Source organism: Vitis vinifera, chromosome 7, assembly GCF_030704535.1.
Source record: "Vitis vinifera cultivar Pinot Noir 40024 chromosome 7, ASM3070453v1".
NCBI lineage: Eukaryota > Viridiplantae > Streptophyta > Magnoliopsida > Vitales > Vitaceae > Vitis > Vitis vinifera.
The window spans coordinates 22157739-22268840 of NC_081811.1; the positions used below are offsets into that span (position 1 = coordinate 22157739).

The 111102-nt window shown below is 36.3% G+C and overlaps 11 protein-coding genes across 24 annotated transcripts; 5 read left to right on the forward strand and 6 right to left on the reverse strand.

Moving 5' to 3' along the window:
• Positions 1 to 754: 754 nt before the first annotated feature.
• Positions 755 to 5146, reverse strand: LOC100853036 (uncharacterized). Of its 2 annotated transcripts, XR_785080.3 has the most exons (3): positions 4605 to 5131; positions 1402 to 1820; positions 755 to 1125 (listed from the first exon to the last, which is right to left on the reverse strand). XR_785080.3 is itself a non-coding variant. In XM_003635036.4 (2 exons), exons 1-2 carry the CDS (start codon positions 5051 to 5053, stop codon positions 1556 to 1558), a joined length of 714 nt encoding a protein of 237 aa, XP_003635084.1. In that variant the 5' UTR covers positions 5054 to 5146; the 3' UTR covers positions 755 to 1555. The 2 variants fall into 2 exon arrangements, 1 of the variants encoding a protein (XP_003635084.1); XM_003635036.4 differs by having other exon boundaries at positions 755 to 1820; positions 4605 to 5146.
• Positions 5147 to 6465: 1319 nt separating this feature from the next.
• On the forward strand, positions 6466 to 15778 carry LOC100248028 (phosphoglycolate phosphatase 1A, chloroplastic). Its single transcript, XM_059738404.1, has 11 exons — positions 6466 to 6787; positions 8217 to 8284; positions 8512 to 8604; positions 8686 to 8757; positions 9514 to 9585; positions 10735 to 10794; positions 10985 to 11037; positions 12073 to 12170; positions 14238 to 14337; positions 15264 to 15367; positions 15457 to 15778. The coding sequence occupies exons 1-11, from the start codon at positions 6526 to 6528 to the stop codon at positions 15561 to 15563; spliced, it is 1089 nt and encodes a 362-aa protein (XP_059594387.1). The 5' UTR covers positions 6466 to 6525; the 3' UTR covers positions 15564 to 15778.
• Positions 15779 to 17672: 1894 nt separating this feature from the next.
• On the forward strand, positions 17673 to 49074 carry LOC100265191 (CMP-sialic acid transporter 2). Of its 2 annotated transcripts, none has more exons than XM_059738403.1 (16): positions 17673 to 17942; positions 18054 to 18236; positions 19291 to 19407; positions 21088 to 21144; positions 21848 to 21925; positions 22167 to 22211; positions 30322 to 30381; positions 30545 to 30667; positions 33818 to 33895; positions 34442 to 34511; positions 42010 to 42117; positions 43116 to 43249; positions 43431 to 43510; positions 45999 to 46047; positions 46138 to 46196; positions 48714 to 49074. In XM_059738403.1, the coding sequence occupies exons 2-15, from the start codon at positions 18075 to 18077 to the stop codon at positions 46186 to 46188; spliced, it is 1212 nt and encodes a 403-aa protein (XP_059594386.1). In that variant the 5' UTR covers positions 17673 to 17942; positions 18054 to 18074; the 3' UTR covers positions 46189 to 46196; positions 48714 to 49074. The 2 variants fall into 2 exon arrangements, with proteins under 2 accessions (XP_059594386.1, XP_059594385.1); XM_059738402.1 differs by lacking the exon at positions 48714 to 49074 and adding an exon at positions 46925 to 47148 and having other exon boundaries at positions 17674 to 17942.
• Positions 49075 to 52258: 3184 nt separating this feature from the next.
• On the forward strand, positions 52259 to 69907 carry LOC100257000 (probable E3 ubiquitin-protein ligase ARI8). Of its 4 annotated transcripts, none has more exons than XM_002268032.5 (15): positions 52259 to 52710; positions 54368 to 54492; positions 54779 to 54884; positions 55042 to 55132; positions 55510 to 55682; positions 62136 to 62240; positions 62347 to 62435; positions 63056 to 63163; positions 63414 to 63504; positions 65033 to 65122; positions 65607 to 65654; positions 66333 to 66404; positions 66478 to 66577; positions 66662 to 66788; positions 69188 to 69907. In XM_002268032.5, exons 1-15 carry the CDS (start codon positions 52351 to 52353, stop codon positions 69459 to 69461), a joined length of 1959 nt encoding a protein of 652 aa, XP_002268068.2. In that variant the 5' UTR covers positions 52259 to 52350; the 3' UTR covers positions 69462 to 69907. The 4 variants fall into 4 exon arrangements, with proteins under 4 accessions (XP_002268068.2, XP_059594388.1, XP_010646380.1 ...); XM_010648078.3 differs by having other exon boundaries at positions 52270 to 52710; positions 62347 to 62453; XM_059738405.1 differs by lacking the exon at positions 65033 to 65122 and having other exon boundaries at positions 52260 to 52710.
• A 252-nt stretch (positions 69908 to 70159) lies between these two features.
• Positions 70160 to 75590, reverse strand: LOC100262107 (putative metallophosphoesterase At3g03305). Its single transcript, XM_002266850.5, has 4 exons — positions 75120 to 75590; positions 73823 to 74064; positions 71253 to 72797; positions 70160 to 70839 (listed from the first exon to the last, which is right to left on the reverse strand). The coding sequence occupies exons 1-4, from the start codon at positions 75397 to 75399 to the stop codon at positions 70720 to 70722; spliced, it is 2187 nt and encodes a 728-aa protein (XP_002266886.3). The 5' UTR covers positions 75400 to 75590; the 3' UTR covers positions 70160 to 70719.
• A 627-nt stretch (positions 75591 to 76217) lies between these two features.
• Positions 76218 to 79712, forward strand: LOC100255264 (ycf20-like protein). 4 transcript variants are annotated; one of them, XM_002267810.5, is made up of 4 exons: positions 76218 to 76446; positions 76789 to 76811; positions 77871 to 78058; positions 79040 to 79712. In XM_002267810.5, exons 3-4 carry the CDS (start codon positions 77874 to 77876, stop codon positions 79482 to 79484), a joined length of 630 nt encoding a protein of 209 aa, XP_002267846.3. In that variant the 5' UTR covers positions 76218 to 76446; positions 76789 to 76811; positions 77871 to 77873; the 3' UTR covers positions 79485 to 79712. The 4 variants fall into 4 exon arrangements, with proteins under 4 accessions (XP_002267846.3, XP_019073671.1, XP_019073670.2 ...); XM_019218127.2 differs by lacking the exon at positions 76218 to 76446 and having other exon boundaries at positions 76453 to 76811; positions 79040 to 79235; positions 79324 to 79437; XM_019218126.2 differs by lacking the exon at positions 76789 to 76811 and having other exon boundaries at positions 76221 to 76446.
• A 6594-nt stretch (positions 79713 to 86306) lies between these two features.
• On the forward strand, positions 86307 to 93160 carry LOC100262235 (uncharacterized). 5 transcript variants are annotated; one of them, XM_059738406.1, is made up of 12 exons: positions 86311 to 86619; positions 87304 to 87389; positions 88027 to 88099; positions 88396 to 88479; positions 88620 to 88736; positions 89057 to 89482; positions 89799 to 90202; positions 90336 to 90435; positions 90539 to 90598; positions 90679 to 90765; positions 91162 to 91290; positions 92650 to 93160. In XM_059738406.1, the coding sequence occupies exons 1-12, from the start codon at positions 86581 to 86583 to the stop codon at positions 92950 to 92952; spliced, it is 1908 nt and encodes a 635-aa protein (XP_059594389.1). In that variant the 5' UTR covers positions 86311 to 86580; the 3' UTR covers positions 92953 to 93160. The 5 variants fall into 5 exon arrangements, with proteins under 5 accessions (XP_059594393.1, XP_059594389.1, XP_059594390.1 ...); XM_059738407.1 differs by lacking the exon at positions 86311 to 86619 and adding an exon at positions 86626 to 86926; XM_059738408.1 differs by lacking the exon at positions 86311 to 86619 and adding an exon at positions 86626 to 86893.
• Positions 92258 to 94161, reverse strand: LOC109122040 (protein MIZU-KUSSEI 1). 2 transcript variants are annotated; one of them, XM_059738411.1, is made up of 2 exons: positions 93174 to 94161; positions 92258 to 92483 (listed from the first exon to the last, which is right to left on the reverse strand). In XM_059738411.1, the coding sequence occupies exon 1, from the start codon at positions 93881 to 93883 to the stop codon at positions 93260 to 93262; it is 624 nt and encodes a 207-aa protein (XP_059594394.1). In that variant the 5' UTR covers positions 93884 to 94161; the 3' UTR covers positions 92258 to 92483; positions 93174 to 93259. The 2 variants fall into 2 exon arrangements, with proteins under 2 accessions (XP_059594394.1, XP_019073673.2); XM_019218128.2 differs by having other exon boundaries at positions 92258 to 92925.
• An 846-nt stretch (positions 94162 to 95007) lies between these two features.
• On the reverse strand, positions 95008 to 95882 carry LOC100245092 (STS14 protein). Its single transcript, XM_002262708.5, has one exon. The coding sequence runs from the start codon at positions 95618 to 95620 to the stop codon at positions 95066 to 95068; it is 555 nt and encodes a 184-aa protein (XP_002262744.1). The 5' UTR covers positions 95621 to 95882; the 3' UTR covers positions 95008 to 95065.
• A 6916-nt stretch (positions 95883 to 102798) lies between these two features.
• LOC100853447 (STS14 protein-like) lies at positions 102799 to 103932 on the reverse strand. The gene has a single exon (XM_010648083.3). It carries the CDS (start codon positions 103666 to 103668, stop codon positions 103159 to 103161), a length of 510 nt encoding a protein of 169 aa, XP_010646385.1. The 5' UTR covers positions 103669 to 103932; the 3' UTR covers positions 102799 to 103158.
• Positions 103933 to 105894: 1962 nt separating this feature from the next.
• On the reverse strand, positions 105895 to 106272 carry LOC104878190 (uncharacterized). The gene has a single exon (XM_010648089.1). It carries the CDS (start codon positions 106270 to 106272, stop codon positions 105895 to 105897), a length of 378 nt encoding a protein of 125 aa, XP_010646391.1.
• Between the last annotated feature and the right edge of the window lie 4830 nt (positions 106273 to 111102).

Consider the following 111102-nt stretch of genomic DNA (forward strand, 5'->3'; position numbering starts at 1 on the left):
GCGGGTCCACACAAGGATGAACACACTCCTGAGTTTGAAACAGTGCAGATGCTGTATTCTATAAACAATGGCTTAAAACTAAGCAACTTATAAAGAGCAAGGATGAACACACTCTTGAGTTCGAAGCAGTGCAGATGTTGTATTCTATAAACAATGGCTAGGAGCTTATATCTCTTGCTCTCCTGGCCAAATGGAGCCATCACCCATATTTATTGGAACTCTTTCAAATAATCTCTTGTGAAAAATATCCAGTAAAGCTTTCAAGAGTAAATACTCCATAGTCTAGACAAATCCAGAGTAACTTATCTTTGGAGAACTCCACACTAACCTGGATGCTTCTAGAATGTACTACAACAGTCACAAAGAAGCCCCTCTTGGGGTTAGTTGCAGTTTGTCCATACTTTGCCATTTTATGACCATCTCTAGAATCTTCCACACTAGTACAAATCTAGCAGTGAATCCTCTAGATGAAATGCCAATGTAAACCCACCTTCCTGTATAGATTAATCTCAACAGAGCAATAAACAAAGGTTCAAGGTTCCAACAAAGGTAAAAACCTACAGTGGGGAAAGGATGAATTTCATACATACATATGCATGTGCGTATTTGAACAATGAATAAAATTTGGATATTGAAATTAATATCAGTGGAAATATTGATGTCAATCTTACATTAAAAAATATCAACACGTTTTAAATATTTTATAGCTACTGGATGCCATATCAATGTCAAACTGTTCAAAAATAATTTGATGGAGATGTCTTTTTTTCATTATTTGTATAGGCAAGGAAAATGATTATAGAGTGCCAAGCAAAAGGTGGCACAACCCATGTACATAGGAAGATAATTTGATAGAGATGTCAGTGTATCAACAAATATGTAATTGCATGGTTCCAAGTACCCAAACAAGTTTTAAAGTTAAATTGGGTTTCTTAGTAAAAACTCATGCTAAATCATCATGTTCAGAATTCCAATATGGATGCTTAAAAATAACAAATATTTCAACCTCCCACAGGAGGGTGCATGAACCACTTTGTTCATGCACACCATTCCATTATGATTCATCCCAATATGTTGTATAAGCCCACAAGCTGAGTCCATGCATCTTGTCCCAGTTTCCACCGCCTGAAAAATGATTTGGGAGACAGAATATAAGAGTACAACTGCTATATCAAGATGAAATGGAAAGCATTGTTTTGTGGGATATCATGTACATAGAGCCACCTTAAGAAATACTTCAAGATAGCGAACGTAGGAGTAAGAAAGATTATGAACAGGGATAAGTGTGTGCACATGAGCTCACAAAGGTTATAATTTCGAAGCAATGAGGAAAAGCAAATAGCATTATATATCAAGACAAGAGTGACATATAAGCGAAAAACACATGAAGGAATTAGGCACCTTCAGTAAGCACAGAGCTGATGCTCGAACCACAAGTCTCATGACCCATCCAAATCTTCATCTTGCACCATCCAATCAGAGACCTCATAGCTCAAGATCATGGCATCTGCCTGCTTCACCAATGGTTAACATTCTTTACACAGAAAATCTTTACTCAACATCCTGTCTCCTCTTTAATCTCAACCTTATTTACAGATGCTCTTTGTGCAGCTCTTCTTTTGGTTTGGATTTGATGGACATATTCTGCAACTATGACATGGAACTTGGGAGCAAGCTTACTTGATGAAGCAGCATTAAGACCTGCCTTTTTCAGGGCATTGTTGACCTGTCTTTCAGCCTTTTGAAAATGAATAGGGCAGAGAGAAGGAACAGTGGATCTTAGTATTGGCTTCCCACAAAGAACAGGTCCTGCCTGAACACTGAATAGGAGCAATCACAGAATTAGGAGGAAATTTATAATACACAGAAGATACCTACCACAGCAAATATTGAACAAAATGCTTTCTAAAACTGAACAAAAAATATATATTGGATATATAAAAGGAACACCAATCCCCAAGACAACAACAGCAGAAACAAGAGAAAAGACACAAAACTACAAAAAAGCTCATGGCTCCCCAACTTTATTTATTTATTTATTTCCTTTTTCTTCTGTCCGCATTGGGACTTGAATTTGGAACCTCCCATAAACCCACCCCAAGCAATAACATCTAGAAAAGAAAGCCTCTCATGCTCATAGTGGCCTTCCACTAAAATAAAGATTTGAGTAAAATATTTTCAGCTTCAGATCCCCCTGCTCCATCCTTTCAAATCCTCCACTTAAGCTTCCTCCATAAACACCAGACCAAAAGATAATTAATAGGATTAGGACCTTCCTCCACACTACATGATTTCTTTTAGCAACAAAACTACCATGCCAGCTCAACAGCACTTCATTCACTAAAAGAGGCAAGAACCTATGAAACACCATAAAAAAATAATAATAAAAATAAAAAATAAAAAAAATAAAAGTAAGGCCCACAAACTATTAGCAATCCAACAATCATGTCTATGTAACTCACGATTCTTCAAACCTTTTGGGGATCAGAAAGCACCTAGCACTGTTTTTAGATTTTTAGAAACTTCATACTTTATTCAACTATTTCGAGATCCTTCTCCAAAGATAAGTTACAAAATATACAAGCCTTTCTCCTTCACCCCTCTTCCTATGACTTAAATAAGCCTAGTTTCAGAGTTCTCAACAGTGGAAACACCATGTATGCAACAGGTATAATTTTCAGAGATTATAGAGGACCCTCATGTTGCTCAAATGGCTTTCACCTGGATGATATCTCAGTGCCTGTGTGGAAGGATTTGCAACGAGAAAAGGCTTATAATTAAAGGAGTATCAACTCAGAAAGACAAAAATAAAGGCTATGCCAGTGCTTAATGGTTTGGAAGGTGAACAGAAGGTTCCTAGGACAGAGGTAGGGGAAAAAACACTTGGATTGACATACACACTGGGAAGATAACTCAAACTGATCACTCAGCATATTAGGGTGATGGAATCAAGAGACTATTTATTATAGCTCAACGGTGGATGGCAGAACTGTGATAAGATTTTGGCCTAATGCACCCCCATGATAGAAACAATCTATGCACATATAGGCATGGAGTTTGGTCCAATAAAAGTACAAGACATCCAATATAGAGACCTCAAACAAACAAATCAACTCCAACACAGGTTGCCCAGAACATCCTCTAATGAGCATACATGCTACTGAATCTAACAAAAATGGCAGTGCTGTAAAAGCAGTGTCCTTGCCACAAAGAATAAGAGTATCCATCAGAATAAAATGCTCAACTCTGGTAATAATTAGGATGAAAGACAATCATCAACCACTGGCATGTTGAGAGCAATTAATCATGTGGTTGATCTTAATTTTCCAAATTCATAGTCAACAAGTTGGTTGGATTTACCAAGAGGGACTGGATGGCATAATCTATTTAATCTTTGACTCTTCAGTTGCATGGTATGCAAGTTGGGTTGGTCTCTGTTACTGCTATTTTTTTATTTTTTCCTGATAGGTGGTCTCTGGTAATGCTATATGTAATAAGATACAGGAGTACATCAGAAGTAGAATAGCAAAAACTCTACTGTGAGCTTTTTAATTTTCCAGGTGAATCTAAAATTCCAATCAAAGTGAAAAGACAAAGGACCCTAAACTTAGAGCTGGGTGTATAACAGAATTCAGCATGGATGTGCTGTTTGCAAACTGTTTTTTTCCTGATAGGAGCTAGTTCCACTATAACTATTGATGAGGCTTAAAACTATAAAACTCACAGGTTGGAACATCTTTAAAATTACGTCTTGTGTGCATCTTCTGGTGGAAATTTAAGGTTCAAAAACAACAAAACATATCCATCTCAATTAAACCCTCAAATCCCTCAAAGAACTAACACATATTTGGTAAGGATTTTGTGTTGCAAATGGTAATTACCAATTTTAGCGTCAAGGGTGCAGACGCTAGTCTTTATGTTATCTTGGGTATTTTTATGGACTAGAAACAGAGGATATGCCAATCCTTACCCTAGTTTGAAGTTTGAACCCACACGAAATCATTAATTAAGGTTTTCACAACCATTAAAGAACTTCTGAGATTAAAGGCTGAGAAAAAGGTTTGTCTGTTTCTTCCTATAGCAATGACAGTCCATTCCAAATTCCGTTCCGAACATACAAATTACAGAGAAAAAGGCTAAAGAACCCAAAACCATCTTCATGACAATCAGACAACAGTGTTCTTTTCCATCATTCCTCTAAGCAAACAAGCAAGCAAATCTTTGAGCTACTTAAGCCAAGTTTTTCATTCTTGTAGAAAATAATTAAAAGCCAAAAATGCCCCAATTTCCTCGGTGACTAAACATCTTGAGAAAAAGTTCAAATAAGCAAAACCTCTTAATTACCGATATTCACGTTAGTTCCGGTGAGTGTTTCATTGTTTTAGACCAAAAAAACACAAAACACACACAGGTTCAGTGTTCCTTCCCTCTATTTTCTCGTCAACCAAACAAATAATGAAAAAAACCAAAACAAAAACAAAAACAAGCAATTTCGTTTTAAAAAAGACAAAAAAGCCCAAGATTTTTCTTCTCCTGTATTTTCCTTTCCATGACTTCCCCCAAATTTCTAACCTACCAAACAAAAAAAATGAAATAATCCAAACCTCTTGATCACAAAGGAACAGCCCTTGTACAGCTTCTGCTTCGAATCAGACAATATGTGAGGGTGACAGAACCTCGTCAACGCCATGGCCTTCGATTTACACCCCGAAACCGCACATCGCTTCACATCAAACCCATTCTCCCCAATCCCTAACCCTAACCCTAGCTTCCCATGACCGTTGAGATTCTCCCCAGTCCCCTCAACACCCTCACCCTCCCGCTTCTCGTCCTCCTGGAACGCGCTCCTACCGTACTTCCAGTAGTACTCTCTGTATCTGATTTTCAGCTCCTGCATCAGAGACCAGTAGTGAGCTCTGTAGCACTTCGCAAGCTGCTTCACTCTGCGAGAACGACGTCGTATCACCTCCTGCCGTGTGAGGTACCTGGAGCTCGAGAGGACCGCGTCGGAGACGTCCGCCGCCGCGGACGGAGTTGCGTTGGACTCGGGCATGGTTGACTCAGTGAGTCGACGGTGGTGGTTGTGGCCTGTGCGCAGTCGTGATCCTCTGTGTCGCGAGTGCACTTTATAGAAAGAAAGTTACCAAAGATGGGCGGTGTCAATATTTCGAATTTTTTATTTTTTATTTAATTTTAATTTTTTTAAATATTTAATTTAAATTTCCCACCAATTATAATTATTATCATACAAAAAATATAGGTTTTTTTTAATGATTAAAGTGATAATGAGCCAGAATTATTCTCTCTATTAATTTAAAATATTAATATTATTTATAATTTTTATAAAGTATTTAATTATTTAATTCTTTATTATTGCTATAGAAGTGCGGTTTATTAGTGATTAATAATAAATACCATTTTTTCGAATGATAAATACTAATAGAAGATTATAACAAAAAAAAAATTATATAAAAGTCCGAAAAAATGGCTTTCAATTAAGCATGATAGACTTATTAGCTCAATAATACAATTCCTATAAAAAGAAAAGTACTAAAAACAACTAGGAAAAGTTTGGTACTTTTGAAAAGATTACAAGTACAAAAACATTAACAAAAATGAATGATGAGACCCAAATTGGCAAACAAGTAGCCCGTGAGGCACAAATTGATCAATGGTTAATTAAAGTTAAATAAAAAAAATTTAAAATAAATATAATTACGGTATAATTAAAGGTCAATTTGGGATCAATCATTCAAAATAAATTATGTTTTTATATGCATATTTGTCAAATATTATGAGAAGATAAAATATTGCTTTTGTAGACAAAATGAATTTTCATGAAAATTGTTTTTACGAACTATTTTCAATTTTATAAGAATTATTTTTAAAAATAAAAATTTTAAAATATTATCAAACAAATCCTAATTCTAATAAATGTTCTTTAAAATTTTTTTATTTTTAAGAATATAAACAATTTTTTAATTTAGAAAATAAGTTATATAAACTCATGACATAAAATAGATTTTTTAACATGTTTTCAAAAACAAATTTGAAGTGCTTTTAATTTTTTTTATTTTTTATAATATCATAAATAATAATGGTAAGAATAAACAATATTTTAAATTTTTTTATCATATATATATATATATATATATATATATATATATATAATATCTTCATAAAAAGTAGAAAAAACTATTTTCCATATTTAAATAAAATTTTATTTTTTTGAATTTCAAAATTTATTTTAAAAAACTGTTTTCAAAGATGTTCCCAAACATGCCCTTACATTTTCCTTCATAATGTTTATTATTTTAATTATGAAAGATTCAAAAGTAAAATCAATTCCCAAAAAAGACATGTTGGTAAAAAGGAAAAGGAATAATTTTGAAGAAAAAAATTTAAAAAGAAAAAAAAAAGGATTGGATAAAGAAACAGTGTCCACTGAAATTGCCACGTCAGCACAAACCCAACTCATGAAAACCCCAACTGCAAATTAACAGAAAGACCAACCACCTGAAAACCATGCTCAGCTGCAGCAGCCACAGCAGCAGAGCGACACTCTCTGCTTTTTCCCACTTTCTCCCCACAACTTCCCCTTATTTCAATTTCTCATCCCTCTCCCCCAAAACCTTTTCACCCACGCCCCTGAATTTCGGATGGCGCGCCGCCACCGCTCCTAAGCCCAGAATGGCCTCCACTTTCCCCGCCAGAGCCTCCGCCCAGCCCCTCCAGAACGCCGATGAGCTCATCGACTCCGTCGAGACCTTTATCTTCGACTGTGACGGTGAGAGTTCAGCGTGTTTGTGTTGGTTTTTGCCTTTTTGGTGGATGTGTTGTTTTTTTGCTTTGTTGGGTTGATTGATTTGTGTTGTACTTTCTTTTGGGTTTCTTCGATTTTTATTTTTTGAATGTTTTGTTGTTTTCTTGAATGATTTCTCCTGGGGTTTTTTGGGGTCTTGGTAAACACCTCAGAAATGAGCTTTAAACACTGATTTATGGGAACGATGTTCCTACTGATATTGGCATTTGGTTTGTCTTCTTTGTCGATTAAGTAGTATCTTTCTTTATTGGATTTTTTTTTTTCGTGGGTGGGGGGTGGTTGATTTTGTGTGTATTTTGTTGTTTTTATTGAATGCTTTCATAAGGGAATTTCCAGGATTTTTTATTTTATTTTATTAAGTTGGACTTCAAACTACTAACACATTTACCTAAACAAGTGTTGGGAGGATTGGATAGGCAAAAAAAGGCTTCTCATAGTGAATGGACTTCACAAATAGCTTTGGTAGACTCAATGATGTGGGTTGCATTTCATTTGTAAAATCAAGGGCCCCTGTGCTATGCATCGGTTACATAAGGTATTGGTGGCAGATAAGATCACTTTGTGGTATATAAATTAGAGTGCCTTTGTGAGTGATTCTAGAGAGTGTTTCTAACATTTCTAACACTTGAATGATAAAAATTTTCAAGTATTAAAAATATTAAAAGCGCTCCCTAGAATCACTACCAAAGGGGTTCTTAATCTTGCTTGGTGATTAGTGTTGGAGAGGCAAACCCCAAGAGTTTCTCAGGCGAACAAATCATTTTCCATTATTTTCTTATGATGGGGAAAAATTATAGTTTTAGACTAATTCGCCCTGTGAACAACCATGGCTAATATCACAAGCATGCAGCATAATTTTTGGGTGTAGACGGAATAGGGTGTATTGGAGGTAGCTATGTCTGTTCTCAAAGTCTCCTCTGACATTCCTTGATTGTGGTCCAAACCAGGCTGTAATGGCATTTGTTCCCAGACAATAAAGTACATAAATGAATGAAGATTGCCAATTTAATGAGTGCATGCTCTAATTGGAACATGAAGGGAACTATTGAATTTAAGAGTAAATATTTTGACACCTCAATGCAGCCCATTTGGTTGTTTCCACATACTTCTCTACAATGCTATTGTTGCTTTCTGAACCGTGTCATCAGTGCCAAGGTTTTCGATAAAAGGCAATTCTTAGAATGCTGCAAAATGAAGCTTGGATAGTTTACCATTTTCTTTTACTGGGAATCAGATTTTAATACATTGATGTCCTGAAAGTTTGAGTTCAGGTTATCAAATGTAAGTTTGCATTTCTCTCTTGTATTAAGGGGGTGGGCGTGGAAGGGAGGGTTCATGTTTATAAAAATGATCTAATAAAAGATTTTTATGATTATTAAATAATATTTTGCAGGAGTCATATGGAAAGGGGATAGTCTGATAGATGGAGTCCCAGAAACTCTTGATATGCTTCGGTCAAGGGTATGTGACTGTAGACCCATATGCATTTGGATATGCATATAATCTAATTATGTATTTTTTTTTTTTAATTTATGCATGTGTATTTTTGTGTGTGATTGTGTGCATGTGTATTTGTTTCGGCTTAACTTTGAAATGACTATGGTCTTGTAGCAATCCTTTTGTCTTTGACAATAGGAATCACCTCAAAATAGGGACACAATTGCATTGTTTTGTTGCCATGATTTCAGGGAAAGAGGTTAGTTTTTGTTACGAACAACTCAACAAAGTCCAGGAAACAGTATGGGAAAAAATTTGAGACACTTGGTCTTAGTGTCAGTGAGGTTAGTTCATTAATTTTTTTCCTTTCTATATTCACTAAACTTTGTGAACCAGTACTTCAAGCTACTAATGAATTGTTACAGGAGGAAATTTTCGCATCATCTTTTGCTGCTGCTGCTTATCTGAAATCAATTAATTTCCCAAAAGATAAAAAGGTAATTATGGTGAACTTGTTCCCCTGATGAATAGTAAAAATTGAACCAGCAATGTTGGATCCAATTCACTATGCCTGATAAGTTTTTGGAATTCATGCTTTTCATTATAAGCCATCTATTGCCTTAGCTTGTGCTTCAAATTTATCCTAAAACTTCAGTCTTAGCAGTATTATTTTATTATCAATGTGCTCAAGTTCATTTTACCTGCCAAATAAATTGGATATATAATAATATTGGGTTGTTTTTGGTGAATATACTAGTTTTTTTTTTGTGTAAATCCTGGGACTTAATTTGCTTGTGTAGAACATTGACAAAAAGTAAGAATAATCATATTAAGAAACATAAGAATTTAGATCTTCTAGTAGTCTGCAAAAAAATGAGAATTCACTTTCTGAGAATTAAGCTTTACATAAAGGTAATACTAACCGTTTGTATAGTTTCATGTAATGACTAAATATTCCTCTCACATAGTGTTTCTTTTTGTGTTCTCCTGTTTATCTTTTCTTCCTACACAAACTTAAGTACCCTGAATTAGCTTCTTAGAGTTTCAACTACTTTTTAAGTTTTGTGGCTATATTATTTTTTTTATGTATGATATCATATAACAATATCATCATCATCTTCTTCTTCCTCTTCTTCCTCTTCTTCTTCTGCTTTTTAAATTGCTCTGATGTTCTACTCCCTTCTATATCTCTGCAGATGTGATCATGGAATGTAGATGAAAAAGGACTAAACTTTTAGCTGGGCATTTTGTAGGTTTATGTGATCGGTGAGGATGGCATTCTGAAGGAGCTTGAGCTTGCTGGATTTGAGTACCTTGGAGGACCGGTATGCATAGTTCCTGCCACTTTTGCATAATGGCGTGAAGTGTCCTTTTTTATTCAGCATAACTTACAAACACATTGCTATTAGTAGGCGTAATTTCTCTCCCAGCAGTTTTTGTTTATATTACTAGGATCAAGCTCTGTACTGGTTTTCCTGAGTCTGGAATATGGTCGTTTGGGTGAAGCTCTTCACATAATCTTCACAGGACAAATTTATATGATACATAATGGACTGACTCCAAAGTCCAAAGAAGTGGTTTTCTGAAGAAGATTCTCTCCAAGTTCTTTTTTTTTTTTTACTAAAAGTTTTAGAATATTCTTTGCTTATTTCCATGGAAGAATTCTTGCAAAGCTACGTCCACATATGTTCATGCTAGAGAAATATGCTAGTTCATTGTGACAAACACATAAAATGTGGTAGGACTCATGTCCAGTTGTGAAATGGCTGTTGGCTATCTCCATCTTATAATGGACAGAACTGAAGTTGTGTGTCTAAACTAGAGACATCCTTTTGGAGTGCTATGTACCCAGAGAATACTGATCAACTTGAAAAGAATAAACAATGATGGGAAAAAATCTTTGTGGAGTTAAAAAATGTCTGCTGAGTGAGCCAATCGACAAGGGGAAATGAATGAATGACAAGAGAACTAGAAAGCAAAGCAATGATTGTCATGGTGAATGATGTAAAAGAAAAAGTTCATTATTTATTATATTATTGAGGTTCAATTTCATAAAACTCCCTTGTTTTTTGTTGTAACATCAGTAACCTACTTTCTGGTTTCAAGATATCAATGATCTCCCTTGTGGTGAGATCAGTCTCACTAACCCCCCATGTGTGATGTGTGTGGACAAGCTCTGGTGGTCATTGACATATAATGAGGCTGACAATGCAGTCAACTCCTCACTATATGTGTGTAAAACAGTCTTTCTCTATCTTCCACCACCACTACCAAATCTCTTTTGCTGTATGCATTATGTGTGTGCCTGAAAAATCAAACGCACAAACAATTTCCTGGCTAGTAATGATGTTCCATATTCATTTAGTTAGAAATTAGACTGGTAAAAATATCTTGCTTGATATTGGCTAGCCTACTACGACCTTTTTTGAAGACAGGAGTACTTTTATTATGTGTAATGTTTTTGTTTTCTACAGGAAGATGGTGGAAAAAAGATAGAGCTAAAGCCTGGGTTTCTGATGGAGCATGATGAGAATGTATACTTCTAGTCTTTCTTGCTTCTAATAGTTTGAATTCAGGTTTTTGGGGACTTTAAAAAAACACTAAAAACTCTGTTAATTATTTATCATTTGTGTATTCTCTTCCGGAACTTTAAATTGACTATATACAAGTTCTGATGGTTTCATATCTTAATTATACTCAAGAAGTTAGTTCTTTTTCATTTAGGTTGGTGCTGTTGTGGTCGGGTTTGATCGTTATTTCAACTACTATAAAATTCAGTAAGTTCTGTGGTTTTCAGTTCATGTTTTTTTGTTTCATTTTCTGGGCAACCTTTTATATATATATATATATATATATATATATATATATATATCAGAAACAAAATATATATTGATAGTTGTAAAGTTGAAGAGAAGGATGAGAGGTCATTCCCATAAAGTACAAAATCTTATCAAAGTAAGACTATACTCCTCCACTGTACAAAAAGTACTGATAAAAGTATGTACAAAATATCTCAAAAACCAAAATCAAACTCTCTTTAAATATCTCTAACCCTCTCAAACCTTTTTGTAATCCTAGTTTGCCTTTTCCAAGTAAATGTTCTTCCATGAAAAGGATTCATTTTGAACCTTGAAAAAAACATCAAAAGCCCTAAAACTGATGGTAACCGTCAAATCAAAGGCATGCAACTCTTTAAGATTGTAATAGACCACCATGTTTCCCTTGCCAACAGCCTCAGTAGCTCTCACTCTAGGTGGCCCCAGCCCAGGTAGCCTTGTCTGTAGCGGCTCTCATGGTAGGTAGCCCATTTCTCTACTTTTTGCAATCACCATCAATCTTGATCCTAGTAATTCTTTCCATGACTTCAAGTTGGGATGTGAAACCTTATCTACTACCACATGTTTGGCTAATATCTTAACTTAAGACTAATGGAACAAGTCAAATCAAAAGCATATAACCTTTTAATATCACAGCATGATAACAGTATTCAATAATTGAAAAGACATGCCTTTTAAACTTTGTTTTGGAAGGGGCTTAGATTACATGCCAATTTTCCCAATTATTGTCAAAGAACCAGTGCCAATTTCACAGGGACCATCTGGAAATGTTGAAAATCAGGCCATTTTGTCATTCTATGTCTTATCTTCCTGACTTGTTCTTAAAGAATCACTGCTACAGTAAATGATAAAAAAACTTTTTTTTTTCCTCTAAAGCTATAATCTTATCCTAGACACAACTGGTGCCCAGATTCTTTTGGTCTTGCTTAATGTCAATGATCACATTTTTTTCTTCTTATTTTTCTCTTAATGAAGGTATGGAACACTCTGCATACGTGAAAACCCTGGGTGTCTTTTCATTGCTACAAATCGTGATGCTGTCACTCATCTTACAGATGCTCAAGAATGGGCAGGTTTACTTCTCTCCTCCCTTTACTTTTTTTGTATTTGATAAAATCATTTGCCACTTCTATGAAGATAATTGGATTTGTTTCATAACATAAGGAGAAAAAGCTGCTGTTGCAATGGTGAATTTATAGTGCTTGCTATATAATAACCTAGATTTCAAATACAGTCTAGCTCACTGGCTTTTGACCACATAATGTTGGTAAAACTACATTCCAAATGTTATAGAAGCCTTAATAATTACATAGATGATATCAGAGGAATTATTAAAATATAATTTTCTAACGCTTAAGCATGTTGCCTACTGCCTGACAAAGCCAACAGTGAATTAGATGATTCATACTGTATTAACTAAATAAAATGTTGCCTTTCACTTTCTCGGACTATCAAGTGAAATATTACCTGGTTGCTTGTTATCTTTCTCAGCATTGAATTACATGACATGTACTGCCTTTTAATTGCCTGACTGTGAAATTTAATTTGGTTTCTATTTGAGATTCAGTCATGTGTAGACGGGTTGAAGATGTCTAGGCAGGAATTTGAGTTTCTGGGCAAAAGTGCCATGCTAGGTGAGTCTTAATGCACTGATAGAGCAACCAAACTTCCAATGGTTTTCAGATTGAACATAATTTCACTTCATGACATCTTGATGTAGCAAAGTCAAAAGTCAATGTGGCAAAGTAGGAATTTCAGGTTGCTGCCTCAAAAACTATGAAGAGTTGTCTACTATTTATAAAGCAAAATTGTGTAAGGTCTTTAAGTCGCTTACCATTTCTCTGATGCTTGACAAACTTCTAAGATGCATGGTATCTTGAATTAGTCTTCCAAATGAAAGGGCATTGATTGAGTTGGGCATGTCATTACATGGAATTCAATAAGAATTAGTGACAGAATTACTAATATATTTTGGATTCAAAATCCTAACTGGGTCAAGCAACCAACTTAGTTAAAGAAATAGAGGTGGAAATAGATAGAAATGAAACCCTCCAAGAACCAAGCTTTTGGATCAAACAACCAACACTGACAAACAAATGAGGAAACAAAGTTCTTTAGAAGGTTGAACCTTCAGAAATTGAAACTTTCATACCATGTTAAACTACCACTTCCTCTCTGAATCTTCTATAGAACTAAGACTTTGATGCCATGTGAAGTACTAGTTTCCGCAGAAGCTTTTGAGTAAGTGGTAATTTAATGTGAACTTTCTTATGGAACCAATTAACTTAAGCATCACTTGGATATACTTCTTGTTTTCTATTTTTAAAAACAGAAAATGATAGTAACCTTTATGTAAAATTCAAAAACTCTTTGAATTTTACTTTAAAAAGATAATAACTTTTAAAAACTATTTTTAAAAAAAAAATTGAGATATTAAAAAACTTTCGCTACCTCAAATTTAAAAAATTTTAAATTCATTTTTAAAGCCATAAGGCAAGTTCACGCTCTATAAGAGTTACTATTTTTATATAGAAGTTATAACTATTTTTATTTGTAAAAACATAAACAGGAACTGTATCTAAATGAGCACTTGGTTATTGGAGTGGCTCACTGTTTGCTTTTCTGTTTTTCTCGAGTTCTGGTTTGCTCTACTTGATACTCAATATATCTGGTCTGTCGGGTATACCATTATTCATTGTTCTATGTTTCTTGTGTTTTGGTAGTTTGGTCTGGATTTTATTTCCTTATCTTGTGCTATACTTAGAACTAGTGCCCATTTATTTTGCATCAGGGGAATGAATAGCTAAGGTAACGTGTCAATGATGCTTTATGGATCTAAAATATTGTTTCATTACACACCTTCAAAACCATTTACTGCAAAGACATTACTGAAATTATGCTTTGGTGTCGCAATTCTTGGAACTAGGCTTAGAGTTTATTGTCAAGATTGTTAGAATGCATTACTGAGTTTTCTTTACCAAGATTATGCCAAAATTCTGATTTATGAAATAGGGTATTTGCTGCAAACAAAAGAGAATTCATTTTCAGAGAAAACTCACCTTGACATGATTTATTGACATTCTATTATATTTTCATTCCATTCTTTACCAAAAAGCACTATAATGTCTAGCTGATTTCAGGTGGTGGTTCTATGGTTGGTGCCCTTGCTGGATCTACTCAACGTGAGCCCCTGGTTGTGGGAAAGCCCTCAACTTTTATGATGGACTACCTAGCAAATAAGTAAGTCTCTGAAATTCTGTACTTCTTCTCTGTTCTTCAGATGCTCATTATCTGGGCCAGATCATGCATCCACTTTGATCTCTGCACTCATTATGGCTGCTAATTAATCATGCATTTTCTCCAGTAATTTGTTGTGCCTTGTGCATGATTAAAAATAAGGGAAACATTATAGTAAGAGAGAGGATTTTGATGGTAAGCATCTAACCAACACATACAAATAAAGAAAAGGTAAAAAAAGAAAAGTACTAATGTCAAATCATGAATAGGTTAAGGTGTTTCGATATTTAGATAATATATTAGCAAAGTTGGTCAGATCAAACAAAGTAATTTAGATTTCTACCTGCAACTTTGATGACCCCATTAATGTTTGCATACATATTCCAATAAACATACATGCAATTATAACAAAAGAAAACAGATAGTATCCTCATTAAGGCTTCAGTTGGACCAGTGTCCTAACCATGTGTCATAGGGCTTCAGTAGGACCAGTACCCTAACCCTGTGTTGTAGGGCTTCAAAGGCACTGTTCTGAAGAAGTTTCTGAAGGCATTCACTTCCATATGGTGTACCTAGCTTCCTCAGATAATCCATATTAGTAAAATGCATGTGGGAGGACTTGAACCTGAGACCTACCATAAAAAATGGTTAACAGGATCATTCTCTCAACTTTGTACTTGTTGCCTAGATGCCTACCTAACAGAAAGTGTTGTACTTAGACACCTACCATCAAAACCCACTCTCTTAGCATAAATAAGTAGATAGTGGAGAACTTGAACACAAGACCTATAGTTAACTCGGTTATGGTATCCTGTTAAGCTATTAATTTTCCTAAAAGCTTAAGCTGTTATATCATGCTCCAACATAAACAAATCAGATTCTATGGATTTTCTCTTTGATACTAGTCTTATCGGTTTAACCAACACCAGGTTTGGCATTCTCAAGTCACAAATTTGCATGGTTGGGGATAGATTGGACACTGATATTTTGTTTGGACAAAATGGGGGTTGCAAAACACTACTCGTTCTCTCAGGTAACTAGTTACTTAACATGTCTGTCCCCTTTCTGACTTCACTTTGCTTCATGTATCATCTACTACAGGTCTTCCTTTTCTCTTTGTAGGTGTTACCTCATTGTCAATGCTTCAAAGCCCCAACAACTCCATACAACCAGATTTTTACACCAGCAAGATCTCAGATTTTCTCTCCCTCAAAGCTGCAACTGTATAAACAGTCGACCATGTCAACATTTTTATAATATCGTCCCTAGGGACCGTCTATAATTTGTATCTCATCCAATATAACTGCATACGTATAAAACCCCATTCAAATGTCCATGTATTTTTTTATTGACAATGTCATAAGAAGAACATGAAAAAAATGGCAGGCAGATGTATGCATTAGCTTCTGAAACTCAAGAAGAAATATATGATATATCCCACACACATTCATCCTTGTTTGGAAGGTGGGAAAAAAGGGAGAAGAGAATGTGGAATCTTGAAATGGTTAAAATGGTTATAAGATTCCTGCACTCTCCATGTCCCCTGGCATCTTTCTAGTAACCCCATGAAGCATGATCCCAGGCAGCCTAAAAAATTACACACACATCTGCCTACACCTCTTTGTCTTCTTTTTAAGTTTCTTTACACATATATATAATATATGATGAGTTGTCCTTTATAATTATATTAAATAACTAGCAATAATGTTAAAAGCATCTAAGGTGGGGAATGGATATTATACTGAGCTCAAAATCTAGGTCTGTAAATCATATGATCAAATCTAGATCATTGAATGAAAAACAAAGAAACAAGTGAGATGATACCAAAGTAGAAAATAATGAAATCATTTTCAAAATATTTTATTGGCCACACAAATTGAAAACGTTCATTATAATTTTTCAAATTAATTTCTTAAAAAAAAATAATTTATATTGTATTCATTACAATTAAAGAGATCTCAATATTTAATCCGTTTACTTATTAAATAAAAATATTTGATTAATTTATTGGATGATACTTGATATCACAATTAAGTTGATATTTCTTTTGTCAGTGGGGAAATTAAGGGTTTGTTTTTCAATATTTTTTAAAATAATTATTATTTAAAAAAAAATATATCTTTGAAAAATAGTTTTTAATTGTTTCCAAGACTAAAGTTTTGTCTCATAATTCAAGCATGAAAAACGGTTTTACAAATTTATTCTCTGTGAAAGTATGGTTATGTAGAATGCAAAAGTTCTTGAAGCATATTCTTTATATTCTCAATGGTTAGGCCCTTTTAATATCTAGAGCCTAGACCAAAAAGGGTATGATCAGTGGGTCCTATGTTTAGTAAGAGGCAAGCCAAAACCTATTGCTAAATTGGAGTTATGGAAGTTAAAGCAAGACGTTTGATGTGACGACATCCATCCCTATGAACGTATCATATATCCTACTCCATAAATCATGGTAATATGAGTAGGGTGTTACTTCAGTAGGGGGAACACCGGTTGACTTTTGCCAATAAACGTGCCTATTGTCATAAGAAGACATTGGTCGGCAACACTAAGTGAAAAAAACTTAAATTTATTCTAAAAGTGAACCTATTTTGATAATAACTTTTTTTTTTAAGTTTATTAAATATGTTTTTTAATTATATTTTAAAAAACTAGTGGTGTCTTTCAATAATTATTATCAAGCATCTCCTAACTTTTTATGACACTTGACATTATATCTATTGTGATGCTTACTATCGTAGATCAATGAGATACTCATTTTGATGCTTTCAACTTCGAATTTTATGAATCATCATTTTTTTTAAATGCAATATAATTTTAATAAGTAAATAAATAAACCATATTAATAAAATCAAACAAAAATGTCCCAAAGAATATAGAAAATACAAGTAATAAAAACCGAGAATCTTAACTAATTTATAAAATCTTTTACGGCTAGAGATCGACAAAAGGTTATAGGAAAAAGTTGATCAAACATTTTTTTTTTTATAATAGAGATTTTTGGTTTTCTTCTTTCATAATACCCAAAATGCAAGTAAGGGGTAACTCTACAAACCTTATTAGAGGAAAATTTCAAACTTTTTCATATTAAAATCATTTAGATTTCTTAAAATGATATGATTTGAGTGTTGTGAATCGACCGTTGATCCCAAACCTCCCCACACCCAGGGTTCAAAAGCGGCATTATTGCATATCTTAGGCTAAGAATTTATTTAATCATGCCATCTAATATGCCCTTTTTTTTTTCTTTTTCATTTTTTCCAAATATAATTTTATTAAATATTGGTGAAAAAAAACGAAAAAGAAAATAGTAAATAGCATATTTCAAACAGTTTCAAGTAAAGAAGAATAAATACTTGTCCAGAACCGAATCAGTCGGGGAAGAGTTGACAATAAATCGACTGATCAACTGTGATTTTGCTGAGAAATTTGAATTCAAAAGCACTGAAACTCAACTCAGCCCCAATCTATGTGGACTGCGCCAGATCCCTAATTCCTCCAATTCCATTCAGATCCAACTCCTCCGTTTTCTCTAAACCCTCTCTAAAACCCACCCCTTTCTTTTTTTCATTTCCTTCAGTTTCCCACTTGGGTTTCTGTATCCATTACTGGTACGTGAAATTTTATTGGTTTCTGCATCTGGGTGCCCTGAATTCAGGCTTTTTGCTGCAAAAAGTCCAAGTTATTGTTGTGGGTTTTGTATGTTTCTTTTGGGGTTACAGGAGTGACAGGTGGTGGTGAAGATGGCAATGACGGAATGCAGCGTCTGCCATTCAAGATTCACAGCCACTGCTTCCAAGACCGTGTCAAAGGCATATGACAGGCATAGGAGCGACATCTCCTCCAAATCACGTGCCCTGAACATCCTTCTGGTTGTGGGCGATTGCATCTTGGTTGGTCTACAGGTGATCATTCTCCTTCTCGGTCCTTATCATATATCAAAATTTCGTTGATGTTGTGAGAACTCTGAATGTGATTATGTGGTTATATTTATCATATCTTTTCTCAAAATTTTCTTGTCCAACACCAGCAATGTCATTCTCATATGTTTCCTTTTTCTGCTTAATTTTGAGTCTAGTGAACCTAATAATCATTGTTGGCTCATTTCCCATCCCGGGATTATTGATAATTTAACATTGTATTAGAGAATTGGTTGCTCAAGGTCACTTGCGGGCTTGCAGCATGTTCAGGTCCTCACTAGCTTTAATTAAGATTTTCACAGCTAAAATGACAACTAAGTGTTGGGAGAAAATCCAAGGGGCAATAACACACAAGAAGAGCACTCGCCAAGGTAGCCCATTTGCTTAGGGCAAACACTGGGAAGTATGGTCCTAGTAAGTGGCACATGGTCATAGGTTCGAATCCTACTACTGATGATACCCTGAATTTACCTGGTGCTGGTTATTGCTGGGCGGTCAGCACCACGAGATTTGGGTCTTCATGAAGAGTCTTAAGAGCTTGACCATGAAAGGTTCCTTGGTTATCAAAAAAAAAAAAAAAAAACGCACACACACACACAAGAAGAGCATACACAAGATTTAGAGTGGTTCACTCTCAATGTGAGAGCTACATCTACTTTGTTGTTGTAGATTTTCCACTACGATGAAAGAGAAAAGTACAAGGTATCTGATTCACACACCCTCTCTCTAAAAGATGGTTACCCTAATAATCCTTTATATAATACAAAATTTAGAACAGATTATTGCATTGTAGAATGCCTAAAATACCGCTTAAAAAATTAGGCTCAACACTAAGGCATACTACCTCGCTACACCTCGGCTGCTTGATAATGTGATGATGTCATGTGCTGACACAAGATGAAATCATGCTTCACAGGATAGTAGAAGGAAGTTAGTTAAAAGTGGCACAACTGCCATTTTTCTTTTCTATTAAGATATTTTTTATGCAATTACGCTTTAATATTCATTATTCCTTTTTCCCTTTCATGGTCTTTGGCAGCCTATATTGGTATACATGTCTAAGGTGGATGGAAGCTTTAAGTTTAGTCCTATAAGTGTTAACTTTTTGACAGAGGCAACAAAAGTGCTGTTTGCAATTATGATGCTCTTGTTCCAGGTACTCTTTTAGTTCTTTAGCAAATTTTATTCAGTTTTCCTCTTCTTTTTGGGTGTCAATTACTTGTATTCCATGTACATTCACAGTTTGGAATAGAGAAAGTCTTGGGACTTAAAAACTAGCGGCTCATTAATAGTTTTAAAAAATTTCACTATCCATTGCAAACTATACTATTAAGTAGGTCATTGTGATTCTATAATAAGTTAGTGGTTCTTTGAGTAACATGGTATAAGTACTCCAACTTGCTTTGACTAATTTAAAAGAAATTAAAATGACATAGAAAACTCCTTGTAGCAACAATAGGAAGAAAGAAAAATAGAAAGGGAACAAAGAAATGGTGAATGTGGAAATAAGTACTAGTCATGGGATAGAAATATTGTCTTGGAGGCATGGCCTAGATCATAAGATAAGGGGGAACATGTGTTGTAGATGGTACACTCATGGTCAACAAAAATTGCCTTTGAGTTACTAACTTTGAGTTCAAGAAAAATAGCAATTATGTAGAGAAATTCATGAATCTCCATAGAATCCTGTTGTATCATTTGGTTGATAAGCACTGCAAACTTACTATCTTCATGAGGTTTACAAGAGCTTCTCTCTTTAGCTTCTTCAATAGCCTTCAGGACCTGGAGTGGCTATACTCTTTACTCTTTTCTAGTAAGTAGGGAATTTTCATAAAGAGATTCCATGGGGATGTACATGTAATATACAATAATCACCCAAAAAAAAAAAAAAACCATAACAAAAGAAGCAATAATGAACCCCTTGCTTCATGTACTGTTGATAATGGCAATACAATTCATAGAAGATCTAGTTACTTATCAAAAAAAAAATTCATAGAAGATCTAGTACCCTCGCTCATGGCTTCTACCTTGCATAGGTATAATGATCCCAAAACTTTCAGCTTCCATCCTGTTATCTCTACCCCCCATATGTTATCATATTCCGCTCCCTCCAAATACACCATGATATGACAAAGTGACCTGTCCTTTAAACTTTCTTTCTAAGCTTCTTGATAAGCTTTTTGTGCTGACAAGCTACAACTTCTGGTGCTTTCCCCAGGAGGACCTTGTCTACTTAAAATCTTTAAAAGATTATGGACCAAATATCCTGAACCAATGGACAATGCCAGAGCAGGCGATTAGCCGTCTCTTCATCCATTTTGCATATACAGCTTCAATATGGGAAAGTCATTCCTTTCCTTGAAGTTAATCAATAGTCAGGACATGGACTGCCGCCAAATGAAATATGCAACTTAAGAGTAGTCATGCTGGGGTACACAGGACTATCAGAATCTCTTCAAGTTCATAATCCGAGTCCCCCCCCCCCCCCCCCTGCAATCTAATTATAAGAAGTGCTAATCAGAAATGTTCAATGATCATTAACCTTAACATTATTTGAGGATCTTGGGGGATTGAGTTCCTGGCTTTTAGGCCAGGCTCTATGTTGAACGGCCTTTATATCCAGGCCTGGAACTTGTGATATATGCAAGATTGCTAATTTTTTTTTGGTTTGGTGGGTTCCTTGGCCCATGGCCATTCCCAGAGCTGGGGGAAATGCACTTTTGGACTTCTCTAGATGTTTTTTTTTTAACATTTTAATGGATTCAAGTTTAGAGAACAATCTTTTTGTTTTGTTATTGACAACACTGACTCTCTCTATCTCTTTCAATTCCTGCAGGCTCGGCATCAGAAAGTTGGAGAGAAATCCCTTCTCTCTATTTCTACATTTGTGGAGGTAAGAGAGTTCTGCCACTGCATTTATGGTTTTTTGTATGTAAGATGAAGTTAAGAGACTATTCTTTTATCATTGAAGTGACTTGAAATCTTATGAACTTTCCGTGGCTTTGGGCTGTTTGGGAATTTTTTTGAAAACAATTCTCTGATGTTTTCTAAAATAAAAGTCTGTTTGGGAACTTGGATTGTTCTCAACCTATTTTTTGTGTTTCCAAATATTTCTTAAAATTAGCTTTTATATATAGTGCTTTATTTTCCATCATTCTCCATATTTATACAATTATTTTTTGAAGTAGCCCCTAGGAAATAAGTGATAATAATTGAAAACAATTAAAATATGTTATCGGAAAACAATCAAAAGAATTGCTTTCTATTAAAAAATTACGAAATTTGTTTTAAGAATCGAAGGCTATTTTTAAAAATAGTTCCCAAAGGGGCTCTTTGTTTCCATTTTAGTTTTTAACTCTACCTTTCTGTTTTGTTGCTCTTTTAAACTTGAGTTCCTCATGTGCTAAGTGCTAGAATAACTCTCAAAGTTTTTAATTCTTTATAATCTCAATGATGTCCTTTTCTTTCTTGTTTCCTGATCTCAATGTGGTCATTTCATACAAAGTTGCCAAAGACTAGGACCGTAACTCAACCCTCCCTGACCTCTGCTTTGGCAAAAACCTGCAGTGCATAATAGCCCTTTTTCCCTCTTGCAGGCAGCTCGAAATAATGCGCTTCTTGCTGTTCCCGCTCTCCTTTATGCTATTAATAACTATCTAAAGTTCATCATGCAGGTGTAGTCATATTATATACTTTTACAATTTTCTTTTACTATTCCTGCACCTATTGCATGTTGTACATCTTTCAGTATTTCATTTCTCTTAACTCAGCAAGAAAGATAATTCATAAGATGTGGGTTTTTCCTTCATTGACTTTGTTAAATTTTTATTTATTACTGGAAACCTTTTGAATAGTTGAGTTCTGATGTTTAATCTCAGTTGATGCTCCATAACAGTAGTTGTACTTCCTGTGCAGCTTTATTTTAATCCTGCAACTGTGAAGATGCTGAGCAATCTGAAGGTATCTTATTGCATGTTATAACTAGCAGTTAATAACTCTTTATGACATACTTTATAGTCAATGGTTTCAATTTTCAAAATTCTAGTTTGTCACATGGGCGGTGCTTGTCACTAGATGCCCTTACCATTGGTTAAATGTGTTGAGACTGTCAAGAATATTTATTTAGCCAACAATGCTTACTGGCACAAATTTGGTAGTACAGTGATATATTTTTTTTGAGACTTGGTAGTTTCCTCAAAATTATGAATGCATGTTTCTGGTATGTGTGTAATTCATGACGGCATTACAGAGAGAAATTTATTTCAACCAAGGACTGTTCTTTTCATTATTCTTTAAAGAATAATACCTTAATCTTTTTTTTTTAATAAATAATTTGTACTACTTATTTTGTTATGTTTTAGATGGCATGATGATCCAATTTATAGTTTCCCAAGTTTTTTTGCTTATCATTCCTTTTGTGCTATGTTTCATCGTGGGGCAGCAAACAATTTGTGTTCAATCTTAAGTAGATTCATCTTCCTATATTGTTAAATCAAGCACACACTTACCATGTATATACAATACAAATAGTATTCCTTGATATTTTCTCAATTTATTCTCTACGAAGATATTGTCCACCTATGTATAATGCCAAAGTTCTCAAAGTATTCTCCATATGTTTAATTGTTTCTAGAATTAGAAGAGATCTATTACGAGAAGGATTTATCCACGAGAAAATCTTAGCAGTTACATCCAATCACAAACTACATGAAAGTTGCCCTTTTTCATGATGATTTATGTGGCTTATGTTTCATGAAGATGTGGTCCTTCGAAAGACACTTTTAAGCCCATTTTGTGGAGGGTGGGAGGGCGACAATAAAATAGCACCTTTTGGAAAAATTGGGGAATTCCCATTTTTTATGGAAAATAAAAGTAAATAAAAAATGGCGAAGTTTTTTGAAGTGGAGAAAAAGGCTTTCCAGGTAAAGTTTGAAGGTTCCAATGGAGGAACTTGGATCTCAATAACATAGAGGAGTCGAGGGTTTGTTGTCTCAATAGGTTTTGGAAAGGAGGAGTTGGAATGGTTGTCGGAGCATTTGAAGAAAGCGGTGGAGTTGGAGGCTTCCAGGGGTTTTATTCGAAAGATTAGGGGCAAGACTAAGACTCATTTGATGGAGATTTGTTTCAATAGTAGAGGGAGATCCATGAAAATTACAAAATTTGTTACAAAGAGGAAACCCTTAATTCTAGTTGTTCTTGAGGGTGTTAAAGGCAATGGGTGGGAAGCCCTTAGGAAGGCGATTTCTTCAGTGCAAGATTTTTCTGATCAGCTGTAAGAGCCTTGAAGGAGACGATTGAAGATTCTCAGGCGAGTAAGGGCATTTACAGAGGATGTTGGTCCTATGCAGATGTGGTTGCAGAGGAAGGACCTAGGAACGGAGCTCTGTTGCCAGTTGGAAAATGGGCCAGAGCTGTAATTTGTGAAAGTAAAGGAAAAGTTCAAGATTATGTTTATGCAGGAAAAACTATTGCGAGGATGATGGGTACGAAAGGAATGGTGTCTGTAATCCCTATTTCCGCTTACAAGGGGTGTTTCTTTGTGGATTCTGCAAGGAGAGTTGATTGGTTCCAAGATCAGGGGAGTTTAACAGTGAGAGGAGGGTCTATTTTTCTGAGGAGATGGTCGCCAAGAGAAAATATGGTTGTATTTGGAAAATTCAGAAGGGGTTGATTAGAACTAAGAGGTCTTCCTTTTCATTTGTGGGACGATGATCAGTTGAGATACATTTTGAAGAAGTGGGAGAAGGTAACAAAGGTGGCACGAGACTCTTTGAAGCTTGTAGACTTGTTGAAGGTAAAGTTGTGGGTGGAGATGCTTCCAAATGTCGTGCTACCTGCGTTGCTAGAGGTGGAAGATGGGGCTTGGTCATTCACGGTTGCAGTTTCAGTCATTGGAGAAGATGAAGAAGACAACCTTTTCAGGTCTGAGTCAACCCGTAGCAAGGATGAGTTGATGTCAGCGGGAGGTTGTGTCTCTCAGAGGCCAAAGAATGCTGTTGGGCTACGTGGTATCACTAGGGATAATGAGTGCTACAACTTGAGGCCTCTTCCTCGATCCCGTTCTTGTTTTTCAAGTTCAAATTTGGCTTCCAAAAGGGAGAAAGGCTGGGGAGGGAGTCTCTTGGGCCTAGTGGTGGGAAGCAATATCGGGCCCATTAAGCCAGATGCCTTGTTAAAAGCCCGGTCTGTTAGGGCCTAGTTTGGGGCGAAAAGTTTTGGGCCTCCTGCTGGTCCAATCTTTAATCAAGCCCACGAGACAAAAGCAAGGTCTTCTAAGGGCGGCCCTGAAGCGCTTTCGTCCTCAAAGCTCCAGTGCTCAGAATCTTTTGCAAAGGAGGTCCTGTTGATTGTACACTCTCAAGAGTCGTCAAAGATAAAAGACCCCTCAATCGTCGCAAGGCGCAAAGCAAGAAGCTGGCCTCTATGCCTTAAGGTGTCGCCTTTTGCACCAAAATGTAAACTAGATGGGGGTGCTTCAGTGAAAGCAAATCTAGCCATTTTTTGGGGCAGTTTAGTCTTCAATCAGGGCATTATTTCTCCCGTTCCAAAAATTTCCCAAGATTTCACCATGGAGACAGAGGGAGACGAAGGGCTTTTGCGTTGCAGTTTGGCAAACAAAGTGTGTCTTCCTTTCTCAGCTTTCTTTGAGAAGGGCCATCCTTTGGCTGGGGCTTTTGTTCCAAAATCTCTTCCCGTCTACTCTGTTTCTGTTTTTCACTCTTTTCGGTGCCAACCCATTTCTTTGATTCCATTGGAGTCAAACTTTGTTTCTCAGGTTGTTCCCTTTTCGAATTTTCCTGGTGATGAGTTTAGCCGTCTTGTTAGCGTGCCCATTTCGGAAGGTGTGGCGTCCCCCTTAGAAACCTCTAACCAAAATCTTAAAGATTGTTCTTTCCTTAGGGAACCACTTAGTAGCCCAGAGGAGCTTTGCGTCTCAGGTAGGGTTTCGTCCCCAGAGCCAAAACCTCCCAACCTCCTGTTGGAAGGTTTTCAGATTGAGGGCCTCATGCCTAGGAAGATGGTCAAGGTTCAATCGGTTTTGAAGAGTTTGAGGATTGGAATTGTCAAAGATAATGGAAAAGGTGCGGCAGTAGAGAGTAGGAGTACTCTTTTAGCGGACAAAGTCTATTTTAGAAGGAAGAGAAAGACTGTTTGTGGAATCCAGGGAGAGGCTTAGGTCTGGTTGCAGTTTGTGCTGGGTTTTTTTGTTTACATGAAGATCTTAAATTGGAATACAAGAGGGTTAGGTTCCAAAAAGAAAAAGGGGATTGTCAGAAGTTTTTTAAGTACTCAAAATCCAGTTGTTGTGATACTTCAGGAAACAAAGAGAGAAATTTGGGATGGAAGGTTTGTGAGTAGTGTTTGGAAGGGAATAAGCGTAGAGTGGGTTGCTCTTCCTGCTTGTGGGGCTTCAGGGGGGATTGTGATTATGTGAGATTCAAATAATTTAAAGTGTACAGAGAAGGTGTTAGGGTCTTTCTCTGTAACTGTGAAGCTAAATTCTGGTGAGGAAGGGTTTTTTTGGTTAACTTCAATGTATGGCCCGAATAAGCCTTTGTGGAGGAGGGATTTTTGGTTGGAGCTTCAAGACCTGTATGGTCTGACTTTCCCAATGTGGTGTGTAGGAAGGGACTTTAATGTAATTAGGAGGATCTTTGAGAAACTGGGTGATTCTAGGTTAACATTCAACATGAGGTGTTTTGACGAGTTTATAAGGGAGAGCGGTTTGTTGGATCCCCCTCTAAGAAATGCGGCTTTTACTTGGTCAAACATGCAAGTTGCTCCTATTTGCAAGAGATTGGATAGGTTTTTTTTTCTTCTGAGTGAGATTCTTTTTTCTCTCAAAGTCTTTAAGAGGCACTTCCTAGATGGACCTCAGATCATAGCCCAATTTGTTTAGAAACTAATCCTTTAAAATGGGGTCCGACTCCTTTCAAGTTTGAGAATATGTGGTTGTTCCATCTTGAGTTTAAGGAGAATTTTAGTGATTGGTGGCAAGAGTGTACGGTTGAAGGTTGGGAAGGTCACAAGTTCATGAGGAAATTAAAGTTTGTTAAATCAAAGTTGAACAACTGGAATAAAGTGGCCTTTGGAGATTTAAGAGAGAGGAAAAATTTCATTCTTTTGGACTTAGGTAGAATTGATCTAATTGAATAAGAAGGGAACTTGAATCTTGATTTGTTATCAGAAAGGACCTTAAGAAGAAGGGAGTTAGAGGATTTGTTATTAAATGAAGAGGTTCATTGGAGACAAAAATCTAGGGTCAAGTGGATAAAAGAAAGGGATTGCAATTCTAAGTTCTTTCATAGAATGACCAATGGAAGGCGAAGTAGGAAGTTCATTAAGTCTTTGATCTCTGAGAGGGGGTGACTTTAAGCAACATTGAGATTATCTTAGAGGAGATTGTAAATTTCTTTGGGAAACTCTACTCCAAACCCGAAGGTGCTTCTTGGAGGGTTGAAGGGTTAAATTGGGTCCCTATTTCTGGAGAAAGTGCGGTTTGATTGGATAAGTCTTTTTCTGAAGAGGAGGTACGATTGGCAGTTTTCCAATTGAATAAGGAAAAGGCCCCTGGTCTTGATGGTTTTACTATTACAGTATATCAAGAGTGTTGGGATGTGATCAAAGAGGACCTCATGAGGGTGTTTCTAGAGTTCCACACCAATGGGATAATAAATCAAAGTACAAATGCGACCTTCATTGCTTTGGTGCCTATGAAAAGCCAAAATTTTAAAATTTCAGATTTTAGACCTATTAGCTTGGTTACAAGTTTATATAAGATAATTGCTAAGGTCTTATCAGGGCGTTTACGCAAAGTCCTTCATGAAACAATCTTTGGGTCTCAAGGAGCCTTTGTTGAGGGGAGACACATTTTGGATGTTGTGCTGATAGCCAATGAAGTGGTGGATGAGAAAAGAAGGTCAGGGGAGGAAAGGGTGGTCTTCAAAATCGATTTTGAGAAGGCCTATGATCATGTGGATTGGGGCTTTTTAGATCATGTGCTAGAAAGGAAAGGGTTCAGCCCAAAATGGAGATCTTGGATGAGGGGTTGTTTGTCTTCATCAAGTTTTGCAATCCTAGTTAATGGGAATGCAAAGGGTTGGGTTAAGGCCTCTGAAGGTTTGAGACAAGGAGACCCCCTTTCTCCTTTCTTTTTTACTTTAGTAGCAGATGTTCTAAGTAGGTTGATGATCAGAGCAGAGGAAACTGGGCTAACTGAGGGCTTCTTTGTGGGAAGGGACAGGACTAGAGTGTCTTTGTTACAATTTTCAGATGACACCATCTTTTTCTCTAAAGCCTCTTTGGAACATCTTCAAAACCTCAAGATTATCCTTTTGGTTTTTGGGCAAGTATCAGGATTAAAAATTAACTTAGAAAAAACACCATTTCAGGTATTAATACAAGGCAGGAGTTGTTGTCTATTTTGGCCTCGGTTTTTGATTGCAGAGTGTCAGAGTGACCTTTGTCGTATTTAGGTCTTCCATTGGGAGGGAACCCAAAGACAATAGGCTTTTGGGATTCGGTGGTTGAGAGAATATCGAGGAGGTTGGATGGCTGGAAAATGACCTTTTTGTCTCTAGGCGGGAGGATTACTTTAATTCAGTCAAGTCTGTCTCACATCCCTAGCTATTTCCTCTCCCTCTTCAAAATCCCAGTATCAATAGCCTTAAAGATTGAGAAGCTGCAAAGGGATTTTCTTTGGTCTGGGGTGGGGAAAGGGAAGAAAGATCATCGTATTAGATGGGATGTTGTTTGTAAGCTAAAGGAGTTGGGAGGTTTGGGTTTCGGGAAGACTTCTTTGAGAAATATTGCTCTCTTAGGGAAATGGCTTTGGAGGTTTCTTAGAGAAAGGAATGGTCTTTGGCATAAGGTTATTGCGAGTGTTTATGGGACATATCCTAATGGATGGGACGCCAACATGGTGGTTAGATGGTCACACAAATGTCCTTGGAAGGCTATTGCTCAAGTTTTCTAGGATTTCTCCTCTTTTGTCCGCCTAGTGGTGGGGAATGGGGAGAGAATCCGCTTTTGGGAAGATCTTTGGTGGGGTAACCAAACTTTGTGCTCTTAATTTGCTAGTTTTTATAGAGTTATTTTTATGAAAAACCTCACCGTCTCAAATGTCCTTGGCAATTCCTTTCCACTATCTTGAATTTTAATTTTCGTCGTAATCTTATTGATATAGAAATTGATCTCCTTCAGAGAATCATGTCCTCCCTTAGTTCAGTGTTTTTCTCTCATTCTTTGGCAGATTTAAGAGCTTGGTCTTTGTCATCATCAGACTTGTTTTCAGTGAAATTTTTTTCTTGGCCTTGTCAAAAGTCTCAAATCCTATCTTGTCCCTTTCGGCCAAGTTTTTGTGGAGTTCAAAAGCCCCCTCAAAGGTTAAGGCCCTCACTTGGTTAGTAGTACATGGAAGGTAAACACCAATGACAAGTTGCAATTGAGAAGACCCTACAAGTCCCTCTATCCTCAATGATGCATTCTTTGCAAAGGAGATGGAGAATCGATCGACCATCTTTTTCTTCATTGTCCTGTTACCATTGGACTTTGGCCCAAGCTGTTCAATCTAGTAGGGTTGGCTTGGGTCCCTCCAAGGAGTATTGTGGGCATGATGGTTATTGCTTTTAAAGGTTTGGGGAATTCATTAAAAGGCAAGACACTTTGGCAAATCGCTTGTCTCACTTTGTTATGGATGGTGTGGTAAGAGAGAAACGATAGGATTTTTGAGGATAAGGGGAGAACGGAAGAGATGTTATGGGACTTGCTTCTTTTCTATTCCTCTCTTTGGGCCTCTTGTACTACAGCTTTTAGCGGAGTTCCTCTTAGTGTTTTACAACTCAACTGGACTGCGGTTTGTGTTTCAAAAGTTTGAGAGTGTTGGAGTTTTTCTTTGTATTTAGTTTTCTAAAGTTGGATGTTTTCTCTTTTGTTTCAGTTTTTGTTTATGTGGGAAGGACCTTTGATCCTTCTCTTGTTTCTTCTCTTTCTCTTGTATCTCTTCCTTCTCTTGTATCTTTTCTTCTTTTAATATATTTTTCTTCGTTTCTGATAAAAAAAAAAAGTAAATAAAAAAAATAAATTCAAAGTGTCTTTCCTGTTTCTCTACAAAAAACACTAGAAATCACCTCAAATTTATTCTTAAAAAAACCGGTTTTCAGAACAAATTTTCAAAAAAATTGTTTCCAGTTAAAAGTTTATCAAACAGGATTTTTAAGTTAGAAAATCATTTTATATTCTTAAAAATAGAATTGTTTTCAAAAACAATTTCCAAACAGGCTAATAGAAACTTGACAAAAAGTATAATGCTACTTAAAAAGAAACTTTACAACAGATGAAACTTAATATAAATTAATTATCATAAGTCCCAAGACAAACTTGAATCATTATTGGTGTCCCAAATTAAGGCTTGAGAATAGGAACCATCCTTCCCTTTTTTTTCCTTGTAAGTTTTCAAGGGATATTTCTCATGTTGTTCCCCATCAACCCTGTGGTTGGCTTAGTAAGTGCCAAGGTAGTCTAATTCTTCTGTGCCACTGTTAGGAAACTCAAACTTTTCCATGGTTTCCATTTTATTCTTGGTCATGGACAATGCGAAAAAAAGGAGAGAACCATACAAGAGTTTGATAATCTCTCTCTCTCCCTCTCTCTCTCTTCATTCCATTACCCCCTTATCTAGGATGTTTCTCTGACAGCATCAGCAAGCTGCTCTTTTGCCTTAATCCAGCAGTTGAATGTGAACAACCCAATCTGAGCATACCTTTGTACCTTGTGGGCTCTTATACATTGTTAAGACAGGAAATTGTTACAGGTTAGGTACTGGAAGTAGCATCAGTTGAGCCTTCAAAATTGGGGTTTATGCTGCTTCATTAATTTAATTTATTTAAATTTGGAACTATAATACCTGATTTATGAGATTTTTTTGAAATTCAAACATGTAACACAAAGCTAACATTATTGAAAGACCCACCTTTTCTTTCAGGAACTTTATGTTTCTACAGAATTTCCTGATAACTTTCTATGTTTTCTATGATTTTTTTAATCTTATGCTGTGAAGAAACATCTGCAGGTTCTGGTCATTGCTGTTTTGTTAAAGATAATCATGAGACGACACTTTTCCATAATTCAGGTTAGTTTGAGCATTAAATATCTTTCCTTTGATCAAAATTGGATTGTACCTTTTGTGAAGGAGAATAGTTATTGTGAGCATTTGAGATTGCTTGTTTATAAATATCTTTCTGAAACATGTTAGTTCTGGCTTATACATTTGACTGGTTCATGTTCTCTGACAGTGGGAAGCTCTTGCCTTGTTGCTCATCGGAATAAGCGTGAATCAGTTGCGGTCTCTACCTGAGGGTACCGCTGCTTTGGGTCTTCCTGTTGCAACAGGCGCATACTTATACACGCTTATCTTTGTGAGTATCTAGTGAATTTATGCTATTGTTGACATTTTTGGTATAGTTAGTTTGTGTGATGATCCATTATTCTAGGGGCACTTAGTGAATAACCTTAATTGATCAAATCTCTCTAAACTGGTGGAATATTAAAATGTTTTTTATGTCCACATGTGTTAATGTACAATATTGTCTCTAAACAATTTTCATATTTGAATGCAAATTTTTTTATGTTTTCCTCCCTAGGATATTCTGATTGGGATTTCAATGTGTAAGCAAAAATTAGTTGCAGCACTGGGGGAAAGCTTTTATGTAGGCAGTATTTGACTTTGTTTCAAATTTTATATTCTTGGTACTGGATGGGGTATAACATTAAGGAACAGCTACAATACTGAAGCTGATCAATAATACGTGCAAGTATGGGGTGATAATAGGTAAGGACATCTAATAGCTCTCTGAAACTCTCAGAAAAGTAGTAAGGACAGGAAAAACATAGAACACTAAATCTAAAGTACAAATAGAAATGACATTGATAAGTTTTTTTTCATGATGAGATGTTTTCTTGCTCACTCATTCCTTCTATACTTAGTGCAAATGTATGCTAAAATAGTGGCGCAAGTTGCATAGTATGTAAGAATTGTGATTTGAGTGCATAAGGATGGATATTAGGTCTAAAGTGTTTTGTAATTCATTAACCATATGAATAGCAACTTTAAAGGGAAAAAATGTAGATCATACCACTCACATACAATATTGGATAGAGGAAGCTCGTAACTGGGGCAAAACAAATTACGAAATACTGGTGTGCACTCTATGGAGCTGATATGCCAGAAATCTTCCCTTGTTCATTGCTAATATCAGAAGATCCAGGTTATGATTGCCATTCAAATTAGAGTTAGGATTTCTTAAACCGTTCAACATTTAAATCATATAGGCAATTTCTCTAAATAATTTACCCATAGCATTAATAAGATCAATATATATGTAGTAATACGTTTATATTGCACAAAGTATAAATTAAATGATAGTATACTTATGCAATAGATTGGGATTGCATTGGACTGGGTTGCAATGCCACAATCCACAATCATGTGCAAGCTAAGCTTAGGGTGGGCTGGAATTCTCAACCCGAGCTTGCCCTTTTGTCAGGTTGGATTAACTTCAACTTGTCTAACTTGCTGCCCTAGTTTCATATGAGGACAAGCAATACTGATGAAGATTGAACAACAGTGAAAAATTTTGGCTGGTATTTTTTTCTCTACTAAGAAACTGCAGTCATGAAGACAACATACTAAAAACATTCAGCTCTTACAGCCAAGATTCTTCTTGAGGCAAAAATCATTATTTGTTTCTTTTCTTGCCACCTGACTTATTTTGTTTTGTGAAATGACATATTTGTCTACCTTTATGAACATAGATATTCTTATACTACATGGATTTTGCTCATGTCCTATTTTGTAAAATCAATGTGGACCAATCATAGCATGCCACGTGTCTAATAAATGTCATGTGAGCTTCGTCATGATACGACTGATCACAGAATGCCTATTGTCTTAGTACGTAGTAGTGCATGTTCAACACCACTCTCCACTAACATGACATGTGGCGCATCTCACCCTTGGTCTCCAACTCATGGACAGATGGGTGTCCTCCCTACATAGCTCTTATGCTGTAGTGTTGCATCATTTGAACTTGGAAGCCTATCTCCAAACATATTCCCTGGTCATCTGAATGCCTATGGAATATGGATGCCCATCTATGGAGGGTGTCAAGAGGATCACTCCTACTATACCTCTTGGTGAAGGTGACACTATGTACACCTGAGAGGGTTAATTGTTTCACAGGTTCGCCAAGGTGGGATTCACATGCATCAAACTCATCTTAGCTAAAATGAGAGGGCATGTGTCATCTCCAAGAGCTTCATTATTGATTCATTAATGTGGGAGTTTTTATTTTGAAGCACTCTAAAAAGGCACCATTTCCTGCCAAATGGGGAAGGAGTTTTCTCACTCTCCTTGGTGCTTCCCTTGATTCCACTACCATCCTCTTGAACCCGCTCTTGCCTCTTATTCTGCTCCACCCATGTGGCTGATCTCCTAAAAATAAGAATCTACACAAACAAATTTCATTCTACTTCATGTTCCTTTTATACTCAATTGCTGCTAACTTTAGGACATTGATTTTTTTTTTATTGGCTTTTTTTATTTTATTTATTTAATGCTCATTTAGATGCATTTCCAGTGTTCTTTTTTCAATTAGTAGTAACTTTTGTATAAAGTATAGTAACTCTTAAAATATACTTTTAAAATTTGAGGTAATAAAATTTTTTTAACACCTCAATTTTTTAAGTAGTTTTGAAAGTCATATCTTTTTAAGGTAAGTCTCAAAGAGTTCTTGCATTTTATACCTAATAAATTTGGAGGCTTGTGGAGGGTCGGAGGGGGATGAGCTTAGCTCTGCAATTATGCCTAATAAGTTTGCCAAATTCAGTAGTTTTTTGGGGTTGCCAGTGGTGGGGTTTGAAAAGGAGATCATTGCTCTTTTGAGGAAAATGGAATCAAGGAAAGGAAATGGGATTAAAGTCTCAAGGGGAAGTAGGAAATCTTCGTCTTCTCGTCTGGAGAGGGAAATCCAAAAGCTTGAATGTCCGGTGAATTACAATTGCTCTCTTCTCTCAGTCAGGGAGAAAGGGGAGAGCAATGGGGGTTTCTCTCACTTTGAGGTCACGGGCTTCTTCCTCAATTTGGATGGTGGTTTACGCTAGAAGGGCTTTGGGTAGTTTCTTATACTTCTTAGGGTTTAACCAGTTTTCTAGCAGGTTGGGTTGGGTTGTTGTATGGGTGGTTTATATCAGCTTTGCCCTTTCTTCTCTTGCTAGCCTTTAGGCCGTTTTTTTTATACTCTGTGTGTACTTGGCTGTGCCTTTTGCTAGCGTTATTTTAATATATTTTCCTATTTACCTATCAAAAAAAAAAAGAAAAAAAAAAGAGTTCTTGCATTTTATACGGAACTTGCTATCATTTTCTGTTTTTAAAAATATAAAATAAGAAGTGGATCCAAGCGACACCTTATTTATTTGTTTATTTTGGTTTTATTTCGGTTTATATGTATATTATTTGTATATTTTTTCTTAATCTCTCATCATTTTCTAACTTGAAGACATTAATTCAGGTCACTGTTCCATCACTAGCTTCAGTCTTTAACGAGTATGCACTGAAGAGCCAATTTGAAACGAGCATTTACCTTCAGGTAAGGTCTTACCAGTATCTATCACTTATTGTACACTTGCTGTAGTCTGGAAGGCAGGTTTTGATAGTAAGACAAGGAGAGTCATGGCTGATTAATCTTATCTCATTTCTGCATTACCTTATGGTTGCCTCCCTGGTTGGGCTTATCCAAACCTACATGGGATCATAACTCAATGTGACGAGTTCATTATTATTCTTATGATCTGTTTAACATAGCTATAACTTTTAATGAAGTGTTTTTACAAGAAGATTTGTAAAGGAAAAAAAAAATTCCAAAACCTCTTTCCAGTTACTTTTCTACTTGAAGCATCTAACCCCCAATTTTCTGAAAAGAATTCTGAACCCTAAGTTTCTTCAACTTTAAAAGTTCTTTAGTATGAAACTAAAATTCACAGTAAAACACCTTCATAGTTAGAAAAAGCTTTTAGGCAGTCCAGAAGCTCTGCCATAGGAGGTTCTTTCTTTTTAAAAGCATTAAATGCCCACGTTTAAATTCATTGGCTTTATATACCTGCTTGCTTAAGAGAGTTAACTGTATCTTTCGCAGAACTTGTTTTTGTATGGATATGGTGCTATATTCAACTTTCTAGGCATTATTGGAACTGCCATTTTGAAAGGTATGCATCAAATTCTCATTCAGAAGCAGTCCAATTTAAGAACATTGATTGAACCAGAAGTGTTCTCATGCATGAGGTTTATGATAGGACAAAACGTTGTAAGGAGAACATAATATCAATTTTTTTCTTGTTAAGAACATGGTATCAATTATCCATATCTATGTTTACATCAAGGGAAGATTTATTTGTGTTTATTTGCCCTTGATTTGATTACCTCAGACTTGTCATCACACACATCATATTTATTATCTTAATCGATGTGTTGGAAGTAGTTATCTTTCTGGCATAGCCCATTGGTTGGTTGGGTCAAGTGATTCAAGAAATTGCAAATGGGCACTTGTTTGCATATAGTAATTGTCTGATAAGCTCAATGCATGGAGCTCATTTTCCCTTGGATAGTGAGTGGTAACATGTGGCCTCCAGCTCAAAGCCTGGCCAAAAAGAGTATGGGAAACATGACACTCTGAAACCAAGAATTATGATTCCATTTTGCTTGGGGTTTGGTTTTTCTCTTCAACCAAACCGGCACATTTCAATGTTTCATTTTGGGTACTATTGCACAATTATAGGTTCTTGCCAGATATATACACATACAAACACATAAATAATACAAATTCTATAAGCAAAAAAGTATTTTTCTGCAAAGTTCTTGTACATTTCTAGAGTTTCCTAGTTTCAAACATATAAACAAGTATTGTTAAATTGCACTTGAAATTACAGGAAATAGCAGTCATGCATGATTGAGTAACCATGTAATTGGGACATTTTCTTCCCACAATATCAGTATTTTTTTTAATCTCTAAATAATCTATTAAATTGGTAATGCAAAAACAGAAATAGACAGCCAAACCACCAAGTATAAGAATTAAAAATTATGAAAATCATGAAATGTATGTTACTACACTTGGCTTAAACAAGTAATAATCCTTAAGTGCCACATTTATGTATTTGATGTAGTTATGTAAGTGGAAGCTTTGATACCATCATACCATTTATTATCCAAAAACTGGATCCCTACTGTAAATAATATTCTGAAGTTCTTCCAGAAAGGAATTCTCTGCTACATCTCAGCAAAATACATCTCAGGGCTGTGGGAGATAAAAATGAGCGAGAGAGAGAGATCGAGAGAGTCTGCGAGTGAGGGAGTGAGAGAGATCGACAGCGATGGAAAGATGCATCGCGCGGAGAACAGGCGGAAACGGAAAACAAACAGCTTCGGAGTGGAATCTAAGGCATTTGAGCTGGAAATGGTGGAAAAGGGAGGGACAACCCTAACCATAATGGAGAGCAAGAAAGGAGTATCGTCCTGGGTGCGTATGGGTTTGAACAGTGTAGGGCTACTCATGGAAGGTCTCCAACAGTGCATCAAGGATAGGAGGGATGGAAACTGGGAGAAGAGATGGAAGGAGAAGGGTCGAAGCTTCTCCATGGTGCGCGTATATAACAGGGCTGGATGTTTCCTGCGGGTAGGGGTAGTTGATGAGGTATCAAAGAGATACAACATTTGTATCCCAAAGGGCAAAGGGAGTAAAGGGGGCTGGACGGCGATGGTGGAAGCATTGTGCCAGTTGGGTATCATCGCTGATAGAAAGGTACAGCAGGAAGGAACGAGGATTTCGGGAAGGCGGAGCCCGGAAAAGGTGAAAGGAAGGTCGTTCGTGGACATGGTGAAAGCTTGGGGGGATAAGGAACCCAGCCCCATTCGAGTGGAGGTGGGACGGGAGGAGATTAGCAGTAACATTAGCAGGTTGGAGCACTGCTTGATTGGAAATTGGAACCCTAACAACGAAATAGGGGAAGATTTGGAAAATCTGGGCTGGAAAATGGCAAAGGCTTGGGGATTGAAAGGTAAAATGGGGATTGCGAGCATGGGTAAAGGGCGAGCTCTTCTGGAATTTGAGCTCGCGGAAGAAGCAAGAAAGGTTCATCTGTCTGGTAACAAGGTGGTGGGAGGTGTTCGACTGGGATTAGAGAGGTGGAATCCAAGATCGGGGTGTATGGAAGAGGGAGAGATAAGTAAGGAAGTGTGGGTGAGGATTTTGGGACTGCCAGTCTCGCTCTGGGTTCCTTCGGTGTTGAGAAGGGTGGGAGACGCCTGTGGTGGATTCTTAGATGTGGATCCAAAGACGGAGAGGATGGAGGAGCTAGAATGGGCAAGGATCCTAATTAAATCGGACGGCGCGAACACCCCGGGATCGCTGGTGATAGGGATTGAAGAGATCTCTTACTCCCTATCACTATGGTGGGAGTCGGTGCCGGTGCTAAGGCAGGAAGAGGGGAGGAAATGCTGCCTGAGCGATCGGCTACGAGGGGAGGTTAGTGGAGATGTAACTCCACGCGTGGGGTCGAGAGTGAAGGAGAAGGTGGGTGTGGGGATCGAGGTGCAGCGTCAGATGGGAGATGGGACGTGCCGTCTGTTGCAGAGAGAGGGTACAACAGAACGGGTCTTTTCGCATGTGGGCCAGCTGTGGGGGCCCGACTCGTGGGTTGGGTCCGCGGGTCCTAGCAGATTGAAGAACCAGGCTGTTGGGCCATCTCTAAACCCAATGGGGGACCAGCTTGGGCTGCGGCAAGTTTCAAATTTTGGACGGGCTACAGTTGATGGACTGGGCCATCTTCAGAAAGGAAAGTCCAGTCTCAATCAGGCCCACGTAGTGGACAATGGGCCTCTTTTAAAGATCTTCTCCCCTGGCCTCACCGATAAGAATAGAAATGTCTTCATGGAGCATGAGTTCATCAATTACAGAGTAGAAGAGATAGGGAGAAGGCAGCAGTCGGTCCCACCATCCCAGGATACAGATAGGATGCTGGAGGAAGAAGTTGCAAGGTACGGTCTTGATGTAAATTTGGGGGGTCTCAGGGTACAAGGGGCTTCTTCCTCTAATTCTTTTTGTTTTGGTCGGTCTCCGGAAAAGGAGGGTTATGACCATTCTGGGATGCAAAGGGAGGGGGCTGTGATTGGAAGCGGGTCCCGAAATCCAAATGTAGAGGACCGTATAGAGAAAAGGAATGGTTGTTGGGATCTGGTTGAAATAAATAGTGTTGAGCCTTTGGGAAGAAAATTGGGATGGATGGCAGACCAGACGGAGCCACAAGAGGGTAGTAAGGAGGACCAACTGAACTGGGAGGAGAGTAGTCTGGTTAGATTCAGCCAATTCCTAGGTTTCTCTACGGAAGGATTGGAGGTGGAAATCCTGAACTTCTTGGACAAAATCAGAAAAAGAAAGGAGAAGATCATAGGTAAAGGTTTTTTGGAGGCCTCAAGATTTGAGAGGGAGCTCAAGAGATTGGAATGTTCTGTTAACTATGAAAGGGAAGCTAAGAAGAAAGGCCCTATGAAGGGTAGAGGGAACCAGAAAGTAGGTGTCCAATGAACTTAAGAATTTTGAGCTGGAATGTGAGGGGCGTGAATGATAGGCTCAAGAGGAAAATTATTAAGTCAGTGATTAGGAGTCAGAAGGTGGATTTATTCTGTCTCCAAGAGACGAAGGTGCAAGTGATGTCTGATGAGATGGTGAGGAGTCTAGGGCCGGGGAGATTCCTTGATTGGAAGTTGTTGAATGCTAAGGGGACAGCAGGAGGTGTCATAATTTGTTGGGATAAAAGATCTCTGGAGATTCTGGGGGTGGAAGAGGGCCAGTTTTCCATTTCCTGTAGATTCAGGAATGAGGGTGATGGTGCAATCTGGGTTTTCACGGGGGTTTATGGACCTTTTTCTAGAGAAGATAGGGAGGGTTTATGGGAGGAACTTGGGGCAATCAGAGGATTGTGGGAGGAGCCGTGGTGCTTGGGAGGAGACTTCAACATAACTCTGTACCTAGATGATAGAAATAGAACTGGGAGAATTACTTCAGCTATGAGGAGGTTTGCCCAGATCATTGACGAGCTAGGACTCGTTGATATTCCTTTGCAAGGGGGTTCCTTCACTTGGAGTGGGGGGCTCAACAATCAAACGCGGGCTAGACTGGACAGATTCCTAGCAACCCCTTGTTGGTTAGATCAATTTAGTAGGGTTCTTAACAGAAGGCTGCCTCGTCCAACATCAGATCATTACCCGATTCTGTTAGAGTGGGGAGGGGTAAGGAGAGGTCCGTCTCCTTTCAAGTTTGAAAATATGTGGCTCAAAGCTGAAGGGTTCCAAGAGCTGATAAAGGGGTGGTGGCAAGGGATAGAGGTTAGTGGGAGACCAAGTTACAGATTGGCGACAAAGCTGAAGGGGCTGAAACAAAACCTAAAAACATGGAATAAGGAGGTTTTTGGAAGATTGGAGAAAAACAAAGCCGATGCCCTTCAGCAAGTGGAGTCCTGGGATTCTGTGGAAGAAGTGAGGAGTTTAACAGAGGTGGAGCTAAATCAAAAGAAGGAAGCTAAGGAGAGTTATGAAAAGTGGGTGTCAATGGAAGAAGTGCACTGGAGGCAACTGTCTAGGGAATTATGGCTAAGGGAAGGGGATAGGAACACGGGGTTCTTCCATCGCATGGCCAATGCCCATAGGAGAATCAATGCCATGTCCAAAATTATGATAAATGGGGTGAGATTCACAGAGGATCAAGATATGAGGGAAGGAATAGCAAATGCGTATCAGCAGCTCCTTTCGGAAAATCCGGGCTGGAAGGCGGATATAGGGGGCCTTCTTATGAACCAGATCAGTTCCTCAGAAGCGGATGGTATTGAGGTTCCGTTCTCTGAGACTGAAATCTTCACAGCCTTGAAGGGGATGAATGGGGACAAAGCCCCGGGCCCGGACGGATTCACATTAGCCTTTTGGCAAAATAGCTGGGAGACTGTCAAGGAGGATTTGCTGGGGTTATTCAAGGAGTTCCATGATCAGAACTCTTTCATTAAGAGTCTGAATCACACATTTTTGGTGCTGATCCCAAAGAAAGGGGGTGTGGAGGATTTAGGCGACTACAGGCCAATCAGCTTGCTTGGGGGCCTTTATAAACTATTGGCCAAGGTGCTGGCCAATAGGATCAAAAAAGTTATTGGCAAGGTTATATCTCCTGATCAGAATGCGTTCATCAAAGGGAGACAGATTCTTGATGGTTCCCTAATCGCAAATGAGGTGATAGATTCGTGGCAAAAGAGGGGAGAGAAAGGTATAGTTTGTAAATTGGATATTGAGAAGGCGTATGATAGCATCAATTGACAATTCTTGCTAAAGGTCATGCAAAAGATGGGCTTTGGATCAAAATGGATAGGATGGATGTGGTACTGTATCTCCACTGTCAAATACTCAGTGCTGGTGAACGGGGTCCCAGCTGGTTTTTTCTCAAGCACGAAAGGTTTAAGGCAAGGGGACCCCCTTTCCCCCTACTTATTTATCATGGGAATGGAAGTACTAAGTGTGCTTATCACTAGGGCTGCTGAAGGGGGATTTATCAAGGGCTGCAGAATTTGGAGAGATAGAGAGCAGGCTGTTAAAGTTACTCACCTTCTTTTCGCGGACGACACAATTATTTTTTGTGAAGCCAAGAAAGAGGCTCTCTTGCATTTGGGCTGGGTCCTTTTTTGGTTTGAAGCTGCCTCTGGACTGAAGATTAACTTGGACAAAAGCATGGTTATTCCGGTAGGGGAGGTGGATGGGGTGTTGGATATGGCGGCTGAAATTGGGTGTAGGGTGGGGCAACTCCCTACTGTTTATTTGGGTTTGCCTCTCGGGGCTCCAAATAGGGATGTTTCCGCTTGGGATGGGGTGGAGGAGAGAACGCGGAGAAGGCTATCCCTTTGGAAACGTCAATATCTATCCAAAGGTGGTAGACTCACTCTTATAAAGAGTACGATGTCCAGCTTCCCCTTGTATCAAATGTCGGTTTTCCATATGCCTAAATCAGTGGCAAGAAGGATTGAAAAACTTCAAAGAGATTTTTTGTGGGGCGGAGCTAACGGGGGGACTAAGAGTCATCTGGTTAAATGGGAGGCGGTGTGTGTGGAAAAAGAGAAGGGAGGATTGGGGCTAAGGAAAATTACTATCTTGAACAAAGCTCTCCTAGGCAAATGGATTTGGAGATTCGCGTGTGCTAAGGAGGAGCTTTGGAAAAAAGTGCTTGAGGCCAAGTATGGGAAAGAGGAGTTTGGGTGGAGGACAAGGAAGGCAAACGGGGCGTTTGGTGTTGGAGTTTGGAAGGAGATCTTGAAGGAATCCACTTGGTGCTGGGAAAATATGGGGTTTAAGGTGGGAAAAGGTAGTAGAATAAGGTTTTGGACTGATCTTTGGTGCGGTAACAGTGTGCTGTCCCAAGACTTCCCGAACCTTTTTTCCATGGCTGCCCATAGGAATGTCACAGTGGAGGAATGCTGGGATCAGAATACGGGTCAAGGAGGGTGGATCTTAGGGCTATTAAGGGACTTGAATGATTGGGAGGTGGGCTTGGTGGGCAATATTCTAGCCGTGTTGAGGGATTATAGTGTTACTATGGAAGACGATGCGGTTTGTTGGAAGAAGGGTGAAGACGGGCTGTTTAAAATCAAGTATGCGTATAATGTGTTGGCAAACTCTCATGGGCTGGATTTCCCTCATAGCAATGTTTGGGTGGGCAAAGTCCCAACCAAAATTGCCTTTTTTGCTTGGGAAGCTACTTGGGGGAAAGTCCTCACGTTGGATAGGCTGCAAAGAAGAGGGTGGCATTTACCTAATCGATGTTTTTTGTGCGGGTGTGAAGAGGAAACGATCAACCATATATTAATTCATTGTACAGTGGCAAAAGGGTTATGGAATATCATTCTTGCGTTGTGTGGTGTGCAGTGGGTCTTTCCAAATTCTGTAAAGGAGGTCCTTAGTAGTTGGAAAGGCTCCTTTGTGGGGAGGAAAAGAAAAGAAGTGTGGAAGGCCATCCCGTTATTCATTTTTTGGAATATATGGAAGGAGAGGAATAGGCTAGCTTTTAAAGGGGGGGTGTTGGATTGTCAGAAATTAAAAACGTCTCTTGTATACATTATTTGGGGTTGGGCTAAAGTGTACATTAACATGGAGTCGAAATCCCTAATAGGTTTCTTGGAGTGGTTAGCCTCCAAGTAGGGTTTGATTCGTTTTGTTGTTTTTTGAGGGTTGGTAGCTTTGTATACTTCCTGTATGCCTTGAGGCTATTGGCCGTTTTATATATATCATTTGCTTATCAAAAAAAATTTATTATCCAAAAACAGTAAAGATAGGGCTATCACAAACAAAATGACCAACACAATAATCAGAAGGAAGGATTAAAGGCCTTCCACCAAATAAATATCAAAAAGAAGGGAAAGGGAAAAGATGGGAAAGAGGAACAAAAAAAAAACCACCCAAAACCACCATGTAGAACCAAGCCTAGAAGTATCAGGGGGGCATTAGCCAATCCATCAGTTTCTTGGTTTGCCACTTTAGACTTCCATGAGAAGACAAATGGTTATAATTCAAGCAAAGAAAAAGGATTAAATAGGAAAGTTATTTAAAAGCCTTTGGGCCTCTTGGTTGTGCATACATCTGAGTTTAATTATGTCTCTAATCTCAGTTTAAATATTTTAGGCCCTAGTAGCTTTAATATCCTGCAAGGACATTCCAGGGCTACCATGCTTCTAATTTTCAACAATGCAGCACAAGGGATCCTGTCTTCATTTTTCTTCAAATATGCAGGTGAGCACTTTTTTCTGGACCATTCTTATTTTCTAGTACGTGCCAAATATGTAGGTGGATGTGTAGTTCTATTATGTGCACTGTTTGTTTTTTACTTAAGAATTTGTTTGTGTGAAGATGATATTATGGAGCTACTCTTGGAATCTACTTTCATATCTGATGAAGATTCTTCTATCTATGTTTTAGTTCCATATTTTAGCATAAATTTCTGAATTACTTATGGCCTTTGAAGAGCTTAGCTTCCCTTGTCTAAGCTATGGCTTGAGAGTGATTATGATAGTTATATGGTTGCTTCTACGGTCTTAATCTTGTTTTGTTGTTTTAATTTTCTTAACACATATTTTTTATATAGGAAGTTTATCTTTTCCCCATTGAAAAACTTGAAAGTTTTGGCAACTATAAATTGGTGCTTGCTGCCAAATTATGTTTTAACAATAATAAAAGCCAAATGTAGTCTGCTTCTCCCTTCTTCTTCCTCTCAGATTTGGGCACACCCTCTCTCTCTCTCTCTCTCTTTTTCTGCGTGTGTGTGTTTTTTCTTTTTCAAATAAATAATTTCTTATGGAAAAGAGGATGAACTATGGAACTTCAGGAATTGGTTTGTTTCAGAACTTTCCATGAATCAAGGGCAAAACAGAGTAAGCTGCCCTCTTGTAGCCTATTTAATTAACTCCCTGCTTTGAGTATACGAGGCTTTAGGAAGAAAGATAACTGTCTCATACATTATTGTCAGAAATGACATGCCATTGTTTAAAAAGAGGTCATAAGAGATCACTGCAGGTGCCTCAGGTATTTAAAATAACAATTAACAGCCAACAACTTGGCTATCAAAATGAAAGGTTTCTAAATTAGTTCTACATTTTTTTTACCTTTTTTTAGTCTTTTCTTTTTAGAAACAAATATCAAATATGATCCAGTAATGTTTTATCAAAAAAGTACTGTTCCAAAATGCCTCTCCTGTACACTTCTTGATAAGAAGCTTCTTTGATACATAACAGATACAATTTTGAAGAAGTATTCGTCAACTGTTGCCACAATTTTCACGGGCATAGCATCTGCTGCGTTGTTTGGCCATACCCTGACTATAAACTTTATCTTGGGAATTTCTATTGTATTTATCTCTATGCACCAGGTAACTGACACTGTAATTTTCCTTTTTGTTTTGGAGTCTTGGTTATAATTATTTTGCCTGTTTGAGTTACTTTTACCGCTGCTTTCAAAAGGCAGAAGACAAATGAGAGAATGGATGAGAGAGTCGATTGACCTTTCAAAGGCTTGGCTTATGTTTGTTTGTTTGTTTGTTTTCTGTTCAGTTCTTTTCACCCCTTTCAAAGGTTAAGGATGAACCAAAAAATGGCTCTTTGGAAATGATAGATAGTCAGAATAACCAAAGGTATGCGTCTGTCTTCTTTCTCTTATTTATGTACTACATGTTAAGTTTGCATGATTTTGAGGGGCAGTTCATTAGTGGAATCCCAGCATGTGTTGGACGTTGTGCATTGTGGAGCCATCCTCCTTAGCAAAGCATCTTTGCTCTCTAGGTTACTAAACCAAGATATGGATAAACTTGAAGAATCATCCTTGCCTATTCTTTACAATAATGACACCAAGTTTAAGCCTTTAGGCCTGCCTCAAAGTGAGCTTTGAGGAAAGGGCCTTGGGGGATCTCCAAGAAGTTGAATTCAACGGAATCTTATGCCTCAAGATTTGAGGCTTTCGGGCTGGGCCAGCTTGACACCTTTAAGCTCATCTTATGTCTGAAATATGCACATTATACACTAACCAAATATGTGGGATCTATAAAAAAAATTGGTTCTTAATACATTTTATTCTTTTAGCTTTCTAGTTTGTTTCTTCAGAATTCTAGATCTCTGTTACACATGAGTCACAACACACCTATACCCTCCCTTGAGGTTTCCTTGTAATCCTTACTGATTTTTCTTCTGAACAACATCATTATTTGTGCTTGACTTACTTTGTCTTTTAATATACTAATCAAATATAAAAGGATTCCTAATTGATGGGCTCTGTATTCATCTTGGCCATTAAAATCATTGTTTTAAAAACTGGAACGAACTGAATGGTTCGACTGTCGGCCGGTGACCTTTCCGGTTCGGTCCACCCTTTTGGGCCGGTGAGCTATTAAACCAACCTCAAACCATTGGAACCGACGGTCGGATCGACAAATCAAGTGAACTGGCTGATTTGTAATGAACCGAACGGTTCACTGCATGTCATTTTTTTTCCATGAGAGAGAGATAGAGAGATGGTGGGAATGGGAAGATTGCTGGCCGGCGATCAGCAGTCACGCTCGAGCTGCTGGTGGCGGTGAGGTGGCTGCTGCTCAGGGTAGGTGGCGCGGGTATGGTGAGAGAGGGAAAGAAAGAAAAGAAAAGGGTGAAGAGGAGGAGAAGAAGAAAAGAAAGGGGGTGTGTGGCTAGGGATTGGTGAGAGAAGAGGAAAGAAAGAAAAGAAAAGGGAGAAGAGAAGAAGAAGAAAATAAAAGAAAAGGGGAAAAAGGGCCCCAGTGGGGGGGGGATTAAGTATGAAAATGGAGGGTCCAGATGGGTCCTCTAAAAAATGATTGAATTATCTAAAATAGGTATAAATAAGTTTTAAAATTGGATTTTTTCAAAATACATTTATATTTATTTTTATCATTTAATTTGATATATAAAAATAAAATATTATTAAAAAATTTAACTATCTCTCTCTCTCTCTCTCTCTCTATATATATATATATATATATATATAATTTCTTATAAATATTTTTAATTTTAACAATATATAAATTATATATTTATGATGTCGCTGATTCAACCGCCGTTCAACCATCAATCCAACCAGTGAACCGATAATTTTTTCGATTTAGTGACCAGTTTGGTTCCGAAAACATTGATTAAAATATGCCTGAACATGCTTAGGATGGACCAAATTCTGAAGTTCATGGGGATTGGTGGTCCAAAATATTTTGTTCTTTACTTCAAAATATCATAAGAATATGTATAATGCCAAAGGTTTTTAATTGTATGAATAGATATTAAATTTGCATTTCTCCCCTTTGCCATTCATATAATATATCCTCAATCAGTTAATGTGTCTATACTCTTGCATAGGCTCACCATTTGCCTCAAGTGGTGAAGGCCCATCAGAAACTTTTGGGCTTCACCTGCCCATATATTTCTCCTTATTTTAATACTTACAGCTTACAAGTTATATAATGGAATGCCAGATGTGGAAAGTTACTCCTTGGTTACCTGCAGCAAGTTCTTGCAATACAAATTTCAACGAACTGAAGATGAAATTCAGATCTGTTATGGCTTATAGCCTTGAAAGTTTCTAGATATTTTCATTTTAATTTTTTTTATTGGTCACAATTGGATCAAAGAAACTATTGTTTGAACCTATAAAAGTTTTAACTATATATGTATAATTTATATTATTTCTACTCTCTTCCTTTTTCTAATTTAGATATGAAAATATGTTCAAAAAATCATTAATCTGATCATAATCACCAATGACTGTTCAATTTACATTTTGGGTTGCTTGATTAAACTGTTTGAGGGAGTTGATGGAGATAACAAAAACAGGATTGTAGTTTCAATGGTTATGATCACTTGTTCATGCTAGTTTTTCAGGAATCTCCTCAGTGGTTGGCATCAATTAGCATTATAATACAGCTAACACACTGACATGCTGATTAACTTATTTTAATTCTTTTTCTACTCCGGGCAAGTAGCCAAGTTCCCAAATTCCATTACCAGAAAGTCCTCTTCCTCACATCAAACTTGATTTCATTTTCAAATGGAAAAGAAGCATCAAAGATTCAAAATTCATTTACATACCTAAAAGGTGATAAACTCATACTACTGTTTTTCCAGGTCTAAGGATGCGTCCTTTATAAATATGGCAGCTGGGGCGAACGAAGATGTAAGAGCCTTCAGCTACAGTTTCTTTTAAATTCTATTAAAAGATTTGTGTGTTAATTTTTTTTTTTTTTTTTCCTTTTCCATTTTCCAGGCGAGTCATCGTGTTGAACCTGATGAGAAAGCACCACTTCTTCCCATATAAAATTCCAGGTAAGCATCTGTGTTTTGTTTTCCCAATTCATAAAACATTATTGTTGCATTTGTTTGACCGCCATACCTTCACCTAGTTCCGGCTTCTCTATAGTAGTTACCTGCACTTAAATCAACTAGTTGGAAATCATCATTTATGGAATAATTTGTTGAGAGCAATCAACAACCTTTAACCCTTAGGCTTAATCAGTATTTGAAAGAGCTAATGCTCCTAAGTCAAACCACTGTTAAGATAGCAGAGTAAATGGATGGCTCCACATACCAAATACCTAGGCTATAACCCTTGTCGGTATTGCTACTTTGATCATATATTTACTAGGATCTGTGTAGCTCCTTTAGGAACATGGCTGGTCAATGCTGTCCAATCATCTTTTTGCTTTCAATACAAGGTAGTCCAGTAGAAAATAGCAAGTAGGGAATCATTTAGTGTTAAAAGAGTGTTTCCATCACTTTCAATCATGCTGGATTTCAGGGAAAGTATATGTATTTCTGTTATTTAGCAACCCCATCAGGTTTTATTTGGTCTTGACTGCCATGCTTTGGGAAATTACTTTATAATTAGTATCTATCATACCCGGATCCTTCATCTTAACTCAATGTAACCGTGTCAAGACAACACGGCATAGGTGAGGGTATGGGATCCTTATCAAATACTCCTACTTTTCTCTGAATTTGACTATTTGATATTTGATTGATTGATTTTTTTTTTTTTTCAATTTTCTTAGCAGATAATTACATCGAAAAAACCAGTGGTCTGAAAGTGGACCGTCATAAAAATATGTGAGGATAAAAAAAGAAAAATAGAAAAGGAGTTCTTATCAAAGATATCTTTGTTTTGTTATTGATATTTAATTAGTTTTTTTTTCCTTTATCCTTGTCACTACGTCGTATTCAAATGTCTGTACTTCTTGTCGAAACCTTTTTAAGCTGAATCCCATATCCTAAACTTGTAGATATAAAGGATCAAATATCTAGACCCATATCCATACCTGACACTCACACCCTGAACCCATGCAACATAGATTTGTATAGGCGATAACTCTCATTAGACTTTTGACTGCATGTCTCAGAACTCAACAATTATGAAACTAGTCCTAATCAACAAAACAACCAGAATACCCATAAGCATGAATGAGAAAAACTGATGAGGTAGAAGTTGTATTGCTAGGTGTGCAATGGGATACATTTCTTATTTTCTGTTTTTAAAAACAAAAATTAGTAGTAAATTTTATATAAAATGCAGAAACTCTTAGAGATATACATTAAAAATGTAATAGTTTTTAACAATGGTTTAAAAATATTAAGGTATTAAAAATATTTTACTAACTCAAATTTTAAACTTTTTGAAAGCAATTTTTAAGGATGGTGGGTAAGTATACTTTTTGTTTAAGAGTTTGTGCTTTTTATGTAACTATTTTTGAAAATAAAAAACAGGAAGTGTATTCAAACGGCCACCAGAATTCTTACTTCTGCTGAGAAATTGATCTTACTTTGTTTGACAATAACTTTTGAGAGATTGATATATGATATAATATGGAAAAGAAGAACCAATCTGGGTTTAAATGCGGTAATTCAAACAAAGCTGTAGTCTGGCCAACAGAAAATAAATAGAACACCTAATATAATAACTAGCTCCCTCACATATAGATATTACTCGCTTTGGGCCAAGGCTTGTATGGTTTTAAAGCGTGTTTACATATTTATGAGAAACTTACTACATATATAATGTCGGGAACTTCTTTTTCTAGCTCTTATAGGAGATCTTGTACCTAGATACTATGTAAAATGTCTTTGCACTAATTTTGCAAGAAAATAAAACTATGATATGCTAACAGTTACGAACAAAATCTTAAGCGCTGGATCCCCTTGGAGTAGGCTAAAATGAGGTTAGGATGGGTGCATGATAAGGCATCAAAGGCTTTGCATTCATTGACTGGTGCCTTTATGAGTTGTAGAAGCAAGGGGGAAAAAATGTTCCTAAGCTTCAATATGACAAAAGAGCTCCAACAAGAAGGCGGTAGACCATATTTAACATGTAACAAAAATCATATACAAAAAAACACGAAAATGTCATTTCATGAAATGTTATTCCACATGAACATTTCACTGGTTTGTCCAACATATCAGTGCATCTAACTTGGCAAAAACTTGCCAAAGTAGGAATTCTTTTACTGTTGCATGAATGAGGACATTTTTCAGATACATGCACTCAACCCTGTGTTTTATTTTTCAAAAGAACATTGATTCTTTTCTCAAGAAATTGTGAATGATGAATGATCCCAAATAACCAAGAAGCAGTACATGAGGGGGCTTATGAAAAAGCCGAAACAATAACAATGATGCAGGTTTAGAAACGACAGAATCTGGCAGATATATCAACTTATCCTTCCATCAACTTCATTTGACCATAATTTGCTTTCCCACCCTCCTTTTCTGTTGCTCTCAATCTTTTCGGTTGATTAAGATTGTCATACTAAGCATAACTCCTGGCATAATCTCTATGAATTCCCTTTTCAGGAATGCTGTTTGACAGATGACATTCTTTTAGCTGGACTCATCAGGAAGTTAAGCAGATGAAAGCCAATTTCAGTAAACCCGAGAAATTCTCTCTTTCCTTCAGGGATCTCTTCATATCCATGGTAGTCCACCACCATCCTCAGTGTTTAGCCCTCAGTAACCAGTACATACAGTTGATCAACTACGCGCTTTCTGCTATACAAAAGGTTTTCTATACTGAGTCATAGCTTTGTATCCAACCTTAGATAAGGCATATAAAGTAATTATTCCGTATTTTAGCCCTACTCTTGTTAATTTTCTCAACAAATACTATATCACTAGCAAACATCAATATGATAATTGAAAATTCATTTTTCTTCAACGTTGTTGCAGTACTGATGGGTTGGGTTGTCTTCATGAGTTGAATCCTGAAATGGTTTGTTGTAATTTAGAATGTCTCCTTTGTTCTAGTATGGTAGTTCTAAAGTGCTTTCCCCCTCCATTCATTGGCTTTTAGGATCTTGTTAAACAAATTGGTCCATTCTTAGCCGTCATCATGTCGGCATCTGATATATACAAGCTTGTTAAATTACCAACTTTCTTAAAAGCTCATGCTTTTCACATATATTAAAAAGCTTGTTGAGTCATCAACTTTCTTAAAAGCATAAGCTTTTCATTTAGGCCCAAAATGACTATGTTGGAATATTCTTACTCGCATGCAACTCCATAATTGGCACTTGGAGAGATGAACAAATAAAAAAGTTTGTGTTCACAAATAAATAAACGGGAGAGATTCAAACTCAAAACCTCTTATAAGCTAGAGCTCAAATATCTAATCGGGTTATTGACTTTGTTAAGGTCGTATTTGGTTGGTTCTGATATAATATGAGATGAGATAAAAGAATGAATATTATATTCAATCATATATTTGATAGGAAAACACACTTGCCAAGAATTTTGATAACTCATGTTATAATGATTTGTAGACAGATTTTTAAAATCACGAGAATTGACAAATCTAACACATATAATATCGATCATGATAAATGATATTAAAGTCGATCCTTCATGACTTATGAAATTTCATACATATAAATGGGTAAATGTGATATTTCATATATGGAAGAGAAGAAGTTCACAATTTTTTTAAGGAATAGAGACTTTTAATCTATTCCTAATATTAAATACTTAAATTCATAAATAAACAAAAGGAATATCCTAACTACGGAATATAAAAAGATTAATTTAAACAAGTTGAAAGATGATAAAATTAAATAAAAAATAAAAAATACATGGAAACAATTTTTTTCTAAAACATACTTATTATAATGAGAAAAAAGGAAAAGTATTTAAAAATAAAATTAAGTTTTAAATTTAAAAAAAATTATTAAAAAAAACAATACCTTTCAAGAAATATGAATTAAATGGGGCTTCAAAAAACCAAGAAATAAAAATAACTAAAAAAACACACAAAATAAAATATAAAACTACAAAACCTAGATTATTAATACAAAGAAGAAAAAAAAATCCATAAAGAAAAATATTTTATTTTTGTTTTTTCAAATTGAAAAAATTATGTCTTTTGATCTTAACAACTAAATGAAAAATAGATTAAAAGAAAAAAATAAATTAAAAAAATGTATAAATGAACATTGATACATGTATATGATTTTTTCACATATCTAATGATAACTACATTAATTATTTTTTAAAATTTATAAAAAGTGTTAAAATAAAGTTGTTTTAGTAATTATTTTAAAATAGTACAATTAATATCATTCATCTCTCAGACCCTTTAACTAAATACAATTACCTTCTATTGATTAGGAATTTCATTAAATTCTTCTTTATCATTTTCATTTGTTATTTTTACTCATATCTAATCAAAACCTGAGGAAAATTGATGAAATTTATTAGATTATGAGTTCAATTATTAATTAAAATTAATGGAAGCAAAAGTTAGAGTTCAAAACCCTAAGACTGTGTTTTTGTTTTTGAAAAATACTAATGAAAGAAAAATAATGTTAAATAAAATGGTTTTCTCATATTTGGTTTTAACATGAAAAATACAAAAGAAAGTCACATATAATTAAAATTAATTGAAAATTTATACATTTTAAAATATTTCAGTATTTTATATAGGAAAGGAAAAATAAGTGAAATGAACTTGAAGTAGTAAATAAAAATAATTTATTAATTTTACATCTATTTTTTATTTTTCTTCAATTTTTATGTTTTAAAAGATTAGTTATAGTATTATAAGTACCACTATAATGAGGGCATGGCATTTGTAGTATTAAGTCATAGTCCGAATAGGAATTTGGTAAATGAAAATTTTCAATTATAAGTTTAGGTTTGAGGTATGAAATGACCATCACACCCTTAGAATGCGATGAATTAGTTTTCGAGTTAGAATTCTTGAGTTTGAGTTTAAACTAAGTTTGAATTTGTCTACTACTTAATCTATTAAAAATTATACCTAAAATCATTAATTATATTTGTAAAGCAATTAAATGGTCCCCTTGAAGTTATAATACGTGTCGTTTAGTACTCCCTTCTCCATGCCAAAAGACAAATATGAAGATGTCTTGACCCTCTTTTTTAACTTTGGTAATTGCTTTACGCTATGATACACACATTCAAAACAACTGCAAAGCTTTATTTTTATAAATTATATAATAATTACAAAAAAAAAATGAGGGGATAAATTATGGATTTATTTGGCAATGGTTTTTAAAATAATTCTTAAATATTTTTTTTAAGAATAGTTTTCAAGAATAAAATTTTATTTGGAAATTCAAATATGAAAAACAATTTTATGACTTAATATTATATATAATATAAAAGTTTTTAAAGCATTTCTATATTTTCAATTGTTTTGAACGACATTTAATAAAAAAATTTAAAATTACTTTAAATTTGTCTTAAAAAATAACTTGTTTTCTAAATAAATTCAAAAAAAAAAAAATTCAATCAAAATTTTAGGAAAACATGCTAAAAGTTTTATTAATAACTAATTATTTGAATTAAATGATTTTTTAGAGAAACATTTAGAGTATATTTGACAACTGTTTTCGAGATTTTTTTTTTAGAAAAAAAATCATGAAAACATGTTTAACAATGGAAAAACTGTTTTTCTATTTTTAAAAGTAAAAAATAATATGTTTTTAGAAAATATATTTTAATTATTTTCTAATGATCGTTTTAAAAAATAATTATATAACATATAAAATGATTTAAAATAAAACAATAGATACAGAAATTATTCTTAAAATATATTTAAAAATATTAAAAACATATTAAAAACGTTTTAGGTTTTCAAACAAACTTTTGTTTTATAAAATATAAGAGAATAGTTTTTAAAAACTATTGTTTACAACAATTTTAAAAAATAATTATTAAACATGTCCTTACTATTGTCTAAATGACTAATTTTTGAAAAAAAAGTTTCAAAATTTTTTTCAAGTGCTATTATTTTTAAAAATTTGTAATTAAGTTTTTGTTTTTATTTATGAAAAATTTATTTGAAAATATATAAAAATTACAAATAATCGAAAAACTGAAAAGAAGAAGAAGAAGAAGAAGAAAAAACCCCTTTCCCATCCCATTTCCATTCATTTTATCAATTATTTTTTAATAACAAAATAATTTAGAAATAATGAATTCAAATGTATTTATATGTTCTCAACTTCTTATTCATTTCTTAATCTTTATTTTTTTTAGGCAAATTTCTCCTGAATGTGCTGAAGAATTATGGCCCCTCCACTTGGCGATTAATTACCGCTTTGCCATCGGCTCCTCCATTTTCTTTCTCCTTCCTCTTCTGCGCCCTAATTTTTTGCAGAAGAAGAAGATGGAGTCGGAGGACGATATGCACGACGCCAACGATGCCGAGTCCCTCGACGACTTCTACAGCGGCGAGACTGCCGCCGACAGCGACGACCTCGACGCTGCCGACTACGAGTTCATCGACAACGACTCCGATGACTCCGATGACCTCACCTCCCACCGCTACCAGGTTTTTTTCTTTTCATTTTTTATTCATTTATCTTAATTCCATCCATTGCATTCCTTTTCCATTGATTGGGATTTTTGGATGGTTTTGGGGTTAAAATTTGGGATTTTGTTGATTTGTATTGGCTATTTCTCACAATGTTCGATCTCCTTTTTTATAAAATTCGTTCCCTGATTATTTGTGTTTTAATTTGATGATTTTTGTTCCATTTCTGTTGATTTGATTATTTTTATTTATTTATTTATTTATTGTGAATTTTGGATTATCCAGGGGTGGGTTTGTTGTATTAATTTGATTGGTTTTGGGAACTTGTTTTTTTTTTTTTTGTTTCTGATGGGCTTGACTTTGTTTTGGCGATTTGCACAATGTTCATTCTTTTGCTTTTACCATTTTTTTCTAGTATTCTGTGTTTAATTTGATGTATTTCGCTCCGTTTCATCTGATTTGGTTTTTGCTTTAAGGGGTTTTGGATTATTTTGGGGTCGGTTGATGTTAATTTGATTGATTTTGGGTTTTGTTTTCCTATTTTCTATCTTATGAGATTGACTTTTTGATGATTTTGCAAAAACATTCGCTCCTTTTCTATTATATATTTCATTTTATAATCACCTGCGTTTAATTTTCTGAATTTTGTTCAATTTTTGTTTGGTCTTTCTTGGGTGATTTTGAATGATTCTGAGGTTTTGTGTTGGATTGGTGTTAATTTGATTGGTTGTCCAATCATATGTGCGAATTTCATTCCATTTCTGTTGATCCACTTCATTGTTACTTTGGAAGTGTTTTTTAAGGTGGTTATTGCAGGAATATTGGATGATTTTGGGGTTTTTGGTGGCTGTTTAATGTTAATCTGATTCATTTTGAATTCTTTTTCAAAATGTATTCAAAACTAGTTAGTATTTAATTATGATCTCGTCTTGATTTGGGAAGTATCTTTTTAGAGGGTTATTTTTTCCAATTTTGCATGGTTTTTGGCTTCCTTTTTGTGGTGGGTTGATGGTAATTTGGCTGATTTTGAGATTTTGTATTTTGGTTTTCTTATGAGGGTGACTTGATTGTGATAATTTTGCACAATGTCATTCTGTTTTAGTTAATTTGTTTGATTTTGAGCTTGGGCAGATTGTGTTGGGGCTAGTTTATTTTAATCTGTATAGGAATTGAACTTAGTTGATTTATTGAAGCTGTGCCTGTGCTTCGGGTTGATATAGCCACATAGGAAAATGTTCGTTGGTTTAGTAAGACATGGTGATTGGTAATTGGTTTTTTGCTTTGTCCATCACAGAAAAAAAGACACTGAAAAGGGTTTTCTGATAACTTATTAAGGTCAAGGTTGGGACCCTGCAGGGTTTTGCATGTCTTTAGTGTATTCATTGCATTTTATTTTCTGAAGCTGGGTTTCTAAGACCAGCTCGAGTAGAATGGGGAAGAAAATTTTGCAATTGAATTTTGCTTCACTTTCAAACATTGAATGAGCAATAGGTTTGAAGTTGTTACAATTGGTTGGTGAAATAATTTTTGGTTTAAATTCCTCTAGCTTCCTCAAAACATTTTGCTAGTCCTGTTTACCACATCGTTTTCCACATGAGTAATGAACAACCTAGTTCCCATTCTATTGTTGTTGATTTTACATCTAAATTCTTACTGTTGTGGTTTCTTGTCTCAGCAAAACTATACCATTTTGACTGAAGCAGATATTCGTCAACGTCAAGAGGATGATATTACAAGGATATCCACTGTCCTCTCTATACCAAGGGTTTCAGCTAGCATCCTTCTCCGCCACTATTATTGGTAAAATTCTGTGAACTATGTGGCATCTCTTCACATTATCCATATGTTTCAGTCTATTGTTTCAATGGCTATATGTTCATTATGGTTGATACCAAGTGTTCTTGGTGCTGGATACTGATGTGCATGATATTTGCATTCAGGTGAAGTAACATTAGTTTGTTTATCGGGTTTCTGTCCTATTATACTGTACTCTTCATTGATCATGTTCTTTTCCAGCAGGCTTTAAGTTATGATGTATTATGGTGTCTTGATGTTCTAAATAAATTATGTTTTTTTGAATGCACAGGAGTGTCAGTAAAGTGCATGATGAATGGTTTGCAGATGAAGAGAAGGTCCGAAAGGCTGTTGGCTTGTTAGAGAAACCAGTCGTTCAATTCCCTAATGCTAGAGAGGTGAGGAGACACATTTTTAAAGGCGACTTAATTAATTAATTTGACTTTTGTGTTTTTGCCTGAAAGTTAGGAATGTGATCAACATTTTTAAGTGAGCAAATCTCTGTGCCATCTTCTTTCTGTGAAGTTCGTCTAATATATGTTTATGTTTTGACAGCTGACTTGTGGGATATGTTTTGAAAACTATCCTCGTGATAGGATAAGTTCTGCTGCTTGTGGTCACCCTTTCTGTGGTACATGCTGGGCAGGTTTGTGTTAGTGTACTGTGACATATATCCTATTATCTCAAGAATATTAAGTTTAATCCTATAGGAGAACAAAATAAAATAAAATTCATGCATCCATTATTGATGGTGTTGTTTCCTATCTGTTTGGTGATTTGTTTTGAGGTTACCTTTTCCTCTTCTTCTTTCATTAAAATGGTCAGTTATAGAAAAATGTCTAAATTTTGTCATTGGAAATGTCTGTAATTGATGTAATTTTCCTTTGAATTTCCTAATACTCATCTACTAATCCTTATGAATATCAGAAAGTTATCTTTCCTGAACTTGTTATAGTCTTATTTGAATTGAAATTTTGTTCAAAATTTAAGTGTTGTTTTTGTATTATTTTATTTTCCATGCAGGTTATACTAGTACAGCAATTACTGATGGTCCTGGATGTTTGATGTTGCGCTGTCCTGATCCAACCTGTGGTGCTGCTGTTGGTCAGGACATGATAAATTTATTGGCTTCTGATGAAGACAAAGAGAAGTATTCTCGTTACTTTCTTAGATCTTATATTGAAGACAATAGGAAGGTAATTCTGTGTTTAAAGCCTTCCAATCAATTACTTTCCTGTCTCACCAAAGTAAACATGTCTAGTGCAGGTTATTTTATTTTTATTTGTCAAAATTAAAATATTGTTTTGCAAGCAAGAGTGTGAAATTTTGCTTGCAATATCTTGTAGTGGGATATTTTTTTAACATGACGTATAACTTTGTCTGGTGCAAATACATTTTTAGTGGGATTGTGGATGAGTTTTCAGTATATTTTTTGATAGGCAAATGAGTAAATATATTAAAAGCGATAGCATCATATTAGTTTCTGTGATCCCAAGAATCCTTTTGTTTCATTTAGGCATCCTAACTTGGTTCCACTGAGAAGTTCTTTATAATCACTTGGGGTGTCAGGTAGATCATGAGTTTTTTGTCCTTTCTGTTATCTTTCCTTATCCTTTTATGGGTGATCATGTTACAGTTGTTTAGCATAAAGAAAAAAAATGGAAAAAGAGAAAAATGTAAGAAAAGAACGGAGGAGAATTTCTGGACTATCTCTGCATCCAGCAACTTTATTGTTTACCAGGAAAATCAGAAAAGACAGATATTTTTTTTTTTTTGATAAGTGAATCAAGATGTATTAATGAAGAGACGGAAAGTTACAAAGTTACAAAAGACAGATATACCCTTTCACTTGTTAACTACTTAAACTCTCAATAGTTATACCATGGTTTGCTGTTTTGCAATTATCTTTTATCTTTTTCCTATAAAAATGGAAAACGGAAAAGAGAAGAAAACTTAATTATCTATTAAATTGTGAACATTTGGATAAGGGGGGCCTTAACTTTTATCCTAGAAAAAGGTTAGGTTGGGTTTGAACATGGTACTGTCTTCTCTCCTAGCACAAAAAGCCTTTAGTGATAAGTTATCGCAACATGATTCAGGACCTAATCTAGGGGCATGAACCCCATTTCATAAATTGAGCTCTAGGCCCAACATGAAAATGACCAAAGATGCATGAGCTTTAAACCAATTATTGGGGACAAATGTCAACTTACATAAATAGAGAAAATTAACAAAATAATATCCAGCTTGTAATTGATAGTCTCCAAAATGTCTCATAATAAGACTCATTTAGCTTAAAAGTAGAGGTAATCATGTTTTTTAAAAGGGCAATCTTAGTACTATGGAAAATTCTTTAAACTCGAAATGACTTCCTGCATAAGCCAAAAAAAGTACTCTGCAAGAAGCAATCATTCGTGCTTCCTTTTTAAACTCTTTATAAGTAGAAAACTATTTTAATTAAATTACCCAGAACATATAAGACATCTTAGTTAGCTTAAATAAGAACTTTTGGCTTCCAAAAAGCTAAGCCAAACAAGGCCTACATATTCCAAGATTCACAAAGTATCCAAGTCAACAGAAACAAATATAGTTTATTGTCCCTAACTAAGTCAAACAACCAGAGTAAACTTCGAATATGGCTTCCAAAGCCCATCCCATCATGTCATACGTGGTAAGCATTCGCACTACTTGAAAGTGGTGAAAAACAAAAAACTGAGATCAAGAGCTCATGATTTTTTTATTTTTTATTTTGATAAGTAAATAAGATTTCATATATAAAAGAGACGCTAAAAAAGCGACTCAATGTATACAATACCTATACACCCGCCTTCAACAAGGCCAAAAAACAAAGATAGCCCAACACCACAATCCTACTTAGAGCCCAACTAATTAATAAAATTAGCTATAGTTAGAGGGCAATCATCTATGAACAACTTAGTCTCGGACCAAAAAGAAAGGATAAAAGAGTGTTTCAGTCTTTGAATTGACAACATATCATCCTTGAAAGCCAATTTATTCCTCGTCTTCCAAACCGTCCACAAAATGTGAAGAGGAACGGCTCAAGAGCTCATGATGATGGTGTGGGAGCAAATATTATGAATAGAATACGACTATGGGAATGAATTTTAATATCAAATCATTGAAACAAAGCTTTTTGAAGCATGCATCTTTTGCCCTGTATCGAAATTTGTGGTTCAAATCAAAGTCATATCAAGACATACAAGTCAAGGAATTTTCAATGAAGAAGGATAGTCGGATCAAAGGTGGAAGAAAAACTTCATTAAATCCCTATTGGAGTGGTCCCACATTTCACTAGGGATGGAGAATTACACAATGTTGGATTTCTTAGATAGCCTTAATTGTGGTTAGACATATCTTTATGAAGATTGTCTTGTGTAACTACTTTTTAGTGTGCTCTTTTTGAATCTTTTTGTATGCCGCCTATGTACATAGGGTGCATACTCTCTATTTGGTTATTTTTAATATTTTCTTTATTTGTCTATAAAAAATATATCATGGGTAATGAGTTGGTTTCAGTATAGACACTACCTTCAATGGTTTGATTAAGTTAAACTTTGATGGATAGCTTTAGGTAATTCATATTATTTGGGAATTGAAGGATCACTAAGTTACAATGTTGAGTGTCTTTTGTAATCCAGTAGGAGAGATATTGGTCATTGAGGTAGGGATGTTAGCTTTTTTGGAGGGCTTATTGCAAGCTAGGATTTTGGAGCTTTCCAATTTATTGGCAGAAGGGGGGAATTCTCCTGTAGTGATCTCATGGGCGTTTCAGTTGGAGTGAGGTCCTTGAGAATACAAAATGTTGCTTTGTCAAATTCTTTGAATTGGTAGGAGAGTGATTAGCCATTGAGGCAAAGACCTTATGTCTTTTGAAAGTCTTATTGTAGGCCAAAATTTTGCTTTCTAATTTATTGGTGAAAGGTTTGTTGTAGACTATAGTGATCTCATAAGTGTCTAAATTGGAGAGAGTTCCTTAGAAATATGACATGCGACCTATAACTGGAATTTGGGTTCTTTGTTTTCTTGCTCTGTGAGTTAGCTAATAATGTTGCAAATCAATTAGCAAAACTTTAGTCAAGGAGATGGTTTCTTTTGTAGAAGATTTTTTTTACCTTTTTGAGTTGTACATTGTTTCTATATTTTGAACATGTTTTGTTCTTCCATGATTTGTATTGTTGGTCTTGTTAGGTAGCCCCCTCCTGTATCATCATTTGTATTTTTGGAAGCTTCTGTCATTCTTCGCTTGTACTTAGAAATTCAGAACAATATTTGTTTGTTTCTAATTAAAAAATAAGTAAATAAATCCAATTAGGCTTCAACCTCAAAAGAAATTTCTAAAAATAGGACCTTGAAGATTAGTAAATTAAAATTTATTATATTTTAAGATTTTTTTTTGGAGAGGGGACTCTTTCTGATGGTTACTTCTTAGGCTATAAAAAGGAGAAAGGGTTTGTGTATGCATAACCGCATGGCGAGAGAGATTTTGGAGCTACCTGTTTTGCTTGGAGTTGATTATGATTGGAGTCTTCAATCTGTCAACCAAGATTTAGAAATCCTCTACCATCTTGTTTTGTATATCTTGAAGTTTAGTTGAGTTAATGACTTGATGCTTTGGTTTTCTTTGTTGTGGTTTATGTTAGTTTTCTTGAGTAATTGTCTGCTTGTCATTATTGCTTGTTCAATTTATTAGAAGTTAATTTAATTGAGGGCGAGATTGTTCTGGTAAGGGATGTGATAATGCCTATTATTCAGTGTCTTCATTAGGATGTGTGGTAGATTGTTTTCCATCTTTCTATTTGGGTTTACATTGGGGGCTTCATTTATGTCTATTGCGGTTTGGGACCTATGGGTGGAATGCATTGAGAGGTGTCTTGCTTCTTGGAAGAGGTGATATCTATTGAAAGGAGGTAAACTCACCCTTGTTGAAAACAGTCTCTCAAGCTTGCTTTTTCTTTTACTAATCAATATCACACTAGAAATACTTATGAGAGATCTCCTCTGGGAGGGGTGGAGAAGAGGGGAAGAAGTTCATTTGATTAACTGGTTGTTTTTACATTTCCTCATGGGGAGAGAGAGGGGTGGGGCTTGAGGATTTGGAAATTTGAAATCTGTGTGATCTTTGGAAAACTTTGCCAGGTAAGCAGTGTTGGAGGTTCACATAGGGAAATGATAGATTTTTCAGGAGAGCGGTTTTAGATAAATTTGGCATTCTTGTTTGATGTACAGTGTGGGAAAACAACATTCAAGGATTAGTTTCCAAGTCTTTTTTCTTTGGCAACCAATAAGGATTTTAAGTAGCTGATTATTGGACCACAGCATAGGGTTGGGGGCACTGGGGTCCTTGCTTCTTCAGAAGTTATCATGATTGGGAGGCAGAGGTGGTGGTATCTTTTATGGCATATATCTGAAAAAATTCTGCCCTAGAGATGATTAGGGGGAAGTTGTAGGAAGGAAATCGACTAAAAGGGGGTCCTTCTGGATTAAATCCATATTCAAGGCACTTTTTTCTTGGAATTTCCATTTTCTTTTGTGATTAAAGTGGTGGGTTCCTAGAGTCCCGACTAAAGAATTTTGCTTTCTAGGGAAGCAATGTGTGGCAAGATCCTTAGTTTTGATTTGTAGATGAGAAAAGGGTGTAACCTAGTGATTTGGTGTTGCTTATGTTGTTATAATGAGTTTTCTTGTCATATTCTGCTTTCATTACATGGTTGCTTGAGCAGTGTGGCATTAGTTTTTTTCTCCATTGTTGGGGTCTCATGGATTTTGTCTCAGACAGTGAAGGACTACTTGTTAGTTGCTATGGTGGGTTCATCAAGAAGAGAAAGGCTAGCTCTTCTGTTTGTTTTGGTGCTTTTCAAAGGCATGTAATCACAAGATGTTATGTCTGCATTTGAAGTTGAAAAGCCTCCTCCTCAGGTTATTGTGGTCCAATACTTTTTCAGAGTAGAGAAGTTTGTCTTTATTGGATGTCATAGACAGAATGAAGATGACATTGATTCTGTATGTGGGGCTTTTCATGGCCCTGCCCTTCTCCTCTGTCCTTCCTTTTGGGTTTTATTTGCATACCTCACTTATACCAGGCCATACTCTCCTTTTTGGTGATATATATATTTCCTTATGAAGGAATTTCTTAAGGACATTTAACTTGCCTTCATCTTAATCAGGATATTAGTTATCAGTTTCTTTGGTTGATGGTTATTATCATTTCTGCTATACTGTAATAATCATTTTACAGTCATTTCCTTTTTATACTTACATAATGAAAATATGGCATTTGGAAGCTGCGGAAAGTAATAGTCATTCATCTACCCCTATTTCTTTTACCTAGTAATATAGTCATTCATCTACCCCTGTTCCTTTTACTCTAGTTGATTTCATTTAAAAATCTAAAGCCTCTCCTAAAATAAAGGTTTTCACATGACTTGTGGCTAGTAAGAGGATTAATACCAATAATATGCTCTTGATGAGGAGTCCTTTCAAAACTCTTAATCCGGAGTGGTACATCATGTGCAAGGAGAGTAGTGAATTAATTTATCATCATTTTCTTCATTGCCCATTAGCTCTAGGTTTATGGCTTAGACTATTCAGCCTTGCAATGGGTAACACTATGTACAATGGCAGAGATGATGACCATTTCCTTTGAAGGCTTGGGGGATCATCTAAAGGAAAGGTTCTATGGGGTATTGCAAGCTTTCGTTTGATTTGGTCAATATGGCAAAAAAGGATATGCAAAGATTTTTAGAGTGTTAGGAGGATAGCAGGTGTAGTTTGGGACTTGTTTTACTCTTCATCCTAATTTTAGGCCTCTGGTAGTGAAGCCTTAAGAGGTTCCTGCTCAAGCTTTATATTGCTAGATTGGAGTCTTGTGTGCAAGTGAAGGAGGTTGGTTTGGAAGAACTCTTAAAGTATGGTCAATGCCAATTGAAGGAATAGTAAAGTTGAACTTCGATGGATGTCCTTTGGGTACCCCAGCACGCATTGGGATTGGTGGATGATTAGAGATCTTCAAGGTTCAATGATCAAAGCCTATTCTAAACTTACAGGTAAGGGTTTTGCTATTGAGGCTAAAGTTGTAGCGCTTTTGGAGGATGTTGTACAAGCAAAAGTTTGGACCTATCCAACTTCGTACTTTGGTGGGGGCGGAGTGGTCTGCTGTTGTTATCTCAAAGGTGGCTGAAAAGGAAAGAGGTTCATGGAGGCTTGACAGGTGGCTATGCCAAAATATTTGATATCTTTACAGAGTTGGAATGCTCCATTCAATGGATTCTTTGCTTAGCTAATCAAGTGGCAGACTGCCTAGCTAAAACAGGAGCAAAATAATTGGTATCTTTTGTCGGAGGTTATTTACCACCTTGAGTTGTAATTAGTGGTTGTTCAAGCTTTGCTTCATTTTTTTGTAACTTCTTTCAGTTGTTCAGCTTATAGGGCTTCTTGTTAAGAAGTCCATTCCCTTGTCTTGATTTGAGTTGTACATTGTGGAAGGGTGTCTTGTCCTTCTTAATCCTTTTAATTAATAAAAAAGATCTATTATGTTTCTCATTAAAAAAGAAAAAGAAGGCTAGTGAAAGTATTTTAATGTGTTCTTCACTCCTTCAGTGGCTTATAAAAATCTTTGGTTTGTTCTGTAGACCAAATGGTGTCCCGCTCCAGGCTGTGATTATGCAGTTGATTTTATTGTTGGTAGTGGAAGCTATGACGTTTCCTGCCGCTGCTCATATAGCTTTTGCTGGAATGTGAGTATCCTTAAATTGTTGATGAATTTGTCTATTTTGAAAAGCTTCTTTTGCCCATCTTGTTTTGTGTATGTGTGTGATACATTATGTGAACTTGAACTTGCAGTGTACAGAGGAAGCTCACCGTCCTGTTGATTGCGGCACTGTGGCCAAGTGGATTTTGAAGAATAGTGCTGAGTCTGAGAACATGAATTGGTTGAACACAATATCACAGTATCTAAATGCATATATTTTTTTCCTTTCTTAATTTCTTATTTATCTGTATTAAGGCAAAACGTATCAGATAATGCTGATTCAATTGAAGACCAAAAAATTTGAAGAAAAAAGAAAAGTAATAAGTGAAATAATGTTGGGAATAAATTTTTGTCAGTGGAATGTTGAGAGTAGGATCTAGAGCAATCTTTGTTTTATAACACTTCTATGTTTAATATAATCAATGTAATTTCTTGGTGGGATTATTTTTTCTTGTTTCTATTTTTGTCTGTTTTTCCAACTTGAGATAAGTAGTGTACTTCTGGTTGGTATTTGAACTTCCCAAAATTTTATCATTTCGTTTTTATTGTGTTGTATCATAGCATGTTTAAACAGACAAAAGCTTCAACTTTCAGTTAATTTATAATACAGAAGTTAATATGTGCTTGTTGATTTATTGTTGGGCCCTTGGCTCACCTGTGCGGTGCTGTTACTTGGCTATAGGATTTAATGCCTTCAGTATAGAATCTATTTGTGCAGGATTCTTTATGGTTTACTATAACTATGTTTAATTTTTTTCCATTTGTTGCAATGCTAAATTTTATGCATGTGATGACTTTCAGGATATTGGCTAATTCCAAGCCTTGTCCAAAGTGTAAGCGGCCAATCGAAAAAAACCAAGGTTGTATGCATATCACATGCACACCGCCATGTAAATTTGAGTTTTGCTGGTAAGTTTATATACTCTTGTTCTAGATAGACTCACATGTATTTAGGAGGTCTGGTCTTTATTCCATTTTGTATCCACTTGGCAACACTAGCATTATCAAGTTTATGTTTTTTTAATTTATTTATTTTTATATATTTTTAAATGTATAGGAGTTATTTTTTTTTCAAATTTTAATTCATATTTAGCTTTGGAGTTCTAAAAATGAACACTTTGTTTCTTCATGTATGCTCTTCGATAATGTATGCTTGCAGGCTTTGTCTTGGTGCATGGTCAGATCATGGTGAGAGGACAGGTGGTTTTTATGCATGTAACCGTTATGAGACAGCAAAGCAAGAGGGAGTGGTAAGATTTTTTTTTCCCTCGATATTTACACACTTTTTTTTTTTTTTTTGATAAATAAGCAAAAGAATTGTATTACGAAGAGGCACTAAAATAGCGACTCAAAGAAGTACAGTATAGAGACACTCACCCCCTTACGCCTAAACCCAAAAACAAGGAAACAAAAAACCTTCTCCCTCACCGTGAACCCACCCAATCTATAAAATTTATTAAGGTTGAAGGACCACCTTTTATCCACAATTTGGTCTCCGATCATAGTAAATACACAAAAGAAGCTTTTAGCCTTTGGATGGACAACACACTATCTTCAAAGGCAATTTTATTCCTTGCATTCCAAATGGCCCAAAACAAACATAATGGTCCCATTTGCCACACCGCATTCCTTTTTTAACCCAAAAAAGAACCCCTCCACTCTAAGAGGGTTTCCTTTACCAAAAAGGGAAACACCCAAGACACTCCAAACAAAGAAAGGAGCAACATCCACACTTCCCTTGTTTTTTTACAATGGAGAAGGAGGTGATTAATTGATTCAAACATTTGGCACAAAAAGCATCTATTAGCCGAAGCCTAACCCCTCTTTTGCAAACGGTCCAAAGTTAGAACTTTCCCCACGAAGCCTCCCAAGCAAAGAAACTTAATTTAGGCTGCACACAAGAGTTCCAAATAATCTTCAAAGGGAAAGAAACAAGAGAAACCGGCTGCAAGGCTCTATACAAAGACTTTACCGAAAACAAGCCATCATTCAAGTCCATCCACTTCACCCTATCTTCCTCACCCACATTAACCTTCTTCCCATTCAAGCAACAAAACAACCTTTCCACCTCTTCGATCTCGCAATCATTGGAAGGCCTAGCAAAACAAGGGCTCCAACTTCCCCCCCTTCCCCCGAAGCTGTCCAAACTTCATTTACCCAAACCTCTTTAGAAGTTGCTAGAGCAAATAAACAAGGGAAGGACTCACACAAAGGAGTGGTTCCACACCACTTATATTTCCAAAATCTCACCATCCTTCCATCACCCACCACAAAGTCAAAAGAAGGGGTCACTAGGTGCCCCAACTTTCTAATTGCTTTCCACAACCCAACGCCATAAGCCTCCCTAGCCTCACAAGAGCTCCACCCTCCTCTTTCCTCCCCATATTTCCTTCTAATCACTTGGTTCCAAAGGACCTTTCTTTCATTTGCAAAGCGCCAACTCCATTTGCCAAGGAGAACCCTATTGAATGTTCCAAGACTCTTAACCCCCAGCCCTCCTTTTCTTTTATCTAAACAAACGATTGACCACCTTACTAAGTGAGGTTTTTGCTCAAGAGCCCCACCACCCCACAAAAAATCCCTTTGAATCTGCTCCAATCTCATTCTAACCGTCCTAGGCAACTGGAAAATAGACATGAAATAGATCGGCAGATTATACAAAGTACTGCAAATTAAGGTGGTCCTCGCCCCCTTAGAAATGTATTGACGGTGCTACAGAAGTATCTTCTATGGCACTAATGGGAAGGTGCTGTACTTGATTTATTTTGCTGCTTGCAGTATGATGAGGCTGAGAAACGAAGGGATATGGCTAAGAACTCTTTGGAGAGATATACTCATTATTATGAACGATGGGCGACCAACCAATCTGTATGTTTGACTTTTCCAGATCCTCCTCTTTTGCTGTAATATGGACATTATTTCAGAAACCCATTATTTCAGAATTTAGTCCAAGATTGTCCTCATTTGCTGACTATTTTCTTTTTACGGAAACAAGTAAAAATGATAATTTCAAGTGAGGGACCAGATATAAATTTTGATATGAATCATTTATTGTAATTTGTAGTGCTTTCTCATCATGAGCATTACTGGAAAAGATGAAAGAGAAAAATAGAATTTACTTCTTCTTTTGGAGGAAGGGTGAGTGAGATTAAAAATGACTGCGATTCAATCTCAAGCAATCACCAATTTCGTACTTATCATGGATTGCTTTTTCTTTTAACAAATTCTGTTACTTCCATTTTGACAATTGCAGAATTTAAATCTCTGCACATGCATTACAGTGTCTCTTAACTTTTTTGACTTGTTAACATTCATCAAATCAGAGTTTTAATTCTTTCTTTCTTCACTGCAGTCTAGGCAGAAAGCACTTGCAGACCTACAGCAGATGCAAACTGTAAATGTAAGCAACATTCTTACCATATCTTCTAAGCATATTCTTGGTCAGTGCTGCTGGTACTAGGCTATAAAATAATATGGATCATTTATAAGACTGATAGGACTCATTACCAATTGCTTATGATGAATTTTAACTGTTCATCGACCTTCTCATTTTGGACTCCCCTCTCCTTGTCCTTTTTATTTCTTTTCTGCCAACCCCTAGCTTGGATATGCATGTTTACATTAAATGCACTTGCATGCCACAGAAAATCCTTTTAGGTTCCTGAAGTTTTCATAGGCCTTTTTGATAGGCATAACTGGTTCCACCTGTAACCTACATGTTCATGAAATGTTGGTAGCTGTTCTTTATAGATTTGATTGATAAGCTGGTTTGAGAGGTTGGAAAGTGTGTATCTTTGGCTATATTTTTATTTCAGTTTCATTCAGTGTTGCTGTGGGTGTTCTGTGGATACTTCCCATGCATTTAGATTGTGATCCCTTTGGCATTTTTTTATTTTACTTAGAAGCGCAAATGAATGACTCCCCAAGCCAAAACAAGTTTGCATGGCTATGAAACTTGGTAGGGAACAGTCTTGACCCTTCACACTGTTTAACAATGCTGCTCTTTCCCAAGAAACAGATATCTATTGTGCTCTTATAGCCTTTTAGAAAGCATTAATAGTTAGCTTTATTTTTGTAGATTGAGAAGCTGAGTGATAAGCAGTGCCAGCCCGAGTCACAACTCAAGTTCATAACAGAGGCCTGGTTGCAGGTACATAGTGGATTCTGCCATTGCACATCTTGAAAGGTACTGCTGTTTCTTCTTACTGTTGCCTTGTCTGCAGATAGTTGAATGTAGGCGAGTTCTAAAATGGACATATGCCTATGGATATTATTTACCTGAGCATGAACATGCTAAGAGACAGTTCTTTGAGTACTTGCAAGGTATTTCATTTCCCCCATCTCAAAAGTGGCCCATATTTCTTTTTGCTTTTCCTTGGTCAAACCTTTTAGCTGCTTGTTCCACAGGTGAGGCTGAGTCTGGCCTGGAACGACTTCATCAATGTGCAGAGAAGGAGCTACAAACATATCTCGATGCAGATGGCCCATCAAAAGACTTCAATGAGTTCCGCACAAAGCTAGCTGGGCTAACCAGGTGATTTCCTGTTAAAACTTTTCTTTTGCAAGGACCTCAGTTTCCTGTTTAGGGAAAGTATATTTCGTATTGGGAGGCACAAGAATCAATTTGATTTGAGAATCTGTAGTAGTGGCAACTTGATTTGCCTGTAAAAAGAGGGGGAAAAAATAGTGGCCACTTGATGGTGTTGGGACCTTTTCTTCCTTATAGTTAATTTACTATGTTGAGTGAAGATATTGATGCATCGAGATAAATTCAAGAAATTTTTAATTCCACCTTCAAAAAGGAAAATGCAATACAGATGGAAATATTGACATGATTGACACTGAAAATTTTTGAAGATGGAAATTACTGGGAGAACATAAATGGATTTGAAATGAAAATTTAGGAATTTTTAATACAAACATTGTAACCCATGTTATTAGACGAATGCAGTTAAAGATACCAAGTTTCCGCCTTTCAGTGAGCTAAGGGATGCCTTTCATGTCTATTTTTAATAACGTGTTTGTGTTTTGCCTCTTTTAACCCTTGTATGAACCATCCTATTTATCTGTGGTGTGACAAGACACACCATAGCTATCCATCATTTAAAATGCCCACATATTCCCATAGTACCCTCTCTCTCATGATTGATACAAACATCAAGGCTTCAAGACATTGAAAATTTCTCTGATCTCTCTCTTAGGTGGCCTCTGTTTATAACTTGATATACATTTTTTGTGTGTTGAAATTTAAGGTTCATTTCGGATTTATTTTCATGTTTTCCTAGTAATTGTTATCATCTTAACCAGTAGGTTTATCAATATCAGTACTCATTGATATTTCCATATTATACAAATGGTTTAGCTGTGATTATCTTTTATTGTAGCTCCTGTATCTACCAGCATGTCAGTTTTTCCCCCTATTAATTTTTTCATGAAGGATCTTAGCTCTTTCTTTTATGTTGTCTGAAAATGAAATACATTAGGTATTTCCCTTCCTTTTCATATAAGATAGGTCTTAACTCTACTTTTCCCTTTTTGCTTTCATCAGAAACACACTCACATCCTTCCATAATATACAAATCTGATCAAAACAAGAGAAGAAATACAAGCTAAACAAAGAAAAAAGTTTCATCTGCTGAAGTAATTGGGTTTTGTCTCAAGGCAATCCATGTGAATCAAAATTACGCTCCAAATGTAGGAAAGACAAATTTGAACTAGGCTGGTCACTTGTAGACCGGTGATGCATGTCATCATATAAGATCAAACCTATAGCATCATTGATCTTGTTATTGTGTGATGAGATTCGATATCTATAACCTTGATTCTGCACAGGTAGACCCAACCAACAATTATGATATTTACCAAAATGACAGATTTTACAGGTAAGAAAAGATATATCCCTGGCAATGACACCAATAATCCTAGGTCATCACTTTTAGGCAAAAGACAATCACCCTCAAAGAAGGCATAATAGATGCTCAAATTCTTATTAAAATTCTGATTCTTCTTAAAATGACTCTTTTCCTTTATTGAAATTTTTTCCTAATTCCTTATAGTTCCTCACAAGAATAGAAAAAATATATAAAAAAGAAAATATTATTTAGAAACTGAAAGAAATAAAAACTTCCCTAGTATCATAAGACTAAAAGAAATAGGAACTTTACTAAAAGTAAAGCACTACCTATAGAAATTTAACAAAAAGACTCTAAATAGGACAATGAAACCAAGCTAATCCTTGTTTCTCTCTCTTCTTTTTTTTTTTTTTTTGGTAGATAAATTGTAGGTTCCTTATCATAAGGATATGCCCACTATAACCCGTGGGTAAAGAAGAACCATTTTTTTACAACAAAAACTAGAGCGAACATATAATTAGAGGCTTAAAAAATGTAACCAAGCATCATCAATTAGCTCTGTACCTGATTCATACTAGAAAGTTCCTCTGGTCATTTACAAGTCGGAATTAGAACTCTTAAAAATTACAAATGCCAAAATGGGGAATAACAGTTGATGTAATCAGGAAAGCCCATAAGATATCATATTCGTGTTTTTTGATGTTGGGTTTTTTTTTCTTTTTTATTTTAAATGCAGCAAACTGAATTTTGGTCCTCCCTTGTTTTCCTTACATTAAGCTTTTCGTTCTCTTTTGTTTTATTTATATTTTCTTGCATTGATTTATAAAGTAAGTTGGAAGCTTTGCTACCTTATATGGTTGCTCCTGTTTAGCAGTATTCTAATTAGCTTATTTGTTTATTCCCCTCACTTTCAAATTGAATGGTAGTGTTATTTTTTGGTCTTAGTGTTGGGTTTGGAGTAGATAGTTCTAATCGTGAAACACTTGAAGGCTGATTTTGTTCCTTGTCCTATGTACTCTGTATGACTGCAACATTAGTAATAAAACATTTTCCATTATTGATTCATTTCCAATGGTTACAGTGTGACGCGAAATTACTTTGAGAATCTGGTCCGAGCTCTGGAGAATGGTCTGTCAGATGTGGATTCCCGTGGTGCCTGCAGCAGGACTGCAAGTTCTAAAAGTTTGGGAGGTGGGAGCAGCAAGGCAAGAGGTGGGAGGGGCAAGGGAACATCATCCCGATCAAGTAGTTCCAGTAGAAACCTTGATGATTCAGGCCATTGGTCTTGTGAACATTGCACTTTTGCCAATGTCAGGTCCGCCACTATTTGCCAGATTTGCCAGCAACGGCGGTAAGCCTCATTTCCACAACACAGAGGTGACTGGACATGTAGGGATGGGCTTTCCCTTTTTGGTCTAGTCAGAGTCTAATGGCAAAATTCTCTGGATCATTCCTGGGGCATCAATCAAGCAGCTCCAGAATCATTAACTCAATGACAAAGGGAAGTAGTACCAAAATAAGGATCGGCAGTGGGGAAGGAGAAAAACATAGTATGCCTTTTTCTGTTACCTATATATCATCTGTATATAGTTCCTGTTGTTGTCTGTGCCCCGCATGACTCTCATATTGGAGACTGATGAGAACACGTCCTCTGTAATTTAATGGTGTCATTATTTAGCTACTTAATAGATTTGTAGCAAAGCTTGAAGCTTTCAAGTGGATTGTACGAGTTGGATTCCCTTCAGGGCAAGTAGCTGCCTTGATCCCTGCAAGAACGAATAAATATGCATTACTTCAATCACCATACTGGGGAATGTTCTTTTCCTTTTCCCCTAGTTCTTTGGGTTCTCTCCAGTTTTTGTTCTGACTGAAGCTGTTTGCTGAAAGCATTAATGATGAAACTAGTATCTATTTGGAATTGTTTCTGCGATGACACATTTGGCATCATCCTTAGAATGTATCTCTGCAACAACCCACAAGAAAAATAGGGCAACAAACAGAAAGACAAGGTGCTGTGATGCCGGTTTCATTCTAGCTGCAGATGAAGGGATGATTGAACTAAAATTAACTGCTTAATGTCACGCCCTGCATAAACTTCCAGTGTTTTTGAAATATTCAAAGTGTCGCACGGTTGGGAAATGTAGTTAAATCTCAGAAACATGCCCAGAAGACGCTTTTGCTCAAGACATGACCCTAATAGTATCATTCTGCATTTGAGTTGGCGTCATCATCATCATAGTTTGCAGCAGACTAGCATTTCTACAACATTAACATTGATCATAGGAATGGATTGCTTCACAAGATTCAGAGCTTCCCTACACCTAACTAAACTCGACACAATGCGAGTTTTTATTTGATTTTTGTTTATTAGTTTCCTGCTTGCCTTCCTTCTTTGCTTCAGCTTCTGAGCATTGTCGTTTTCATGAGCCCTTTCATGTACTTTAAGTATCAATATTCTGCAGGTAATTAACAATTTTTGAGCCGATCCAACATAATTTCATGTGGTTGAATCAGCAAGAATGGTTTCCCCTTTTCATATAGGAAGATCCAAAATTTGCCTTGAGAAATGACGCATGTTAAAGGTAAAGTAGTATTGGACTTCTCCCCAACAGCTCATTGGACTCCCCTCGTCTTGTAGATGGTATAAGCCAACAATAGTGGGACTGAGAAGCCGTATCCTGGGAAATGAAGAAATGGGTTCATCTCATAAGCTTTCATAAGAGCTCTGCAGTTCTGCAAAACAAACAAGAAAAGGGCATGGGCATAAGTAGAGTCTTAGTTGTAATGTTCCTCTTTTGTTTGCAACAAAGACAAGGAAAAGAAAACAGAAAAATGGCAGGCTTTTGTGGATAGCTCAATTTCCTTCTACCTCAAGCAAGAACATTAAAATGTTTTGGTAGAACGTTGGAGAGGTCCCACACAGGCGGACGTTGACTGGGTTCAAAATTGGATGGTGGAACTTCATTGGCTAGTAGTGGCGATTACACTCATCAAAAGTAATGCCAAACTATAGCACAATGACAATCCATTAATTGGATTGACACACAAACATGGCATAAAGGAGTAAATGAGTAATACCATCATTTGCGAAAAAGTCTAATTGTTCATATGGAAAATGAATGTATCTTAAGTAGTTGAAACCTTACCTTCAAATGCTTCCAACAAATTACCAAACAAACCACCAAGAGAATTTTCCTTATCCACCGTTTGTCAACACAGAACTTTGTCATTCCTCTATTGCTCCTGTGATTGTTCTCTGAGCCATAATCGTCTTCTTTCTTGCCTGAACGTGAGAGAAACTCCACTCTGTACCCCCCCTTTTCAGCAGCCAATGCGGCTGCCACCAAAATAGATGGCAAAACCACAAAACAGAGATGGGAAAGAACAACCACCATTATGTCAGGTGATCCAATAAATTCTAGTTTTTTACTCTCACCAAAAATTTTCACCACCCAGCCCTTATAGGTCATGTATTTCCTTTCCCCACCATCAGTGAAAACTTGCCCGGAGAACCAAGGGAACAATATGAGGTAGAACAAATAACCTAACATACCAAACCATACAACAGATAGCCTGCAGAGCTCTACTAGAATCCATGCTATACCACTTATGAAGCCTTTATTGGCACAGAAACTCTTATACGAGTATGGACCCTTTGTGAAAGTGAGAAGAACTTTTGGAACAATAAGAATGGAGAAGATGAAGAAAAGACAAGTCCAGAGTATTGGGTAATACAATGATGCCCATTGACAACCCATGACTATGAACTCCGTCCATGTCCATGAGAGCTTACCTCTAAGACCATTTATAGAGAATGGCCTCAGTTCAGTTAAACTTGACCTTCCCATGATGTCAATTGCTTCAATTTGCAGCCAATACCTAACAGGGGATGGGTCCTCGAAGGCTTTAAAATTCCACAAAGCAGTATAAAGATCTCCCCTGGAGGAGTTATCATCATGCTTGCTCATAGGTGCCTCCATCACCATATTGAGATTTCCAGGTTCTGAGTCATAGATCCTAACCACAACTGATATGATTGGAGAAACTGAAAACACTAGAGCTCTTACAGTCTCGTAAGATGAAGGATCAATAGAATGGCATTCGTAGTTGTGGAGGGATGATGATGTTGACATGAGGCGTGAATCAAGTGGAAATGTGGGCAATATGATGATCTTTTTGGCTCCCGACTTGAAGTCAATATCAAGAAATGAAACAAAACCACTATCAATGGCCACCATTCGCATGGCTCTACTCTTTCTCCAGTCACCCATTTCCCACTCCCAAAATTCTTCAACTGGTGGTACAGCCATGCTAGAACAATTTTTGGCACTTTCTAATGGTGTTGGATGAATATTTGGTTGGAAGAAATGATGACCCAATTGATGGTGGCGCTTCAAATTCTTCCCAAATCTTGTATGGAGATGCCCGCATAAATAAGCTGATAGGGAATGCTTGAGAAAAATGTCTTTCAGGCTCTTCTCTGAAGATGAGAGTGCTGAGAATGAAAGAGGAAAATGCCCAAAGGAAATCTTTGTTACTGGTTCCACTGATTGAGAATTCCACTGTGAGAGCTCAGAATCTATTTCAGTCAATAGTTGGTCAGTCGGATGCCCAAAAAGATTAGTTGGGCCTCGTAAACCAATAGACATTGTGCTATCAATCCCAACAAAGAGATGCTTCCTTCCACCAGTCTACACAATGGAGCATAAAAAAGTGAAAATGATAAGTAATAAAAGCTCTATAATTATCATTTTTGGAAGGATTTATTAATATTTAACTTCATGTCCAAACTAGTGAGGGAACTTAAGGTAGTATGTGGTTATGATTCTCAAGACTTAGGTCATCAAGTGGCTTCTAAAATATAAACTCAATGCTTTGGCTTTTAAAACAATGAAGACCAAGATGCAGGATTTATACCAAAATGATGAAAAAGAATGAGCAATGAAGGAAGAATTTGAAGAAGAGTTAGAGAAATCTAGCATGTTCAAAACTCATCTCAAAAATGGCTAAGGCTGACACTTCTTTCCTTTGTTCTACCCAAGTTATAAGAAATGAACTCATCTCAACCAAACAGTGTAAAAAGAAAGTGCATGATTCAAAGTGATCAAATGAAGCAACTACTGAAAGATCTGCTTCCAAAAAGGATAAAAAGAAGAGAAAAAAAGGACAAGAAACAAAAAATGAAGGAGCTCCACGCTCTGTGGATTTGGCAATTTCAACCTTATAAAAGCCAACATGGGAATATTTCTTAAGCTTTGTTTGTAGCTGAAAGTTAAGCATTTTCAAATTTGGTGACAATTGGAGTCAGGTCAATCATATTCAAATTTGGACAGGTAACCAACTCAAATCCAGGACAAAATTTTGGTTCAGGATATTCTGCTGTAAATTTTGAAATTGAGTCACAAAAAATCTTGGAAATATTTTGAAACAACAAAATCCAGGTAAAATTTAGGTTCAGGATATCAGCAGTATCACAAACTTTAAGTTAAGCTACAAATTCCAAAATAATAATAATAACAACAAAATCTGGCCAAACTTGATCAAATAGTAAAGACATAAAAACTTTTGGGGTGACCTTCAACCATAGATTCAATTGTTGTAACAAAGTTGGAATAGGACAAAGTATTTGGGAGTCATTTATTGTATCAGAATAGAAAATAGGATGGGACACATGACAGCAAATAATGTTAATCAGATACAAAGGGAACCTGCTAACCTGAAGAGTGATGCTATTGACTTTCCCACTTCTTCCCAATTGCCCATTGATGCTATACTTTGAGAAGAAATCAAATGAACCACCAACAACTGGCACTCCAAAATTATCATGATTTCCTCTAAGATCATAAAAGATATTCTTGTCTAGTCCACTCCATTTTACAACATCTTCCATCACTTTTTGATATTCCTTCCACTCCTCCTCATCTTGCTTCATTATTAACAAATCCTTGCTTTTCCCATCTGGTATGAGGAACAATTAAAAAAATTCAAGGATAGTCAACTTTGGATGGTCAATGATTGTAAATAAGTAAATTTAACTATCTATAGCATCCAAGATATTGGCATATATGTCAACTATCCTCAGTAGAACATATACATCCACTATCCTCAGTAGAACCTGAAGCACTTTATTGCAAAGTGGCAACCGATTCAGGAACTATTATTCATTACCTGGAATGATGGAGTCGATCAGGAAGGTATAACAAAGAAATCTAGTAGTGTAGGCAAATAACTACTAACACATGTATGAAGAAAGAGATGTGTCTTTCTTGTCTGTGAATGAATAGTTGGCATCATTTGCTAAGCTTGGGCACACTTCCAATTTTTGGGAGTAATTTTAGGTTTTCTTCTCCAAAATGACAAAGAACCTTGACACAGTGGTTATAGAGTAAACTAGACAAGGAAATCTCCCTACCATATCCACTTCTGAGCTTGGATCATCATTAGGGCCACAGAATGTGTATTCTATGGGAGTTTTCTAAGGCATTACTCTCATTTCCCTATTTCAGAGATTTTCAAATCTTACTTCCCAGCACCAATAAAGTGTTATTCTGCAACAATCCATGCTTGATGAACCTTATGATATTATCTCACACACATACACACAAACATATATATATATATATATATATAAAGCTGATCTATGAATTAGGGTCAAGTTTTCAAGAGCCCTCAGGCATTAAAGCTGATCTATGAATCATTCATGACTGAAATAGAACTTTAATAATCTCCATTAGAACTGTTGCAACCAAATTGTTTCCCAAATTTAACAAGAGAATTCTAAAAAAAACAATAATCATAATATGCAGCCACAATGCTGGTGAATTTGCACTTGAATTTCCTCCAAATCTCAACATGCATCACAAATTAAGAAAAACAAAAACAAACCCACAATCCCTCTTATCACAAAAACAAGAAAAACAATTCAGAACTGTAAAAAAAAAAAAAGAGCTCAAAAATGAAATTTATGGATATCCATAAACCTAAAAGACCAGTAAAAGAGAGGGAGACAGCACCTGTGAGATCACCAGTTATGAGAACAAGAGAAGGGTTGATCATGGAAAGAGCTGGACCCACCAAGGCCCTGAAGTCAAGAGCTCTATCAGGATGGTGCGCACTGAAATGGAGATCAGAGAGCTGCACCACCCATATCAGGGATTCCGGCCCGCCCTTCGCATCAATGACTCTCCTCCTCAAATGGGTATTTGAATCTCGTTCAATTCTTGCATGGATTTGTTCAGAAAACGCTGCAAAGTGTATGGTAAGGCAAAAGAGCATCAGAATCACAACACCCATCTCCTCTTCTTGATGGGTTCAGCTTCTTTGTCAGAAATGCTCGCTGAGGAGGGGGGAATGTGGGAGATTTTCTCCTTTCCAGTCCCCAGGCAGTTGCAGCGTGTTTGGACAGGTAGAAAATTAGATGAAAGGAAAAAATAGAAAGAAAATAGAAGTAATTGTATTTTTCTCCGATCAGTGAGAAATCGATTTTATCACTAAATAAAGAGCCATTAATTAAGCTATTATTTAGTGTAAATTAAGGGGGACTAAAATTTACAAAATAAATAATTTAGTGGAAATTGAGGTATTTGTGAATTGTGGTAATTGGTATTGAACTCAAATAAATATTTTTATTTAACAAAATTGCAGGGAATTTGATAATTATGAATTTTAGATGATATATTCCTTTAATCAAATAGCCCTACTAAATTTTGTAAAAAGCTCTGGCAAAAATTATTCCCTCTTTTCAAAAGATTGCTAACTTATGACAAATCTACTTTAATAAAATTCCTTCCAAATTTCCAAATGCTTTATCACAAAAAATAATTACAAAATTGCTTTAATCCAAGCTTATTTATATTTAATAAATTTTTATAACATTAAAATTAATCTTTCAAAATTATAATTATAATTTTTATTTTATCATCTAATGAAATACCTTAACATTTTAAAATTATGATAATTAAAAGATATAAAAATACTTATTATCAATAAAAATATATTTAAAAGGCATATAATATTTCCATATTTCCATATTTTATATCCTATTTTTATCGATTTCTCATTTATTTTTCGTCTCATTCGGATATGTTGTTAATCAAGAAATCAAAATTCTAATTTGTGGTTTGTAAATTTTTGCAAAAAAATTATGAAATTATTTCCCCATATTTAGAAATCGCCCAATTCAAATCATTTTTCCATTGAAGGTCTCACTGAACATTTTGGGCCACTTGCCAGTGGGGTCCAAGCTCCTGCAGAAACTGCCATTGGTTTGTTATAACGGGCTTAAAAACCCTACTGTAACTCTACCCCCATTCCTCCATATTTCTCTGATTCCATCTCCAGGTGAACCCTCTCTCCCTCTCTGACGTCCATATGGGTTTTTATTTGTTTGTTGATTTATTATTTTCATATACTGAATCAGTTTGAATTATTCCAAAACCTGTTCTACAGGAAAAGCCCATTTTCCCGGGAAACCATTTTCATTGTGTTTTGTATTTTTGCTTTCTTCTAGTTTGATGGGATGTTCTATGGGAAGCCCTTCACTGTTTTGGGTGTTTCTTGAAATTGTTTTCCATCAAAACAAGCAGGGTACAGAGAAAATGTCTTCAAAATTCAACACTCATTGAGGAAAGTTCTCCTGGGAAAAGGTTACTTAGCTGCTAATGGGTTTCATTTGTTTTGCAGGAAAAATTTTTCCCAGAGAAAAGGTAAATTGGGTAATTGAATTTGCAAAGTGAATTGGGGAATTATTTTCTGATGAAACAAACAGTTAGAATCACCTGAAATTTGGGTTCCCCATATTTGTTCAGGGTTGTGTCCTTTGGTTCCATTTCCCATGTTGTCTATAATTCTTGCTTATGGTATGATCTTTGATGAGTTCAATAGTAGATGTTTTCATTTATTTAAGCAGAAATATTTGTGCTTCCTTGACTCAAAAGAGATAATGGCAGTCAACCTAGGATACAGAGTAATGCCCTACACAGAGGAAAAACTATTTTCAATTTTAGAAATGAAAGAATGAAAGTAATGCAGAAATGTTTGGTGAGGCATTTTTGAAACTGCTTTTGTGTGAATTTCCAGTAAATATGTTGTTTTGTGCATTCTAAAGAAATCGGGTGTTTTCTGCTCATTTCTGAGCGAGAGAATGGATTGTAGAACATCTGTGTTATTTCTGCTACTCTTGTTTGTCAATTGAGCTTTGCTTTAGATTGTAACAAAAAATCTTATGGGATTCTTTGGAGCTCAACCATGATATAAATACCATCTTCACTATCTTTTGTTTGAAACCTTGATATTGCCATTGTTATTGATATTTTATTCCTTGCTTTGGAACACCCTGTTCCAAGAGCCAGGAGCTAGCGCTTTAGTACAGTATACTTCCTCCTTTGCATCAAATCTTGTTCATCTTTAAACTGTTGTTTTCTTTAACTCCTCTTCATTCAAATGAATTGTTTGCTTACTCTCACAAATGTCTTGATGTTACAAGGTAATTGGCTGTATATCTCTTTTGTACTTGAGATATTTGCATTCTATTTCAATGCTAGAGTGGAATGGCCAATGTAATTTTTTCTGCAAGAACAGTGACATTCTTGATAAATGGTTTAAGAATTTGTCTGAGTAAGTTTCAGTTTCAACCAGCACTAATGAATGGAACTTGTCAAATGAACACTTGACATTGAGATTAGCCGCTGTTAATTTGGTTTGTATTGTGGAATTCAACTTTCTAAATGCTTTAGTGAACCATTTCCGAATTTCCATGTTTGTAGTCAATGGCCTGTAGAATGGGAGGAATAATGTTGCAGTCAACTTTATCAGTACCGGAGAGTGAAAGCTCTGACTGTTCATATATCACTTTCACAACTTGTTGTACAATCCAGAACTGGAACAATGAACCAAGTTTCAGTGGACAAATCTCAAAGCTTGGGATGAAATCTGCACCTTTTCCAAGAAAGAGGTACATTTTATGACTTCGTGAACAATTGAGTTAGTTGTGGGTTGTTTGGGGCTTTCTAGTGGCTGTGAACCTTTAATCTTCACTTAATCTTGTTAAATAATTGGTTGCCAAGACATACAGGCAACCAATTCAGATGCTTTAGGCACTGTTGCCTTAAATGCATCTCTCCTAATTCAAATTCTTCTATCTTTCCACCCCTTGCCAGGAAATTCTTTTCTAAATCCACTTGTTTGTTGTGACTTCTTCATGAAAGTTCAATCACATCTGTACCTTGTTTCTGAATCCCAAACTCCAACTGCTGGAAGAATTAGAAATTTTGGGTCTGTTCTGACTAACCTAACAATATTAGAGATTGGTGTGAAAGTATTTGGGTCATTTTCCTGAATTACTATATGCATCTGTACCTTTTCATCACATCAAACAGACTGGAATTTTGCCTTTATATTTCAATAATTTCTGAATTATTCTCAAGTTATTTCCACAATTTATGAGTTATTGTCAGTAATTGTAAACTGACAGCATATACTTCTTACTCTCTCAGCCTTTCTCCTTTTTTACCATCAAATTCATTTTTGGAATTTCTCTGAATTGTTCATCATATTTTGTGGACTAACATTCAGAATCCCAAAACTATACCTTGCAACCTATTAATGGTTGGTGATTAATCATGATTGCCTGACTGAAACTGAAAAATTATCCAGGTTTGCACCTTGATTTCAATCAGCTTTTAAAACATTTGTGGGCCATTTGGATGAATTAAGGGGTATGGATTAGCCGTTATGTTTTGTGGTGCATCTGAAATGAGCCCAATAAATAGCCTTCATATTTAAATAGTTGTCTGCTGAAAACTTCTTTGGTGAACCACCCATCTTTAAAATGCATCTGGATATTAAAAATTCTTTCCATGGTGGATTTGGTCTAATAATTACAATGATGTTAATGCCCTCCTGATATGCATCATGTTTTTGTACCTTGAAACAGTTTTCAGACGAGAAGACATGGTTGGAAAACGGCCTTTGCTCTAGACACAGGTGGAATTCCTGATAATGGCGGCCAAGAAAACCTCAATGGAAATGGCCCTGATCTTGGCCAGACTCGATTGGGCAGGATAGTGAGTGCAGGTGGCCGGCAGCTACTGGCAAAGCTGAATTCAGCTAGAAAAAATTTTCCCATGAAGGTCTTTCTCCTTCTGTTAGGCTTCTACACAGCAAATGCACTGGCTACAATTCTTGGACAGACAGGTGACTGGGATGTGCTGGTTGCAGGTGTTGTAGTTGCTGCCATTGAAGGGATTGGCATGCTTGTGTATAAAAAATCTTCGTCTCAGTCTACTGGGAGGCTTCAGTCTTTGGTGGTGATGATAAACTACTGGAAAGCGGGTGTTTGCTTAGGTCTATTTGTTGATGCTTTCAAGTTAGGTAGTTAAAAATAGTGAGCATGCCTAGCTTTAATCATCTAGTTGTTTTATGTACCTGACCAACTGGAAGATTTGTTGAAATTGCAAAGGAAAGAGTTCTGGGTTGCCCAAGTTCTTGTAGCACTGTATATAAACTGCTTCACTTCAATTCTTGTGTTGTCTTCCATTGTTGCTTTCCAATCCGGTAATGTGCTCAACAAGATCATGAAGTGAAGTTGCTACATTTTATATTTCTAACTTGATTTGGTAGTGCTAACGAACTTATTTTTTAGCTGAGTATTGTTTTCTTTCTGTGGTCAAATTGGGACTATTTCCTTCTCTTGTAAATGATTAGTCTTTTCTTCATTAAGACACTAACAAAAGTTATACTATTTCAGCAACAGTACATGATCATTTTTATAGTTAATAACCATCCTTTGGAAATGTCTCAGGGGTCATAGCCTAAGTGCATGGAAGGTAAACATGGAACCCCACAACAATCAAAGAAAGAAAACAGTAGAAAGGAAAATTAGAGAAAAAGCTACAGCAGCAAAAATTGAGGAAAGGAACAAAAAAAATCTTAAACTTGCTTGAGCCCAAGGATGTAAGATACTCCAAGAAATGATGCCTTGTATCCTTAAAAATGGCTGCGGATACATTGTTGTCGTGTTTGCTAACTTGTGGGCTGTTGTTTGAATTTGACATGATTTCGTTGGTGTTATCAATGTTCTGGGCTCACAACTTTCTTGGTGAACAAGTTATTTGTTTTAGATCTCTAGGGTTTGCTGGGAGTACTTTCATGTCAAAAATCTGTACTGACAGTTTAGATGGCACTTGCAGAATTGTACATAATGAGACAATGGCTGAGGTTGCGAACAACAGAGGATCACCAATTATGAAGTGCAGGCATCCTTTTTTCATTTTTATTCAGTGGTATACAAAGAATTAAATCAAAAGGCACTTAAATGGGGGGCAATCCAGGCACATAGGAGGTATCAAGGGTAGGAGAAGAAGCTTGATGTGAAGAATGGTATTCTTTGAGTTGCTGTTTTGTTCTGCCATACGAGTGGCTAGCTGTGAGGACGCTGCAATTAAAATTCAACAAAATCCGAGTCATGATGAAGCAAAAGACCACATGCTCCTTGTGCAGGGAGTTATCATTTTTTGGATGCCCAATCAGTTTAGACAATTAAGGTAGGCACTGGATGTACATATTATGCTGAGGTTGTGTCACAGTAATTGGAAAATGAATCCTTTTGCTATTAGGAGAAAGATTATTCCTGCAACCCAATCGATGCTGTACACTTTCGGCCAGAAGTCAGTGGTAGCCCAGATTAGTTCATGTCCTACTCCTAGCTACATGGTTTTGAGCATTGGGCTTTATGTTTTTGGCATTTTTCCCTCACAGTTGTTAAAGGAGGGCTCAAAGCTTGCGTAGGCCCAAGGCTCAACCACTCACTAGTTATGGTGCCTTGTTTACTAAGACATGCACTTTGTTGGAGAGGCATGCATTGTTTACTAAATGTATATTAAAATTTATATAATTTCATTATTTTTTATCGAATGTTTCTTTTAAAGGTTTAGAATCTTAAACATTTTGTTGTTTTGATTAGATTTTGAGCTCTATTTTATAAAATCGATATACATCCTAAGTTGTGTTTCATTTTGTTTGGGTGCACATCTTGTATTGTGTCTTGCACCTAAGCACTGGGAGATTTTTGTGCCTTAAGTTTGTCTTGCAACTTCTAAAACTATGTGAATCCCCGTCGGTAGCGTGACATACCCCAAAGAAAAAAAAAGGAAAGAAAGAAAGAAAAGAGAAAGTAAAAGACATTTTTGTTACACCTTTCAAGCTGCTGAACAAAGTAGACAGAAAATGAAAAAAGGGTATCTTGAGGCCTAATAAATTGGGATGAGATTCCCCCATAAAGTGGGGGATGCAGGACTAGCATTATGCTCATGAGCTTGTTTCTGAAGCCCTGACCCCTATGTGAAACTTCTGTTGTTGCAAGGAAGACCACTTGCTGTTGACAATGGTGATTCATTTTACTTTTCCAGCTCAGCATCCATGTGGTTTCTTTGCGTTTCAGATAAAGTTTTTGCTTCTCAGTGTTTGGAATATTCAAGAATCTTTCGGTATTTGGATAGAGAATGCCTTTTAATTAAACTGTTATATAACTGAATTGTTGAATATGATCAATATGCATTGTACTGTCAGGAATGCTGATAATTGTTTCCTTCTTCGTATAGTCATTTTGAATCAGCATTACAGCCTCTTTCTGGGGAAGAGACCCAGAATCATGCTTTGCTTTTGAAGTAGTTTTTTGTTCTCCTTTGAGTTTCTCCTTTACATCATGGAATGAGATGTCAAAGTGACATGGGGTAGGAAGCTTCATATCACCTGCTCCTGTTCTTTTAGGGCCTGCTCTATATTTGCAAAATCATGTTCTTTTTGGAACCCTTTATTCCATTTCATTCTTTGAGAAAGTCGCTTCTTTGAGAAAGGTAAATCTATGATGTCTCATCTGCAGAGTAAAGATAATCTACTTAAAAAGGCTTGAAAGTAGAACACGATTTTATTCCACTTGTTCCACAAGTATCAATGGGCTGAGAGGCATGCATGGGGCCATTGTGGTCCTCGCGCTGGTTACTTTCCTCACTAGATGATTAGGGTGGCCTGTTCTCCATTTCAGCATTGTTTCTCCAGAGTCCTGTGGGTGCTGCTAACCAGTTTCATATTGCAATGTTTAATCATCATTATTGTATCTGGATCTACCCTCCAATGTTTCCTAATTTTAGTCAACAAAAGAGCATTTTGCTTTCTATGATTTTCAGCCATTTATCATTGATCAATTCTCCAAACAGAGAAAAGGGAAAAAAAAAATCTTCTGAAAATCTAATCAGGTTTGGGACGCAATAAAGTGGATTCTTCATACCTAAATACAATGATGGAAACCTAAGGTGGTCCTCACTCCTCACGCCTCTTGTCACCAAAACAGTGGGAGTTTAAAGCTTTTTGTATGCAAGAAGTTGATCCTTTGTTTGCTATTTCCAGAATCTGTAGCACTTTTCTTTTTTTCTTTTTAGTCCTTCATCAGTGTTTGTAGTATTCATCCATTCCGAGTATATATAATCAAACATATCTTTTTAGATTCTTATAAAACCCAATAATTTACACAATGAAGCGAAAAGTGAAACCCATACTTACCTACAACATTAAAGCATTCAAGTACATTTATTCAAACCCTATTAAATAGACCTTGACCCATCTAGTATGGTGGGTTTTACTTGCTTCGGCTGGCTAGACAAACGTTACTTACTTTTCAAGTCATGTTGACCAGACTCACCTAAAGCTCTATCTAACAAGTTGGACCTGCTCCACAGTTGCTCCTCATCTTTTTGTAATTCCAAATGAATGGTAGTTGGTCGTGATTCTTGACCTCATTGTTCATTCTTAGCATGATAGGATTTGAGTGGTTACCAAACTGTTAACAAAGAGTGCCCTTTGGAAGGTATACAAATAGGATGAGCATTCATTAGGTTTCTGGCGTCTGTTGATGAGTTTAATTCAAGTCAGCTCGCAGATTCTCTAGGCAGAGTCTATTACCAGGCCTTTTACTAATGATTTGAATGGAAAACCCACAAAAAAAAATGAAGGATTCTCTAAATGAAGCCTGATGCGGTGCATGGGCGCATTGATTCTTGTGGTGCAACTTGGTTGGATAGATTAAAGCTAAACCATATTAATAATGATAACAATGGCGCTGCCTTTGAAAGAAGTGACAGTGGGTTTAAAATTTCAAATTTCAAATTGCTAGAAAATAAATTCAGTTGTGGATCTTTCGGTGCGCATTCTGGTTTGCAAAAATGTGATGTACATCGTCATCTGTACTTTTATCATTTGATGTTGAATGCACTGAAAAGACCGCTACGGATCACTCCTCAATGGCCTACAGATCAGAGATATGTGCCAGGAGATGTCAAGGAAGAGATTTATTTATAGGAAAAATGATACAATCCAACAGAGGGTGAGGTAGAGGAGGTGGTAGTGGTGGTGGTGGTCATAATGTGACTGATGGAGTCTCCTGCAGCTGGGAATGGTGTGGTCACTGTGTGATATGGTCCGAGTAGTTATTATTCAATACTAAAATTCACTGGAAAGCAGACATAATAATCATGGCCCCTAAAACGACGACGCATCCGGGTACATCCAAATGGACCATGTTGAGAGGGGAGGTAGAGGGTGAGGGTGGAGGTGGAGGTGGTGGGGGGACAGCCAAGGTAGAAGAGATGCTTTTTGCATCATATCATTGGCATTGACTCTCTTGTCCAAATGTCTTTGGAAAGTTCGCTTTTTCTGTCCATTCTGGGATTCTACGCCTTCCCCCCGAAACTAAAGACCCCTCCTTCTTCCCCTCTCCCCACTACTCCCAACGGACCTTTTTCTGGATTTTGTGTTTGCCAACTCGAGGCACTTTCGCTCGTGAGACTGGCATCATCCGCCACAGATCGAGAAGGAAAGATTCTGAATTTCTGATCACACCCCCTATCTTCTCAATCGTTAACATCTATTTGGATTTTTTTTTTTGAACTGTTGTAGGCAGGATTATAAATTTTTGCCTGTAGCTTTTGACTGATTCATTCTTAGTAAGAACCATTTTGTCACATTAATCTGTGGGAAGTGGGAAGCGGGAAGCCTAGACAAAAAAATATGTGACCCCAGTCTCTGTAATTCATCCACAAAGAATTCGTTCAAACTCTTAAGTTTTGTCCTCATCAAACAAACAATGGTTTAGCAAAGCTATAAAAATGAGGATTCCCAAAAATGGTATGCTTCATCTCCAATTTTACTCAGTTTTATAATTATTTCTTGTTTGTCTCCATGTTATTTCAGTTGAATTTTGTGCATGGTTTCTTGAAAACTGAAATTGCAGCAACTGTCTACCAACATATAGGAACTGCAGAAGAAGCTCCTACGGTCCTACGTCACTCCTACCAACTTCGCCTGATTCCAAATTTCCCTTGTTACCAATGAAGCTATCCATCCCTTAGAGATCTTATGCACATTATGACATAATTTGAGCTTTGCACTATTTGACCATAGCTGTTTAAAAATGTATTAATCTTTCTCTTGATCTGAAATGGTGGAGACACATGGGCATGGAACCAAATCTTGTGTTTAGAAAAAACTTACTAAATTTCCAGAAAAATCTCTGTGACATGGAAATCTGTGTAAAATAGGTAGATTAGTGTACTAGGGGATGTTATTTTTTGTAATCCTCAGTTAAAGAATCTCATTAATACAGCTCGCTAATTTAGTGGAATCACAAAGCATGTCTGTCAGTTTCATTTAAAAATTCATTCTTCACTTGCTCTCTGATATTTCCTTCCAAATTTGACATCGAAAACTCCCCCATCTCACATAAAATTTTGATAATAAGATAAAATAGAAGTTTCAGTAATTTATGTATTTGAACTAGACCCATCACCTCCGGGCAAGGGCCTTAAAAAAATTTAGGGAGAAGTCCAAAAGATCACTTCTGAACAACGATCCATTTCCTGCCAAAGTCAAGCCAAATACAAGATATTGAATTATTTTCCATATATTCTTAAGTTCATTATCTTATCTTCTGTGATGGGGAAAATTAGCATGAGCTTAATTGTTTAACAAAACGCCCATATTTGTAGCTCAACCAGCCCCCATTCCTCCTCCTAGGGTCTATGATACTTTCACAGTTTCAGTCACTCATGCTTGCAGCAGGCTTTTGGGCTTTTCTGCCATCTGAAATATGAAAAGGCATTCCTATAATTTTCACTTTCTCTCTCATGGTTGTGATAAAGAAGCTTTTTTCAGTAGTAGGTCAATATCACGACAAAAAGAGGCCTGCTCACCTTACCACACTCATATCTTTTTCTTTTGTATTTGCCTTGGAAAAGGTCAAGGCACCTTACCCTATTTTATTTGTGGATTCTGTGACAAACGTTAGTCCCTTTGATACTGGAGGACAATTTGGGCATCTCCTAATTTCTCGAGAGGGTTTAGACAAAAGAAAGCCCACAAAACCTTATTTCCTTTTAAGCATCCAATGTTTCCTTTTTCTTTCACCTTCACCTTTCATCCCTTTTGAGGTGACACTGCTTTCATCTTGGCCTTGATTCCTGCTTCCAAATCAAATTTAGACATAACCCATTTCTGATTATTGCTTGGAGCTTCATGAGTTGCTAATTTAGATGGATGGACTCACTAGTTGTGATCTTCGGAGTGATAGTGGAACTTACAATCAAACCAGTTTGGACCCCAACTGAGTTTTGAATTATTTTCTAACCTGTTATTTGATCAAAATGACAACAATTTGAAGTACATTAATCAATTTAACACCATTCACGCATAATGGGCAATGATTGCAATATCTAAACCGACATTAGTCCAACCAGTTGTGCACTTAGGCACTCCCAAATATTTCAGTGCGGAACTCAGATGGACTAAACTCCAAAAATATTATCATATCCGAAGATTAATAATGGCCAAGTCTAGTACAAATGATTGGAGAAAGTTTGTCATCATATTCCCGTTCACCCTTAGCAACAAAACTCACACGGGCCCATGAGCTAAACAAGGGTGAATAATTGCAACTAGCTAGTGCAATGCTGATTCAAAGATCAAATATAAATTTGGAGAAAAGACATTGTGAAAACAACCATTTACCAGAACTTAGCAAGTCATACAAGTTTGGATTGATCCGATCTAGTATACAAATGTATATTAATTTTGGACAGTTCTTTGTATCCAGGGATGCAGAGCTAATATCCCCCTACTAACCATGTAAGGGACAACGTTGGCGGGACGGTCACCAACTCCCACTTGCTTCCCAACAAAAGAAAAGAATGTGGGGATTGGGTTGTTGTTGTTTATTATATATTTTTAACCCTAACGCTGAGAGTCATAGCCACTGCTTATCTTCCCATGATTTGTCCCTTTAGATTTGGGATCTCTAGTTGGACTAATCCACCCGATTCCACCGTTGTCCACTTTTGTATACTTTGACATTGAGGGGTCTACGGCTATCACTACTCACTAGCATGAAACTTTCTTAAGAAAAGCCCACGAACTCGTCAACATCTTTTAATGCAAAAGGCCCCTCCATTGCAAAAGCCAGTAGTTTTGGTGAGTCTCTTCATGCACAAGACACTTTGGTCAAAAGGGTTAGCTTTTGTTAGCCGTTTTCGTGGTGTTTTATGTAAGCATTTTCAGCCCGGCCCTGTCATGTTCAGACCCTCTTGATAGCAAATTATCGCCTTGTGGTGCTGCCTGGAAGGCCTGGTTTTGCTTCAATGCAAGAAGACAAGTGGGGTTTTAGAGTCTAAGTGGTAGTCTTTGGGAAACCCATTTGGTCGTTTGGACTGTTGGGTTTTGTTCATCTCTGAGACATTCTATTTGGGTATTCATCCTTTGTTTCTATCTAGTTTTGACGGTAAATGTTCTTTGGTTTCTGCTTTTGTTTATGCTTTGTTGGTTTTGCAAAATACTTTGGCTTTGTGTGATGATGATAATACTACTGAAATGATAGTCATTGCTTTCAAGTCCGTGATGCCATCATGGCACCCGTCCTTTGGTCTGTTCTTTGTTCCTGAAATTTTTACAGTTGTTTGTTTCAAGTCTACCACGATACACCTTTTCCCCTGTTTTTGTTTTTGTGTTTTTTCATTTTGCAAAATGCTTTTGTTTTCTTGTGTCGGTAAGAAAATTAGCTGTGATCGTATATGTTCTTAATAATTGTTATTATTTTTGTTTCTGATTTTGGAAATGGGTTTTGTTTCCTACATGATGGTAATTTTATTGACATTACAGATGTTCTTGGAGAGGGGTTTTGAAGGTCGTGACAGTAGTAGCATGCTGGAACTAAGAATGGCTCCCAGACACAAGCGTTCAAAGAGGTGGGTATTGATTTCTTGTGAGCTTAGATTATTCGTTCTTATATGTTCCTTCCAGTTTTTGGCAATTGAAGTTGATGGTTCCTTGAACCAGAAGGACTTCTGAAATGGATCATTAATAAAGTGGAAGGTAAAGCTTTCACTTTTACAGCCAGGCCATTTTCTCAGTTTTAGTGAGTCACCACTCCCAAGTAACGAAAAACCTGAAATTAGAGTTTTAGGTTAAGTTTGAGAGCTTCCAATAGGGGAAATTTTGGAATTTCTTGAATCTAGTCTTTTTAAGGCATGAAGTTTTTGTGTCTCTGTTTGTAATTTGCAGAATTTTTCTTTTTGGGTTTTCAAAGTTTTGTCTTCTGATAATTTTTTTGCAATTAATCCAGTAAATAGTTGCTTTTCAATGTAGATTATGTAATTTGAAACCTTGTGGATGTGGTTTTGGGGAAGTACTAACTTAAGGGCCTCCTTATGGAAAGAAAGTGCACGGATGACTTTCCCTCTCTCAGCTTCTTCTCCTTCTTAAAAACTTAAGTTGCAGAAAATATCTTTTAGCTTGACCTTTTGCTTAAGTGGCCAAGAGATGCAATGAAAAACTTCACATCTCGCCCAACTGATTCTTGTGTTTGGTTTTATGCAATGACAGCTATCCTGATAAGAGAAGAGTTGAAGAAGGTAACCTAGATGGTTCTCTTGAAGCCTCTCACTGTCTAAAGTTGGTAAGAATCACTTAATTCCACCTTTACATACGAGTGTAATTCACCAAAAAAGGGAAAAGTTCCAACATTATGCTCATGTAATCTAATTGAGCAGAATGTGAGTTAATACGCTTCCTTCTCCCTCCCTTTTCTTGTTCTTATTCTTTTTCTTTTTCTCTCTTTTTCTTCTATCAATCCATGTAGTCGTCCATAGTCTTACAGCCGTTTAACATATATCCATAGTAATTTAGAATGAATTTCCTTAAAATGATTTCAGCAATGTCTTAGTGTTCAACCCTTTTTTTGTCTGGTCCCAGGATATGGGACACTTGACAGACTGTGTCAAACCCAAGAAGAAACAATCCCCTAATACCGATATGCAAAATTCTTTGAAGCAAGAGGTATGGAATTAAACTTATCTTAAATGCAGTCCAATTTCTTGCTCATGGTTCAATTAAGTGTTGTCTGGTGATAAGGGTCCAGATTTCGGGTTTTTATATTTATGGTTTCTAAATCATTAAAAGAAAAATAAAAATTGCAGATCCTACAACTTGAGAAAAGATTGCAAGGCCAATTTGCAGTGCGTTGTGCTCTAGAGAAAGCACTGGGTTATAGATCTTCCTCACATGATACTACAGTTGAAATTTCAATGCCCAAGGTAGTTCTTGTGTTCATTTTATGGGAACAGATAGGCAAATTATTTTGCCTGAATTTAATAATGAATTATTTAGATGGTTCAATGCATTTCTTTTTTGTTCCAAGTCTTTCAATTTTTATGACTAGCATAAAATAATCAAAATTGATGTGTTTTTCCTGAAATATTTGTGTTCAATAGGCTACAAAAGAATGTTTGTCTGATTGTGTGGAAGTTTATGAATCTTTGTTTTTTAAGTCTTAAACTATGGTATTGACTTGTTTTGCTTCATCACCATTATTTCTTTGTGGTTATATTCTAACTTTGCTTTTATTGCACTCCAGCCTGCTATGGAACTAATTAAGGAAATTGCAGTGTTAGAATTGGAAGTTGTGCATTTGGAACAGTATCTTCTTTCACTGTACCGGAAAGCATTTGATCAACAAGTATTGGTACAATCCCCTTCTGCCACAGATGCAAGATTAAGATCACCTTTAACGTTCCCAAGGGGGGGAGCTCTGGAAGCTTGCAGACCTGATATCACATCAAAAAGGGAAAATTCAGCAGCTTATCATAGTTGTCAATCACATGTCAATCCGAGGAAGGAATCCAATGGAATTAGTGAAGAGAAGATATTGGATTCCAGTGTTCATCGTTGTCACTCCTCACTATCACAGCGATCGGCCTTTCCGACTAGAACTTCTCCTCCAGCAGAATCTCTGACCAAAGCTATACGTGCCTGTCATTCCCAGCCTTTGTCCATGATGGAGGTAGGTAACCCAAGTTTCTTACAATGATCTTGCAAGTTGCAATTGTCTTGTTATGGAGTCTGGCTCTTCCACATCTGCCAATCATGGTGCACCCAATCATAGTACTAGGGATGTGATCCTCTTCCTATCAATAAATGAGGAGCATGGTAGTAATTTTTGTTAAAATAATGACAATATATCTCTGATCCATGATGTGGAGTGCTGTGATTGGCAGCCCACCAGCTGTTACAACGACCATAGGAAAAATGCTGGTGATGGGAAGCTGTATTTTGGATGTATGGTTATTCTGTATTGTAACCCAGTGACTTCTGTACAGTATGCTCAGAATACTTCTTCAAATGTAATCAGTCTGGCAGAGCATCTTGGAACCCGTATTTCTGATCATGTTCCAGAGACACCTAACAGAATTTCTGAGGATATGATCAAATGCATGTCAGCTATATTTTGCAAGCTTGCAGACCCACCTCTGACACATCATGGCCTCTCATCTCCCAATTCATCTTTGTCATCAATAAGTGCATTTTCTCCACAAGATCATTGTGATATGTGGAGTCCAGGCTTCAGGAAAGATTCATCTTTTGATGTCCGGTTAGATAATCCTTTCCATGTTGAAGGACTTAAAGAGTTCAGTGGGCCTTACAGTACTATGGTTGAAGTGCCATGGATATATAGAGATAATCAGAAACTGGGAGCTATTGAGCACATGTTACAAAATTTTAGGTGCGCCTTTTGATATCCCCCACACCCCCACCCAAGGGGGATCACTTATTGATGATTAACTCCTAAGCACAATTCATTTGATATCTATGTTTGCTTGCCATCCTTATAAGCTTGTTGAGTTATTCAATTACAGATCACTTATTTCTCGATTAGAAGAAGTGGATCTGAGGAAGATGAAACATGAGGAAAAGATAGCGTTCTGGATCAACATACATAATGCATTGGTGATGCATGTAATGATCCATCTTGATTAAACTATGAAATTTGCAGGGATACCTTGTTTAAAAGTTTCTAATGTGAAATGATAATGATAAGAGCTTCTTACTCTTTGAACAGGCATTTTTGGCATATGGTATACCGCAAACCAATGTAAAGAGAGTGTTTCTACTATTGAAGGTAAAAGGAGCCCCCATGATATCTTTTAATTGAGGAAATTCTGTATGGATTTTATTTTCTCATGATCTTGCATATTACAGGCTGCCTATAATGTTGGAGGTCAAACAATAAGTGCAGACACAATACAGAATTCCATCCTTGGATGTCGAATATCTCGTCCAGGACAGGTTGGATCCCATGCCACTATTCTCAGTTCAAGATTTTAAGCTCTTATGTATATTAACGTATACTTTAATATCTTTTGTATGGCCGTGTATTTGCTTACATATGTGATTCCCCTGCATCTGAACGAGTTCATGAAATGCTTCTGGGCTTAAAAATGAATCTTGTTCATGTCAACTGTTTCCTTGGGCAGACATGAGATCTTCTTTGCATGTTAGACAAAAGTATAGTTGTATTCTTTGCTTCCCCATTTTTCTTTTTTCCCGGAATGGGTCAAATTTATTTCTCTTGCCATGGTTTTTCAGATTGATCTAGCAAAAATAACCATGCATATGCTTTCTTATTCAGTTTTCTAACGTCATGTTTGTAATGGAGCTGATAAAGCATGCTTCTAATTGCAGTGGCTTCGCTTGTTACTTTCTTCAAAAACAAAATTCAAGACTGGGGATGAACGGCAAGTGTATGCGATTGAGCATCCAGAACCTCTTTTACATTTTGCACTCTGTTCAGGAAGTCATTCTGACCCAGCGGTACTTCACTATCTATAATCTGTTCCTTGGTCCTTTAATTCAATAATTAGGTGCTTGTGAATATGTTGCATTGGTGTTTTCTATTGCTTACTGAATACTCCTCTTGATTTGACAAAACTGCTGAATAACCAATCTGATCAGGAATCCTTTTGAAAATTGGAAAGAATGCAACTATAATTTAAGTTTGTTTCCATTTGCATCTATCCTTTACACTCTCATCTTCCCTAGGGGGAGACCCGTGGTACTGCAATATCTGCAGTATGCTTTTGGTTTTTCCTGCTCAATAGTTTCCTTGACTGTTTGACAGTATTCCGAGGATATCAATAATTTCCTGCTAAATTAAGGGTTTAGCTTTGTATATCCTAGTTTGTGAATTAGGTCAACTCTTTATGCTAATCATCTTCGATCATCTTCAGTTTCACTTAATGCTGGTTTGCTGATAAAATATTGACTATCCATGTTTGGGTGGTGTTTGGATGTTCATTGGCATTGTTGGCCTAGTATTTGCTCATGTTGATGCTGTAGCATAGAGAAATCAGCATAATCATTGGAAGAAATAATGATGCATCAATCAACCAAGTATTGAGCTGGCTTCAAACATGTTAGGGAGCGCTAATATATGCTCATCCTGAAGCAGTAAAGACACTGTGCAACCACAATCAATTCAATAACCCTGGGACAATGGGACATTTGACTTTTCCTTAGTACCTCTGGTAACATCTAATTTGAGGTTTGTGAAGCACCCCTCTTTTCTTCCGAACATAGGGCTAATTTACAATCTTGAACAGGAGTTTCTATCTGATCAGAAATAGGATTTACTGTACCGCCTTTACAAGGTTGTGCATGGAAGTGGTCTTAAAAAACTGCAAAGACTCTTTCTTTTATAATGGGCATATTTTTTGGAGGCAAGTCTTTTAAAGTGGTTGAATGTCTTTCAATAGAGGAAGAATTATAGTTAATAGCCAAGTTAAAACTTTGCAAAATTAGTAGATTAAATGATATCAGAGCCATCCAGCTCTGAAGAATGTTTTCTGTTGTGAACATGACAACAGAGGTGCTATTGAGACGGTTTTTGGGTGTTCAACTTGTGTCTCGTGGAGTTTCTGTGTAAGGGTATTAGATGTGTTGATCGATTTGCTGCCCTCCTCTCTTCCTTTTTCACCCCTTGCTCTCAGCAATAATGTGGTTTCTTCCTTTGGACCAAAACAAGTAAAAATTTAGGCACATAATTTAAACACAAAATATAAATAACCAAGCAACACAACATAACTGGATGCAAGATTCAAATAATGACTATAGAACATCCTATTTACTCTTTACTTTTTCTTTGCCAACACTTGTATTTTTAATCCTTTTCAGGTTCGTGTCTACACACCTAAGAGAGTACTTCAAGAGTTGGAATCTGCAAAAGAAGAGTATATTCGGGCTACCTTTGGTGTGCGCAAAGACCACAAAATCCTTTTACCAAAGGTTGTCGAGTCATTTGCAAAGGACTCACAATTGTGCCCAGCTGGTGTCATGGAGATGATCCAACAGTCTCTGCCTGAGTCTCTGAGGAAGAGTGTCAAGAAATGTCCAGCAGGGAAATCCCGCAAGAACATTGAATGGATCCCTCACAATTTCTCTTTTAGGTATCTGATATCAAAAGAACTGGTCAAATGATTGCTCTAACAGGTCAATGCCCTAATACTCAACCTCATCTGCATTGTTCCTTAGATTTTAAATATTGGAAAGTTTTTTTGTCTTTCCATTGTACAAACAAAATAGAGTAGTGAAACCAGAAATTGGAGAGTAGAATGGCATGACCTGCACCTTGTATTTTGTATAATGTAATCAATCATTCTGCTATACATGCTATGCAATTGAAGTATCGTCTAACTTACTGTTAAATATCATGGAAGGGCTCTATGTGCTATGCAAAATTGAGGTATCTTCCATTTTGGTTAGACCAGTATTCAGAATGAAAATGCTAAATCCCCAGAAAGAATATGCTCAACTCTTGGCCCAAGCAGCCGGAAGGATCGATCAAATGGTAGGCCTCAGAATAGTTGGAAGCCACCACTTTTTCAAACTGGCCTCTCAGGTACTTGCACTGCCCCAAACCACATTCCTTCCCCGGTAATATCCCAGCTCCAGCTGAGATCGTCCGCATTGTCCCCAACAGCAGCGTATCCTTTCCTGTCACCTCTCTCCTCATGGCATACCCCATTTTCTGTCCATTGTAGTGCATTGCCCACGTAGCTGCACTCAAGAAAGGCTCATTCGATCTGTCCAAGCCGAGGTCACACTGGAGAACGATACGGGCAGTACCACACTGCATTAGACCCGCTAACTCGGACATGTTAATAGGAAGATCAAGGATGATCAAAGGGAAGCTGTCGACATCTTCCTGAATGCAGAGCTTCACTTTGCTATTGATTGAGCATATGATGGTTCCAGTTACAGTGAAAATTTCAGGTTTGCATGTGGAGAAGAGTGGGGGATAGCAGGAGGCCCAGCAGGGAGCAACGAGGGCCATGATGGGGCGGAGTAAATCCCACCACCGCAGCTGCGGCTTGGTATCAATGGCAGCTTGGGAAGAATCAGCATTCATGATTGTTGTTGTGAAGCAACAATGTGCGTAGGCTAAGGGGGAGAGAGAGTTGATAAGGATTAGGAGAAAGTAGAGTCCCAAAAGGAAATGAGCGCCCAACCGTATCTTCTGGTTGTTGAAATATTTTAGGAGAGTTTGTTAGACACTCGTATCCATACAGTTGACAACACAACCTATGCCCCTCATCATGTATTAGTATTACCACTCAAATCCTTCTTACCTCTTTCTCCTAATCTTTTACACGGCACCTACAATGAGGCCGCCCGCCCACAGTATTTTTGGGAATTCAATCTTTTTCCTCTTCCATCTGTGTTCATAATTCTCCATGGGCTGAGGCAATGTGTATAAAGTTACTATGCCTTGAGTAAGATTAGAGTCCAAAAAGAGCATTTATAAGAAGAGTTGGACTGAGTGGGTCTTGAAAAAAGAAAAGAAAATAAAGGGGAATTAAACAAGTACATATGAAAGCATTTCATTTGGCTCAAGTACTGCGGAAAAATTATAGGGATAGAGAATTAGAATTTCAAATGGTTTGGGCCTCTGGAAACTTCAATTTTTTAAAAAGATTTTATATTTTAAATTAAAAATTATTTACGAAAATTGTCCTATTAAAATTTAAATTCTTTTCCAAATTTCTTAAAACATTTAGAAAGAATTTCTTTTTTAAAATTTCGTTTAAAATTAATTTTATTTCTATTTTTTATAAATCCACTTTAAGCCTTTTGCGCCATTGTTTTCAAATAGGGTATTTTTATCCACTTAAAAACAAAATCGCTTTCTCTTATATATCAACAAAGACCCACAAAAAGATTTTTTCTAAATAAAATAAAAAAATCCCACCCTCCCAATCTACTAAAAAAAAAAAATCTATATCTCAAATGTCAATAAAACCCAAAAACTATTTTTTAAAATATCCTTGTCTCCCACTTGAAAAAGATCTGTAAGGAGGCACTTGCAATTGGTGGAGGAGAAGATAACTATAATTCTGGATCTCCATCCCTATCTCTCACGCAGAAATCTAAACGCTTTGTTTGGTCACAAGGAAACTGTTAGGCTCCTCTATCTGCAGTTTGTAGTATTGATGATGAGGAATGATCAAGACAATCAAAGCTTTAAAAATCACGTCAAGAAAAGCGCCTACAATATATATAACTTCAATTTGAAGGCTAAAGAAAAGAGGCACTAGTAGGGGCTCTCTCCTATGACATTTCCAGGAGGATTGTAGAAACATATGGTTAAACTAGCATCTTCCTTCGCGCACACAGCTTTGGCACACCCCAACTCCAGCGATTTCCTCCATACCACCTGTGTGTACACCCCACACTCATGATTGGCCACACAGGAGTTGTCAGAATGGTTGTAATACTTCTTCTCTCCCACCCACTCCTCAACGGCCAGCCGCGCCGTCATTCCTGATCCACTTGCCCACAACTGGTTCCCTCCATACTTGCTATTGCTCAGGTTTGCAAACTGGCAGCCGTGTTTGTCTCTTTGGTAGCGTACCAGCAGGCTGGTGGCGTGGGCCAGCTGCTCACTCCACTGGAAAGGGCCAACCCCAACTTCAGCTCTTGCTTGGTTGTGCGCCTCCAGGAACTCCTCCGTTGAGTTTGGTGGCGCCGCCGGAACTTCTGTGCCCGAGTTGGGAACGGAGCTTGGCACCCGTGCTACACTATGGACAAGGCTATGGCACATGGTTACAGCCACCAGTGCGACCGCAAGGAGAACTTGTTGGGCCATTTCTGAAAGCAGTGTGGTCAAGTGTGGGATTGGAGTCCACTATTTATTTGGAGACTTGGGTTGGGTTAGTTTGTTTTTACTTTTTACCAATATGGCCTCGGTTGGTGTCGGTGACATTATCAAGCATACTGGCCAAGGTGAGAGAGAGGCCCTAAGATGTTCAGGAGCAGCTCAAGTCTAAGAGGAAAGGCCTGATTGGAGCAGAGCGGAATCAGTAAATCGTACAACCGAAGGATCAGAGGGTAATGGTGGGGATGGATGCTTTAGCTGCAATTTAATGCTCTGTTTCCTAAGATCACTCTGAGTAGGGAACACGTGACCTTGTTGACTTTGATTTAAGAGACTGTGCCCACGTGAACTCTGCACATGGAAGCAGAGTTGGGCAGCTTGGTGGATTGGATTTGCCAATAATTTAATATTAGTAGAATGGTCGGATCCCTTCATGTTTCCGGGAGTAAACAGTCAAAATGAATTGGAGTAATACTAGTCTCTATGCATTCTATTCGTTAATGCAACATTTTTCTGGCTAATGCACCTTGACTTTCTCAATATTCCATAATTACCTTCTATTGTGCTATCAGCCCTCCCACCCTAAATTGAACCAAACCCAAGTCAACTTCTAGGGAAACCAGACAACTATGGATATGCGGGAGATTTGCTTCAGGTACCATGGGTTTTGCAGCAGGGGTGGATCTTGGGAGATGGGGCAGGGACAAAGGAAGGGTTTGATAAATCAAGACTGTAATATCGAGTTTGAGATTTCTCAAATTATTAATCAAATGATAAAAAAGAATAGTGAAGATGTACGTGTTAAATGAGAGAAATTTTGAAAAATTCAATCAAAAGTTAATAATTTGAAAATTTTGTCATGTTAAAGGGTGAAAATTTTAAAAATAGAAAAAAAAATTAAATTTAGAGAGAAATTTAGTTATTAAATGATTTGATATTGGATTTTCAAGAATTGGAAAGTGAATATATAGTTCAAAATTAATTGAGTTTAATACTAAGAAAAGTCAAATTCAATTTTTGTAGTTGGAATTAAACCTTATGAAATTACAAAAGATGAAATGGAATTAAACTGATATTAAGTTGAGATTAAATTTGTTGAAAAATAATTGACAAATGGTATGAAATAAATTAATATAACCATAAAGGGCTAAGAATTTAATTAGTTGGTAAATATTATAGGTGTATAATGTGATATTTTTCGGAATTAAATTTGATTTTCAAATGAAAAAATTAAAGATATAAATAAAATAAGATGAAATAAAATTGAAGGAAATTATAAGCCTTTATATGTATATATGTGGAGACAGAGTAAGAAGGACACGTGGACGACAAGAGGAGAGTTGGAGAAGGGGGAAAAAGAAGAGGAGAGTTTAGGTGTTGGTGGATCTTGCAGAATTTGTTTTATAAATCAAACGTGATTTCATTCTAAGTGAAAAGATTTTGGATGGACGGTTGGATTTTCGGATTTTGATACGGTAGTTTGTTTCTAAAACTTTCATGGTAGAATTTTTTTCTTATTATTTGTGGAAGTTATATCTACTTAGTATAATGATGCTTTGCAGACGTGTATGGTTGTTGTTTTACTTATTTATTTTTTATTATATAAATTTTTAATTTTTTTTAGTGAAAAATTATATTGGAAATTATAATGACACAATTCATGTGAATGAAGGAGAAATATAAAGGGAGAATTACCAAAAAGGGTGGGCCGAGAAAATAATGAGTATGAAAGCTCACTCTTTTAAAGGATAATTTTATCCTTAAATATGTTTTCTATATTATTTATAAATAAATTAAGATTATCAATTATGTGGGGTTCATACATGATGATAAGTATAGGTTGATAAATGATGTGGGACCCATACATGATGATAAGTACAAGTTAATAGGTAATCAACGATACATTTTTCAGCTTGAAAAAATTGTTGTCACTTTTGAACAATTGATTGTTTAAAAATTTGCTATTTTTTTTTCAAAAAAATTGAGATTTTTTAAACAACCTTGTAAAATTTTTTTTTTTAATATCTCATAAATAAAAGTCATATCCTAAAGTTATTATATCGTTTTATAGATAAAACATACAATTAAAAACTTTGTTATCATAATATAATGAATAATTATTTTTTATTATCACTCATCAATTTAATAATATATAAATATTCAATTGACTAACACACACCAATTAAATGGAATAACTCACAATTATTCATTGGGTAATATAGCACATGAAAAAAATTAAATAAAATTAAATTAAATTATGTTGTAATATGTTGTAATGATAGTGTATTTATATTGTAAGTGTAATACATTTATGTCGTACCTATATTTCATTACAAAAGTAATAATTCTAAAAATGTTTATTCATACCCTATTGGTATTAACACATCGTATTAATATATTAACAATATTTATTTAGTGTATTGAAATTATTTAATAATTTTGTATATATATATATATAAACTACGTAAATTCAAATTAGTATTTCATTTTATTTCAGAAATTATTTATGATATAAGTATGTTGTGAAATATGGTATGATCATACAAAATTACCATTTTTGTAAAAAATTTCATAAATTTCTTAATTAGATTTTATTGTAATGTAAGTGTATTTATATTATAATTATAACATATTTTTGTTGTGCCTGTATTTTATAATAAAAGTAATAATCTTGAGGATCGGATCACCTTTTATACCTTATTAATATTCAACATATCAAATATATTAACATCATCCACTCAATGCATTGAGAAAAAAAATTATATGAAAATTAAAAAAAAAAAAAAACTATGCAAAGGAAAAAAAAATCATATAATTTTTTTAAATTATTTTATTATAAAAATAAAAAATGATTAATCTCTATCATTTTTTTATTCTTTTTAGAGAATCTGAATGAAAAATTAAATATTTTATCTTCCTTAAATTTAATACGAAAACATAATTTATATATATATATATGAAAAAATCATCATTTTTATTATATAATTATAAAACTTATTTTTTTCTTCATAAAATTAAAAATTAGAATAAAAATAAAAAAGGTAAAAAAACAATAAATGATATTTTGAAAATATTTTTTAAAAGTATTTTTGTTTTAAATAGTAAATTTCAATAACAAATTATATATAATTGTAAGGGTTAAACAAAAAATTTTGATTTAAAATTTAAATATCAATAATTACAATAAATGTGGGATCCATGTACCATAAAATGTATTGACAAATCAAGTGAAGTGCTTTAAATGCTTGAATTTTAAAAGTTTTATTTAAAGGGCAGTTTTGGTATATTAAGCCTATTAAAGTCCTCTCCAAGAATTATTAAAAGATACCACCCTTTCTAGTAATTGTTCTACCCAGCCTACCCTTTTGGATAATTCTCCCAAATATAAATTGTGCTAGGAAGATAAAATTGAAATTTATTAGTGATATATTAATGTTGAAAACAATGGAAATTAATTGTTTTATATTATTAGGTATTATTATTTGAGTTGAGTTTCTGTAATAATATTTTTTTGCATTCATTTTGTATTCATGTTTATATATATATATATATTGTGAAACCAGGGTTTGGTTAATCTTGATTTTGATGATAACAAAATAAGGTTTAGAACTAATGATCATATTTCAAGTGTGATTAGACAAGACGACTTCCAAAGTGGCAATCCAAAGACAAATCAAGCCAAGGAAAAATCATGAAGAAGAAGACCACCTCAAAGAGAAGAGTTTTTCAAGACCAAAGCTTCTTAAGATCTCTTTATAAGGTTGTTGGTGCACTAGGACTTTCATGCATTTCATTCTTTATTTATGCACCAAAATCATCCAAGAGTAATATTGTTTTAAATATCTTAAGAATTGAATGATTTCATGTTTTCAACTAAAATCTTGTGTTAAATGATTTTCAAACTTGTGTTAAAAGGTTTTAAGTTGAAAAATGTTGAGTGTTGAGCCAAAAAAATGGCTCAACCGGATCAACCGGTCAACCGATTGTGCTCGTCCAGTCGAGAACCGGTTGAGGGAGGCCAAAAAGTTTCTCTCTCTCCCAGTGGCCTTCTCTTCCCGGTCAAGGTTGAACCTCAACCGATTGAGGTCCGGTTGAGGCCCAACGGTCACTTTTCCTAACGGCTAGTCAACCGGTCTAACCCTCAATGGCTAGTTTGACTTTTTTCTTCTATAAAAAGGCTCCAAACTTCATTGTTTCATAAGTTAAACCTTCCAAAATCTTTCTTGATTATATTTGAGCCTTGGAAGAGTATTTTTGAGTGCATCATTATTCCAAAACTTGCATATCTTTAGTGCACCATTCAATCCTAGTTTTTCTTGTATCATTTGAACTTAAAGTTCTTGTGTTAAGATTTTTGAGAGATCATTTTATTTGTAAATCTTTGAGAGGAATTTTCTCAAGTGAGGGGTAACACTTGAGAGGTTGTTCAAGAGTAGGATAACTCTTGAGAAGTGCAAAGGGTGCTTGGAGCCAAAAGTCCAAGAGGGTGAATTGGAACCATAATCCAATTGTAAAGAGATTGGAAGCTTGGTTGAAACTTCAAGATAGTGGAACCCTCACTCGGTTAGGAGGTTGAGGAGAGTGGACGTAGGTAAGGAAGTGCCGAACCACTATAAACTCTCGTGTTTGCACTATCTCTTCCCTACCTCTTTTAAATTATATGCAATTGTATTTATTTTGTTTATTATATATTTGCATATAATTGTCTCTTATTTTTGCATAGTTTAAATTTGTGAAAAAGAGACCATCACCCTATTTACATTATATATGCATTTGGATAAATTTTTTATATAAATTGATGAAATGACATCACTTGTATGTTTAAATATATTATTAAAGAAAAAAATGATTTATTTATTTTGTATAATAAAATTAGAAAGTTTGATATGATATGTATGATTAAAAAAAATGATAATCTAGATTGATTTAATTTTGTATGTTGAAATTTCATTTAATGTATACAGTGTAAATGTAATATTATTATATTTTTGGTATATGATGGTATTGTATTCATGTAAAATTTTTTACTCTTTTAAGTGCAAGACAGTATACCTTGCAATGTGGAGATGATTATCTATTTTTTTTTACCAGTTTTTCCTTAAAAAATTTTAGATGTAAATATAGTTTATAAGAACCACAAGAAAACTGGGGAGAGTTCTAATAAGTCCCATAAAGTGAAAGAACAACTTAAATGATTGGTTTTAACCTATATTAATTTTTTTGGTATGTGCTAATTTGAATTATATGGATTTGTATATATATATATAATCATATGGTAAATTGTAGTTTAATAAACTTATTTGAAATTAGATTTCAATTTATTTAAGAAAAATCATGTTATTATGGTTGTTAGCTTGGATAAGGGTAATCCTTAAGGTTAAACCTTTGACTTGGGGTCACAAGTCAAATTCGAGTCATGACAATGTAGTATTAGAGCTCTAGGTTGGTTGCGACAATACGTAAGCTTATATTAGTATGTTTGATTTATGGTTGTTTAGTTGTGACTCTAGTACTTGTAGTGAGATTGTTAGGATAATAAGATTTGTACGACTTTAGAGAATGACATACCCATTCTAATGGGAGATTCATTATAACACACACACACACACACACACACACACACACACACACACACATTTGTGACTATTAGAGGGCATGGTTGAACGGATCCTTGCTTCAACATTTTGCGAGCCCTCATAAACTACTTTAAAGTCTACTTTATACCCTTGAACCTAGGGCTATATCATAAAGTAAGGAAGATGTTGTTACTTTAACATGCAACCCAAGGATCATGATTAATATGTCCAACATAACATGTTAGGAAAGCGGTCAAATCTAAATGGATTAACATGGGTGGTTAGGGAAAAATGCTAATAACACACCACTATTTGTAGCTCATAATCTAGCAATCATATTAACTTTGTGTTCAATATAATTATGAGTACAAATGTGTATATAAATTGGGGTTACATTTTTTAATTGAGATATGAATCATTGAGGGGTTTTTAAAAGTGTTTGAATTAGTGTGATTGATAAGTCTAAGGTATAAACAAGATATTTTTTTAGTGATGTGTTATGTTAGTGAAATAGGCACTTAACATAAGCACTCCAATTTTATGTTATATGCTCCATTTTCTATATGAAGAAAATGACCCCAATGTAAGATAGAAAAAAGATATAGACATTTTATCCAATGTGGATAATTAAGAGATATTAGAATTTAAATATATATTTTAAAAATTCATTGTGAATGTGTATGTCATACAACAAGGACGTTGTGTCTGCATAGTAGGGTGTATATGATATTCCATATTGGATAGGAGAAAAAATTTCTTACACTATATAAGTATGGACTCTTCTTAATTTTGTAGACTCATTTTAAAGTCGTAAGAGCTCCTTAGGTCTAAAAAGGATAATATCTACATGGTTGAGTATGAGTCATTATAAATAGTATCAAAACCGATTTTCGACCCTGGTGTGAGAGTTTGTACATTTGATCTCGCGAAAGGTGTTTGTTTGTTTGTTTTCGTAATCCCATGAAATACAATAAGGATGTTATGTCTTTATTTGTTGGAGGAGGAGGAGGAGGAGGAGGGGGGAGGAGGGGCGTGATTATGATGTCCCACATCAGATAGAAGAGAAAGTTTCTAACGCTATACATGTATGAGCTCCTTTTAAATTTATAAACGTGTTTTAAAGTTGTGAAAACTCTTTTGGGTTCAAAGCGGACAATATTTACATGGTTGAATGTAGGTAATTATAAATAGTATCAAAGCCGATCCTTGACCTTAGTGTGAGGGTTTGTTTGGCCTGGTGAGAGGTATTTGTTTGTTTAGACTCGTAATCCACTTGGACACAATAAGGACGTTGTGTCAGCATGAAGAAGTGTTTGTGATGTCATACATCAGATAGAGGTGAAAGTTTTTGACGCTATATAAGTGTTAGTTTCTCTTAACTATGTTGACGTGTTTTAAAGCCGTGAGAATACCTTTAAATTTGGAATGAACAATATTTACATGATTGGATATAGGTTGTTACAACATCACTGCACAAATTCATGATTGCACATGGATTATAAGATCGAGTAACTGTCAAAAAAATAAAATGGAAGAGTTGATAAACATTTTGTGATGAAATGATTATAAATAAAATCACCAAGTGCATAACTGTTGTCATGTGATTGTTGAAATATTATAGAATATATGACCATTAATCTTTTATGAATTACCTTGTGAATACCAGGCTAACCAGAGAAGCACATTACAAGCATGATCCTTAGGCTAGTTTATTGCTTATCTATCATTCTTTGGCTTGTTTGTCCAACATATTTGTATACATGCAATATTATAGGATAAGGGTTCTCTTCTATAATCATATAGTTTAACTGGCCATCATATATGTATATACATATATATGGCATGGCATTTGAAGACAGAATTATTTAAAATATGTTACTATCCAAGGGGAGAGAGTTAGGGGCTCTCCCCTATGATCATATATATATATATATATATATATATGATTATCTCCTAGTAGGGGCTCTGCCCGTAGTAATTTCCAGGAGGATTGTAGAAACATACGGTCAAACTGGCAGTGACATTCCCGCATACAGCCATCGCACACCCCAACTCCAGCGACTTCCTCCACACTACCTGTGTGTATGACCCACACGTATGATTTTGCGCACACGAGTTGGCAGGATGGTTGTAGTACTTCTTCTGTTCCACCCACGACTCCACCACCAGGCGCGGGCTCATTATCCCTCCGCCTACCCGAAGCTGGTTCGCTCCATATTGACCTCTCTTCAGGTTTGCAAATTCGCAACCTTGGTTATCTCTTTGATAACGAACCAATAGGCTCGTCTCATGGGCCAGCTGCTCACTCCATTGGAGAGGACCCACCCCCACTTGGGCTCTTGCTTGGTTGTGCGCGTCTAGGTACTCTTGGGTTGGATTCGGTGCTCTCTTTGCTACACCATGGACTGAGAAGTGGGATATGACTAGAGCCACAAATGCAACAGAAACCAAACCTTCAATCATTTTTGCGACTAGTATGGGGTGTGGTCAAGTGTTTGATTGGAGTCCCTTATTTATACACAAGATTGGGTTGTGTTGGGTTGGGTTGGGTTGGCTGACTTTACCAATGTGTCCTTGATAAAGGTCGATTGCACAAATTGGAGGGTTTATTTCATCGAATTAATTGTGCAGCGTGGGTTAAAGATCAGATTGTACTGCTAGGAATGGTGGGTGGACATGGTGTGTCTCTGTGTATTTTAATGCTTTTATCCTAAAATCTGGAAGCCTGGTTACTCCTTTATCAAAGAACCTGACCTTGTTCACTTAGATTGGTAAGGAGATTATGCTCACTTATTATGTCTTTACTCAGCACATGGGGTCAGAGCTGGACAGGGCAGGTTGGTGGATTCACTAAAATTTGTCAATAATAATTATAATGGTTAAACCCCCATTCCCTCAGTCTAGCTGATTGGAAGGGCTTAAGATTATGAAGAGAAAATGGATTGGTTTTGGGTTCAGATAGTTTCTTCAATCCTTCATTTTTGTTGTGCTCTAAATCTACTTGCAGCATCACCAGAGACTCCAAACCAAAGCTGAAATGATGATTTTTCATGTTGACTAGGTTACTGATGAAGACGTGCTATGTGAATTTTGTTTGACTATGAATTCTCCCTTTTATTTCGTCAGTTTTTGAGTTAGTTCTTGGAGAGTGAGATCGATTTTGGAAACCTCAACTTGAATGAGTTGCATGTGCGATAAAGCCAAACGCATTACTGATGAATTAAGAACAGTGAACAGGCTTTTAATGATAAGCAGCATGGTCATTTGCCCACCAGCTCAAATTGATAGAGGTTAAAGTTAGCTTTTTGGTGTTGGGGGAATTGGATTACTAAGAGAACATATGAAAAAGACTTGTCCAAAAAACCAAAAAATGTAGTAATGTCATCACACCCAAGGCAGAAGTCAGTTTTTGTGGTAGATGGGGATTTGCCTTGTTCTTGATTTAATATTTTGCAAACATTCCTATTATTGAATTCACCCAATAGTTTATGGGAATATTCATTGCCAAAATCACTTAATAGTTGAGTAATCACCCCCTAAAACCGATTATGTAATATACTTTTATTTGCTGGGTTATAGGAAGGCATTTTGGCTGAGATTTCTATTAGATCAATTTATTATTGTGTGGTTTTTGTTGAATCATATAATCGAAAGGAACTATGTGTGATTTTTATTGAAGCATATACTTGAGAGGCAAGTACAAAGCCGACAATTTCCAAGCCGACAATTCCCAAGCAAACCCCAATTTCATTAGATGGAGAAGATCACCAAGATTGATTTGTCTAACTTAGTCCAATTCTAAGATCTCCAATATAATCCATATATTAAAATCATTTGATTTCCTACATATATATATTACCTCCATCAAGTTTAAACCTTCCATTATAGTATGTAAAACTACTCATAAGTAGGATTGAAGAATTTCTTTTTTCATCAAATCTGTTAATTAGGGGAGCATTTATAAAAATTTAAAACCATAAATTACAGAGCTTCAGCCATTATTCACTCTATTGCAGCTAATGGCATAGCTGATCAATTTTAAGGACAGGGGGCACGGTTGTGAAGAAGTGATAAGCTCGGTTGGAGGCCCCATAAAAGGGTCTGCACAGGCCCATATGTGGCGGAGTGGAATCTTAATAGAAAGAAGATGATTTTTGTGTAAAAGTCATTTATGCTTTAGCTGAGTATATAATCCATTTGTTTTAAATTTTGAAAAATATGCTTTATTAGAATGTTTTGAGGGGCAACCTTTTGATTTTAAGTGGGAATTGTCTTCATTTTTTGGAATTTGCCCCTGTGCTTGCAAAGGAAATTGGGTAGTGGCTCCATCAGTGAGAGCAATGCACTAAGTAATTTGTTCTGTTTTTTTGCATCAGATCAATTTATCCAAATAATCGTTTTCATTTTTCAACAGGAGTAAATCATGAATCAAATGGATTTGTAACAGGACCCCATCAAACATTGAATTCTAAACCCATAATTGAGACTTCGGTTTCTACACCACAGGCCAAGCAACCCAAACCTCTTTTAACCTGTACTTCGGTCTTGAGATTGTACAATTTTGTCGATATTAAGGTCCCAATCTTCGGTGGGCACGCTCACCAATCAGGGTCCGTCTTTTCAACCAGCTGGACTCTGACACCCAGTGCCCGTCCTCGGCAACTGTGCTTACACCGTACAGTACCAGAGTCATCTGAGAGTGAAGGATGATCGTTTACCAAGAGTAGAGCTGGCCTTGATGGCGAGAGCACACAGGTCAGAAAGGGACAATGGGATGCGGGCCCGAGAAATCGGCATGAGGAAGTAAATCTGACCTGGCTGTAACAGCTCCTCCTCAGGTAACTGGGGCACGCATGACCCAATGAACATGGACTCCGAGTTGCAGATAAAGCAGCCCGGATTCTGGGAGGTGATGTTTCTCGCTCTGATGGGCTGCTTGAACTCTTGTATCTGATCACCGTCCACATGGATGACCCTGGCCTTGGCCTTCACACCATCTCCTCCTCCGCGTCCTCCACCATATGCCTTGAGAGTCTTTGTATTTTGAGTGGAAGAACAAGCACCCATGTCACAAGTCAATGTCACTCTGTGTGCGTTTGTGTGTGGAGAAAGAAGTTTAATTTAAAAAGAAGGGCTATAGGCATAAAATCTATTCCTAATATGAGGAAAAAGGAGGGAGTCCTCATTCCTCACCTCGATGGATACGAGTGTTGGAGTCACGCTAATTTAAGGAAAGGTAGGCATAAGAATAATGGATTATGATTTGAGCCATCTCAGGCAAAAGGATAAGGGAGCACTAGCTTTATCGTATTTTTCACGGAGTATGCAATGCCATATCATCCTTCTTAAATATTTATCTTTGGATGATTGTAATCATTAATGGTATTAAAATTTTCAAATTAATATATTTCAAACAAGGAAGCTCTAAAACATGGGATAGATAAATTTGTATGATTTGTCGGTGATGTGTGGCCAGCAGAAATCTGTAATTCACATCACTTGCCTGCAAGGCATTAGCCAATTGAGGAATCAAAGTCTACAAATCCTAAAACATTGGCTATGGAGGAGGACCCAGTTATATTACCTTAGCAGGGTACCCATCCAGCACAAGAGTTGCTGTTTCAAATTCAATGTAAGGAATTTTAAAATGTTAAAACAATGGGAAAATTTAATCCACTTCCTTTGAGTATTGACATTTGGTGTTGGCTCAATTTTTGGCTTGAAAGTTACATAAAACAAACATATATTGACAATGATGTGCTCTTATGCTCTCTCTATCACCGTCTTCTTCATTTCTAACTGTAAGGAGAGAGTTTATATGAACCACACTCTCGATTTGACCATCGCATTCAAACAGCTTTCAGCTCATGGTCTTTGAAAATTCGAAATTAAAATCCCTCAAGGTGCAGATACGTCCAGCCAAGATTTAAATATGCCCTTGCTTGTGGCTCTTCCGAGGGGTTGAAACTGGTCAAGAAGGTGCAGACAAGTTCGCTTACTAAAGTCTCTCTGTAATTGTAAGTACCTGAAATTGAACCAAAATAATTTTCATATGACAACCCAATTCCATTTAAATACTTGGAGTATATTGTGAAGAAAATGGAAGGAAATTTCATGACCTTTTGAACAGAACCCTGTCGATGAGAACAATGGAGCAGATTGCATGTGCTTCAAAGAAAGGTCCAAGGTCAAAATGGGCAACAGAAGACCCAATGTTCAGATTCCTTTTTTTTTTTTTTTTTTTCCCCCTTTTTCCTCGTCCTAGGAATATTAAATTTATTACATCTGTCTTCTTCTAATTCCATGCCCAGGAAACAGCCCCTCACGACTTTCATTTATGGACTAAACATTGGATAGTCGATCCATCTATGATGAAAGATAATCAGGAAAACCCCTTTACACGGTCAGATCAACAGGTGTTTGTTGAAAATAGGTTGCCGTAGACACTATTTGGCTGAGGCAATTGCTTTCATGAGCTTGGACCAGTTCATACGAAAAAATCTCTGGTCTTTATTCTCTAAGACATCAATAATTGGCGGCCATGTTCATAGTACTTATCTGGTGGTAAATAATACTGGAGTGAGACTAGGGTCCCTGGAATAAAAAAGGGTTATAATGACAGCATAATAAAGCACAAAAAAAAACAAACTTGATTTGATGAGAGATATTCCATGAGTTTGCAAGTGAAAAAGATAAAAATGTTGACGTGGTTGTCAACCAAAAAAGCTTGATTGATCGAGTGTGGCCAATGAGGAAGAAATAGGTGCAAGAAAGCTTTGCTGATAAAGCCTTGGGTTATGGGGGACCTGTTCATGGACCGACACCATGAGTCGGCATTCGTACTTGTTTTGGCTCATAGAGTTGGGCCTCACAGCATTGTGGCCATGCACAGTAAATATGTCTCGCTCTCGAGCAATATCCTCAGAAAACCAGATTCATGTGTTTGTAGAGGGACTACATCCACGTGTTCATAGTTCCCAAATGTCTTAAGAAAACTAAACTGAAAGAGAAGTTTGGTTAACATCATGTAGGACCCCTAATGTTATGGGCAGTGCAGAGGAATTCAAGATGGCCGGCCTATCATTGCAGCCATGGGCACATGCATTTAGAAAAATCTACCAGAACATTCTGGCTAAAGATTGGCTAGTTAGTTGGGCCACAGGTCATTTGATAATTCCATGAATGATTAAGCCCCGCACATATTTAATTCACAAGCATTCCAAAAGGTGGAGAAATGATTGCTACTTTGCCATATGTATTTTCTCTTCTTTTCTTTTGGGGTATGCTATAAAGCTCCAAACCGTTGGCGGTGCATTTTCACAATAGCAATGCCAAAAATATGTGATTGAAAATTTATGCAGAAATAAAAAAAACAAAGTCATGATCATAAGGGAAAAAAAGCTCTTGATAAATAAAAGAACAAAATTACAAATTCGATCTGAAATTTAAATTGATAGAACACGACTGGTTTATTTGTTTTATAAGAGACAATGAAAGCAAGTCAAAGTTAGGATGCGATCACCAGCTGGATCCAAAGAGGTGTAATATTTATGTCAAGTTAATGTAAGCCATGAATATTGAAGCAACTTGGAGAAATGGGTAGGGTCGATGCTTGGAACTGGGGATGAAGACTTGCCAAAATTTGAAAAGACTATGTCACTCACCTATTCTTAAGTCTTAACATCTACAGAACGTAGGTCCCTAATGCAATTAAGGAACTCATTGGAATCTTTTCTTCTCTACTACAGACATTAATATAAGATTTTCGGGGTGAACAGCCAGATTGAATTTGCCTGTCCCGGAAAAATATCCTTAAAGAGTTCTTAACCACCAAGTAATGCTACTCATTTCCCAACAGTCACAGTTACTTTTCCACGTGGTTTATTGGAAAGTTCTCTAAATTTCAAGTGGAAAACAATTTCATTGATAATTTGACCCAAAAGCCATAACAAATGGAAAAACTAGCAAGTGACGCACATATCAGTTGTACTTTTGACTGGGGCGTGATTAATACTCTCTGTGTTCTTAAATAAAACAGAAAATTCCCTCTTAGATGTTTCGTTTATGGTGTGTGCTTGTTGGTATCTTCCCGGCATCCATAACTAGATCTCTCCGTTCCCACTACAATCGTTTTTCTGAATTGTTTTAGTCCAAGAACACAGGATAACATATATATAATATTAACCATGAATGAAAAGATGATGTTATCTTGATTTCATGCCATACAATTCATGAGATGATGATGGGATAAACAGTCGACAGCTACAACTTTTGATCACTTTTTCAACCATTCAACCCTCTTCGTTGTCCTTGTTGTTGATGTTCCTGCTCTCTATCCATTGATTTGGACGCATCCTGTATTCATGGTCAAGAGAAGATGGGTCATTAACACCCAACTTTATCCCATTCGTAATAGGTCATTTGAACTTTCAACTTTTCAAAAATCTGTCCCTTATAGAGCAGCGGCCAAAAGGTGAGAGTGCGCTGAGCCTCGGTACCATTATAATTGCCACCCCACAAAAGGAGAGAATCTCTCTCTCTCTCTCTCTCTCACCCACCTCCCGCCTCTGGATTTCTCGAACATAGCACCAACCCACAAATTATTTGGTTCTACATTAAAATGTGGGGTTGTGAATGGCCCCAGCCCCCAGGCACTCAAGTTGAAGCTCTTCTTTCCCACACGTTTTTCACCTGCATGGTTAAAACCATGGCCGTGCCGCTCATCTCTGTTTCTCTTCCCAGTGCCAAAAAAAACTCGCATTTTAACGGAGCATTGGATTCTCCCAACCAGCTTTAGTTTCATGAATCATGGAGCGCTAGAGAGGAATTTTTGTTCACAGATTCCGCATAATCTGATTGCATATGTTGGGGGGCATTTTTATACTATACCCACGTGATGATTTCTTTATTAATGGAGCTGCAACTTGGATAATCGCGGGATCACTGCTCCCAATATTAAATTATCTCATAAATCTTCCACTACTTAACTTTTTGTTTGTTTATTTCTTTTGTCAAATGTGGAAGACAGTTTTCAAATTAAGGTGACAAATTGCCAAGTTGAATTGAAGGGCATTGCTGTTTGCACTTACTAGTTAACAGTATCGCAACCGCCGTAAGCAGGTGCACGTCATGTCTATTGGTTCCATCTGTTCCCTAACGAAAACTGCAAGTGTCCAATGTCCATGACCCACAAACAAAACATAGTCATATATGGACCAATCCATGCAAAACCACATTTGGGTAGGGTGCAGCCGTGCAGGGCAAATACACCCCATCTCCAACCACTCCCAAGATAACAATCCATCGCTCTATCACATGGGTCCTCTAAATGGTACAAAATTTAGAACACATTATTTCCTTTTTCAGCTTATGCATGCACTATTAATTGTGAGATTCGAACGTAAAAATAACACAAAGAAAAAGAGAGGGGCTCATCATTCAATGGGTTAATAGATTACAGCTGTAAAGAAAAAAATCTCATCATACTCATCATGTCTTTAGCTCTAACCGAACCCCACACGCCGCTCTCTCATTCGTCAGCTCCCTGCTGGGGATGCTCTGCTTGCTTCCCGTTCGCTCTTCCTCTTCTACCTACGCTTCCGCGTAAAATGATTAACATCGACCCTTCCGTAACCCTAATCCCCCCTACATCCTAGAATTTAAACGCCCATTTCTATATTCATAGAATCATGTTCATGCCGAGAAAGGTCCACACTCAAGACAGTACCATACATGATACATCTCATGCTTTCATGGGCTTCATTTTTTTTTTAGTATTTGTCATTTAGCTCCTCTCTTATCGGAAATGTATGGATAATCTTTTACGCCTTTTGACTCCAAAATGACACATCATCATCGGCCCTCAGATTAATGGACATTAGCATGTACATCAGTGTC

Excerpts from the sequence above, each read along its gene's own strand:
- LOC100245092 (XM_002262708.5), bottom strand. The coding sequence starts at position 95,620 with ATGGCCCAACAAGTTCTCCTTGCGGTCGCACTGGTGGCTGTAACCATG.
- LOC100255264 (XM_019218125.2), top strand. The coding sequence starts at position 76,767 with ATGGGTTTCATTTGTTTTGCAGGAAAAATTTTTCCCAGAGAAAAG. Across the intron at positions 76,812-77,870 it reads AAATTTTTCCCAGAGAAAAG|TCAATGGCCTGTAGAATGGG; the intron begins GTAAATTGGGTA and ends CCATGTTTGTAG. Across the intron at positions 78,059-79,039 it reads GCACCTTTTCCAAGAAAGAG|TTTTCAGACGAGAAGACATG; the intron begins GTACATTTTATG and ends ACCTTGAAACAG.
- LOC100257000 (XM_010648078.3), top strand. The coding sequence starts at position 52,351 with ATGAATTCAAATGTATTTATATGTTCTCAACTTCTTATTCATTTCTTA. Across the intron at positions 63,505-65,032 it reads CAGCAAAGCAAGAGGGAGTG|TATGATGAGGCTGAGAAACG; the intron begins GTAAGATTTTTT and ends TGCTGCTTGCAG. Across the intron at positions 66,578-66,661 it reads GTTCTTTGAGTACTTGCAAG|GTGAGGCTGAGTCTGGCCTG; the intron begins GTATTTCATTTC and ends CTTGTTCCACAG.
- LOC100265191 (XM_059738403.1), top strand. The coding sequence starts at position 18,075 with ATGGCAATGACGGAATGCAGCGTCTGCCATTCAAGATTCACAGCCACT. Across the intron at positions 30,382-30,544 it reads GACACTTTTCCATAATTCAG|TGGGAAGCTCTTGCCTTGTT; the intron begins GTTAGTTTGAGC and ends GTTCTCTGACAG. Across the intron at positions 43,511-45,998 it reads GATAGTCAGAATAACCAAAG|GTCTAAGGATGCGTCCTTTA; the intron begins GTATGCGTCTGT and ends CTGTTTTTCCAG.
- LOC100262107 (XM_002266850.5), bottom strand. The coding sequence starts at position 75,399 with ATGGGTGTTGTGATTCTGATGCTCTTTTGCCTTACCATACACTTTGCA. Across the intron at positions 72,798-73,822 it reads TCAATAGCATCACTCTTCAG|ACTGGTGGAAGGAAGCATCT; the intron begins GTTAGCAGGTTC and ends TCCATTGTGTAG. Across the intron at positions 70,840-71,252 it reads TTTGTTGGAAGCATTTGAAG|AACTGCAGAGCTCTTATGAA; the intron begins GTAAGGTTTCAA and ends TTTGTTTTGCAG.
- LOC104878190 (XM_010648089.1), bottom strand. The coding sequence starts at position 106,272 with ATGGGTGCTTGTTCTTCCACTCAAAATACAAAGACTCTCAAGGCATAT.
- LOC100853036 (XM_003635036.4), bottom strand. The coding sequence starts at position 5,053 with ATGCCCGAGTCCAACGCAACTCCGTCCGCGGCGGCGGACGTCTCCGAC. Across the intron at positions 1,821-4,604 it reads TGTTCCTTTGTGATCAAGAG|TGTTCAGGCAGGACCTGTTC; the intron begins GTTTGGATTATT and ends GCTCCTATTCAG.
- LOC100248028 (XM_059738404.1), top strand. The coding sequence starts at position 6,526 with ATGCTCAGCTGCAGCAGCCACAGCAGCAGAGCGACACTCTCTGCTTTT. Across the intron at positions 8,758-9,513 it reads ATTTCCCAAAAGATAAAAAG|GTTTATGTGATCGGTGAGGA; the intron begins GTAATTATGGTG and ends GGCATTTTGTAG. Across the intron at positions 15,368-15,456 it reads AACACTACTCGTTCTCTCAG|GTGTTACCTCATTGTCAATG; the intron begins GTAACTAGTTAC and ends TTCTCTTTGTAG.
- LOC100262235 (XM_059738406.1), top strand. The coding sequence starts at position 86,581 with ATGCAAAAGGCCCCTCCATTGCAAAAGCCAGTAGTTTTG. Across the intron at positions 86,620-87,303 it reads TGCAAAAGCCAGTAGTTTTG|ATGTTCTTGGAGAGGGGTTT; the intron begins GTGAGTCTCTTC and ends TTGACATTACAG. Across the intron at positions 90,203-90,335 it reads CACATGTTACAAAATTTTAG|ATCACTTATTTCTCGATTAG; the intron begins GTGCGCCTTTTG and ends ATTCAATTACAG.
- LOC100853447 (XM_010648083.3), bottom strand. The coding sequence starts at position 103,668 with ATGATTGAAGGTTTGGTTTCTGTTGCATTTGTGGCTCTAGTCATATCC.
- LOC109122040 (XM_059738411.1), bottom strand. The coding sequence starts at position 93,883 with ATGAATGCTGATTCTTCCCAAGCTGCCATTGATACCAAGCCGCAGCTG.